Consider the following 143,557-nt stretch of genomic DNA (forward strand, 5'->3'; position numbering starts at 1 on the left):
TGAAAGCCAGTTGGCAGACAGCCATCAGTGGCAGAGACATTCTGTTTCCCAAACGCTGCTTTCAAAAGGAAAGAGGAGATCATTAAAGGTATCATTAAATAGGTTCACTGCTCTTTAAGGACAGCAGCATCTAGTTTTAACTGGAAGGATAAAAATAACATGAAATACCGTATCAGTCACAAAATCAACCAGCTTCAACTTACTCCACCCATATTATGGCTCTGAACCACGTCCTTTCCTAAAGGTTATTACTTATTCTTTATTATATTTCATTTTATTAAGCAGCTTAGAGCTGCGTTTATTTGTTTAGGGTTTTTTTGAGTACTGGGGTTACAAAAGGATCTGGATCCTAAACTATTCCAAGCACATCTTGCCATGGTGATGGCTATATAGGATCCTTGGGAAAACTTACCCACAACGAATCCTGTAGACAGAGAAGCCACCTCTCAGGCACACAGGAAGAGCAACCACATTTGTAGGTACCCAGCGCAGCCTAGCAAGGAATATCACTGTCTCCTCTGTTGAGGGACAATTGCTTCACCACTGTTGAATACCATACAGTTATGGAAGACACTAGGAAATGTTGGGAACACAGAGCGACACTTGTTCTAAGCAAGAACAATGATCACCTGACATACATCAGATTCTGTCTGGAAGGCCCAGACTCTATACCTGGAAATGCACAGAATGTAGGGGCTGATCTGGGGCTCTGTAACAAAGTCCACAGCCAGGAGCATTTCACAGGGAGCCCACTCCCTCCCTTAGTCCTGTAGTGCAGTATGCACATCCAGTTGTATGATGGAGGTGCAGCCAAAGGCAATCCTCTTCTTCACAGTGCACAGATCTAGCCCCGAGTATAGAACTGTAACTCAAATAAGAAAAGGTGACATTGTCATCAATGGCATTTCCCAGAAATCTGGTGAACTGAGAAAGAGGAACGTCAATTCGGCAGAGTATAAATAGCAAGCAGAGCTCTAACTGAACGCTTCAAGTATTAGTCAATGCTGAGCAATTCATGCTTATCTCACTGCATCAAGATCTTGCTTTAGAAATATGGGGAAATATCTAGAAACAAAATGAAACCATAGTTTCAGCCTGAAGCGCCACTTCCTTCAAAATCAACAGGAAAAGTTTCTCACAAATGGAACAGTTTCCCACCCCAAGGTTAACGTTGCTAAACTAAAAACCAGAATATGGATCACCAGCAGCCAGAATGGAAAATGGTGCATAAATATTTTTTTCCAGAACCGTGATAATGTTTCTCATGCAAGTGAAGCAACTTTTATTTTTTGAAAAAAAAAAAAAAACCTGAAAAAAATTTTCGAGTTTTAATGAAAAAAAAAATACATTAAAAGTCGAAGCCCAGGTATCAGACCTCAACCTCTATATTAATAAAGCAAAACTCAGAAAGTAGTTTCAGTAGTAATGCTCACCATATTCAAACTTCCTCACACTCTTGATCCAAGAGTTGCTTTAGCTCCCTGCATAATGCATTGTATTTATACAATGTGCCACCAGTACTTATATTTTATCCCAAGTATTGAAATGTTGAGATTATTTATGCCTCAAGCGCCTAGATTCATGTGATTATGCAAGAAATCCAGTTTTAACTAAAAACAAATTTCTAGCACCTCATATGGAGAAGCAAATCTTTAAAATGGGACTGATAAAGTTGCAAAACTCAAAAGTACACAGAAGGCGGCAAAAATATGCTGCTTATTAAATTGGACTGTTCTTAAGGTACTCTCAAGACTGTGGGAGGCAAGCTGAAATGGAAACTATTGATACCATGCCATCACGCAACACCTTAAGCAATCTCTGTTTGCACAAGCTAGGCAAAAAATGTAACAAATTTGCAAAAATCATTAATGCATATACTCCAATAGAAATTAACTGATATGAAAACACCTGTGTCTTTTTTCACTGCCTCTTTTATATAATGCAAGACTTCAAAGAACACTTTTCCCTGCAGAACTGTCCTGTTGCTTTCCATCAATCCATGGAGCTTACACATTTCAGCAGGTACCCATTCCAATGCAACCCTGTCCCCTACTTCTGGGTCTTTTCAAACCAAAAGTTATTGCAATTTTTACTTTATATTAAAAGACAAAGAAAATGCTCTCTGATCTAATAGAAGAGCTGCAACAGATGAGATAAGCTAGAGCAACATTTCTATAAAGCCTTCCACATCTGCCTGAGTGTCCTGGCATCAGTAGTGCACAAGTGCAATAGTCTCGGACTTCTTAAGGATGATTTTTTATAATCCAAAGAGGAATCCATAGAAAGTCCTATCCTTTGAGAATCTATAGTTTTCTGTAAGATCCTGCTATTAGATATGTACTTATTTACCCTGAAAGAGAAGTTTAATACTTAAAATCTTTGTCCTGGCTAAATAAATTAAACATACAATAGACTGCTCAAAGAGCTATACAATACAAGTAGGTAGACATGCAGATACATTGCCCTGCAATGGTTAAACATATCCTGAGAGCCTGCTGAAGTTTCATTCCTAAGAGAAGCTGTTAAATACCAGTGGGTTAGTGTCTTAGACTACAAAGGAAGTCTCATCTTTATCCATGTGAAACTTTGATTTACAGCCTTAGCAGGTCTGTGCATGTTAGGGACAGTAGAATGTTGATGTCTGCATAAGCTGAAACTGCTTTGGAAAGAAAAGTTGCTTCAGCTGCATGAGAAACATTATCACGGTTCTGAAAATCCCCCTTTGCTCTTCACCTGTATGACTCCAGGCTCTGTTCCAGCTGAATTCTCATTAACTGGTAGTCTGGTTTTGCTCCCAGCACAGCTGAACAGACTATAAGTTTTCTAATAATTTCATCCATCCCTGACATATCAACACCCAAACAATTCTCTAGCCAAAAGAAAACATTTGACAGAGTTCTTCACTGTTATGACACTCTAACCTGTCCTTACAGGAAGAAATTAAGTTAATCCTGCACAAGCAACACAGTCTGTGTGATTTATCAGAAACCTATGCTGTTTCTTTAAATTAGATTATTTCTAATCTATCTTTTTCTCTCAGATTCATTGATTAATGTAATCAGGTTAAAGTCACAGTAACTTGTTCCCAGCTTGGACTTGTCATTTGCTGCATCTGAGGCAGACTTCAAGAGAAGCTACAGTGCCCAGAAGTTTCTCCCTCTGATATCCATTTGCTTTATAAAAGATGGCATCTTTGCTACAGACACTGTTTCATATTAAAGTAGGTAAGGCACTTACTAAAGCATTGATGTAACAGTCCTTCTGTACTCAAACTTCTCACTGAAGTCTCTAAAAGGCAGCGAAAGCCCCACATGATTTAACTGAAAGTTTTTCAGTACTGCTTTCAGAAAAGAAGGTCCAGAGACAGTACTGTGAGCACCAGAACCACACAAGTCTGGTTTCTGAGGTATCCCAAATGTTCAACCTGAGCATCAGTAACGGTGGATTTAGGGAGTCTCTTTCCCTAGTGGATTTTCTGGTACTGAGTGTTGTATCAGCTCACTCTACTATGACAAATTGCTCGTCGTGCTCTACCAAGTCATTCATCTTTATGGCAATTATACAAACTTAATTCCCTCTGTAGAGTTTGATTGAAACTGTAATGCTGTAGTGATTACACCAAGGTGACAAAATGCTGGCTTACCTTTGAAGCTACCTAGGAGAAGTGTTAGTATGGCTGAAGTCAGTCACTTCAGCTGTGTACTTCTTTGCCCAACAGAAACCTCTCACACAACAAATGATAAAAACATAGAGCAAGCACAAAAGCAGATTACTGAATGGAATTCATACTTTCAGAAAAAAGCTCAACCTCCAACTTTCTCAGGAATATTCCTCTCAGGAAAAATGTACCAATGAAACAAAAAAATTCTTCTTGTTGATGTGGCTTAAAGACAGCTATAATTTAGGAGAAAGGGAAAAAGAAAACCTAGGTGACATAAATTTTCTGGGCCTCGGTCTCTACATCTGCAAGATGAGAAAAAATACATATACAATCCTGATATATACATTTGAAAATGCTCTGTGTGAGAGTGATAATGGACCTATACCATTGATTTTAGTAGGCTCCAGAACAGACCTATAAATAGACTGTCACACAGTTGTCCTTAGCAGTTCCCCCTAGTTCTTAAAATAATTTGATAAATTTCTCCCATGCAGCTATCTTATTAACTTGCACAAGTGTTATTGAGCCATCCCTACCAAGCACCTCCACTGTTTTGATTCCACTTATTCACCCAGTCATTTATTTCTTGTTATTTTCTTTCTCCAGTTCTATCACCCACTGAAAATACATCAGGTCTACTGTTTCTTTAATTTGTAACAATCACACCCGTAACGTTTATAGCTAATTAAACACACTACGGAAGCTTTGCCATCAACTCTCAATAGCTTTTTCTGGAGCTAAAATAGCTCTTTATCCCCACCTGGAGGAGGGACCGACCCTTCCCGGAAAAGTGTTCACTCATAGCCAGAGTCTCCATCTGCAAATGCGCTTGTAAAACACGGCCAGCATCCCACCCAGGACATGCATATGCACCACAGCAAGTGCAGCTCAAGCAGTTATATTCAGTCACACACACGTACGTGTCAAAGAACTCTTCTTTCACCTGTTACCAGTTTGCTACATTCAAAATATTGCACATTTGTTTTTAAAAGAAATCATATGTAATATAAAAAATGAAAGGAAAAAGCAAATTCATTGCGCGGCAGAATTCCAAATGGAGCTGTCTGAAAAGCTGTTAATTTGCCTTTTCAGCCGTTAGGAACTGGATTGCTCTGCTGCCACTGGAGCTGCTGCCTTGCCTCCTCTTACCACTGAGATCAAAAAGCAGTTTTGAGATCCAGTTTGGGAAAAGCAGATTGGAATGGAAGCACATGTCAATACCAAGAATTAATGTACCATTTTTAATTCTGATCCTGTAAACATTTATGTAAATATGGAATAATTTTACACTGGTAAATAATCCTATCAAACTGGATCAATAAAGTCACCTTGCAGGGTCAGAGCTGACGTTACAAAAGGAATTCCTCTGTTGTTCACTGTAACACAATTTTTTACACTTTGTTTCAATGTTGATGACAGTGGTGGAATATGAGGCCACATAATTTCCTTTGAGCTCCTACACAACCTAAACCAGACCATTTCACTCCACTATTTCTGCACCTCCTTGCATAAAAAAATCAAAATGATCAAGAAAATTTACATTTTATACAGACTGGTCTTTTCTGACAAAACCTGTAAATCTTGTCACAAAAAACCCCAAACTTGTCTGAGCAGGATTATTTTCTGTCATCATGTTTACCAGTGTTAATTATATGTCTGTCTTCAGTATTTTTTAAAATTAATTATTCTTTTCTAGACCTTTGACTGGAATTTTCTGAATACTGACACAACATGAACATTCCCCTGGTTTTATGGAATTTCCCCACAATTCCCCATTTTTAAGGGAATTAGCAGCAGTTTTTCTGACCATTTATTTTTCTTGCATACAAATTACTGGGGCTTTGCAATTAAATGTAACATCTTGTTTCCTTCTAAATACGAATCATAAAAGCGTATCAAATGCTCTTCAGCATTATTAGCAGTTTTAATTTTAGTTTGTCTATCTACCAGTGGGATATTACCATCACAAGGATTTCCTTCGCTCTGATTATACAATGAGAAGTGATTATGCTTACCTCTATAACAGTGGTTTTTTTCCAGGTGACTTCACCTTCCCTCATCAATTACCTTGAAATGTGTAATTACTGGTTCCTATAGCTCAGCTGATGTACACAGCTCTCATTTTCAACAGTCATAACTGCCTCATGTCCTGATGTAGTTTTCTGGGCATTTAATATGCTTCTAAGTGAAAAAAAATCCTACTTTTCCTTCATAAAGTTGATGTTCTTCTAATGTACCGCTTTAAAATTCACTCATAGTTTGGACAAAACCCGACCTTCTGAAAAGTCAGGAAGCATGTGTTATCAGTAAGTTCTGTCTCTGTCCACACTGCTTTTAATTTGTTCACAAGTGGCTCTTTCCAAGCACCAGTACGTGTGCAAAGGGTGGCTTTGCTCGCAAGTAGCTCTCTCCAAACACCAGTGTGTGTGCAAATGGCGGCTTCGGCCTCGCCACCACCAGACCAGGCCGCTGCGGGCCCCCAGCTCCCCCGCGATACATTTTTCACAGCTCCCCAGGTCCGCCCTCAAAAGAAGCCACCGGCGCAGCCCGGCCCCCTCCCCCGGTCCCTGGGGAAGAGGCTGAGGCCGCCGGGCCGCGGCCAGCCGCAGGCCGGGCAGCGCGTCCCCTCCCTCAGCTCGGCCATGTTGAGGCGGGAAGAGCTGCAGGCCCGTCGCCACGGCAACAGCGGCACGCGCCCCTCCGCGAGGCGCGCCGGCCGCAGGGGTGGCGTCATGGCGGCGCGCCGGGCGAGGGCGGTGACGCGAAAGGCCTGCGCCGAGCGCGGGAGGGAGCCGCGCAGCCGGGAACCCCCGTTTCCGGTCCTCGTTCCGCAGCGCGGCCCGCCGGGAGTGGCGGCATGGCCGGCCCGCACCTGCAGCAGCCCAGCTTCCTGCTGGTGGGTGGCGAGGGGCGGGCGGACACCGGGGAGGCGGCGCCGGGCCGGGGGGCGCAGCGCCCTGTTGCGTAGAGCTGGCGGCGCCCGGGCCTGCGGCAGCTCTGCCGGGTGCCCTGGACTTGCAGGGTGGGTGGGTGTAATTTCTCCCGTGTCAACGGCAATGCTGTGCCGGGGCAGCGGCGTAATTGGGGGATGTCTTACGTCGTGGCTGTAATGAGCCCTGCCCTGTCTGTTAGCGGTGACTGATTTCCCCTGTGGTGTGCGACAGGCCACGCTGAAGGCAGACTGTGTCAGCAAGCCATTTGTGCAGAGGTGCCACGACCTGGAGACCGTCATTGAGGAGTTCCCCGCCAAGGTGAGCCGTCACTGCCCGGCATCTCCCGACCCGTGCTAGCAGGGGCTGGATCAGAGTGTTTGCAGAGGCCCCTTCCAGCCCCAACCACTCTGTGATACAGTGACGCGTTTCAGGGCAGTTTGCTTTTTTCATATTACTGTTTTCTTTGTTCCCATTTCTCTTATTGCAAAGTTTGAAGACCCCAGGTGAACCAGTGGGAATCCACTGTTTCCCTAGAGTTAAAAACGTTTTCTAGTCATTAAAAGATTGTTTCCATTGACTGCATTTCATTAATTCCTTTCAGCACCAATTTACAAGTGATGCTAGTTCTTAAAATGTGGCAAATAATTGCATGCAATGCTGATGAGTGTCACTGCAATTTTAGTAGGATCAGAAATAACGATAGATTTCCTGTAATTGCCATGTACATTCTTCCAAACAGAACCTGTGCCCAGTGATAACTGGGAAGCATAAATAGCTGGCAGACAGTATCTGTGCATCCTATTACATGCAGTAGAGACTGCTCAAGTGAGGAATTGTACACATTAATTATTTGGGTCTGTTTTCCCTAAAGGAACTACATGGTATCTTCCCATGGCTGGTGGAGAGCATTTTTGGCAGCCTGGATGGCATCATCGTAGGCTGGAATCTTCGCTGTTTGCAAGGAAGAACAAATCCTACTGAATATTCTGTGGCTTTGGATTTCCTGGATCCCAGGTAAACTCATTCATTTCAGCACAGATTAAAAAATGTATGGTAAGCAAATAACCAGTGTTTGACCCTTTTCCATTATGTAAACATAAGTTCACAAAAAGTGAGAAGGTAGAGGGTACTTACCAGGGATTTTCTTTCTGATGCTTATTTGCAGTGGTCCGATGATGAAGCTGGTTTACAAACTCCAAGCAGAAGAGTACAGATACGATTTCCCAGTCTCGTATCTTCCAGTGAGTAACTGAAAAATTTGTAAGAACAGAATATGGTTGTTATTGCACCTATTGGAACTTTGTGTGCACTTTATATGTATGGTTCCATATAGGCCAAAGCATAGCTTCAGTGCTCCAAGTTTAGAGCCTACCTGTTTCTTTTTAAATGGTTGCTGGAGGAGGAGAGTTCCCAGCCATAAACTTTTGAGGAGAGGTGGTTGTCAGCAGCTAGATATCTGTGTTGTTCAGCCAAGAAGGCTACATTGTGATTCCTATCATGTCCCCAGAGAAAGTAGTGTGCTTTTTCTTGACTCCCAGTAGCTGCAGGATTGGAAATAGTTTTCCAGGCTTGTTACAGAGCAGTGCCTTCCCTGGCTGCACTTTGTGCCTGTCTGTTTGAAGACTAACTGTTATCCTGGTTATGAAGTACGGCATTTCAAACAAAAATGTTTATCTGCTCAGTTGTTTCGCTGTGTTTCTTCTATTGCTACCTGCTACCTAGAAATTGATTCAGACAGTGCTACAGCCTTTAACAAAAGGAAACATCGTTAAGTATGTAGTAATTGCTGGTCCACAGCTCAGTTACCCTAGCAAAACCATCAGCCATACACCAGTTTTGTGCTTCTCCCACTCCCAACTGGAAAAGTGTTGGTGAAGGCCTTTTTTTTTTATTATTATTTTTTCTCCTTTTTTTTCCCCCTTGTACTGAATACTCATTTTCAGTGAGAAAGTTGGCAGTTACCTAAAGAATATGCATTTGCACAAGGAATTACTGCAATGCAGTAAAATCCCACTGAGCTGAATGTAGGTAGCACCCCAGAATGCTGGAATGCAACAGAACTTCACTATCTGAAACATACTCCACAAGTATGCTGAGTAGCCAGATTAATACAGATTAATATTTTGTTACTCTGTCTTTCAGGGCCCCGTGAAGGCTTCAATACAAGAGCAAGTCCTACCAGAATGCTCTTTATACCACAATAAAGTCCAGTTTCCTTCATCTGGTGGTTTAGGTTTGAATTTGGCTCTTAGTATCCTTTTAACAGCTGAACATTTAATTCCTTTTAAATATCTAAAACAGATATTACAGGCATTTCTGTTATATATTTATTATGTGTCTACAGTAAATCACAGTCCTGCTGAAGAGTTTGAGCTGGTTAAAAATGTTTAGATTCCAATGAAAAATAAATTTGTCCTCTTCTCATAAACCCTTGTGGGGGATTTCTGGCCTTATTCAAGTCAACAGCAATACTCCCAGTGATTACAGAGCCTGTATTTCACGATTTTTCTTTTCGTAACTGCTCATAGTTTATGTAATATGATAGAAAAAGGGCATGTTAACTTTGCAGCTAGTGTACTTGTTGAGAGCAGTGTAGCTGCAGCTGCACTGGTTTTAGTTTGAGATTAGTCAAATGTGCTAAGAAGAGTAATGCAAATGCACCTTGGCACATAGAGGAAACCTCACGCACCAGTGTTTGAGTCAGCTGAAACACAAGAAGTCAAAACTGAATGTGCTGCTAAGCTCCAGCAAGTTAATTGAGCACCACTGACAAAACAAAAATTCAATGTCTAGTCAGCATCCCAGATACCTAACCACTGTACCTGGTTGTTATTATCTCATCCTTGACTCTGTTGTTCCAGATCCATTTGAATATTACATGTTTTACTTTGCAATTAGTTTGATTACACAGAAGGTAAGTACCTTTTGTAATTTTTCCCTTAAAATATTATTACCCTTTCTTTTCAATGCTTTAAGAGCCTGCTGAAATGCTGTCCAGCTAAATAAACAGCGCTTTTATCTGTACTTTTAGAATTTGTTATCACCTTGGTTCAGTTGATGATATAAGACTAGGTAACAAACAAAATACCCACCTCAGGTATACCAGTAAGCAGCCTGTCCAACAACATGCCAGCACGGAGCAGGCAGTGATCCCAGATGGGTTTTCTGCCCCTCTCTCCAGTAAGGCTGTTTATATAGTCATAACCACGGCGTCATGCTATGGCATCTGCTTAGTTGGTTCCTCTTCCTGTTGTTCCCTGTTCTGTACAACATTGCGCTCTTCTCACACTGCGTTACATTCACTACTACATACTACAGCAACAGTTCTCTTACAGTTAGTTACTTTACCTTTGCTCCGAAGTGTCTGTGTTGTCAGTTCACCCTTTATAACTGCTGGGCTTCTGCTTATTTATACTGAACGGGGCTGGCTGTGTAGCAGGCGCTCCCTAGCAGTGTTTTAATCTAACAGTATATAACTCCAAGTACATCCTGTGTCTCTTTCAGAACTCACCCGTCACCCGCCATGTCAGCCCTTCCAACAGTGCTTATTTCATCTTGGTAGACACATACCTGAAGTGTTTCCTACCCACAGAAGGAAGTGTCCTTCCTCCACCTTCTTCAAATCCTGGGGGAGCCATCCCTTCCCCGACTCCCAGGTAATGACTACAGTGCCAGAGGCAAACTGTGGGAACAGTGCTTACAAAATACAGGTTGTTGGAATGAAATCTCTAACAAGTAGAAAACACCTCTGCTCTTTATGATCTGTATGTACTTATTATATAATTAAAGAATTTAAATAGATTTATGTTAATTTAATTTTACTATTTAATATTTGCATTTAATATTTTAAAATACTAATTTTAATAAAGGTTTCATTTGGAAGTCTGAAAGGTAGCTATTATTGGAGCAGAAAAGGCAGGTACAAGCAACAGAAATTCATCCGTTCGGTAGCTCCCGTGGTGTTTTGTGCCCTGCAAGTGGAGTAGGACAGATGATGGTAGTTTTATCATCTTTAGACACATAAGGCATGTGGTAAAGATAGGACTGGTGATATAACCACTGTTACAAGGAAACTTTGCATTTTTCATTAATGTTGCTACAAAGCCAGACAACTTGTCAGTTGGTCATTTTGTTTCAGTTCTGAGGTTACCATCCTTAATTATTTAATGCTGTCATTACCTGTTGTGCAGTTCTTTGAAATTGCTATGTCAGGACCGTGTCTATGGCTTTGTTGCAGATTGACAGTGCTCGTAGGTTTCTTCGTTGATAACTTCCTGATATAAAAAGCCAAAACGTATATTAGTAGTCAAATCATATGAGTGACTGCGTTTCAGGTGACTTTTTGCACAGTAATAGATCAAGCTATTTAGCCACAACTGGAAGGAGGGGGAGGATGGAAGATTTTTGACCACTTACTGAAGTTCTGTACGTCTGTGTGATAATGGCATAAAACCCAACTCACAAAGCTGAAGTGAAAATTCTCCAATACAAGCACCCAATCTTTTGTGCTTTATGATGGCTAAGTTGCGGAAGTCCATGTTTTCACAATTGGTTTTGCTACTTGAATTTATAAAATATTATCAATAATAAATTATCGATAAATATTAGTGATTTTATGCAAATTAAATAGCCATTATATTTTATATAACTGCATTTAAAATACATTTCAAATATCAATTTACATGGTCTGTTGAGCCTTAGTGTATACCTAGGAAGATACAGATCAGGTGAATTATGTATATAGAAGGCAGAGTGAAAGAAAAACAGAGTAGGAGAAAGTGAAAACCCATGCATTATTGAACATTACATGGGCTCTGTGTAAAGCTGGTTCCACACAGTATGAATAGTGATGTAGTGCTTGTTTATAGTTAAAGTGACTAGTAATTATAACACGTTGCAGAAGTTTGAAATGTGTAATCAACTACGCAGTTCTACTTCTTAAAGACTGTTTTCCAGTTTATAAACTGGTAGTTAAAAGCACTTATATATTTCTCTGTACTGACTGTTACTGACTCCAGTATTTCCATTAATTTGTCTTTAAAGGTCTCCAGCAGTGCCTTTCACTTCCTATGGCATGCATCACACCAGCTTGCTGAAACGGCACATTGCCCATCAGCCTTCTGTGAATGCTGACCCAGCTTCCCAGGAGATCTGGAGATCAGAAACACTGCTTCAGGTAGGCTGGATTTAAGGAAGAGAACACCACACAACATTTCTTGGTGCTAACTGAGGAATCTTTTTAAACCAGAGATCTTATGCCATTTTGGTTTTGGAATTGAGCAGTGCAGCTGTTGTTTTCTGTTAGTGGAACAAAGAACCACTGTGAAACTGTTAAGCTGTAATTTTGAAAGGCACTTAATACCTTTTTTTTAGACTTCATATACAACAACTGATCTCAAGCATTTGAGCAATTTTTTCCAGAAAAGTTTCTAAATCTGATTTCCTTTTTTTTTTTTTTTTTTTAATCTTACATCAATTCTATGCTCTAAGCAAAGGCTGACCTCAGAGAAAGTTGGTTCTGTTCACCATCAAGGGAAGGGAGAGGAGAACCTAGACTTAACAGTTGTTCTGAAACAGGTGTGAACAGTATGCCAACTCAGTCATTCGCATTGACATGATGATAACCTGAAATGTCTCTGAATAGGTTCCTGTCTATTTACAAGTACAGCTTAGTTTTCAATTTATATACTGTGGTCTTCCCTTATACCTAGCTTGTGACTGACAAGTCCTGGATTATTTCTATTTCCCTAGCTGAGAGAATATTTGTTTTGCAGATCTTTGTTGAAATGTGGCTACATCATTATTCACTGGAAATGTATCAGAAAATGCAGTCCCCTCATGTCAAGGTAATAGTTTGTACTTCATTCATGAGCATCACCTGATGGTTGACCTTATCTTGGGGTAAATCTCCTGTTCTGTGGATAATTTTTTTGGTGTATTGGTCCATAAGAAATAACATACCAGAGTATCTACATGAGTGTGTCAGAATTGCTAATGCAGTTATGAAGAATGTTGTGAATAAGTGTGTCACCCAGATGGGCCTTCATTGCAGAAGCTGTGTTGTTTTTGTTTTGTTCTTTGTAAAAGACAAGTTTGTGGGATGGTCACAACAATCTGAACACCAGTAATCAAACTACTAATGATGGGGAAGATGCCGCTATAAAATTATAGTGTTAAATCCTGCTGGGGCAACATGGCTGCTAAAAATAACTTAAATTGATTTCCAGCAGTGATACCACAGCATCTGTTATTGAAATACCAATTAGTAATTTCTGAGATCTGTAACCGTTTTTTAGCATAAATCCAAATTAAAAAAGGAAACCTTACCAAACTGTCCTTCAGTGTTAAATAAATAAGCCTTTTGTTGTTTTATATTCCAAAATATGCTTTTCACCATAATGGTGTCAGAAGCAGTTCTGTAGCTACTGCATTCAGAATATCTTAAAAGCTCTTGCTTGGATAATACACTGTTCTAAGCAGTTTGTGGTGGCCTGTTTCATAACAAACTACTGCATGTAAAAATTAAGTAAGTGTTATGGAGGCTAAGATCAAAGGCATTATAAATGTAAAGGGAATTTGAAGGAGAAAGTGTTGATCCTTTGAATTCCCTCTGGGTCACAGTGGGACTTTCATAGAAGGGAAAGGAAATATGAAAGCTACTCAGGATTTATTCCTGTGCGAAAAGGCAATATGAGAGTTGATTGACTGATAAATTCTGATCCTTTACTCCACAGGCTACAATAACATAGTTATATTTTGTGAGGGAAAAACATTGGAGAGCTGAAGTGTGATGGGGTTTGTCTCTTATTCTTAAAAGTTGAGGTCAAAATGCAAACTCGGTAATGTTACAAAGTCTCCACTTGGGACTCCCAGCAGTATGGCTGTGCACCTGTGATGGAAAGGCTTTGCTTTGGAGTACCTTTGGTCTGTCTGTCTGTCTGTCCAGTCTTTGTGCATCAAGCGCTGTGCTTAGGCCAGATATTAATGATTGCTTTAAACTTCTCTCCTCTGTTCACCCCTCTGTATTTCAGATGTTCTCTTCTAACACCTAGGGAGCAGCAGTTACAGACAATGAGTACCAATGTTATGGTGGAACAGGGCCTAGGTAGAGCTTAAAGTTCTCTGAAATCATCACCTCGGGATCTCCCACAAGATGTGTTGAGGCACAGCTTGAGGCCATAACTCCCTGATGGCGTTCTAGTTTCATCTTTGATGGGAAGAAATCATGGGTGTATTGAAAAAGGAAGTCTTCACTCTTTGGGGGTTAGAACACCTGACCAGGGGACTGGAATGCCCCCTGACATCCCTAAATGGGTGAAGGATCCTGCCTGCAGGACCGAGGAAGGGTTCCAGATCAGGTGGGGACAGGATTGTTCATAAGCCTGTGATATTTAAACTAAGCTTTGTAGACTGGTCTCGGGGTGGGCTTAAGGAGAATAGTCTGCTTCATAGTTCCTCACATGAGGAAGCAGAATCTGCAGAAATGCAAGTTTTGTTTTAATATAAGGGTTAAAGGGCTTGACGGGAAACCTAAGGTCACCCTAAACCTTATTAGTTATGCAGGTTCAATTGATTCTGTTTAGCCTTCTGTGCCTTTGGAAGTAGGGGTTATTAGTGACCGTTCATCCCTGGATCTAGACGTGTTTGACCATCAGTCACTTGAAATGGCTACATACCTGTATTGGAAGGGGGATGAGGTTTCGCAGAACTTGCTCTTTCTTTGTCCAGCAGTCAGACTTGTTTGCTTTGATGGGCCAAGCCAGATCCCAGATATGTAACTTCCCTGTGAAGTTCCTCGAAGAATGATAGAGTTTCCTTAAACCTTGTTAATGTCATCACAGACTTCTCTTTACAAGTGGAAGGTGGTGGAATGGGAATGAATAGTAAATAGTTTCTTCTGAGAAGATTTACTACTTTTCTACTTTACCACTTTGAATTCTTTCTTGGTCTGGTGTGAACCTGAGGTTGACACTGTTTGCTATATGGAGTTTCACCGTTTCCCCCATTAATTCAACTCTTTTCCTATTCTTTTACATTGTCTATTTGCCTTTTCTTTCTTGGATGATCCAGAGCCCAAAGCGTGCAGCATCTTTCCTGTCCCCTTCTGCTGTAATCACAACGAACCCTTAACAAAAAGTTGTTTAAGTTTTATGTAATGCTTCCCAAGCTTCAATGCCAGGTGCCACAGACCCCAGCACTGCATGTGGAACACCCATTAGACTACAGTTTCTTGCTACTGATTCCTGTGATAGGGGAGTCGGTTACGAAGCAGATGATGTGTCTGAGCTGTTGGGGAGCTTGCAGTAGCAATCCTACCACTCTAAGAGTGTAAGACCAAAAGATACCAAACTGGCACTAGACGAGGTTGGGTAGGGGCTGTTCAAAGACAGCAGAGGTGTGATCTGGAGAGTTAATTTAGATGCCTGACAGTAGTCATTGGGATCTGTGTAGTGTACATCTGTTGTTTTATGTTTTTTCATTAATTTCACACATTTGTGTCACTGTCACTACAGTATCCTCTTCACCATCACATTGTCAAAAACTACTCTTTACCTCATTCATCCAAGAAGGGATCTGGCTGAGGCTTGCAGAGACCTTAGTGTTAAGTCAAGATGCCTTTTGCACCAGCATATAATGTTGTGTGTTAGCTATGTCTTTTGCCTTTTTATACATGTGATGTTTCCCTAATAGTAAAAGATCTGTAGCTTTCCCAAATGGCCTTTAAGTAGAAAGAGAATACAGAGGATTTCTCAGAACTGGAAGCTTACTGGACAGGCTCACAGTGATTATAAAAAGCCAAACTTGTTTCCTTCCTGTTCTTTGGGAAGAAAAAAGTATCAATTTGAGCTTCTTCCCAGTACACAAACCCTGCTTCTCCAGCAGCACAGGAAGAAATTATAATTTTTCAAAATAGTATTTAAAAAGTTTGCAGAATATTGAATGCTTTTACTCTATTATTTAATAAAACACTGTAACAGTGTATAAATCCTCTCACTGCAGTTCAGTTAACTTCTGAAATCAGAAATTTATTTGGCAAAAGCTCCATAGCCCTTACCTCTGCTCTGAGGGTAGCACAGGGAACAGCTTCAGCCACTTACAATTATACTTTTTGGACACCTGCTCCCAGTTGTATTTCCAAGTTGATAAAGGGTATGAAATACTGTGGAATCAATCTACTGAACAGCAGAAAGAAGAGGATACTGTGGCTGCAGTTGTTATTGTGATATGTTGTCCCTGACTGTATTTTTGATGTTCATTTCCCTCCCCCCCCCCCCCCCCCGCCCCCTTCTTCCTTGGGCTCATTCTCACTTTTTTTTTCTCTTGCTCTCTTCTCTCCTTTTTTCCCTCCCCCCCTTCCTTTTTGTTTCTGTTGTCTCAGCTGGAGGTTCTCCACTACCGACTCAGTATCTCCAGTAAACACCATGGTAGTCCTGCCCAATCCAGCTACCAGGCCCTCCACGCATACCAAGTATTACCATCTTTTCATTTTGTTTCCTTTATAAAAATCTTGTTCCATCATATAATCTGCGAAGTGTATTGGTGCTAGCTGTACAGCAGCTTTTTCTGCTAAGGTATGGTTTTACAACTCGATTGAGAGCACTGCATTGAGAGTTACTAAATTTTCAGTGAAAACAGATACTGAGAAGTATCAGCAAAGGTCATGGAGGAAGTAGTTAAAATCTAGTATATTATGAGAACTAATTGGGAATTCTAATTTTAGACTTGCATTCTTGTAATGCATTATAGAAAGAGGCATATCAGCTATGCTGACATCTTTTGACACCAAAACTGGCTCCACTGATGGCAGATTTCTGCCCCTCACACACTTGTCATTTAAGCAAAACTTGCATGGAAGAGAAGATCAGAATTTGCATGGCTGTCACCTAAAATTAAGGTAGGTAACATCTAGGGGTTTTTAGTTGGTGAAATGTCACTGGATAGTACTAAATCTATAGTGGCAATGTGATCTTGACTATCCAGTTTTGCAGAAGCACACTTGTGGTACATTTGCAGATTGTTCAGGAAATGTGCATGCAAAAACATTCCTGTTGGAACAGATTGCTGATTCCTCTTTCCCTTCTCAAGCCCTTTATTCATTGGGTCTTCATTTTGGGAAAGGGGAGGGCTGAGCATATGTACTATAAAGCTTTTATTATACTATAAAGCTCTTTAGCACTACATGGAATTTTCCTGCTGTTTAATCCTTTATTTTTTTATAAAGTGCTATGGTATCTCAAGGTACTGCTTAGCAAGGAAAACAGGAACTACTACTTGTCTTTAAATCTTTTTTACTATTAAGTGTATCTAATTACTGTGTTAAGAACGGCGTATATCCATCCTGTAAGCTAAAGTTTGAACAAAAACACTTCTGAGGAAAAATACTTTTTAAACCAGTGGTGTTCGTAATGTCCAAGCTAAGAGGTAATTTTGAGAATTGCTAAGCAGAAAAACTAGTAGGATCACCTGAAACAGTGTAGTAAAATAATGGTATGGGTTTTTTGTAAATTCAAAATGCACCTTTAAGGGGAGCCTAGCATTTTTTTTAAAAATTACACCCTTTAAAGGCTTATAGCAGAGTACTCAAATTCTCTTAATTGTTTTTGGAGATATTGATCTAAACTAGGACCAAGTAATTTCTTAGTTCTGCCCTCTATATATAAATTCTTCTCAGGACTGCAGAAAACGTGCTGACTTACCAGGAGCTGTCAAGAATACAAGCCAAGCCTTCATTAGAACTGGTAACAGGTTATCCTGTCCCCTAGCAGAGCCTCAGATCTGGCTGTACTACATGACTATATCTATCATCAAGTGTTGAATCTACTTCCTAGAATGAACTTTACAGTGTATTAAAAATCTTAAAGAGATTGTAAAAACACATCTGCTTTGCCTCACACATTGCAGAGAAAGGACACGCAAAGACACATACACAGAGGCCCCCCTCCCACCCCCAGTACTGGAAATACTGTTGAATTGATTTAAGAAGTGGAAGCTTTTTGTATAAAAATGCCTGTCAGTCTCCTAGAATCATATTCAGCGTCTTACCTCAGCATAGCTGCATTTGGCATCCTGGAAACATCTTGCAGCTATTGTCTAATACGCTCTTCCAGCATCTTCCATTATACTTGCACCTATAATTCGTTCCATGCACATTCTTCTCAACTTTTGAGAAACATGAGAGCTATAAGACTTAGAATACAAATGATCTCTTAAAATATGCCTTCAGTAGTGGATTGAGATTAGTTTACTACTCTTAAAACAGATTACAGTAGCAAAGGAGTTAGTGCTTTGACCCCAGATTCTGCAGCAGACCAGCTCTGAAGGTCTAGACCCAGAAGGACTAGCTTTTTTTTTTTTTACCTCATTCATCTCCCTGCTATATCACAGACTCACTCATTTATTAATAACATCACTGTGGCTCACCACCACTCCTTGTGCTACTCCCACTCAGGCTACTTCTGCCCAGAATGATGCTAGAAGCAGGACTTGAAGCAGTTTTTATTCTTTTAGGATTATTCTTTCTTATAAGGCAGATGAGTACCAGCATAGGAAGGCCAGCCAAGCACATAAACAAAGGATCTGTTGTGCTGTCCACAGCAATGAACTTATAACCATAATGAAAGGCTGAATATTCTTTTCTTAGAAAGGGGTAAGTTGAAATCCACAGGTTATTCTGTTCTTTAATGCTAGCCTGAAGTTCAGTGCTTTAGAGTACTGTGGATACTTTTTCTTACAATCATTATTAAAAATATGCTAGTGTTTCTTAGTGAACTGATGGAAGATGGTTGCAGCTTGTCCTAAGGAGCCAGTTTGTATAAAATCAGATGGCACCAAACTACAGTGAAGAACCTAGGAGGATGACAGCATTTCTTGTATTTCAATTTCTGATTTGAGAATTATGATTTTTCTGAATTATCTCCTGGACATTTAGTGTGTGATACTCATTATCTTCCTGCCTTTTGCTTTGAATCTAGGAGTCATTTAAGCCTACTGAGGAGCACGTGCTAGTGGTAAGACTGCTTGTGAAACATCTGCATGCTTTCAGCAACAGCCTGAAACCAGAGCCTCTCTCCCCTTCAGCCCACTCCCACACAGCCAGCCCGCTAGAGGAGTTTAAAAGGTAGGTACCTGTGCAGTCTCTCTGAAACATAGAGAGGTTCTCCATAAAAAGAGGTTGAATTAGGTTGTTTTGATGGTTAAATACAGAAGTACATTATTAAAAGTATGTAAGAGCTAACAGATTATGTTTCTCACATCCACTAGTTGGGGGGGGCAGCCTCAGGAGGGGGGATGTCTTGCTATTACACTAGTCTGTATCCTGGTACAAGTCAGAGGAAAGAAAATGCTTCCAGAGGTTTCTGGCCAAGGTTAGTAGACAATTTTATGCTTATGTATAGGAGCTGAAAAGCTGTGGCTCGAAGTGAAGGAACAAGTATGGGTCGGCCCTTTCTGTATTTTTATTTGTGGAAGCTTTTTGTTTTTAAAATCTGCTTCTGGTTTATGCATGTGACTGTCTTTGAATTTGTTTTCAGGGTTGTAATTCCTCGGTTTGTCCAGGAGAAACTTTATATATTTCTGCAACACTGTTTTGGCCACTGGCCTCTGGATGCCTCTTTCAGAGCAGTACGTACCTGGTTGTCTTTCTAAGTCTGTACTCAACAGAACTAGTAACTAGTTATTGCTGTTTAGCAGCTATTTCTTGGTCTTCAAATCTTTTTCTAGAGGGGTCAAGTTCTTTTTCTGTAACAGAAAATCTACATGTTATTGTAGAGTGCCAACTGGACACAAGAAGGAAGTTGAAAAGATCATGGTGAGAATTACTGTAGGTTGTTGGCTGATTTTTCTGACAGTGAAAATGGCTGTCGATTGAAAAGTAGTAGGTGTTACTCTCTTAAAACAGATACATTCTCATAGGTCCTAATTTCTTAGTATCTTACCTAATAAAACAGGTCATAAACAAAAGTAATGTGGTATTATTTTGCAGTGGATACTGCAAATATTACCTCCTGCAAGCAGGAAAAGAAATAGCAGGCCATGACTCTTGGTAATTAATGTAGGAATGTAAAAGTGCAGAATGTAACAGGCCAGACCTTCCTCACTGGACCTGTAGTTAGCTATATCACCGCGCCTGAGGTACACACGTAAGACAGACTGTCAGAAGAAATGTTTGCAGAGGCCAAGGCAAATCTATTCTTGGCTTCAGTGCAATCAGGACTCCACTGTGTTTCCTCAGAGTGGTGGGTACCTCTATGCAGCAGAGGAGAGCTGAACTTGTACTAATATAGCATCTTGTTTACTTCCTTCAACAGAGATTCAGTGAACACTATCATTTGAGTATTACAGAAAATCCAGACTGGCCCTAATGAACATGCACTTAAGTTTTTTCAGTTCTCTTTCAAAGATACTCAGATAACTAGAGAGAGCTTTATTACTAAAAACTTCTAGGTTTCATTAAGATAATATTCACTAGGTTTAAAAAAAATCAAACAAAAACCCGTGTCTTCCTTGCCAGAAAGTATTGGTATTCATGTGTTTGTGTGATTTTGCTTAGGTTCTTGAGATGTGGTTAAGTTACTTGCAGCCTTGGAGGTATGCTCCGGAAAAGCCACCACAAAGTGCTGAGCCCTTGCCTCGCAGCGTGTCGGAAAAATGGTAAGGAGGAAAGCAGCTGTGAGTTATATGAATCAGATAAAGTTTATGCAGATCCTGAGTAAAACAGCAGGATTTCAAGAACCATCCTCCAACCTGAATTAGCTTCCTGTACAAGATTAAAGATGATTTCTTACAACACAAGCTTCTGTTTTGAGAGGAATAGTCTTTTGTCTCAATACAGATAGATAGACCATCTGTTCAGAGACAGTATAAAACATCCCCTTAATGACTTGTTTGGCAGAAGACAAAGTAACAATTATTTACATAGCTGTACTCACAAATTCCGTACTCACTTTGACAGGTCAACCTTCGTTCAAGAAAACCTACTCATGTATACTAAGCTGTTTGTAGGATTTCTGAACAGAGCTCTTCGAACAGACTTGGTCAGTCCAAAAAACGCTCTCATGGTGTTCCGAGTAGCCAAGGTCTTTGCTCAGCCCAATCTAGCTGAAATGATCCTGAAAGGTAAATGGATATTTTGACATTCTGTGCTGTCCTGTCTCAGTCTTTCTCCACAATGACTACAACCTTGCCTCAGAAGCACTGAGGTGGGTAGACTTACTCTCCCATGTTGCATGCTATTTTGCCACTCAGAAAAGTCTGCGTGTCTTCACTAATGTGTGTTGTATTGGTTTAGTATGTCTATAGTTCTTTTCTAACCACCATCATTTAGATTTCATTCCACAATTTTTCTTTAAAGAACACAATACTGGGCATTTACAATAAAGTCAGTTTTTCTTATGGGTCTTACTGGATTGTTTAACTCAGGATTAAAACTTCTTATCTATACTTAGCAAAACAGCTAGTTATGTATGCACTTCAGGATAATTAGGATACAGTAAATCTGGGAGAGGCAAGATTTGACAAGTATCTATGTCTGAAGTGTCATGATTCTCCACTGCCTTTGTTGAAAAAAAGTTCCAGGCTTAAAACGTTGTCTGTATGGTCTGCATTTAAATGCCCCCTGACATTTTCTGCTGTGAGCAGAGAGAATTAATTAAAAAAAGGTAATTAAGGCCTCCATCCCCCTAGAACTACCTGCCTATCTAGAAACAAGTTGCCCAGCAGCCTTAAGATGCTTTGTAGCTAGAGCTTCCCCAGGCAAAACCAGGAGTATTATGTAACCATCTTCACTACTCTTCTCAAATTCTAGGAGAACAATTATTCCTGGAGCCTGAACTTGTTATTCCCCATCGTCAACACCGACTCTTTATGACCCCACCACTTGGTGGAAGCTTCTTCTCCTCATGGCCTCCAACTATTACAGATGCCTCGTTTAAGGTGAAGAGTCATGTTTACAGCCTAGAAGGACAGGACTTCCAGTATAAACAGATGTTTGGCACAGAAGTCAGAAATTTGGTGAGCAACACGTTTTTTGTCACCTGTCTTTCTACTTTGACAGATGTTTTCTTAGTGCTGAACATCTGTATTGGGAAAAGTTAAGAGTGGAAAACTTCACACCCTGTACTACTTACTGTATAATTAAGTGTGCTGATGGTGACTTCTGGAACTTGAGCGTTCTCAATCCAGCACAGCTGTAAAATCTGCTTGCTCTTTGCTAAATAAGTAGTTAACGTTAACAGCTTGCTGCCTTGGAGTAGTATATTGTATTTAGTCTCAAACATGCTTACTGTGAACTTCTGATTCACTGTATTGATTAGTACCCATCAGCAGGTCAGATAAAAATAGCAGGAGGGAAAACAGCGGTTGAAAACCTAAGAAGCACTCAAGTTTCTTAAATGCTTCATCAGCAAAGAACTACCTTTGCCCTATTGGAAATGGAACTAACAGTCTTGGCACAAAGTCCATGAAAGTTAAGAATGAATTTGCTGGGTTTGCTCTCACTGCCAGGTATTAAGGCACAGTTTTATCCATGTGTTTATGCATAGCAGTCCTTTACCTTTGTCCCACACAGTTAATCTTTTGTTTGTTTTAGGTGTTAAAACTGGCTCAGTTAATTTGGCAGGCACAGCAGACAGCAAAATCCATATCAGACCATTCTGCAGAGACAACGGCTAGCCAGTCCTTCTTTTCATGGTTTAGATTTACACCATCTGAGATGAATGGCTCCTACACAGGCAATGACCTTGATGAAATTGGGCAAGACAGCATCAAAAAAACAGATGAATATTTAGAGAAGGCACTGGAATACTTGTGCCAAATCTTTAAGGTATGTAATATCCAAGAAATTTTTCCCTATGTGGCAGTGTGAGCAAGAGTCAGGATTCCTCAAATGTACTTTGTGGGGTCAATAAAGACATTAGAGACCCTGCTAGCAAATTTTGTTGTAAATTTCTTCTAGGCTTGACTTTACCTGACCACTTCAAAACACTTTTCAATACAGATGGAACTAGATGCTCTGAATTTCTAAATACCAAGCCTGCTTTGTTTCAAGTGACTGTTCTTTTGCACTGTGTAGTTTATACCAAACTTGTCTCTTTACTTGTGCCTGTTATGTTTACAAACAGGTGAAGCATAGCTTAAATTTTAAAAACAGTCCAGTATCTTCTAAACGTGAAGAGCTATAAAAATACAACATTTAACTGCAGCTATAGATGAAAGGATGAACTACAAGTAGTCTGTTTCTTTGGTTAAACTTAAAAGAGTAATTTCTTTTGTCAGCCACACTCCCTTCATACAGAATTGAGAGATGACCACAGCTATTTGACAGCTCTCTAGGAGTAAGGGACATGTAAAACAGAATAGCACTCTTGGATTTTATGAGCACAGACAAATCTGGAGACTTTTATCTCCTTTCAGTGTTTAACTGAGGTGCTATTAAGCAGTTCTTGGTATCTGTGCTGGCTGTCAAAGGCTCCAGTGCTAGAGTTTGTGAAGAAATAAATGAAACAGAAGGAGACAGATAAAACACATGCTTTAGAACTGTGTTATTCTTGAGTAGCTGAATGAAGCTCAACTGACCCAGATGATGATGAACTGTGGGACAGCCCAAGACGAGAACGGAAAAAAACAGCCTCCAGACTGTATTGAAAGCGAGGATGGCCTCATTCTTACACCCCTTGGCAAGTACCAGGTGAGATTAGATTAGATTCCATATTGCTACATCAGATTGTTCTTAAAAAAAACAGTCCTTCTACAGCAAGAGAAATGCAACTTACAGGGGGCCAAGAGAAGTGCCTGTATAAAGCTATTTCAGATGGGAGCTACAACAGGTTTATTTTCCTGTTTCTAGATCATAAATGGCTTACGTAGATTTGACGTGCAGTATCAAGGAGATACTGAGCTTCAGCCTATCCGAAGCTATGAGAACGCAACTCTTGTCCGCCTCCTATTTCGATTATCCTCAGCGCTTAATGAAAGGGTAAGTAACAGCACTGCTTCTATGTATCTTCCATGGCAGATTTCTGTTCTTCACTGCACTTGCACATATATGACACTTTGTTTGTTCTTGCTCTATCTCCTTTATTGTGGTCTAGGTGGACACTTCCTAATAGTACCTGTAGTTCTGCTTTTCCTATGCAAAACATAATAACATTTTAAACTTATTCTTTATGCTTGATGAACAATGAAGTATCATTCAGAATAAAAGTTTCTAAAACACAAAAAGCAAATCCTTTTCTTCCTATGGATACAAGGCAAGTCTGCATAAAGCAGTTCTGTTTAAAAGGACATTTTGATTTCCCCCGCTATCTCCTATAAATGAAGAAAACTTAAAGTAAGTTACTTTATGATGGTAGTTGCTGTAGAATACTAATGTTTAAATTTTTCTTACCTCAGTTTGCTGATCAGATGGATGTGCTTTGCTCCAGGGAGGATTTTCTTGGCAGACTTTGTCGCTATCATCTTACCAACCCCCACCTTATACACAAAATCAGGTACAGTCCTGTCGTGAAAGACAGAACAAGCCAGAACTGGGGACCAAGAATCAGTCTGAGGTTTCTGGCTAGCTACAGGACTCTCCTCTCTCTACTGATGATCTACTTTATTGCATCCTGGTTTTACATTGGGCCAGTGGGCTGCACGTTCATTATCCTGATTGGATATTTTCTTTATGCCGTAATAATGACTTTTTTCTTTGAAGGATGGAAACCACATGAACACTAATTTCCTTCGTTCGGCTTACACTTGTAAAAATAAATGTTTTAAGGACAAGCCTGGGATTCAGTGACTGAAATGTCTGAATTATCATATCAGATCTTCCACATATGATTTAATATTTTTTAATATTAAAGTCAATTGAGTTTTAAACAACGATGTGGTCTTGTGGAATGGAGAAAATTTTATTTTTATAAAAGTGTTCCTATAGAATCTAGTGAATGACTTATTTTTCGGGAGGGTAGGGAGTAAGATAACTATAGTACATTAATATTAATGGCATAAATATTTTCAGAAATGTACTGGGTAAAAAGATAAGTGCAGAAGACAAAGGCATGGTGCTTCAAAACAGGAAGATGTGTTCATTAGTAGCATGATAATTCCCAAAAGGGGTGCCTGCAAGAACATTTTATTCACATTCTACTACCCTTAAGCATCCAGTCTAGAGAAGCTAGCAAGAGCAAGCAGCCCTGGGGAGCCAAAAGGCAGGATGTGTTGTGCTGTGCTCAGCAACTACAGATGCACTTGCTGCCTGGCTCTGCTAGACAATCTCAGGGTAGCTTATATAGCAAAGACAAAACTAGACTGTAACACAGAAAAGCTATGCCTGCAGTAACAAGTTTGAGAAAACAGAACAGCCAAATCGCACTATATCCTTGTTCCATAAAGAAAAGCAGTAATTCACTCAAAATACCAAAACTCTGGGTAAAAAAAGTTTTCACTGAAGTTTAAAGTCTCATCAAGGAGCCCAGACAGTCCATCACACAATAACCGAGCTCACCGGCAGGGCAGTAATCCTAACAGAACAGCTTTCCCAACAGAAAAAGAAATGGTTTCAGGTAATCACAGTAACACTGATTTGCTGCATTCCTCCGTGCAGTCCGACTGCCACACCAGCAGTGCCTATGATAAAAAAAAGGTAGTTTTTCCACCACGGAAACAAACACTAGTGAGCAGCTTTGGTGACAGAGATCTCAGGCTATTCAAATAAGCCATCTTCAACAAACTGCACTTGAATTCAACACTCGTACTCTTCATTCTCATTTCCACAACGCTGCTTTGAACATTTATCTTGAAGTTTCAGGATAGATTCTTCAGCTCATTTCAAGTAAAAGCTGATTATGAATTAATTCTATATGTTATTTGTTCAGGACCAGATGTGTATATCTCTGACTTCGTAACAGATCTGTGCGTCTCAAAGACTTTTGTCTTTCAGGGGCATTTTCTGAATTCACTTTTAATGCCCCAACAGCTGGTAAAGTACCCAAACATTAATATGAATTTACTCCCACTTTGGTGCATCTTTCTAAGGATCTGCAAATAAGCTTGTATTTTTTATTTTAGCAAGAGCTATAAGCAGCTTATGACAGTTTGCTCATCAGCAGAAAAAGAAGGCAGCTATATTGATGCACAGCTATTGATTTGCCCTGTTGTGGGCATATGACCCACTTCCAGTTTTCACAATTTTTTTCTCAACTGAGAAGCTGCTGTATATCAGGATGCTCACCCCACCCTCTTAGTCTAACATCTCATTACATCTTGTCTGAAGGAAAACTGAAAGGTTCTGCAGTGACTGCTCTGAAAACTGCAGTAGTGCATTGGTGCCACTGGTTCTTTTACCCTAAGGGAAGTGTCAGCCATGTAACAGTACTGGTTAAAAAATTACATCTTTTGTTTGTAGACAGCGCTACTAATCTCTCAATCAGGCCTTCCAATTTGCTATGAGGACAGTAAAGAGAGAGCCATTGAATGATTTGAATGAAATGAAGAGCCATTTATGATTTCCACCCCTAACCTTCAAAACCTACGAGTTTTCACTTACCATGGAACAAAGTAACCATCCTCCAATGGACAAAAGGGAATTGGCATCTAAGGATCAACATGGGAAGAGCAGTATAATGTTAGCATCCAACACAGGAATAATAATAAATTTATTACAATAGAAACAAACAGATAATGCATTAGTTCATGTACAAAAACTGATAGCGTTCTGCTGCCTCAGTCAGTGCTTACTAAGTACCCACATTTAAAAACATCCTAAAACTGATGACACCACATAGATTTACGAAGGTCACAGCAATTTCTTGACACTACTGTAAGAGAGCCCAGCTACTCTTCCAGGTTTGCTGCGCAATACAGGGAGATGGAGCAGGATATGATAGGAACATCTGAAACTTGAAATTCTTCTGCACCAGAAAATTAAGATCAAGCAACTTATAAGCATGGGAAAATAAAACAATCACACTATGCATGAAATTAGTTACTCGTGGCAAATGTTTTCATTAGAAGTGCCCACCAATAAGGCAGCTGATGACTGACTTGAGTGCCCATCATTGCTCAAGGCACAAAATACTAAGCTGTCAGTTCTACTCCTGAGCTATGTTGGGTTTTTTCTTTTCTTTTTAAACAAACTGATGTAGCATAGAAGCTTTTTCACAGAACTGCATCTACTCCCAAAGGAAGCCAGACACCTCAGAAAGACCTCTTAGTACAAGAAATGTAGCTACAAGCCCACTTGACTGATCTGCATTACTAGGGCTTTACACTGTTGGGTTTCCCACCACCACCACCTTTATGTACACATTTACTGAGTTTACAGAGGAAGTGAGTGTGCACATTAATATCTCATCTTTCTCATTGCCTCACTCTCTTGGAGTAAGAAACGTGGTCCATGCTAACCAAAAACAGTTTATACAAAGTAGTGTTTAAAATAAGCTATAAAATACTTCTTTGCTTTCGTTTCCCAACCTTCCAGTAAAATTATCCAGATTTATCTCACATATTTGAGGGATGCCTTAAAAAGCTGTAATTTATCCTGTCTCTGGGCAAAGCTAACGGGCAAAAAGATTCCTGCAACCACTGAGAAGCTTGCAAGTACATTCAAGTTGCAGCTAATTTATTTCTGGGGCAGTATCAGGTCACAAAACATACAGCGTGAAAGGAATACTGGCACTGAGCAAACATTGAAGCAAATTAGGACATTCTCTCTCTACTCCCTCTTATACCAGACTCCCTGATGGAAGTCCACAAATAATTTCTTCTCTAAGAAGACAATAAAAACTCATCCTAATACAGTCTCAAGAGCCATATATACATATTTTGTATATTTGAAAACGCTGGCAAAAGTCCACAGAGGCAGAAGATAAAAAGCATGAAAGCTAACATCAGGTTCTCTAGTGAACCTGACACCTAGAAACAAAACAACGTAAGGCTTCTTTCTTCTGAAGTACCCTCCCCAAAATGTGATTTTCCAGTGGCATGTGGAAGAGGCCAGCTGCTGAGACCTTCTTTCTTGCTTCGTGATTTAGAAAGTGAGATGTTATGCAGCAGAGAGGCAGGCCTGACGAATACTTTGTGCCCAGGTGTTTAAGAGTGCCGTGACTGAATGCTTGTCTGGAAGTTGCAATAGTTTTGAAGTCATGTACCGATACACTGACTGCAAAAAGGGATTGGCTGCTAGAAGGAAGAAAAAACAAAAAGAGAACAGATAAACAGTTATAATAAAAATAATATTTAACAAATCTTAAAAATAGTAACATTAGATGTTCACATTTCCCCACTATTACCGCATACACATGCCCAACAAATGTCATGCTAGCATCCTCATACCATACTGTCTCGGGTTTTTTATCCACAGAGGGCTCTGATCTGGATAGTCCGCTGGAACGCTGAGCTGTAGTGGTGGGACATTTGGAAGATTCTTGTCATCTAGAATGCAAACACACTTCCCATCAGAACAAAGCATTCCTTGCTGGACAGACAGGGGGGTTGTGCATAATTCAGCTTGGTTTCTAGCCTCTTGAACCCCAAGGAGGAACCAGGCTGTACATCTTCATTTTTACTGGAAGGCAATCTCATTGCTTACCTCAACAATTAAATTCTTGGAAGAAAAGCCGGGCTAGCAAACAGCTCCATCTCTTACACATTTATGCACCTTGCCAAGCTCATAATTTCATCAGCTGAACTTCACTAACTTAGTCACCTCATTTTTGAAAATTAAGGGCTTTAAATACTAATATTCATTACAAAACCAGTTCCAATATCTCAAATGAAGGGGAGGAGGAAAGAATCTATTCTCCCCATTGGAATACAAGAGCAAAACAAGTTAACAGACTGTAACACTTTATGATTATTCAGCTGAGATGAAAAAAAAAGATGCAATCTGAATTTCTTTCTTGAACATCCACCATTGTCAGTGATCATCAGTACAAATTGGGTTAGATCCTCCCAAGAATTAACACAGTATTTCTCTAGCTCTGTCCTAGTTGTTGAAGGCAGAAAAATTCTTACATATCAGCATAGGTCAAATCAGGAATCAAGATTGTTGCTAGTAATTTTCTAGACACTAAAGATTAGCAACTGCAACTTCAGCGCAAAGAAAGGATCAGTGTGACTGAAATCTCCAGATGTACCCTGAAGCAGGCGGTGCAAATGTCATGACTAAGCAGTGCTATGAATCTGGTAAGTATAGACTTCATACAGAAGTCACCGGTTAGCAAGATTCAAGACTGTTAACAAAAAAACTTCAGATTTCTACAATCAAGCTCAGTAATTCTTTCTGAATTCAGCCCTTAGTGTCTTCTTGCTTACCTAGCTTGCATATGAGATGAACCGTGCCATTATTACTGCAGTGGGAAGGGTCCAGGTTCACTAGGAATTTAGGATTTAATCTTGCAACTTCCCCTTGTAAGACATTTGGTATGGTCTGTCTTTCATCCTCTTCATATTTCCGTTTCCGAGGGGAAGCAACCGGGGCCCTATGTAAAATACAGTCCACAAAAGGACTAGATGAAAATGCTATGCCAATACCACATCTGTGAAATATTTTACAGGTGTAAAAAGGAAAGCTGTAACTTACACCCGTCCATAAACCCATCTGTTCTTTTAATAGTTTCGAAAAATAAGTATTTTTTCCTTTAAAAATAAACATCTAAGACAGCTGGTCAATGATACATACGTGATTGGTGGTCCATGAATTGCAGTCATAGCTGGCATAAATGTACGGTAAAGGGAATGGTTGAAGACTGGTGAACGGATGTTGGCCAAAACAGCATCCAAAAGTGGCTGACACAAGTACTGCTGTTTGGTGGGGGGCACTGGGGGAGGCGGTGGTGTAGGCTAAAACACAAGAGAAGCCCCTTTTCTTTTAATCATCTCCAAAAAAGAAACCTCTACTATTGCTTTTGCAAAATTTTACAGTAGTAAACTTCCAATGCATGAGATGCAAAGGATTCTCAAAAGTGCATGCAGTAACATTAAAGGGGGCAGAGGGTCAACTATGTGCAGCTTTCATTTTAGGAAGTCTGTTCTGAAATCAGCTGCAAAAGTTCATAAAAAATTACTCAAGTCTTTGCACAAAACACAAGAATTTGGAAGTTCAGCTAAAAGATACATACAGGTGACCCACATGGAGCAAATGCTTGCCCATTTTTTTCCTGTTTTCTTACTTTCTCCAGCCTTACTTGAAGTCTTAACAGCATGAGCAACAAGAAACGCAAAAAATTATCTTGCTAAATTATGAGGCCTTTTGGAATTGACTGCTTATCTCTTGCTAGCACAAAACATTACATACCACAGCCATATCGTTTTTCAGCTTCTCCAGAGCAATTTCGCATTTCTGCAGTGTCTTCAGGGGGCACCTGCAGAAGAGGAGAAATATCACCACCACAAAATGGTCGCCTTGGCTGAAGTATTTCTGCTATCTGAGCCCCACAGACAGCCTCAATGCCAACATGGCTGGATGCTAAACAACACATTTCTGGAAGAGCTGGGGAGTCTGATGTCCAGCCAAAAAAAGGAAAAAGAGTTACCGTTTTGAAGGGTCAGTCAGGATATCCAAGAGACTCTTCATTTTACTCAGGTCCTTCTTCCTGTCTGAAATAGTATCAGACACACAAACACTGACTACAAGAATACCTTCCGCACTTGCAGACAGAAAAACAGTATACTGTTAAAAGTGAAAACATGAGCCAACACTGAAGTAGTGAGGATCAAAGATCTTTCATCTGATTGCACGTATATTCACTGCATAAGCTCTGTGTGTCTCAAAAACATCAGAAGTAAAGGAAAAACAATGAGAATTTAAGGAAGAGGATTTTGCCCGCTCTTCACAGTAAAATCTTTACTAACTTTCACTGTCATTTTTAATCCCTGGAACAGAAACCATCACAGAAGGCAAGGAACTGCTTCTTTCATCCGAAGAGCTAGCTGACAGAAAGAAAAGTGTGATTAAACACAGGGAACCTTACCTTCATTTTTATCTATTTTATTGATCATCCGCCGGAGTGGCTCAATGTATTTTGATAGCTGTTTGAGTTTTTCCAGATACTGTTGCTCCTCTGACTGGCTAGAACTGGCTGGACTCATGACAGAATTTGGATTTCCTGGCAAGAAGTAAAGGCTGCATGTCACAGGGATGATAAACAGCATTCTCACGTTTCAGAATCTAGATCAGAAACGTGGCACTCTCAAAGCATAGCTGACATCAAACACCTAAATCCACAACAAGATGCCCTCCACAGTTTAAGTGCTTGTCTAATCCTCTAGTCTTTGTGTAGAAATAATGTGTTTTGTGGATAGAACAGCAATTCCCATTTAATATAGTTTTTTTCTGAAAAGGTCCAATTTCATATACCCATTTTCTAGGTCCTCATTTTGCCTTCACACTGATGCATTAAACACTAAATCAACACACTGAATTTACTGCAGTTTTCTTTAATTCAGTGCTTTCCAAACTGCAGAGCACGCAACACTGGTATGAGAGGGAGCCAGTATGTTACTTCCATTCACAGTATCAGAAACTGCTTACTACATCTAGGAGAGAGAGGAGCACAAGTGTCAAGAGTACATCTAGAAAGGTGTTTTGGAGCAAAGCAGCCTGTCACCTGCGATTAAGTGGTTTCACCCTTTACAACTGCATGCTGTTGCTAAGGGTTCCTTCCTGCGTGGAACTAAGGAATCATTACGCTTCCATCAACTTGCTCCATTAAATTAAGTATCGTTCTTTTTTCAAAAGACTGGGGAAGTTAAAAAACCCCATTACACAGTTCAGTGATAAGAAAAGAGGTTTCAAATGGATTTTGATTGGAGATATCCATGTTGTTGTGTTATGTGGTGCATGTGACATGTTCGCTATCTGCAAAAGCTGGCTGCTTTGTAGAGCTCTTTAAAATTCACATGGTGCCAAACAGTAACAGGTTTCCTGGGAACTATTACAGTAACAAAAACATACCCCACCACACAGTCTGCAGTATGGTTCTGAGATCATTTACCTGGAGTGTTTAAAGGACCTGGGGATGGGACACTGAAGTTCTGAGGTGTTCGTGCAGCTGCTGGGCTCTGGGATGGTTGTGGAGATGGACTGGGGAGAAAGCTGCTGGGTGATGGAGCCGGGCCAGAGCTGAAAAATAAGCATAAAAAAATCAAACCTGCTAGAGTCTGGCAAGGAAGCACGATCCACCTGTGAATAGATATGGTTTTAGTAAGCATTGTTATGGCACTCTGTAGCTCTGTCAGTACACTTGGTGAGGATTTTGTGCACAGCTTCTTTATTTAAAAGGGAGGGGTGTCAGAATGTATTTGGCACAATTCCACCTGTGCTCTCACTGAAGCCAATATTAAAATTAATCCACTTAAATGGAAACAGAGTAAGATATATTGAATACTTCTGAAAACTTCACCCTTACAGCCCTGATAAAGGTCCTCAAAAGTTGCTGACTAGCTCACCTGACATTTGAATTTGGCTGAGAAGTTGGCTGGCCTGGCTGAGGAGATGGCTGTGGCTGAGGTGGTGGAGGCATTGACTGGGGTGTTTGAGCTTGCTGGACAGGAGATGGGGATGACATCATGGTAATATTGTTCTGACTGACCTGAAATGTGGAAAAAGCTAAGATCAGTAACAACAAAAGGGAGCAGATTAGGGGAACCTAACTAAAAGGCTTTACCTATGGAGAGAAACGTATCCTCAGGCCTATGAGAAATGAAAGTGTTAGTTTCCTGTTCTCCCTCATAACAACAGTCCTACCTGTATCACTCAAAGCTCTCAGGACAGTACTCGATATCAACCTTACTAAAAATAACCATTAAAATTGCACACAATTTGAATAACTGTATAGTAGTTGTTTTTCATTTCCAAAACCATTATACTGCAATAAAATGCCATCTGAAAATCTGTATTTTATTAGAACTAAGTAAAGAAAAGCAGGAAGAAAAAGTTCTAATTTGAGAAGTAACAGTCATGAAAACCCCTCCTTATTTTGACATTTTAATAAGTCTTCAAAGGTCTGTCAGACTTGACTGTAGCTTCCCAACTGGTTTTCTTTAGGAGGAAGGAAGAAAAAAAAAAAAAAGTTAAGTAAGCCAAGCCACCATCATCTTGTTTAAATATTCAGCTTTAAAGTCTGGCTGGAGACAGAAACACTCCAAACTGAATGGCTAGGTGGAAAAAAAAAAAAGAAATAGCTTTCTGACCTTTGGAGAATGATGAGGTGTGCCTGAAGGATAAAAAGATGAATAAGAGCATTTCCAGCACAGCACTGAACTCCTGGTAACAACTAAGTTTATTCTGTACGCTCTGAAGTGTCAAGAGCCAGATGATGCTCAGTTTAAAGGAACTTGACACATTTGTTCTAATGGATGTTTTTCCTCTTGATCACTTCAAACAAAAAGCCCTGTATCATGGCCAGAAGCAGTAATGCAGATACTAAGTGATCATGTTTAAGGCACATGCAGAGTTCTTATGACCTCAGGCTATAAATAAGTACATGCAAAGATAAACTGAATTAGCCCACAAAGGCCGCATATCGTGACTCAGTAACCCATGCATCCATTCTGTAAGTCATTGATTAGCACCTTTATGAATTAACAACTCCTGCCCTCAGTCTATACCATTTTTCAGCAAAGGTCCCAGGAAACCCACGAGTCACAGACACTTCATGGGTACTGTGATTTGGTGTTGTCCTTCACTCACTCACTAAATATACATCTAAATCACCCAACTGTTTCCAGAGCACATAACATTTTAGCACATAAAATTTAACACATTAAGAAGTAAGTATTGCATGGTCTACATTTGTACGTACGCACTGAATATGACAGGAAATGCTTTGCTTAGCATATCGCATTACAGCTATGCAAGAAGACATCACACTCCACTAAAAACCAAAAATAATAATGGGCCCAAACAACCACAGCTAGGTGCAAATGTAGAACTACTAAACTTGAAGATGCTAGTTTACCATCCATTAAAGCATAGTTTAAAATCAAATGTAGCCTGACATACTCTGGTAGGTTTTTTTCCAATCTTCAATAGCCCCATTACCTTTGCAACCTCTACTACAAAGACAGTATCTAGAACAAGTAAGCCTGAAATGATGTTTTAAATCAGCTATTACATCTTCCTTTTCTCCATCATCAACAAATACTGAGACCGCTTCCTGCTTTTCATAGGAGGTGGATTCTTCAACAGCACACATCTCCTCAACAGTTGGAAAAGCATTTTTGAGATTGAAAAAGCATAATCTGCCTCCCACAGAAACCAAGCATCTCACCACTGTTTGGAAGGAAGCTAGCATGAACACTGCAAAAAGCACTCCGTGATTTTTTTACAATTCTATTTAACATTCTATTAAACAGCAAGTGATTTAGAACTTACCCACATGGATGCTGCACCCATTTTTCATCAAGTCAAACTACGACCACTTTTTGAGTGGTTCATTTCCTGAAAATCAGGCCCCTTTTAAGTGTCTCAAGTTGGTTACACAAAATTACTGCTGAAGACTTAAATCCACGTTTGGGAAGGAAGGAGAAAGATTTCATTAGGATTTTTGCCAGATTTAAGCTTTTGTATCTACTTCAACGCCAAGGTCCCTTCACGGTAATTTAAAAAATGTTGCAGAAAAGCAAAGCAAAGAACATGCTGCATCTACTGTGCATATAAGCATAGAAAAAACTAATCTTTTTTTGTATTACCCCTTCTTAAGTACATGCACAGGCAAACAGCTTTCCTTCTCGCAACAGGTTTGCTCTCTGCCCGCTTGATTTCAGAATACCAAAGGCTAATGTCTAATATTAAGCAAAACTGTGACATTTTCAAAAGCATGCACTCAGAAGTATGCAATTCTGAACTTACTGCCTTATTTTTCTTTGGAAGCAGTTAATTTGCTACCAAAAAATTTCAGATATCTTTCTATAGGACAGATACTTTCAGCTTTACATTTCTACACTGTTGGCAGGATATGGGTTAAGACTGTAATGAAATTTCAACTTCTAGGGAATGCTCATTCCAACCAATTCCTACTAAAAAGAAGGCTTAAAGAAATGAACACACAAAAATATCAGTAAGCGCAAAATACAAACCCCCCTCTCTCTGGAACTTTAACCCTGTTAAACTCATTTAGCTCCTCATTCAACTCCAGAGTTAAGCCATGGTTACTGTCCATTTGCATACCCTTCATCTTCAACATATATAAGGAAATGCAACTGCATATTTTTTCACTGCAGGATTAAAGTTTCTGCATCTACAAGTATATCCATGGACAGCTATTACAGCCCACTGGACATGAATTCACTCTGCAACTCTACAGTGACCTGATCATGACACCAAGCCTAAACTTTCTGAAATCTCGCCCAAAAGATATTTAGGCTTGCATGACAAAAGTTTGCACTTAATATCCATTAAATCAAAGCTATTCTTACTATTTAGAGCACACCATGCTGGAAGATAAACTTAGCTATAAGGCCTACCTCCAGGTTGCTGAGGCTCAGGCAAAGAACAGCACTCAGTAGATAAGGCTAGTGAGTTTTTCAGACTCTCCCAGTAGCAAGAATGCACAATATGCAGAAGCTAACAGCAAGGAAAAAGAGACTGCGACAAGGAAGTGATGGGCAGTAATGAGGAACAGTAGAAACACTTTTAGTTTGAAGGAAAACTCTAGAAAGCATTTACACTACTATTCTTACAGTTTCAGTGTTAAGCCAGTAAGCACAGCCTTGCCTGCTCTGTTGCAAACTGGGTTCAAAGTTCACCATTACGCTGCTTTACGTTACGAAATGGAAGCTCTGCAGAGCTTCAAGTAAGTTCAGACACAGGTTCCCATATTCCCAGTCAGGCTAGTATCCCTTGCTTTATTTTAATATTAAACTCAGTTTTACTTTTTTTCCTGTATTTTCAATTTGCTGAAGATTTCTGGGCCAACAATAAATAGGAGGTTTATACTATTGCAGACTGTAATAAATTTGTAGATAGAACTTGAAGGTTTTTATGCTAGAAATACAGAATGATTGGTATTAGCACATTAGTTATCTAATTGCTAAAGCAAAAGCTAAGTAATAGATTAGTTTAATTTTTTTAAATTTCAAGATCAGCAGGTTTCTTGAGCCAATCCCAATATGGTATAGGAACCTTCTCTTAGCAGTTCAAGAAGTGCCATTAACATTGATTGTAGTTCATATTTGGTAAGTATTCAACTAAGAAAAAAAAAAAAGTCAGTTCTAATTCTATGGCAATTCAAAAGACCAGGAGATTGTGGAATACAATGCCATATCAGTAAATATATTTTGATTGAAAAGACCATAATAGCAAAAACACCCCGACCAAACAAAAAAAATCCACTGCAGAATCAACTGAACTTTGTGATAAAAAAGTACAGACTGACATTTTTGTCATAAATAAATAGCTACACAATATTGGTATCACGTCTGGTCCTTTTGTTGAAGGGGTTCTTCAGTGCAATACCATGATTTTTTTCTGAAGAGAAAAGACACCCTGAACTACCTATAACTTTTAATACTGTTGTCAAGGAGATGACAGACTCTTAAATGAGTAATTAATAGCCAGCTATATGCTATAGCCCCTTACTCCTATTGTGAACAGCTGCAAGGGCTCTGATGACAAGAAAGTTATAACATAGCCAACATAATATTATTTAAGCATTTTACAAAATTAAGAGGCATAAATTACATTTCTAATTTCTAACCTACCTAGAACCTGAACAAAATGTTTTGGCAGACAACATGCATACTGATCTAGAGCTGCCAAGTATATGGCACGTCAGACTGGCTTTAAACACACACTTCTTGCCATTATTAAACCATGACACTCACCCATCCTACCACCTGCTTAGGAGCCATTTTTAATCCAATTATTGTTCACAAAGGAATTTAGTTTTCTCTGCTGCCTTCTTAGTTTTACAGTCTGCTACATCATTTTCACAATCCTTGGCATGCTACTGAGAGCACTCCTTGATGACCAATTCACTTGGTGTCAGAAATCAAAGCTTCTCAATAACCACAGACACATCAGCACTAAAAGATCAACTTACGGCACTGAATGCTTAAACTAGAGGTCTTTTGTTATGATTGAAGTATTAAATATAAGGCATTCCAATATTTAAATAACTATCAGAAGGCCTCATCATCAAACCAAATACTGTCAATACTTCACATGGGAGATGACTGTCTCAGTACATATAAATTGCTACAGCAAACAAAGCCCAAAGTAAATTCTCCTTTGACTCAGTGATGCCTGGGTTTTATTTCAGTTAACATATAAACAACGACCTGGATTGAAATGACCATCCATCTTAAACCAGAAACAGCAGCAGATGTGTTTGCCTAGGTCTTCAGAATCTTTTTGATCACTATATCTACCTTAGCAAATTCCTGAGAAGAAAAGGCTGTGCCTACTGAACTCAATGCAGCAGCACTAGGAAGCAAAGATTCAGACAGTCCACAGCCCCATGACAAGCTTGCAAAGGAAACAAAAATGCAAAGAGTAAAGAAACTTGTATTAAACCTATGAACAAAATGCACTGGTATTAAGAACTAAAACTGCACTTGGTACTAAATTTGACAATTAGCATCTAAAAGAACAAGACATGAGGTTCATGAGTAACAGAAAAAATGCAGTTGAACGCTATTCCACCATCATAATATGATAGATGTTTAAACCAACACCAATCATACAGAGCTCAGCAAACTTCTGCAGAGCAGAACAGTGCCTCGTTTTGTGACTTACTGGTAAGAACTAAGTCCTGTTTTATTCTAGTTGTCCCCATTCCTGCTCCCCCAAAATGATACATTTTGCTGGCAAAACGTGATTGTGAGGTCTTGAGTAGATCTGGACCTGCACCAGGCAAATGCAGTACTCTGACTTCACACATCTCCCAGCAACAGCTGAATAGGTGCTGCCAGCCTGCCTACACAGGTTCTTCTCTGATGCAGGTACAAGGGTAATTCTTCTGGTAGTAGTTCCTCCTACACAACCACTAAAGAACAGAACAGATCCATTTTTCTTGGTCCCTGATACCATGCCAAGAAGCTACACAAACTGAAATGAACCAAGTTTACTATTAATAAAAGAAAAACCTGTACACAGCATGAACACATGATAAGTAAGGTCCCAGACACAACTCAGCCAGTACACTGCAGTGCTGACTTGCAACATACTCATAAATGCACACTTGTGGAGTACGGACAGACTAAACTGGAACCACAAAGTTCTAATTTGAAACTTGAATTAATTCAGAACATGGAAATGTTTTAAATGTCAAAATAAAGATCTATGCTGCTTTAAAAATGCTTTATTTGATATCCCACGCTCTCAGAAAACCTATTATTTAAAATTTAAAAAAATCTATAAAAAAACCTAAACAGCCCAATACTGTATGTAACAGCAGCAAGTTAGTAGTTTGATGAAAGAGTGAACTTCCCCTTGCTTGAAAGCAAGGGCTATACAATCACGTATTGAATGCTTTGCACAATTCCTGACACAATGTGCTTTGACTCAGTAAATACCTGTGGCATTTGCTGTCCACCCAAAGGAATGGAGCTTGGCGGTGTAGCAGACACAGCGGTGGTAGGCGGGAACCGTGGTCTTATTTGCATCCCACCTCGGGCCATAGGTGCGGTGATCATCTTTGAGGACAGAGGGACAACAGACAAAAGTAATCGCAAAACAAGAAATGCAGTGCACTGGCAGGATGAGAAGCACATGCAGCCTCCAGGAATTAGGGGGTGGGGAAGCATGAAGGTAAGGTTAGTGAGCTTTTCTCTAAAGGTTAACCTAACGTGCTAGCTTAGAAATCAAACTCCTTTTTATACTCTTTCTATCCATTTTCAGAAAACTAATGAATTATAGGTATCTTGAGAGAGTGGATTTGTACATTCAGATTCATGGGTCAAGGGTTGACTATCCTATCATCTGCATGAAAGGCTTTTCCTAAATTTTGCCTGACATCTTGAATTTCTATAATTCTTGGGAATAAGTACTCTAAGATTGTTGTCAAGAATGCTCCATATAAGAAGCTATATATTGCCATAGGTTTCCAATATGCTTTCCCCCACTGTGGGCTCAAAGGATTTAGCAGTATTTGCATATGCCCCCTTCATTATAAAATAATTTGGCAGACAGTTCGACAGCAACTGTCAGTACGAATGCTCCACAGTGAACAAAATTTCATACCAACTTAACCTATGACAGTATAACAATGTCAAAGACAACAAAAAACTTCTGGATTTTAAAATGTTATCTCCTTCCTTTTATAACTCACAGAATAAGTCAATTATATCCTTGTAATTTTCATCATTTTGACAAATACCCATTCCTCTATTACTAAGCTGTGCCAAAGTACTGTTAGGAGTTCATTATCTGCCTCAAGCTTACTCATGCACTATTTGATCCTCCGAATGTACAGACTGAGCACACCCTAAAGTACAATAATTTAGGACAAATGATGAAGGTTAGCATTAGAATGGATTTGTATGTTAAAACAGTATTAGGACTATGCTGCTCTGCAGTGTCTAGGAGTACCTTTCAGAATGGTCAGCCTGCATAAGACAACACTGATTTAATCATATATATCTCTATAGACCTTTGTTACTTAAAATTTAATATTATACCATATACGCTGAGAATTTACAGCAAATACAGCATATTTTTGAGGTGATATTTGTGTAACTTTGGCAGATTCACTTATGAGTAAAAAAGCTTCTGTTCGGTACTTCAAAAAAGCTACAGTAAAGTTCTCTGGGCTACTTTTTTTTTTCCCCACCATAGTTATTGCCAAGCACAGGCCCTAACTTAACCTAAGAGTTAATGAAGTCTCCTTTCATTAAATGGTTTGGGGCATTCTTGCTTAGTGTTCTATGTAAATGGACTGAAGCAGCCAGCAACATGTCTCTAGAGAGTCAGAGAATGCATGTGCTTACAATTGTTAAAAATAAATAAAATTAAATACAACACAGCAAGACTGAAAAAAGAAAACAATAACTGATAAAGAAAATAGTGTCAACTTCAGCACAGCTGTTAGTTCACAACATCATAGCAATGCAGTCCTTGTCCATCCAGGCAAAGAGGGATGGTCAGAGACGGGATATTTCAGAAGGGAAACAAATGTGAGCGCTTCAGACATCATACACACATGCACATGTACACACACAGCATGCAACAGCCACCACAAGCAAACACAACCCAGCACTGGTACAAGGCACAGGTGGATGCTACGAAGTGCAGTGAAGAGCTACAGTATCAACATGAGAGCTGGTGAAGCAACACAACCCTAACAAACAAACAAACCAAACCAAACCAAAACAAAAAAAACAACCAAAAAAAGGGGAAACTGCTGCGGGGTAGGGATGGGGGTGGACCAAACATATCCTTCCAGGCACAATCACCCCATCTTAGACCCTCGTGAATGCACATGGATCTCTGGAGCGTGTGAAAGCCCAAGGATGTTACGTCCCATCTTGGTCCTGTTTCTCATGCCACACCACCAAGTGTGAAGATTTAGATTACCTCCTCCAAGGTCAAGGAAATTAGAAGCATGTTCACAGTTTAAGTGTCTGGCAAACCACTGAGCACCAGCATGACAAACTCCAATTTAAAGGCTTTCACCTATTTGTTGTACTGTGGTTAGTCAAACCTGTATGCGCAGGCACACAACTCGGTTTTGGCTTTTTGTCTTTTTTGGTTTTTGAAACGTGTGCTTTGGAAAGGAAGCATATATGTAAAACGATACCAATTCTACTCTTCAAAGTAACCTATTTTTCACATTCTCCAGCTGATTGAAGTTTATGAAACCTGTGACCCTTCAACAAGAGTCAGGAAAGGGAGTTCCAAAGATTGCATCTATTTTATGCAAAGCAATATATTCATGAAGGAGTTACTGTTGTCAGTCTAAAAACAGAAGACAACCAGTAGTGTTCAAGTACTTTTGAAAAAGATTAAACTGAAAGCAAATCCTCCTCCACAAGTGAAATTGATTTATCTTAATTTATAGAATTAAGAGTTTTACCCCATAAAAACAGCAAGCAGAAGAAGAGAGTCTCCCTCCCCTGTAAGATACAAACCCCACTATTTGATACAAATGAAGTGGAATATAACTATTAGATTCCTGAACCTGCAATTTTCTTTCATCTAAAATCCAAAGATTCAGGATTCCACAAATATGCAGCTTCTGGTGAGCATATGTGAGTACCATGCCACTGTCACTCCACTAAATGAAGCTCTGATTTTCAAAGAGCAACAGCCAACCTGCATTCTGAACACCTGAAGGAGTTGCACAAGAACAGTGACTTAAACTTTATTAATACTTAGCTCCAGTTGATTACAGATTTTCTCTCAGTGCTGCAAGCACTTGTGTAGCACTCTGTGGTCACTAGGACACTACCTTGTCTATTTATCAGCTTCACCTGTGAGTTACGTGTTCACAAGGACTAGATGCCACCCAAGCAGGGCAACATTGACCTGCACGGTGTGTCTATGACTTCAGAGAAGAACTTCAAAACTCATGTGGATCCATGTTTAAAACCAGGAATGGAAAAGGAAAAATGCAGCCATATCAACCGAAAATTCCCAGTTTAAAAACCCATAGAGACTAAGTTTAAATGTAACAAGCAAAGGATAGAATAGGGTTTGTTTATAATAAAGGCTTCCCTGAACCAAATGAAGAAATCAAGGCAGATTTATTAAAAATGCTGGTGCTAGTGAAAAATGAACTAAATACAAAGCAAAATCTACTCTTAAAAGAAACTTCTTATACAGAACATCCATACATACTCTCAACACCAAAACTGCATTGTAATATCGTACACAGCCACAATCTTAGAACTAAATACTATACACAGAGAATATTTACTCAAGTACAAGAAACCCATTTAATTATTGGACTTGACAGTGTTAAGTGAATTTTAGTAGACTCATATTGCAATAGCATGAACATAAGTGAAGTAAAGCCTGTATGTGGAATTTTCTAAACTCCATCTGTGACAGATAACAAGCCACCCCTGAGTTTACTACACATCTGAATAAAGCTGCAATATAAAATCCGCTGTCAACCATCTTAGCACCCAAAACTTTTCAAATGCACCGTGCTGTTAAGCCACTGGCATATGAATTCACTGAATGGGGCAAGAATTAAGTTGACTGTACATAAGCATAATCCATCTGCTTAGGAGTTGAAAAGAGCACCATTAAGTTAGTAAAAAGAAAAAAAAAGTCAGAGTCTCCTTCGAGTCAGCCTAAGTCCCTGAAGCTCCCACCTGAAAATTATTTAAGAAACAAACAGAAGTTTTAATTCACATTTCAACTGTAAAAAGAGAATTCTGCATTGCTGCCAGTACTGTACCAACTGTACTTACCACTGTTCAGCTTTTACATCCTAAATTAGGCTGACTCAAGCAAAAGGACCAATACAGAAACAGAACTTAACCACCAACAAGGATGTGGGCCAGTTATGATGGTACAAGACAGTATTCCTGATACAAGTCTGGGAGATGTGTGGTGAAGAACCAATTGTTATTACAGTCCATGTGAAAAGCCTCCAAATGGCTTATTTAATCTATAATATTAATTGTGTGCCGAAGGGAAAATGGTGCATGCAGACATGGAATGCCTGGGTATATGAAAAGAACCCTGCCATTAATCCTAGTCAACCTCATTTCCATCTGTCTGCCTCAGTGTCTTCATCTACAAAGTGGTGATAATTGTACTTACCCATGTCTGTAAAATGCCTCAATATGAAACACTACAGAGGCAAGCCACGAAAGACTATTTCATATTCTTGTGGAAAATGGGATGAGAGGTTCAGCTCAAGCCATTCCCAAATTTTTTCCCCATGTCTCCTTCATACCAGACACACATCAAGGAACAATCACAGGGGCTACAGGTGTATTGCAGGATAAGAAAACTAAGTTAGACAATAAGCTTTCACCCAGCACTTCTTTTTTAAAAATGTAACTGCACTTGTGACACATGCCATTTTTCTTCACAATTCACATCCAAAACAAGAGTAATCTATATCTAACACCCATTTCACTAAGAAAAAGAATGAAAGATGAAAGGAATGAAAGGGGAATGCAGAGAGGTTTCATTGTCTATACTATTTTTTACAGTCAATACATGGAGATGAAAGATAAATCACATGTGAATAAAGATAGCAGGCAAAGATTCACAATACAGAAATCAGTTTACACAACAAAGCAGTCACCTATATAAAGTTTAACAAAAGAAGAGGTGATACACTCCAGGTACCAACAGTCAGACTTGTAGCATGACCACAGTAGGCCATCTTACTGATGTGCATTCCTGTGTCAGTACAGGCAACAATCTTACCTACTCAGGGCAGAAAGCATGCACAGAGAGGTTGTCAACGAAATCCTGCCTCTTGACTCCAGGCAAAGGAGAAACAGCATAAAAGCCCACATCCCCTTTTATAAAGCGGATGAACCAATGCCAGACCTCTCATCAGAAAGCCACCAGAAACCCATCTCCATACTCATCTCTGGCATGCACTTGCTACAGGCCTATAACTAGTGATACTGGCTCTTGGGCCCTTACCTGCCCTGAAGCTCCCATCTGAGCAGCCTGGGCCTGAGCTGCTTGCACTGCTGCCGCTGCCTGCTGCTGCTGGACCAGCTGAGCTCTTACCTTGAGCATGAAAAGAAAGAATGAAGTAAATATGTATCCGATTAGAGCATGAGACTTCTGCTGTTCCAATTACCTTGATCATACTCATAAAAAAGGGTTTGGAGACAAGATCAGCTTTACATACATACTCTTCCTACAGTTTTTATAAAGAAAGTTCAAAAACAAGTTCCCATGTTTCTAACATTTAGAACAGTCTTCCCATAGACTGTGCACCCAAGACTTTATTTCTTCTTGCAATTTTTTCCCTGTACTGCCAGGTCTTCCTATGACAACACTAGATACTTCAACTTTCTGGCAAACGTACTTAACCACATACCTGTTGACCTCCCTCAAGCTCACTGCATTTTAAGCACCTATCAATGACCGACATTTCAAATGTTTATACATTCATTACGATTGTCAGTGTGACGTACATGACATCTAACTACTCCTAGCTTAGCAGGTAGCATAGTCAACCAGCTTGCATGATTAATACAAGGCAAATCTGTTATTTAACTTGAAATTTAGACAAAATATGTAGATATCTATAAAGAAAAACAGAGGATGTTGCAGTTAGCAAAGCATGGCCTTGGGAGAAGTGATAGAACCATAAACGAAGCTGGGACATAACAATATAAGCTCAAGGAGAACGAAATGGTTCATGAGACCAAACAGAAAATTAGTTGAACCGTGTGAACTATCCTAATTAGCATACTGAGAGATCCACCTTCAGCAAAGAAAGCCCCCTACTAACAAGCCCCCTCCCCACAGAACATGATCAGTAAAAAAAAAAGAATGCTGTACCTTCAAATGGACAAGAAGCTTCTAAGAACCAATGGGAACTAAGTATGACTAAACCTAATTGTAAACAATTGTTCAAAATGTATAAAACGTTTTAAAGTGTGTTAAGAGGTAAACTAGTTTTTGAGGATTACCACCTAGCTTCTTTGCACAAGCTGGAATAAAAAAGACAGAAATACCTCGACTCCTTGTGTGAACTGGTGCTGCACACCAAGTAAGTGGACCTGCTTACAGGACAACAGTAGAAGCACAAAGTGGAGGTATCAATACGCCCATGTGGGGTCAATAATTTCTCAAGTGTGGCTGACGTTTCACGCCTCCCCAGCAAGACCCAAAGAAAAGCAGTTCTTGGGATTTACATCTGAGCTTTTGCTCAACACCACATATGGAGTCCAGAAAAAAATTACTATAATGCAGTAGTTCAAAAAGCTACACCATTAAGAGGACGACCCAGTAAGAGGTTCAATGGAGTAAAACTATTGTCTTGACCACGTACTCTTCAAGGCAGGAACTACCAGTATCTTCAACTTTGACCAAAGCCTCTAAACATGGCAGCAAAAGCAAAGTCAGCATGCTAGAGAGCCAACACTGGCTCCAGTCACATACACTAGGTACATGAAAGCACTTGCTCATGTTCTAGAACAGCTAATGTCACGGAGAGGATTTTTCTTTAACCAGTTTGCTTCTTTTTCTTTTTTTTACTTGTCCATACAAGAGTAAGACAAGAAATTATTCCTAAATATTAGCTGCATAAAAGGTTTTCATAGATTTCCAGAAGTCCTTTACTCTTAGACACAAAACTGTTCTCCACTGGCAGGCCCAGACATAAAGCTTTAAAATTCTTGTACTCATAACATGGTAACTACAAGATCTCTTAATAAGCTATGCTTTTTCGTACTTTGTTATTAGCAGAAGTCAACAAATTCTTTTATTTCTCTAGAGGATCATAATAAATGAACAATCAGCTGGTCACTGGCCCTTACCTGCATTGCTTTTAATTGTTGTGGTGTAAGAGTAACAGGCATAACCTGACTAGGAATTTGTCCTGAGATTGCCTGTGGCTGAGATACCATGGGCTGGGGTTGAGGTTGGGATTGTGGTGGAAGCTGAGACTGTTGTGCCTGAGCAACCTGTTGTTGTTGTTGTTGCTGCTGCTGCTGTTGTTGCTGCTGTTGTTGCTGCTGCATCTGCTGCATCTGCTGTTGCATTACTTGTTGAGGTGGCTGCTGCTGTATCTGTTGTTGTGGTATTTGTTGCTGTTGTTGCTGCTGCTGCTGCACCTGCATAGCCTGTGCTGCCTGCAGCTGCTGCATTTGGGCAATTCGTTGTAGTTGCTGCTGCTGCTGCTGCTGCTGCATCTGAAAAGCGGGAAAGCCAGGATGCTAAAGTTTGCAGCAATGCAATATCAGCATTATTTTAACAGCATAAACCAAGAGCAAACAGAATCCTAATACATCAGGCTGAGGTTTTAGGCCCAAAAGGAAAGCCCAACCTTTTTACCCACTTACTCTTCATATGTATCTTAACTCTACATAGTACACATCCCATTGTTTCGATATTACAAGCTTGTCTTCCTACTAAAACAGTTTTCAAAAGCAAAAATGAAGTCCCTCAGCTTCTCCTGTACAAATGGGCACAGAAGCACTTCTTCAAATGTAACTAGCCTGCATCAGCACCACTATTTACCAGAAACTGCACAAGAACATGACCGCTGGATTAAGCTTTTGTGCTTAAGGATGATACATACATGATATGCTCAGCACACATTTTTTAAAATGGCCATGTGTACTTCACACAATGACAGAACAGCCATTATTCCTAGAGTAATGCCAGTGCTTTTAGTTCTTTCCTACATCCCTATTCCTGTCAGAATGAAAGGCTATCCTCATGTTTGTAATTCTGTTGCTATGCCAGAAGAAAGCAACCAAAACACTGTTAAGCTTTTCCTCTGGGATGTAATACATTGCTGCCAACTAACTTGTTAGTCTAAACCAAAGTCCAACCCTAAAGCAGAAGCAAGTTAGTAAGAGGCAGAGCTGATACCCAGTACTTTCATGCAAGCCAAGCCTCACTTGACAAGTAATCACTCAGAGATTGCATCAGTTGCCACTGTAGTTGTTTGTCATCACCTGCTGTTGGTTTTGCTGCTGTTGCATCTGCAGTTTCAGCATGTGCTGTTGCTGCTGCTGGACGGCTTGCAACTGCTGCTGTTGCTGCTGCTGCTGTTGGGCTGCTGCAGCTGCTGCTGCCTGCTGCTGCTGGACCTGAAACTGTTGCTGCATAGCTGATTGCTGGGCCTGGAACTGCTGCTGCTGCAAAGCCACCTGCTGCTGCTGGAATTGTTGTTGCTGCTGCTGCTGCTGCTGCGCTATCTGCTGAAGCTGAAGCTGGGCTAAAAAGAAGACAGACTGTACTTAAAACATGAGATCCAAACAGTGCAAGAGAGAGTTACCCAGTATAACTCATAGTAATTGAAGATAATCCCTGAAGTACATTAACATGCTTCGTTAACAGCATATACTTTTGCTTCCTCAAATGGATGAGGCACATTAACAGCAGAATTAATGACACTTCCTGCTACCAACCTCCAGTTCTCACTGCCTATATAGTAAGCAACCTAGGTTAAACATGTGAAAAACCATTTTACATACAGGAGGAAACAGACACAAAGATCACTATCAGGAAGCGCTGCACACATAGAAAACACAGGTGAACTCTATAAAAACAAAGTTCTGAAATTGGCATCTTGTAGGACAAGAGAAGCATTTGCTCTTACAACTGCTAGGCTGCTCCTAAGCAGTACGTTTACCCTATTAGATAGCAGTATTTGAAATCAATTCTTCTTGCAGTTCACTTAGCCGACTTAGCCAAAAGTATGAAATCTCTTCAGCACCCTTTCCTTACCGAAAAGCTGTGTACCAAAAAACTAATGTAACAGTTTCACTGGTTGAAGCAAACTGAACACTTACTCTGCTGAGTAGCTGTAGAGACGCCTGGCATACCATGAGGGGCCATCCCTGAGGTTCCAGGAGGCTGCTGCTGCCCTGGGAGACTCATCTGTTGTCCCATTGGACCAAGGCCACTCATCCCACTCATTGGTGCTCCTTGAGCTCGGGAAGCCATGCCCATTCCAGGTGCCCCGGCTGGGGGACCCCCAGTTAGATTCTGCAGGGCATTCATCGGATCTACAAGGAAAATAGTTACCAATATGCAGCCAGCCATGCAATTGCCTCCCCCAGATCCTCCGTTTTCCATCATCCACTGTACTGGGTTTGCATGGCAAGGTTTTGGTAGCAGAGGGAGCTTACAGGGGTGGCTTCTGTCAGAAGCTGCTAGAAGCTTCCCCTATGTGTGATGGAGCACATGCCAGCTGACTCTAAGACTGACCCGCTGTTGACCAAGGCCAAGCCCATCAGCAGTGGTGGTAGCACCTCTCTGACAACATATTTAGGAAGAGGGGAAAAAACCTCTGTACAAGTTGTGGTGGAAGAGAGGAGAATACATGAGAACAACAACTCTGCAGACACCAAGGTCAGTGGAAGAAGAAGGGGGAAGAGGTGCTCCAGGCACTGGAACAGAGATTCCCTCAGCCCATGGAAGCCCACAGTGGAGCAGGTATTGACCAGCAGCCTGGGGAGGACCCCACAGTGGAGCAGGTGGATGCCCAAAAGAGGCTATGACCTCATGGGCAGCCTGCACTGGAGCAGGACCCTCTTTCTTAAGAATAATTAAAAAATAAGTATTTCCAACTGTCTAGGATAGATGTTGATCAATCGCAGACTTGATAAAAACTGCATATTTAGCCTGCAGGTGGACAAAATAGAGGATCATACTTTGTTCGTAACATACACTGCTGTAAGAATAGCACAGCAGCAGAAGATATGATCAGCTCTAACCTCAGTCAAACAGCAGTGTGTACGCACCACAAACACGACATTTGCCTATGATGCAGCACAATGAGGAACCCAAAGCTGGTAGCAGGGAGAAACTGCACAGCTCAGCAGGAGATTCTGTTCACTCTCTTATTCTCTCAAGAATCTTAGTATTGTGACATAATAAAAGGATTAAGAGGGAAATAAACAAGCCCCCGGAGTTACATCCAAAACACTGTCCAAGTCTGTCACCCTCATCACCAAACAACTCCAAGATAATCATGCTACAATTCCTTTCCTGCAGCAGCATTTAATGTTCCAGCTTGGACACCTGCAGCCTTCTTAGTCTTAGTACATGACAGCCCTGATTTTCTAAGCTGATCTGTTTTGAAATGGGGGACATTGACACAGACACAGAGACAGACAGGAAAAAAAAAAAGGAGCTCTTACCACTGACTGATGCTTGAGATTTCTTATTGTCTGCAAAGGAAAAACAATTATCTTTGTTAATCTTGTCACACATAAATCTGGCCCTTCAGATATACTTTAAGAAATACATTCACATAATTTAAAAAAAATTTTAAAAAATCACTGTCTGCTGTAGTTCTAACATTAACCTAACCCAATTTGGTAACCAGAATGCTATATAAACAATGGAAAGAAAGCAAAAATACAGGAAAAAAATCAAGAAGGTGGAAAAAATACTAAGTTTAAATAATTTCTCAAGGACTTTTGAATTATAGATGGATCTGTAGAAGAAACAGTATTTAGAAATTAATACAGGAAATTTTTTAAAGCAACTTGTGAAGAGTCACATGAGAACCACACACAAACCCCCTAAAATCTACTTTTTTGGGGAGGATGGGATGAGCAATTACTGAGGGGAAAAAAACCCCAACAATCAAACAATACTTACGAATATCTCGAAAATGTATAATAAGTCTGGCCACAAGAGAAAGATATTCCTCCTAAAGGTGAAAAATTAGTTTATTAGCATAGGAAATAAAAAACAAAGTAACCATGACTTTCTGGTTCTTCAGTATTCTTCCTCAACATAACAGATTTTACTTTACAATGTCTGTGGGCTTTTCAAAGCAGTTCACTTGCAAGAAACAGTCTGTTCATTAATTAATCAAGAATATTTTTACTAATAAGTCATTGTGGTTGATGGTACCAGAAGGCCAAGAAACCACAAAATTCACTGGAAATAACCTCTGTGACAATCACACTAATACGATCACAATATGAGAACGTAACTACAAGCCAATACATCCATCTTCCACTTCTTAGCCACTCCCCTTTTTCTTAAGGATTGAACCCACTTACTTGGTACACTGACTTACTCTGGTCCTCAAACTATGTCATACTCACACTACAAGAACTTTTAAGCTATTGGTAAATATTAAGTTTTAAGCTAAAGGTAGTATTACAAATACAAGTAAGTTAACAACTTTAAAGACTAACATAAGATAGAAGTGTCAGAAGTGAAAAGACAAATATTCTTTGCAGCATTTTATTAGCGTGCTTCATAATATGTAAAAGAAACTGCACAGGGCTGAGACAGCCTTCCTGCCCATGAAACTACCAACTCACCAGTGAGGATGCTGTCAGCAGGCATAAATTTGTGACATCAGCATTATAAAATTTTCACCAAGACAAGTTCTATCTCAAATGTGGCTTGTTTGGAAACAGCAACAGTATCCAATTTCTCACAACACAGCTCCAGGAAAGTTTACATTTGGGTAGGGTCTAGAATTGTACATGATAACCAGGCTTTCACAGAAACCACAGCACTTCCCTTGGTCTTACTCTTGACACAACCTTTTCATTGATATCCTAGTCTCTCCTGACCACCAAACTGGTCATACGGAATGGTGCTGCACTGTGGATAAAGAAAATTCTATGCAATTCACTACACACAAGTCTTTGGATAAGAATTAAGTGTGATCCCATATATGCATTAAATGCTGCAGAACCAGCAAAGCTGTCTTGGACCCAAGTCCAGTTTGATTGGATGCATTGGACCTCATTGGATGCATATGGATTGCATCCATACATTGGATGCAACGCACCTCACTCCCCCTCAGGGTAAAAGAAGCACATATAAATAAAAACTTTTGCGTAACTAATGCACTCTAAGCAGAGACAGTTAACTAAGTGCATTGGGTTTCCTATTTCTGCAGGTTGTTCAAAACTTCTTTTGATACCCCAGTAACTTCTGGAAATAGATAGCGATGCTTTACCCTTGTTTTGGCCTTCATAAACACATGACTCTCCATATCTTTGCTGGATTTATTATGGGCAACACCAGCCTTCCTCATAGCATCATCACTGAAAAAAAAAGGAAAAAACAAGGCTAGGTATTAATTGATAAAATCACAAAATACTTTCTGTAGTTAGGAAGGTCTGTAAAACAGCTTTTTACATTCTTCTCATTGATTGATTTAAAAAAAAACAACCAACCAAATAAAAAAACCCCACCAAACCACAAAAAACCACCACATAATTACTTAAGATTACCACCCTTCAAAATTTCTTCAAATAATGGAGAAAAAAGCCAAATGATTTCTAAAAGGCAACACAAATATTCTTTGCAGAAATTCAAGAACTGCTAAGCAAGTAATTATTTTACCACCTGATGTATTATTTTGACAAAATAACAGGACCTGTTCATCTGAGGAAAGCTGAATGACAGGATTAATATAATCCATGTTTGGCAAACAGTGGGCTTGAGCCTGTCTAGTGTCAGGCATTTCCAAAAGAATCCTCTAAACATAATGTGGAAGAATAAAAAAAAAAAATTAACTATTTCCTAAAGGCATAGAGGTTTGACCAATGAGTAGGAGTAACAAGTGGGAGCATTACAGCAATGTGCAGGGCATGGAGGGGACAATCAACATGAAAGCAGCAGGTGAAGCAATAAGGTAAAGAGAAGGCCCTGTTGATAGAAAGTTAAGGGGAAGAAAATTAACAGGTTTGGTAAATAAAAAGCTTTCAATTTCCTTACTGTTCTTTCCCATTTACTAGCCAGAGTCATGGGAACTTGTCCTTTCTCCATCACACCTGTAGTAATTTGGATCTAGATCTGCCCTCTGAATGGGATATTGAACATGCATGATGAAAAGGAAAAAAGAAAAAAAAAAAACCACAAAAAACCACACAACCACATGGCTAAGGACACGCTTGGAAAAGAAGGGGCATTCCCAGTACATCAAAAAGTAGCAAGCGATTCAGCTGTGAAACATGCAATGAGATAAAAGACATCCTAAAATGAGAAGTTCAGTTAGGTGAACAGCCCCATTCAAATCCTCCAGGCATTCTCATTCTTGGAAGCATTTCACTTCCCTGCAAAACCTGTTCTGTTTTAAAGCAGCCTAGCAGCTATAATCTGAATTCCACGAACAAGTTACCAGGAAATACTTTCACCTTGTAATTACATCTCAGCAACTTATTTCTCTGTAACTGCTGCTGCATGAGCAGCTACCCTACACTAAATGCGTGTCAGGGTAGTGATCCCTGACAGTTTCAACCAGTCTGAATGGGGACTACTATTTTCTTCCTCCTGATTTTCTACCAACTCCCATGCAGCAGGAATAGTGCTTGCATGAGCAGCAAGCTGGTTCAGCTTCCTGAATTAACTCAGTAACAGCGACAACAGTGAGAAGGGCAGACGCTATAGCCTTAAAACGCAGGAGCTTAGGCTGCCACAACTCACATCCTTACTTTGCAAACTAGTAGCATACAGCTAACCTGCTGTAGCCTGCAAAGTAGAAGACAGTAGAACATAGCTACCTGCTCTAAAGCGCTCTCATAGTAACTTGTCCATGTGGTCTGGCAGACACTAAAAAAAATAAAAATAAATGCTGTTTATACATGAAGGTTACTTAAACTGAAGCGGAATCCGAACATTATGCAGAATAACTAGTCCTCCATGTGCCAACAAGCCTTAAAGTGAGCTGCTCATAAAGGAGCTCTGCTGCAGAGGAAGAAGCTATATCCAATTCTTGACACCTTCCTTTTGTAATGCTTTCCCTTTCAAAAAGGATGCCTCTAAATCCACATTAGTGTTTGAATCCTCCTTAACTCCCCAGTCTCATAGTCCAATGACAATGCCTCTCATTCTGAGAGCACCAAGAACTGAGCAGGCAGAAAGACAAAGAGAATTATGAAAGTAAAGGAAGTAAGTACTAAGTAGCTGTGATACCACATTGATCTGGCTGTATCAGGAAAAAAAAACTTGGAAAAAATCCACAGCAAAGTGGTCATCTACCTTTTCCTTTCAACATTATAGAACATGAAAGGCATTTTAAAATTACTACATCTGCATTACCAAAAATGCCACTCCAAGCACTCCATATCGTATCTGTTAGCATTCCAGGAAAGGTTTAGACTAGAAGGAAGAAAAAACACATAGCTCTTTCTTTGTTCATATATTCATCCGCAATCAACAAAAATATTTACATTAAAAGACTGGGAAAGTCACAAAAAACAAAAAACAAAACAAAAAAAAAACCAAACAAGCCATAGCTTTAACATAGAGTTAAGGATATCAAATAATATTATCATATCCTTGAAGAACATCAAATACCACAAAATTCTAAAAACTAGATGGTACGAGCCAATTCAACTTTCACCTGCCTCATAAGCACTTACTAAATGCACCATAAGATGTGCACCAAAATTTTGCCTTTACTTTATGCAGAACAGTCAAAGTCGTCGTTTCACAAGACAAAGCATTCAATAGCAACACCAGCTTTAGGAATTCCCCCTCCATTCACAAGCAGCTTGTTTCCAGCCCAACAACTGTGCAACCTCTCACTCGGGCCAGCTGATCTAGTTGAAAAATCTTGCAAAACACGTTTCGCTTCAAAACTATACTAGCTCCCCTATCCAGTTCACATCATGACCACATGAATCAATTGTTTCAATGCAACAAAAGGGCAATGAGTTCCAGGGCCAACACCACACTAAGCCATGTAACATCACCAAATGCTGCTTCATGAAATACCATCTGATCACTGTAACAGTTCAACAAACCTTTCTTGCTTAAAACAACAACGGGGGGGGAAAGAAGAAAAAAAAAAAGGTTGTACTGGTAAGCAGTTAGCCATATCTACATCTATCCACATGACAAAGTAGAAAAACCTCCAAGTAAACACCAACAAACAGAATAAACTTTATTCACCTGATCTTGTGCACATGACCCTGTCCCACACAACATTTCTGTTAGTTACAGAAAATTTCATCAATAGCAGCCCTCAGTGCAGGAACACCCACACAACACCACAGACCAGCAGAAGACCCAAAATAGAAATCTCCCCTATTACTTTATTGACTTTCGCTTGACAGAACATGTAAAGGCCTGAAGGTCCTCGGCCCCCAGAACACTACCTCCAGCTACAGAGGAGAAAGCAAAGGACCATCCAGCCTCCTTAAGGCCTTGTTCCACATTATGTTTCTTTCCACTTCTGCAGCAACAAAAAAAAACCCCTTCCATTACACACAGAATCATCCCTTCATAGCTTCACAAGCATGCCCTCTGGCAGAAGTGATATCCTCCAGCAGAGGGGACTAGGTAAGAAGCTGCCCCTTCCAAGTTATGCCAGAACAATTGTCTGTGTGGCTGTGCCATCAGCAGTACTGAAGAACCACCAAGGTTACAAATAACCACTTCTCCTGAGCTATTTTTAACCAAGAAATTTCCCTGTCAGCTTCACTGCATGGCAACCCAAACACTTGGAATTAAGAGGTATTGCAGTGTCCTGGTGTCGGCTGGGATACAGTTAATTTTCGTCTTAGTAGCTGGTGCAGTGCTGTCTTTTGGATTTGGTGTGAGAACAAGGTTGATAGCACACTGATGGTTTTGGTTGTTGCTAGGTAACATTTATACTAAATCAAGGAGTTTTCAGTTTCTTGGGCCCTGCCAGCAAGAGGGCTGGAGGGGCACAGGAAATTGGGAGGGGACACAGCCAGGACAGCTGACTGAACTACCCAAAGAGCTATTCCATACCATGGGATGTCATGCTGAGTATATAAGCTGGGGAAAGAAGAAGGAAGGGGGGGACATTTGGCATTATGGCATTTGTCTTCCTGGGTAACCATTACGTGTGATGGAGCCCTGCTTCCCTAGGGATGCCCAAACACCTGCCTGCCCATGGGAAGTGGTGAATTAATTCCTTGCTTTGCTTGGGTGTGTGGCTTTTGCTTTACCTATTAAGTTGTTCTTATCTCAACCTCTGAGTTTTACATTCCTTTCTGCTTATCCTCCCCATCCCTCTGGGTGAGGGGGGAGTGAGGGAGCAGCTATTTGGTGCTTGGTTGTCAGTCAGGGTTAAACCACCACAGCATAGAAAAGGAATGTAACAAGTTACAGGAAAGCAAAGCTCCATCACGCCTAACAGTTACTCAGGAAGACAAACACCACAATGCTCCCCTGCTTCCTTCTTCCCTCAGCTTATATACTCTGGTGAGTTCAGGTCAGCTGTCCTGGCTGTGACCCCTCCCAATTTCCCATGCCCCTCCAGCCCTCTTCCTGGCAGGGCCCAAGAAACTGAAAAGTCCTTGACTTAGTATAAACGTTACCTAGCAACAGCCAAAACCATCAGTGTGCTATCAACCTTGTTCTCACACCAAATCCAAAAGACAGCACTGCACCAGCTACTAAGAAGAAAATTAACCCCATCCCAGCTGAAACCGGGACATACGCTCAACACTATTCCCATCTAACATAGTCTAGAAGTAGCTTGGGGCAGGAACCGTACGCAACCACACACCACGTTTACCACCACACAACCCTGTTCAGATTTCTCCTTCATGCAATACCAACATTTAAAAACATGTTAAGGAAAGGCCCTTAGAAAGGAGGCTCCCAAGGCACCAGTATGTGTCCCCTCCCTGTGAGGGCCAGAATAAAGGGCTGTCCTGCAAGGAAAACTGTACATTCACGCTCCTGCATCACTGCTGTCTCCTGGAACAACCTGGAAAAAGCCAAAGCTGCTCCTTGGCGTCAGCCATCTGAGTTCAGGCTTCCCTGGATCTTGCAACAGTATGGAAGTCCTGTCTGGGCCTGCATTCACACAAGAATCTAATACTGAAGGGGGCTTCTTAGGTCATCAAATGCAGTATTCTCGCAAATTATGACAACCAAATCATACATACTGACCACTGACACATTCACTAGGATACCTATTCCACACAGCATCCCTGAAATGCTCATCCACGTCACTGAAAAACCAACACCAAGAAGACCCCAACAAAAGCCACCAAAACCTGAAAAAAAAACAACACCCCCACCCCCCCAACTTAAAGTCAGTGTTGTAAAGGAAACCTAAGTGTGAAATAGCAACAAGACTCATGTATCCAGGAGCTATAGCAAGGCACTCAAAATGAGTTACGTGAATGCTTCCAAACATTTCAGTTAACTTTTAAGACCAAGTGTTAATATTCACCTTGATAATTAAGTATCACTTATTTGCAGGATGAACTGGAAGATATACATATATATAAAAGATATACATATATATAAGACAGTGTATTTTCATAACTGTTAGGAACAACCTTTCCACAAATTAAGAAAAATTTCAGACAATTCACCAGATATTTATTTTAATTACCTCCCTGTTCTACCTACTACAGAAGCCTCACTAATGGCAAAACTGGAAGCTTATGAAAAGAAATAGGAACTTGATGCATGCAGAGCTCTAGTCTTTTTAGCCAATATATTGTTTCTATTTCTCATTCAACAAATCTATGTATTATAAAGTCTACTTCTGCCTAGCTTCACTTTATTCCAAGCACCAACAAGAAACCAAGCCAAGTTGTTTTCAGATATCTAGCAGAGATTAATCACTCAAAAAACCCTATCCCTGCTGCAGTCATTGTACACTTATCCCAGTAAGAAGTCTGTTTGCTTTTTAGACTAGACAGTGAATACAAACATACGATATATACTACAAAAATGGATGGAGCACAAGGAAGAAACATCATTTACAGACAAGATATTAAAAAAGACAGACTGTCAATACATCTATAATGAAAAGCACACAGATCACAGCCAGACATCTGCACACATATGTGAAAGACAATAAACAGAGGACATTTTATTTCTGTTTCAGAACAAGAATTAAAAGTTTTAAGATTACTGTCATCTCTTTATATGGCATTAGTCTTAAAGTTTTGCTGGTCAGTAGTAGTAATTTTTTTTAATTTCTTGTTGTACTTGTGCATTGAAACATTTATCAGCATTGTTTACTGCTCAAAGAAAAGAATTACAGTTTGCAGGGCAAACACAAAACCAAATGTTTATTGCATTAAGGTTTGTATCTGCTTACTCATATTTACTTCCTCAAAGTTACGCAGCATTTGAGGGCAGTTTTGTTTGGCTGTTTTGATGAAGCAGTAGGAAAGGAGGAGAAGAAAAAGCAACGGATTAACCTAACAAGATGAATGAATTTGCAGAAAGTTTAGAAAGTAAAACATCAGTTCCAAACACCAAAATACTTTAAAGCACGCTTTGAGACACACATTATTGTATTTCTTTACGAATACCATAACCATTTAATTCTGAAACAGCCACTTAAGTAAAGTCCACAGCTAGGCAGTAAAACTACATGCAGCCAAACAGCATACCGTTAACATAATATTAAAAAAAAAGTTTGTTTTTAAATATTGATTCTTATAAGCAACCAGGCAAGACCAAGATTTTCAAGCACACATAAATAAGGATTTCAACACTGTTATAGTTGAATTGAAATAACTAGAGTCCAAAATAAATTCACTAAGTATTTATTAAGGCAGGAAAGGAAAAACAGCGCTGGGCAGCCAGGGAGTTGCAGCTCCATCCAGGCTCGCAAATTCCGACAAGGAACACAGCCCTTTTATCCTCAGCTTCAAGGCCGGTTTAAACAAACAGTTATACTATCAGTCATGTAGCAAGAAGCTGTATATTACAAAACTAATCTATTTTTCCACTAAGGTCTAAACAAAGACAAAAGTTGTCATAGTAACATGAGATTATGGTTTAATATTTGCCTTGAGAAAGTACATCTTGCAACCTCATGGTTAAGTCTTTTCTCGCCAGACAGAACGTTCTCAAATCTGTTGCAGCAAGATCATTCCTTTTGTTAAAACCCCATTTGATCAGCAAATTACCCTGAGTTACTTATTACAAACACTAATTTAAAAACATTTAAACATGTGAACATGCTTTCCCTTCTGGAATAACCACCTTCCATAGGGTAGAAAAGCCTTCCATAAAATAGAAAACGCATGCAAAGCAGCAAAGTAATTCAAGTAAAGCGACTGTTTCGCAAAGGACAACTGAAAAGGCGACAAGCTGAACTTCACATTGTCACCAACATTTTTATTTCATTTTTGCGCTAAAAAGCCAGGTGCAAGATAATAACAGTGGGTTTCATCGGACAGAATCTGTCAAACTTGGCAACACCAGGGAAACTGCCAAAATCAAAGCCCTAAAGTGCATGCTGTCAGCGGGACAGGAAGCTGGTATTCCTGGGGAAGAGAAAAGTGAAAGGGAAGGAGGACCGGAGAAAACAAGTCAAAGAACAGGCCCGACTGCCCCCCGCACAGGAACTGGGCAAATCCTGGCAACGAGCCCCCCTCACCGGGGGGCGGCGAAAGGGCTCGAGGAAGAGGAAGCACCGGGGACAACGGACCTCCCCAGGCAGCGAGGGGAGGGCCGGGAAAGGCTGACAGAGGAGCAGAGGCGGGTGGGACACAGCTGCGCGGGAGCCGCCGAATCCCCCCCAGCAGAGGCCGAAGCCTGCCTGCGGCCTATACAGCGCCGAGGCCGCGGCCCGCACTCACATCTGGCTGACGAGTTTCTGCCGGAAGTTGGTGCTGCGCCAGTCGGTCTCAGGCCCGGTCACATCCATCCCTGCCACCGCAAGCGCCGAGCGCCACCGCTTCCCACTACCGCCGCCGCCGCCGCCCCGCCGCCCGCCACCGCGGAAGTGCCGCGCAACCACTTCCGGCGCACTGAAGGCTTCAGGGAAATGAAGTCCCGGCGCTAGCAGGCCAACTCTCGCGAGAACTCCGGCTCGGCGCGGTGCTCGCTGGGAAATGTAGTCCCGCCTCCGACACACCGCCCGCGGGGGCGGCCCCGGGCACCGGTCCCGGGGGGCCGCGTTCGCACCGTCCCTGCCACAGGCCCGGCGCGCAGCCGGCCCACCTACGCCCAGGCACGCCGCAGCGCCGCCGGCAGCCGTCGCGCCTCGGGCTGGCGGGCGCCCGAGTGCCGCTGGGGGCTGTCGCCCCCGCCGCCCGCCCCAGTTCCGGCCGCCGCCGCCCCTCGTTCGCCGTGGTTTCCGGGTCGCACATGAAGGCGGAAGCCGGTGGCGGAGGCCGCCGCTCTCGGTAGGTGGCTGGGGCGGCGGCGGAGAGAGGAGAGAGGGAGTGCAGGGCCCTGGTGGGGCCGGCCGGTACTCCCGGGGAAGCTGCACCTGCGGGAGCCTGTCCCGGGGCGGATCCCCGGGAGGAGGCCCGAACGGCTGAGGTGGTGTCCCGCCTCCCTCTGCTCGCCGGCGGGGACCACCCCACTGCCAGCTGAGCGGCCGCCCCCGCTCGGCCAGGCCGAGGCAGCCCCTTGCCGGGGCCCTGCCACCCCCACGAAGCCCCCGAGGACGCGCCGGCCCAGCTGAAGCCCTGGCCCTGCAGAAGACCCGAGGGCGCCCCGGCCGGGCCAAGGCCAGACCCCATGTCGCGGCGCAGCGCTGCCCGGGCTGCCTCCCGTAGGCTGCTTGCAGGGGAGGTGGGATCAGCAGGTGGGAGGGCATTGGGTCTCAGAAGCCGCAAAGGCATTTTCATCGGGGAAGAGAAAGTAAAACCGTAAGCGTGCTTGAACCGGCTTTCATCCCTTCATCACAGGGTTAGTCTAGAGCCAGGCTGCCTCTTTCAATGATGTGCGACTCCAGGTAAGCCTTCCCTGGCAGAGAAAACTGCTCGTTTTGTGTGCCTGATGGGGAAATGTGTAAGTAGTGGCGCTGGGGTGGGGGGGACGGACGACAGACAGACCTTACAGGTCCCTGCAGAAACAAAATTAATGTAGTGAATAATATGAATTAATCCATGTTTGATACAAAAATCAGAGCTGGAGAATGCTGGAAGAGGCCTTTGCTCTCTTCCAGGTCACTTAATTGTTGTATTTGGTACAATTACTTTTTTTTTTTCTTCCTTGTATTTTACACTATTAAAAATTCACGGTGTGGTTTAAGCAGTTAAACAAACCAGGTTCAAGTCTTGCCAACTAGCTGAGTCTCTCAAGATTTATAGAACATACACCACTGGCTAATTTATAAACTGTCAGTTTTGGTGTAGTTATTACTTAGAGAGCTTGATCCTGTAGAAGCTTCATTAAAACAAGTGGTGTCCTTTAGGATTGATAATTAAAATTGTTCTGTCAACAGAACATATTCCTCACAGATTTACCAGAACTATCTGGATATAGTACTAAACAGTAACTCCTCGTTCTGGAAAAAGATGGAGCCTTCATGGCAGGCCACTTGTTTTTAGGGTAAGCAGGTACACCCTGCCTGAATATAGTTGGCTAACACACCTTCCTTCAAAGACAAGCAGCTGCTCCACTCAAACCAGAAAATGACTACCAAAAGACTCGGGTGAAAAGCAAATCTTATTTCAAGATTAGGAAGAAGAAAAAAAAATAGTAGCAAGAGATAATCAAACCCTTAGAAAGATGATGAAGCTGTAAGAGAAAGCATTTTAGTACTGTATTGAATTTTTTTCTTTATTACAATTTCTTGGTAGCATTTAGGCCACAGGCCACCTCGCAAGTGTGCGCCACAGAAAAGTTTACAATTCTATGATTTTGGGTAAGCTGCAGATTTCTTATGGATAAGGCAAAATATTCAAGTTAGAAAGCTCATACTCTTTAGGTTATGCTCCTGTTTGGGGGGGGGGGGGGGATTTTTTTTTAAGTATCTAAATATTTAAATATAGATACATTTATTGGGAGTTTTGCCATATACATATTAAATGAGGTGTTTTATTCTCAATATGTCCTAGAAATAACTTGTAATACGCTTGGGAAAAAAAAAAACCAACAGGTGTTTGCTGAAAGGAATGAATGCCAAAATTTGTGAGACAGCATAGTTTGCAAAAGCTATTTCCCAAACCATGCCTTTTGGTTTCCTCCCACACTTCAAGTATACTACTAAAGCTAAAAGCTGAAAACAGCTCAAAAATTCAGCCCAGAGTGATATGCTTGCCTATTTCCATTAGTGAATTAAATAAAGGTGGCATATATAGACCTAGCAAAAGCATGTCATTATTTGATGAGTGTTCAAAACTAATGTTGAGATATTACTTACTACCAGATGTCTTAATTTCTTTCTTTTTGTGGGGAACCTTGGTCAAAAGGAGTTGTTTGGGTTGTTCCCTGTATTTGTAGAAGGTTCCCTAAAGTGAAGGGGTATTTCAGGAAGATAATTTTTTTTTTTGCACAGTTGTGAATGCATAGAGGGATAATTCTGAAAGAAGCACTGCTGAGCAAAGCCTCTGTTTTTCCCTTCACCCCTCTTCCCTTTTTCTTCAAAAAACATGAAATCTGCTTAAGTCGTGTCTACACATAATGATGTACTCAATTGTATTCTATATAGCAAACACTCTTACAAGTGTTCATTACAAATTATCATATAGTTGGTGAATTATTCCAGTATTTGCACTCCAGTTAGAATGAACAATAGTTTTTGCTTTTCAGTTTATATTGTTTGTGGAATCACATCTTTTTTCTGAACTGTTTTGGCAGGCACCCATCTGCCTCCCTGTTCTGCACACTCCCTGACTAGCTGATCTATTTGTTTCTGTGCCCTCTGCCCTGTTAAAATTCTGGTGCGTAGCCAGGTTCTGCCTATTTGTATTTGCAACCCCTGAAAGTCAGTGAAACTAGCATTTTGTTCTAGTCTTGTATCTTGTCTTCTTGTCAGGCTTTCAGCTGAAGCCTGGCTTAGATCCTAATTTTTATTACTCCCTAGGGAGAAATGAAGGTGTGGGAAGCCTTAGGGCACAGGTTTTAAACTTCCTCCAATGCATTAAGACTTTTAGAGGCCTAATCCATTTGAATCTCAATCAGCACACCATACTGGTTACTCTGTATCAGAAAAAAGCTATGAATAAGATGGCCTGCAAGAAAGGACAGAGCTGCAACTGAGGGGCATCCAATAAGTTTTAAGAATGGACCAAGAACCACATAAATTTCAATAGCAAAAGTGAAGTCATGCACCTGGGTCAGAGTAACTTCATATATTGGAACAGGCTGGAGACAAGCCTGGCTAGGAGTCAGCTTTGCAAGAAGACAGCCTGGGGGACCTGATGAGCAGCAAGTTGAATATGATTCCTCCAATAGGGGCCAGCTTTATACTGGGCTGTGTTAGCAAAAGCATAGCCAGCAGGTCATAGGAAGTTATTATTTCCCACTCTATTCAGCACTTATAAGCCCACAAAATCTTCATACTATGCCCAGCTTTGAGCTCCATACTGAAAGAAATACCTGGGAGTTCAGCGGAAGATCACCACACAGAGCAGGAGCAGGTACAAGAAGATACAAGCCCATGCAAGGCAAGAAGACTCTGTTAGTTCAATACAGAGAAGAAGAGGCTAAGGGGAGGGCCAGTTACTGGGTTTTAAGCTATCTAGTGGGTACAGGAAAATGTAGAGCCAAACTCTTCTTTGGGTGCACAGTGCCAAGGATGAGAGGCAAGTGCCACAAATTGCAGGAAAAGAAATTCAGACAGGATAAAGAAAAAAAAAATTGATGGTTAAGCATTCAGTTTCCCAGTTATGGACAAGGATGGATTTGACCAGACAAGGCTTTCAGCATCCTGACCCGATTTTGAAGTTTTCTCTGTTTTGAGCAGGCAATTGGATTAGAGACTTCCCAAGTTTCTCTTCAGCCTAAATTATTCCACAATTCTAAGAAAGCATGGGACCCCCCACCAAGCTTGAACCACCTGTCCATATGGCAGCAAGCTAAACAGATTTGGATACCCGACACCAGCAAGCTCTAGTTTATTTTGGGCACAGCTGATGCGCCAGAGAATATCACTATCTACATAAAACACTTCTTTGTAGAGATGTAACTGACAGCCACGGGCTCTTGAATACACAAATGTCTGAGTTTCCATAGAAACTAAATTAAGATAATTCTTCCTGTATCCAGCCATTTCTCTACAGTGGAGAATCGAGGCTGTCAGCACAACTGTACAAAAAAACCTAAACTCACACAAACCACTACCATCCCCACACCACACAGCAGTAAGCATCCCTGTATGACATGGCTGCTAGTCGTACAAGGTGTGAATACTTGTCAAGGTGTATATCATACCATGTAGTACCAATAATAAACTTCAGCACTGTAAATTAACTACACTATGTTTAAAGCACAGAATCCATGCACAGCAGATCTCACCAGAAAATGAAGGCTGAGTATGTCTATAATGGCAGCAGGATGCGTCCAGGATATACACCCTGACCCAGCTACTGGCAAGTGCTCCCACATACATTCTTAGAGAAGCAGGACTCTGTTTTCAATCTCGGGAAGCGTATGCTGTAAGCCATATGAATTCCCACTCCCCAGAATGTTCTTTACTGAAGCAGCATACAAACACTGTAGTATAATAATTGTTTTGCACTCAAAAATTCAGATAGGACATGCACTGCACTCATCTACCACATCTGTTTTGCCAGGCCTTTAACTTTTCCTTTCCCTGTTCAAGTTGAGCTACTTCATTCTTATATCCTGTTTTATTAAAATAATAAGGATTTTCAGCAAGCACAAGAACAAGCCAGCATACCAGTCTCTCATGATTTTGCCATTTGAATGATCAAGCTACAATCCATTTGCCCAATTCCTCCTGTCCCAGTGCCAAACTCCTCAGTCAAACCACATACCTTTACTGTGAAAGCAAGTATTCTGCCATTGATCAGAGAGGGGATTTTGTTTAAAAAAACCACAAATTGTTATGTACAGATAGGCAACTATTTCAGTTGAATAATCAGAAGCCTAATACTTCTACTTTTTTCATACAAGTAATCTGCAGAAGCATGTTGTGGTAATGGAATTTGGATACAAGGAAATCACACAGAGCTCCCAGCAAGCCACTGAGACACTGTAGATTCCACTGCCTCTGTAGCTTATTACAAGAGACCACTAGTGATACAGTAAACTTTGAATATAGGACAGGAAATAGAAAGAAATACCAGATTTCCTTCGTGCTCCCTCCATGTGTACTATTGCAAGGCATGGCTCCTTTCCCCTGGTATCTAAATGGAATCCAGGCACAGAATATAGAAAAATTCAGTCTATTGAAAAAGAGCAGTCATGTCTTTCTAGATGCCCCTAAGGGTTTTGCCATTTATGGGGGATTTTGTTGTTTTGGTTTTTTAACTCCCTGATTTGAAACGACCCAACAGTGCATGTCTTCCTACATTAGCATTGCCTATAGAAGAGCACATACAATTACTGACCTCACACACCTTCCTCTTTATGTACTGGGCACTCAATTGTAATACCCTAAAATTAATTCCATTAACCCACGTCCTTTAAAAGACAAATGCAAGCAAACCAACATATCTGCAGTCTCAAATACTTTGTGCAGCCAGCTAAGAAAATCTCTAGTTTGATTTCCTCTGCAGTTTCAAAGTGATCGGAACAAGAACTTGCCTTCCCTTGTTCCTGGAGACAGCATCCCACAGCATGAGAGGCAATACTTTTCCATCACAGAATGGTCAGTGTTGGAAGGGACCTCTGGAGACCATCCAGTCCAGCCCCCTGCTAAAGCACATTCTCCTAGAGCAGGCTGAATGGAGTCATATCCAGGCAGGTTTTGAATGTCTCCAAAGACAACTACTCCATAACCTCTCTGGGCAGCCTGTGCCAGGGCTCTGTCACCCTCAAGGTAAAGAAGTTCTTCATGTTCAGACAGAACTTCTTGTGTTACAGTTTGCGCCCGTTGCCCCTTGTCCTGTCCCTGGGCACCACTGAAAAGAGCCTGGTCCTGTCCTCTGGACACTCACCCTTAAGGTATTTGTACACAATGATAAGATCCGCTCTCAGCCTTGTCTTCTCCAGGCCGAACAGACCCAGCTCTCTCAGCCTTTCCTCATCAGGGAGATGCTCTGGTCCCCTCATCGCCTTCGTAGCCCTCTGCTGGCCCCTCTCCAGTAGCTCCCTGCCTCCCTTGAACTGGGGAGCCCAGCACTGGATGCAGCATGGCAGATGCAGCCTCACCAGGGCAGAGCAGAGGGGCAGGATCCCCTCCCTCAGCCTGCTGGCCATACTCCCCCTAAGGCACCCCAGGATCCCATTGGCTGCCTTGGCCACCAGGGCACACTGCTGGCTCATGGGCAACTATCTTTGCCACTGTTTAAGAAGCACAGTGAACAGAAAGAGTTGCTCATTTCTTCCACCTTTGGGTCTGCCTTGCAATCTCAGACACTGAATCCCACTGTTAGCAGCTGACCAGCACCAAGAAAATTGCACAAGAGGAGAAAGGGGAGGGAAAAAAGGAAAAAAAAAAAAGCATTACTCAGATTTCTAGGAACTTGGCTCAGTCATCACAGAGCTAGTTTCTCAATAACAGAGGTAAGAGAATAGAGAGGTCTCAAGAACAGCCTAGAAGCAAGAAGCTGACAGTAGAGAGTCTCAGAATAGAGGGGAACCTTGCTGCATTGTTCAAGGGACTGTGCATTTATAAGAGCTAGCAAGGGCTTGCCTACAGCGCATTCATTTACAGGGGCAGATATGCCAGCCTGTGGAAACGGCTTCTCAGGCCCTAAAAGCCAGCAAAGTTCCTAACTGGTCAGGAAGGAAAAAACAGTAAGTAGGTTTTCTGCAGCATGCAGTAGGCTGAACAAACCTGTTCTGCTTCTCCATTCAGAACTGCACTGCTTGTACTACAGTCAGCTTTTTTTTTTTTTCTTTAAAGGGCAATAAAGATTAAGCAAAATAAAAGCTTGAGGAGATAGGGTTAAATTATTTTCAGCTCAAAATACACAAAGGTAAATTTCCTAGTAATTTGTAAGACTGATAGACACTTACAAGGCATAACAATTCCTAAAGTCATTGCCCCCAGCTGGTAAACCACACAAAACAGACACTTCCACTGTTTGGACTACCAGATTTTTAGATAGTAACAAAGACACAAAGTACACAGGTCACAGTTAGACCACACAGTCTGAGAAGCAAGGTGCTGTACTAACACCAATATCTCTCCCCAACAAATTTGTAGTCATCATTTAGAACACTTAAAGAAATACACAGAACCATCAGCCCACCAAGCACACTACCTTTAATCCAGAAAACTCAAATGCCAAAACCAACTCCTCTTTCAAAAAAGCCCACAGCACAACCCCCTTAACGCTGCTTCAGCAACCACTCTTTGTAACTTCCTACCCACCCAACCCCAGCTGCTACTTGTACAGCTATTACAAAGCTGAACATACTCAATAATCACCTAAATGAATCTTGCTGGCCATCCTCCCACAAGCCATTTAATGGTCCTTTACCCTTCTTTTGTCTTAAAGGTCTTTTCTACCAGCTTTTAAGACTGTCTAGGTAGGAGTTAAGAGGCTTTCTTTGGTTTTTGACTCAAAGAGGAGGACTTAACCACCTGTCACTCAGACATCATAGACTAATACCACAAATGTTCACCTTTAATTTTATAAGTTGGGAACAGTTCATTAAAATAATTTCAGTAATAATTTTTCTAGAGTAGTCTGTTCCCACTGGTTAAAACTATGACAATAGACATGCATACCTATTTATAAGCCTTGAAACCCTGTTTAGGAGAGTATGGAAGTACACATAACAGCATATAGGTCTCAGTAGCATTCTACCCTTTTTCCACAGCAGCATTGGTATTCAACCAACACACCCAAAACTGGCTAGCAGCAATAACTATGGATGGCAAAATACTCACAGGTAGCTATGGAGTGGTAAATTTCCGTGTCATAGTGGCTCTGTGCTCCAATGCACAAGGCAGCTCTTGTGTTGATGTATGTGAATGAGTGACCACCCTGAGGGACAGTCCAGCTCACCAGTAACAGCCAAGATACAAGCCAGGGGCAGACATTGTGAACAAGAAGTTTCAGCTGAAATTCAGACAATAAAGTGTAGCAAAATACCTGTAGGCTCAGCTGTTGACTAGCAAAAAATCAGCTGTGGAGGATGGCTCAGCTGCACTGCCAGCATCTATGTTTGACCACACTGGGCTTACCACATGTCTGCTAGAAAGGCTGGTTTTGTTCAGCTATTGCTGATAGTTGTGGGATAATTCAAGTCCATATCTAGTAGTACTAGCAGTGAGATGAAGTCCATGTAGATCCCCAAGACAGCCCCATTTGTCACTGAAGGCTATACAGATACTAATGCGCGTACAGGCTTCAGAATCCCCAAATTATTTATATCTCTCTTTCTTTTCCCTTCTTACAATTATTTACTCTCTTTCATGATACCATTTGATGATCTTCCTGGTTCCAGTTACCACATGGGGCTTTACTTGCTGAAAGCTTCACCCCCTTTCTTTTCCTTTTTAAGATTATTTGGATACAGAATTTATTCTGAATAGTACCTGTCTACAGTTATATTAATTACATGTAAATGTAAATAAAGGCTTGACATGATTATACAGGTTTCCCACTCTACCCTGCACATCTTTCTCTCTCTGGAAACCACTTCTACAATACATTTCTTGTTACATGGGTTCAATGGCCTGTGTAGTTTTATCATATCTCACTTATCCTCCCTAACCTCTCTTCCATGAATGGTACACGATACGACACTCTGTAAGATTTTATCAAAGGTCATGCTGTTTCCCCTACCCAACAAAAGCCTTTGAATTCAGAAAATTTACTTCTGCTTTTCAATGCAACAATTTTACTCTCATAGAGACTTCTTTTGACACAGCTCTCTAAGCAGCTGAAAAGATGCAGCTTTTTTTGGAGCATTAACCACATTAACGCTGGAGTGTTAACCGCATTAAACCACATTAACTTCGTTAAGAGTTAATGTGGTTTATCTGAATCTGTTCCTCATTTGGACCATATCTCACCCTACTTTGTTTTTCCTGCATTTATTCCCTTCAAGTGAAATGGGAAATTTCTGATCTACATCTAGTATCACTCCCCACCTTCACTTGCGTTTCTTACTGTATTATCTCCTGTCTCACTTGCCTCAATCCAACACTTCTAGTATTCCTCAGGAGCAAATCAAATGATATAGTAATGTTTTGTCTGCTTCAAAAGCAGTCATCTTATTTCTAGGAAAAGCATCTTCCTGTCATGAAAAATAATCCATTACTTCAGCTGATGGATAGTTTCCCACGATATAATCGACCTGAATGTGCTCCCTAGAAGGCTGTCTCATCAGAGCTGCTCTTCTGAGCTGGTTGTCTTGGGTTTGCTGGCAAAGAGCAGACAACTATTAATATGTTTTATCAGGGTTTTTTTTCCATCCTATCTACCTTGCAATGCCACCTAGCTTCCTTTTGTTTTGGACAGTGTAGGGTAAGTTCCCTCAGGCAGAACAATAAACATTTTCATGTTTCTTGGTGTCATCCAGATAGCTCCTTCCTCTCTGACCATACACAGAATACCTTGCAATACTTTGAGGGATTTCCAATGCTGCGTTTACTGTCTATGGCTGGCACAATTAAACAATGGTTCCATTTCTTCATTGTTTGTTTGGATTTGCTGGGTTTGTTCTGCTTTTCCTTCCCTGACTGCTGATAACCCCTTGTGACTATCCCTTGTGCCACTAAGCTATTTCCCAGGCTGCTGGAGGAGAGGCTATTATAACTGTGTCTTAAGCAACCATATCAGCAAAGTTACTTCCTTTTGCTAATGAGGCGGGGGAGGGGGAGGGTAATGCGCTGTGACAACTAGGTAGTCTGTGAGCTGTAACTGCTACAGCTTCTGACATTCTTCAAAGACAATGGAAAGGGTAAATTACAGGATGGTAAAAGAGGACTCATGAGATTTTGAGAGCTTAACTGTAGACATGAAACAGAGTAACTTCCAACTAGCTTTTTACAGGTGTTTCCCCATGTGCCATAGGGGACTTTCCTACAGTGTCAGTGGCAGCCCTAGAAAAGGTATGGGACAGCCCTCTACAGCACCTGCACTTGAGGAAATACCCTCTCTCTGCAGGGAATCACGGTGAAGTGGAAAGCAGTTATGCATGCTAACTTGAAGCTGTCACAATAAAGAACTCACTCTGAAGCCTACAGTTTCATATAGTATTTTATAGAATGACAGTTGGAAATATGGTCAGCTAAGAAAACTAAGAAAGCAAAGAGGGAGAGAGGAGGGCTTTTGGATTCTGTGGTAAAATATCAAGAGAAAGACAGAAGGTGCAGTTTATATTGCAGCAAAGTTATGTGAAGTTATCAGACAGTTTGGAATTTTGCAAAAATTATGTCTGTTCTATTTTATAAATGATGCAGAAGTGCAAAAGAAACAAGATGTTCTGGTAATGGGTTGAGAAGTGAAACTCTTGCTAAGAAAAAAAATAGCCTCACGAGCTACAAACTCTGATCTTGGACTGAAAACCCAGGAGTCAGAATACTTGTTTGAAAATCCATGTTCTGCCACTTTGGTGTGCTGATGTACACCTGTCTGTTTCCAGTATCATCATTCAGAATAATTTCTTCAGGGTAGAACTGTCTCTTCATTGACTGAAGAGTTGGTTTGATTTAATTTCTGTGACAGGCGGGGGTCAGAGGACCTTTTGTAAAGCAAAAGGCACAAACCTTTGCTGATTCTGTTGTCTCACAGATTTCATTCTGCTACAGCTGGTGGCAGACCATTGCTGCTTGGGATGGCGGAGGATCAGGAGCTGACTCAGCCACACAAAGCTCAACTCGAGCCCTCCCTTCAGCAGCGCACCAGCAATACATACCGCAGTGCAGAGCACTCTCAGGCCTTGCTCAGTGGCTTGGTATCTCTCCGAGACAGCAGCATCCTCTTCGATGTAGTTCTGGTAGTTGAAGAGAAACCTATTGAGGCTCATCGCATACTTCTAGCTGCATCCTGTGACTATTTCAGGTACACTTCAGTACAGCAGTAACAAGCATGTGTCTGAATGTTACTCAAACCTGCAACATCCAAATCTTCTGTTTTGGCACACTGGTTCTGGATGTAAAATTAGACCCATAAGATGGAGCTGAATGTGTTTCAAAATGCATAGTATGGCTTTATTCATCTCTCTGTAATTTCTCTACAGAAATAAAGCTCTTGTTCCTGCACACTGAGCTTACCTCCACTGAATTCACTGCCTGTGGTACTTGGAGGTATATAGAGAGGAGAGACAATATGAACAGGTGTCTTCCGCATAAATGCACTCTAGGTGGCTTTTAACGGATCCTTAGCATTGTAAGACTTTGCCCATTGTGATCATTTCATAATACATAAAAAGTCACTGGAAGTGTGTCACTCCTCTTGTTACGTGCCTGTAGTGTGACTCACTGTTCATTAAACCAGACACTCCCCTGGTCAATTTGATTAGCAGTTTCTTGAACTGACTTTATTTTCATAGAGCAAATGAACAAATCCCAAGCTTACAAAAACTCTTACAGTCCCAAGTTCATCTGTTTTGTCTCTTCCCACACACCCAAAGTATCTGTATCTGCCCATAACCATATATACTGGGTCTGTATTTAAGTCCTTCAACTGTGAATCATACCTTTCAGATGGCCCCCACTGTTTTCCTGCAGAATGAAGAGTATTGCTTTCTTAGGTCCTAAAGGCCTCTACTGTTTGTATCATTGGCTTAGAGAAGAGGTAATTCCACAAAAGTGTCTGGCTAGCTTATTATCTTTCTGAATATTTTTTATGTTCCCAGGACAACATAAGCAAACTAAAACCAGCTTCAATGCAAATCTGTCATAGCATGTGCCATTGTCTTTTTTACAGAGGAATGTTTGCAGGAGGACTGAGAGAGATGAAACAAGAAGAAGTTCATATTCATGGCATCTCCTACAATGCAATGTGTAAAATCTTGAACTTCATTTACACTTCGGAGCTGGAACTCAGTGTGAACAGTGTACAGGAAACTTTAGCTGCAGCCTGGCAGCTTCAGGTGAGGTACTGGGAGGTGTGACAAAAAAGAAGCAAGAAACAAAAGCAACAATGAAAGAAACAGAAACCATGGATATCTGGTTAGATGGAAGATTAAGGGGTGAATAAGAGCATGGGTCTGATGAGAAAAAATTCTTTGGGATGCTCTATCCACTGGAACTAACTATGGAAGGGTAGGAACAATGAATAAGTACTTGCACATCTCATTTGTGCCAATGGTTTTATTACTTATAAACATTTACCATTGCATCTCGAGGACTGTTTTATATAGCACGCACTTGCACTGATCTGCTTATGAAAGCTTCCTTAAAATAGAATACTACTGGCCTAAGGTAAAGAATAGGGCTTGCTGCTCAGAAATTGCTGTGCTGCTCAAAATCTTCTCCAGACTGAGTCTACAGGCACATAACCTCCCTTACCCCATCACTACAGGAAAGCCTACCACTATGACTTCTGCACTAAGTGCAGAGTTCGTGTCCCTTTAAGACAAGTTTTTTTCTCTAATTTCCCCTGCAGCTAACTGCTGCACAAGGCTTTGGTACTAAACCTTAAAGTTTCTGAGTGCTTGCATTGGTTGGTTCCTACACACTTGGCTCCACTTTGTTAGCAGAGGGGCTCTTGGACAGCAGTTAGTTCTTTGTTTGCCAGTAGTCCCTACTGCCAGATACAACTTCAAATTGTATTCAGAAGACAACACTAAATAATTAATTTTCCTTTCAAATGGCTTCCTGTGCTCGAGTGATGCAGATATATTTGTTACAGATACAGTCTTTGATACAGCATGTCTATAGTGCTCTGAAAGAACAATTACGGAGTGACTGTAAACCTGCCTTTAACTGTGTCTTCCATGCCTTGTGTTTTCACAACTGCCTCCCAGGCAGCCTGCAGCTTGGTGCCATGCTAACAAACCAGGCAGCCTGGCTGTCCATTGTCCCATGTGTCTTGGAAGACACATTGCTGCAGCAGCTGAAGCCAAACTCATAGGCTTCCAGTATAGTGTGGCTAGAAGATCTATATTATATTCATCTACATACCCATGTTGGGTTCTTTTTCTCTGGAGAAAGATGAATTGGGTGCAAGTGAACATGGTGATCAGACAGTGAGGAAAGTAACCATCTTGTGGACAACTTTCTTACAGTCATCCCAGGCTTCTGTCACCTGTCTCTTGAGTGTGAGGCAAGTGGTGCCTGAAATGAAAAATATCTCTCTTTTGCAGATTCCAGAAGTTATTAAGTTCTGTTGTGATTTTCTCATGTCCTGGGTAGATGAAGAGAACATCCTCGACATATACAGACTAGCTGACCATTATGACTTGAGACATTTGAGCGATCAGCTGGACTCCTACATTTTTAAGAACTTTCCAGCTTTCTCAAGGACACAGGTGTATCGACAGCTACCCTTGCAGAAGGTCTACTCCCTTCTCAGCAGCAACCGTTTGGAGGTTGACTATGAGTCTCAAGTTTATGATGGGGCGCTTTTGTATTATTTTTCTCCAACGCAAGTGGAGACAGATCAGGTCTTCCTAGTGGAGCACCTTAAGCTACTTGAGACAGTTCGTTTTCCTCTGATGGAACCCCAGATCCTGCAAAGGCTTCATGACAAATTAAGTCCATCTCCTTTAAAAGATACAGTCGCAGATGCATTAATGTACCACAAGAATGAATGTCTTCAGCCAATGCTTCAGAGCTCCCAGACACAGCTGAGATCAGAGTTCCAGTGTGTAGTGGGATTTGGAGGGATGCATTCTATTCCATCCATTGTCCTCAGTGACCATGCCAAGTATCTGAACCCTTTGTTGGGAGAGTGGAGGCACTTTACAGCTGCACTAGCCCCCAGAATGTCCAACCAAGGGATTGCTGTTCTCAATAATTTTGTATATTTAATTGGTGGAGACAACAATGTAAGTGGTTTTCGAGCAGAGTCAAGGTGTTGGAGGTAAGATAAGGACAATCTATTACTTTTATTACCACCCTATTGCCCATCTCTGAGTCAGTAAGCCAGTAGTGCAGCCTGTACGCCTGCTAGCCAAAAGACTAGGAATTAAGCAGGGACCTAACTGAAAGAAAACACAAAGAAATGAGCCTCATAGTAACAGGAAGCTTCCAGCAGTGCTCATGGGACAAAGCCAAGCCTGATGGGGTAGAAGCAGCAGCTCATTCAAGAGTATTACATGTGCTACTTTCTGCCTTGTTGGAGGGGGGAAGCAATTAAAGGTGTGGGAAGCAGTAATGAACCTAGAACCCTAGGCTGTCTAGATGCTTTTGAACTAGGATTTCCTAGGAGTCTTCTGTGTGTAGTTTTGGTCCCAATACAAAGGGATTTAGCTACCAAAAAGGTTTTTTAAATAAAATGCTACACTACTTGAGTTTCAAGAATTTGTGTGCCAAATAGCAGCATTCCATGGCCCTCTTGTATTCTTCTGTGCCACAGAAAAGAACAGGAAGAAGGATCAGGTTTAGACCTTGCCCATTACATTGCAAAACCAGATATAAACCCTTTTGTCTTTATATTGTGGTCATTTTTACTAGTTTTAGCTGAGTTGCCTTTATTTTATGGCATGCGTAGTTTCACTTCACAACCAATTTTCTCTGTCACTAAACTTTCCAGACCAGATAGATATTTTGACCTAAAAGTAAATTGTGAGGTTCACTTTGAGCAGGAGACAGTTGGGGAAAAGAATCAAAGAACCCTCCACATATTTATGCCCTTCTTGGACTATTGAAGATCTAGATTCACTCTTTGTGATATTTTCAGACTGCTTTACCTTGTAGAATGGCTTTGTGCAAGCAAGATATTTTGAAATATAACCTGACAGCAGTATGTAAGGTAATAGAAAGCCTAGGCTTTTATAGCATGGTTATGTCAGCTAAAATACATCTTCTAAAAATAGAATAAAACAACTTTGCTAATAATAAAATGCTGACAAGGCCAAATTTCACTCCACTTACAGCTGAGCTCAATTTCAGCCAAAGACAGTACAGTAACCCACATCTGTGGTGCTGTCTGGTATTCCAGCAATGATTCTGTGACTGTATGAATAACTTACTTTGATCCCATTCTTTTACAAGGTATGACCCGCGACACAACAAATGGTTCCAGATCCAGTCCCTACAGCAAGAGCATGCTGACCTCAGTGTTTGTGTTGTGGACAACTATATATATGCCGTCGCAGGCCGAAACTACCATGAAGACCTGAGGGAAGTGGAGAGGTATGATCCTAAAAGCAACACCTGGGAATATGTGACACCTCTGAAGAAGGAGGTAAGGAGTGTATTAGCCAGACATGCTACTACAGTTCCCCAATTCCTGATTTAATCTTTTTTAGATGCTTTTCTCATGTGTAGCTTTAAATTTGCTGATAGTCAGATGGGAAATAGTAGCCTCTGTATATGAGATGAATGAATATCAAGATAGGAGAATAATAATAATATATGTCAATTACATATTGAGGTCAAATGCTTATTTTTCCTGTTTTCTTGTTGTTTCCCCTTGCACCTTTGTTGTGTTAAACCTTAAAACCACTTAAAATTGAATACATAATGTCTGGGAACAGGAAGTTCCCATTCCTCCTAGGCAGGTAAATGATGAGCCACAGTAATACAATCTTATCACTCACAGTCCTGACAACACACTTTACTCCTGATCAGAAGAGATAATGCCCTAGTAAGAAGGTACATCAGTTTCTACAGACTACTTAGTTCCTGGTCACAGAACTGAGATTGGGTAACAAGTTCTGGTGACAGTAGCTTATGTGATGCAGAATCACGTCTCAGACAGTTAATGTAAGACCATTACTCATTTGAAATATGTGAGTGAATGGCTGTATTTTGTCATCAGTACCATTTATCCTTCTAGAACAGCAATTGCCAAACTAGCAGTTGTGACCCCAGGAACCAGGAAATGGTGTGATGACATGGGAATTGGGGTTATGAGTGGAAAAGTTTGTTCTAAGTTCTAATACTGCTAAAAAAACCCAAGAATTTCCATTTTCAGGTTGAAAGTGTTGCAAAAGAGGAAGATAAATACAAACAACTTGTATGAATACAAGTATGAAACTGTATCAATACAACAAACTTGTATGCTTGATGAATCTTGGTTAGGGAAGAAAACGAAAATCCTGAGTAATAAACTATGCTGGTTTCTGCTACATCTTTTAAAAGCTTTGGGTCAAGTGACCAGCACAAAATAGTATTTGTGATTTTATAATGCCTCTCAATTGAGAATCACAGGACACCTTAAAAATATAAATATTACTGCCATTTTACAAAAGGGATGCAAAGGCAGAAGAGGATAAACAGCTTACACAAGGTCACAAATAATTAGTGTGTCAATACTGAGAAAATAAAAAACCTTAAGATCCAATTGAGTGCTACTGAGTAGGATATCTTGCATTCCTGACAACACTGCTTGTATAAGAAAAATCCCCAACAGAAAGGCTTCCAAGTAGACTAGGGAGAAAAGCATCAGTATGAATGATCTTCTAATCATGGAACAATAAAGAATGAGAACCCACTGCAGTCCTGGAAGTTTTAGAAATTCTAGTGTATTTCGTTCAGAAATTCACACTTAGAGCATAATCACCTAGAAGGGAATTATCTGTAAGAAAATCCTTCCAGATGTTGATAACTGCATAGCTCATGAAGAGTGTCACTCCCTTAAAAGTCTATTGCATACTTCGAAACTGATTTAGGTAGAAATAGATAAATCTAGACCTCAACCTCTTGCTTTCCCGTGTGGTGATACAGGTATATGCACATGCTGGAGCAGCACTGGATGGGAAGATGTATATTACTTGTGGGAGGAGAGGAGAAGACTATTTGAAGGAGCTACAGTGTTATGACCCAAAGACTGACCGCTGGGATGTTTTAGCAGATGGTCCAGTGAGACGTGCTTGGCATGGGATGGCTGCACTGCTAGGAAAGCTCTATGTAATTGGAGGAAGCAACAATGATTCTGGCTACAGAAGGGATGTTCACCAGGTGAGAGCATGTCATACCTGTGTCTTTCTTGGAAGAGTCTGTTTCTTATGGGTGCTTGCACTCTGATGTAATGCCTTTCTCCTACTAAGTATGCAAATAAAACTGCCCAGCAACAGCTAGTGCACCAGCTCCCCCCACTCAGTTGCAGAACTTGCAGTGATTTATTTACTGCTGTCTGTTTTGAACACATTCTTTAACCCACGAAGCATTAAAGGTTTAGTGCTCGGAATTCTAGTCAATTTTAAAGTATCTTTGATGTATAACATTTGTTGGCATACACATACCCAACAAGTAGCACATCAACTACATTTACTTTACATTGTCTTCTCATGTGCATTTTTTTCTAAATCCAGAACTTTTGAATTACCAATGTGTAATTGCAGGAGAGTTGTTACGGATACGTTGGATGGCAATTGTATAATGCAATTAAATGTACAGTACCTGATGATGTACCTGATGATAAGTGATGTTTGGAGAGAATTCTCTTGAGTCTTATTCCAGCTTCTAGAACCACTAGAGACATGAAAAGAAGACACAAAGTAACTGCTCTTATAAAGCCAATGAAGATAGCAGGATTAAAACTAGCTGAAAAGTGTATCTGAATGATAAAAACATGCTTAAAAATAAAAGCAGTTAGCCAAGTAGGTACCCAAATGAAATCTAAAACTTCCCAACATATGGTGCAGAGACAGCTTAGCAGATGTCATGTTTGTATGTTGCAGCACATTTTTTCCTAATGCAAACAGATGCATTGTGTCTGAGCTTATATTAGCATGTGTCCCCATCTCTTTCACTTTTGTTTGCATTTTTTTGAATCACATACAGCTGTTACTCCAGCAGCAGGGTCAGAAGTTGTGATTCAAAGCTATATGGCAGCTATGCAGTTTTCTGCTCAGTACTGTACTTCTATCACATAGTGATATGCTCTCTATTATCAACACTCTGTCAAAAGACTGATGATATTGCATGGCTTCCTAAATAGTTTACCATATGGCCAGGCTCTGTCAGTAAGATACAAGTTGGAGTTTGGCTAATCTCTTTCTTTTTTTTACAGGTTGCCTGCTATAGGCCAAGCACTGATCAGTGGACATATGTATGTCCTCTTCCTGCAGGACATGGAGAACCAGGTATTGCAGTCTTAGACAACAGGATCTATGTCTTGGGAGGTCGATCCCATAACAGAGGAATCCGCATGAACTATGTCCACATTTATGACGCAGAGAGAGACTGTTGGGAGGAAGGACCCCAGTTGGAGGATGAGATTTCTGGGATGGCTGCCTGCGTCCTCACTTTGCCCAGGGCTATTTTAATGGAAACAGAGAAATGGTTCTCAGAATGGCATGCAGACCGTGTGAATTACCACCTTGACTTTCCATCAGAAGTTATGAGCGTATCAGACTGGGTGGAATCTGATTCAAGTGAAGATTAGAAAATTTTAATATTTATTTTTTGCCAGTCAATGAGGAAATTAAGTCTTGGAGAAAATACTTAGAGATTTTATATGTCTTTCTTATATACATAAATCAGTATTTAAAGGATTGAAAATAAGTGTTCTGCACAAGATGCCATTCACAGTCAATATGTGCCCCTCTGCAAGTATTCCGCACAAAATGCCACTTACAGTCGGTATCTGCCCATCTGCCAGAAAGCAGCATTTTTGAAGTAACCACAGAACTGCCATTTTCCCCCAGTTGAAGTACAGAGGTACTTTTGCTTTGAAGGAGACTTTTCTCAACCTTCAGCATGGACAGAAAAAAAGGCTCAGAAGGCTCAGCTTGACTAGCTTCTTTCCTTCCAGCTTTTAGCTTGAAATAGCTTTTTGAGATTTTTTTTTTCCTTTTCTTTTTGGTAATAAAACTTCCTATCCAGCTTGACACAGGAATGTGACACCTAGTATCTCCCTCCTGTGCCAGGTGTCAGTTTGATTTGGTTTTCAGCAGGATTGAACATACAGAAACAGGAATAGTAGCAAGAAAAGTCTGAACCTTCATCTCATCTGGGCATGCAGCCATCTTTGTAACTGGGTTGGAGTCTGCAAACTGACACCCACTCCCAAACTTCTATATTGCAAGTTCTGTCAATACAGTGGAAAGATTTCTAGAAAAAACTCTCTGTACAGAGTATGGCAATCTCATCGTTCAACTGTCAAGACACATTTGTTCTCAAGCATAAATTAATAAATCCTTGTCAGAACTTTTTTTTTTAACTACTGTCTCAGTTTTATTAACCATAATGTGGAGTCTTAAAGTTAGTGAGCTTCATTACATCCTATAGTACTACATTAGTATCAAGTACCAGCTTGGGAGATGGGCATTTTTTTTCCATTCTTTTATTATATGCTTTAGAAGAGGATAAAGAGAGCAGAGATTGGTTTGCCACAGCATAAGGAAAAAAGCAATAAAGAGATAACCAGAGGTATTGAAGATTACACAGGTCCAAGACCCTGCAGTAGCTGAACTAATGCTAGGAACATAATACAGAATTACTACAGCTCAGAAAGATAAGGCATAGTAAATCCTTCCTTCATGGGGCCTTAAAATAATTGGCTTCTGACTACTATCTTGCTTAACATTAGTTTAGAAGATGATTTAAAGTCTGAACCAGTGTGATACCTGAATAGTATGGGATCCTTCCTCTTGGAGGTGGAGGAAGTAATCAGTGCCACCAGAAAATCATTATCAACTAACAAATGCTTTTAAGTCTTGTAGCAATAATAGGCTTGTAGGAGAAAGGCAAAACCAAAGGGACAATCAGAATGATACAATATGAGTCAAGTATCATCACATCATGACAAATACTGCACATTGACATGCTACTTGAGGGAAATGGAAGAAGTTCCTGAATATTACCATTACTTAGGGATAATGTATTTCTGTCAACAAAGACTATTTCGAAATGGACCTAGATGACTACATTAGTAGACTGGGCTTCTGGAAAAGATTCAAGAGTATTTGCACACTTCTTTTAATAAGCTCAACAGCTTTTTGTTGGCAACAGGGGCATTTTTTCTCTAGCACTGTCAGTTTTCACCTCAATCACTGAACCTTTGCCAATTGGCGAATAAAACAAAAGATCTGGTAACTGCAGGAAACCCTGATTATGAGCTTCTTCAGAAAATCTTTTTTTGATAATGGACTTGGAACTGCACAGGGAGTCTGGAAATACAGACTTTATTACACTGCAATATTGGAGACTGATGAGTAATCCTATTTTGCCTACGGAGTTACTTTCTGTGTAGGAATTAAATGTAGCTCTCAGATGTAAGGACAAATCTCTCTGACTTGGACATCACTAGAATCTCCTTCCAGACTGCTAGTGTTGCAGTGACAAAACAATTGTCTGCAAACAACAAATGATTCAAGACTTCTAGTGGTCCAGGTCATATTCTAGACCTTGGTGTTCTAAAAAAACCCAGACATCTAACTCAAGTCTAATGCTTGCCGTGCATTTTCCATTTTAACTAGCACTTGCCAGCAGACCAGTGATACCCTGTGTTATACAGGTGAAAATGTTATTCAGCCTCTTTCACGATAAAAAAAAAAGTAATCACTCTTTGTCTGGCTTCTTTTCCTATGTATACCACTAGAGGGTATTACTTGCTGTTAAAAATAACAAAGCTGATAGGCTAATTCTTGGGTTACATAGGAGAACATGACATTAATGGGTAATTATTAAGCTAAAGAAACATCTTGAGAAAATTAATGGGTTTCCAGCTTCTACCTTATCACTCCTTCTGTGTTTGAATGCTGATTTTTAGACAGTCAGATGATCTGATTTTCCATTTATCAGTATATGCAATTTTGTGATTGCATTATTTGTTAAATGTTGCAGTTGGCTGCTGTGCAGCACAAATCACTATAAGTCTTAGAATGCAGATACAAGGAAATTAATTTTCCATAAAGCAGATCATCCTTCTTAGAGAGAAGTGCTGCATTATTTTTTCCATTTTATTTAGTTACTGATATAATGCCCCTAAGTTATATGAACTAAACCTTAAGGCAGGTATTATGATAAAAACAAAACTGCTGGTGCTTTCACCCCCAAATTTTCTTTTCATCTGAGTGTAATATGACTTTCGAAAATTACAGTATGCATTATCTTACTTGCATGTATTTTGTTTAGGTAAAAAAACACGGACTTCAGCTTAGTTCAAACCATCCTTGTCATTTAGCAGCAGCTTGTTTTAGTCCAGCACGTACCTTTTCAAACTAATGCATAGGCTAAACAATAATAAAATTGCTTTGCTTTAAAACTGGCAATTTTATCTAACTCAGCAGATATAAAGCACTTTGTTGTTCTTGTTGACAACAGTTACCTATATAAAGAAATTGCAGCAGAGATTACAGATGGATATGCAGAGCTGTAATTATCATTGATTGGTTTTCCTATCAAGAATAAGGCTTCAGGAACTTTGCCTTTAAGAGCCCACTTAAACTTTGTGCTATCTCAAGAAGAACATGTATTCATAGGGATGTCAGGCTGATTCCATATTTTTTTATTTATAAATTCTCTGATCTCCTAAACAATGTCAGTCGTGTATCTTAAAGTAAAAAGCATTCACTTTTTACAGCAAGTCCTCAGAGACAGAATAGTACAGACATTGTGGACAGATGGACAATGAACTAAGAAAGCTTCAAGTTATTTCTGGTCTGCAAGAGAATAGCCAAACAACTCTTCCAGAACTGAGTGATCAAAATACCACCACTTAAACTGCTGATACATTAGGAAGTCCAGAAGAATAATAACTAAGTTTCTTGATCTATTTTCCTATTTCCTGCCAGCACAGAGGTAAAGCTGTATAGGCATATTTGCTAGATTTGTAATTAGTGGACTTGTATCCTGTCAGGTTTCCACATTTGGAGAAGCGATTGTGATTGCTTCAGTTTTTGTTTCATAACTGCTTTCACTACTGTATTTCTTCTCCAGCTGTCTGCCTCCAAATCCAACATATCCTTTCCCATTTCCTCATAGTTTAAATTAGGGCTATTAATTTTGCATTGGAAGCATACCAGCACTTGATTTTAAAGAAATGAGGACTCTCATTCTATACCCTTGACAGAAATTTACTTTTCCTTACTCAGAGACCAGCCACATGTACAATTTATTTGGCATTCAGCCCAACTGATGGAGTCAGAAGATTCTGGTGAAAGGAAGAAGGAGCAGCTGGGCACAGGGAAAGAGGGACAGGACCTTCTCAAGGGAATATTCTGCCAACCGAGTTTTTGTTTCATCAGCAGCTGATGCACTTCAAGAGCTCCCCACCTGCTCAGTTGTGCTACAACTATTTGGCCATGCTCTGAGGGTGGAAGCTGCCAAAAGGTACGACAAAGAGCATAAATGTATCTATAGGTAATAAAAAGGTAAAGTGGTACCACACATCTATCCATTCTTCCTAAACCAAATGCAGTTGTAGGGATGTATTATACTTGAGATGATTGTCTGTAGTCTAGGAAGTTGAAGCCCAGTCTTAACAGGTAACATTAACGATCTTGGATAAGTCACCTTTTGCTCATTTGTAAGTAGAATGTAGGATCTCTTACCTAGATGATCAGGCCTAGTTCAACCACAGTTAGTGAAACTGAGGGGGGAAGTTACTTGAAGGATGCACACAGCCTGCACAAATACAAGTTCAGAACAGCTAATTGTGGCATTCCAAACTGAAAACCTCTCTGTGCCTTAGAATCCTCTCTGGATGGGAAGGTGGGTGTGCTGGTTCTCCAGCATCAGTCCAGCCCCGTGCAGTACTGCACAAAAACTGGTTTATAATTAAATACTATTTATTCCTGGCGTGTTTCAACTCTTTTGAGATTTTAGTATTATCCATATGAAATGGAGGCAAAATCACGATGTATTTGACCTACGACGTTTTATTTTTATCATAACAAGTATAATTCAATAAAATGCAGCAACAGGATTTTTTATTTCCTTTTTATATACTTTGTGTTCTTAATTCTGCTGCTAACTTGTGGCTTTTGTAATTATTTTTTAATAGTATTTAGCATGGTATTGCAAGTCAAAGTACTATCTTTTAATCTGTATTTTGGCCACGGCCAAACAGAAAACAATCCAACCTGTTCAAATGACAGGAAAACATAACCTTCATAACCTATAGTAGCCTATGTACACGTGTTTAAAACTGACTTTCATTGACAGATACAAACACTTAAACTAGTAGGAATGGATGAAGGTATAGCTACTAAGCAAGCTTCCCTAGAGATGGATGAAATATTTTTGCATAGACATGAATTTTCAAATGGTATTATTCCTCCCTGGGTCTACTGTTTCACTAGTATTGCTGTACATGACTAAACAGCTGTTGTTTTCCACCCAGGAGATGGGTGTATTTCAGGGGCTGGTAAAGTGATACCTGTACATGTATTCAGGGCCTACTTTAAGATCCTTTCGTGTTAGTGATGAGACTTTCCTGGATGATTTTACTTAAAACGTAAGAATGGCACTGGATGCATCTGCCATTTTAGATTACTTGAACTCTGCTAACTGTCTACAAAGACACAGCCCATATGTTCCAAACCAAACACCTCAGCTGGCACTAGTGGCCAACATAGGAAGAAGCAAAAAAGAGGGGAAAACACTGACCACGTTGTGACTGAGCTTTCAGAAAAAGCAGAGTGTGAAAAAAAGATGGCAAAGCTGGAATAAGACTGCACAACAGTCCAGTTAGGCACTTCAAGACATTCATCTTTAACCTATTTCTCCATCTAGAATATTGTTTGCTTTCCAGTGCTGCTTCGTTTCACACTGCCAGCCCCAAACCAAACCCCAAAAAACCAAAGGCACAAATTAAAAGTCTCGAGACTGAGCTAAAATCACACTATTTCTAGCACATCTGGGCAATAAGCACAGTCATCTTGTCACGGCCTCACCTATCGCAGCTGGACATGCCGATGGTCACCACCAACCCCCACCCCACCCCCCCGCCGCGTTGGCTGGAGCAGGCCAAGGCCTGCGCTGCCCGCCAGGGTCACCGCGCACCGGCCGCCCTCTGCAATTCCGGCAGCTCATGCCGCAGCGTGCCAAGCGCTCGCCCAGCCCCTGCCCACCGGCCCTGCTGAGTCCTTTCCGGGGCTTCCTTCCTCTTCAGGCCTGCCACACCATCCTCCCGCCCCGCCAGCCAGGGCTCTGACCCGTTATCTGGGAACAAGGCCCTGAAGAGACAGGAAACCGTCTCCTAGAGCACGTAGGAAGTTCTCCCAAGATCAGAGGAGGTTATCAGAGCGGTCTGTTCCTTAAAAACAAGTAATAACTAAGAAAAACAACAAAACCTCAAGGAAGGTGGCCTGTCCCCAGGCGGCCTGCTGTCAGGGCGTGGCGGGGAGGCCTGGGGCCGCCACAGACCCCCGAGGGGTGGGAAGCTGCGGCCGGCCGCCATGGCAAAGCGGGAGAGATGAGGAGAAGATGGAGGAGGTTCGCTGGCGGGTGCCCCTCAGGCGTCTTCAGCCCGAGGGCTGGGCCGCGTTCTCTGGGAGCGACTCTGACCAAGCGCGCCTGCAGGCGGCCAGGGACAGTGCGGGGGGCGCCGCGGGGGTCTCGCACCCGCCTAAGGTGGTGGGCGAGGGTTAGAACAGCAGCAGCCCTGGGGCACTGGGGAAGGAGGGCGCTGCGTCCCCCGGGCACCGAGCCGCCGCCCCCACCGGCCCCTTCAGCGCGTCCGGCCGCCCCCTGCGGCGGCGCGGCCCCGTCTCCCCGCCGCCGCCCCTCCCCCCGCCAGCGGCGCGCGCGGTAGCACGCCTGCGCGGGGCGGTGTCTCCGGAGAGCTCCCCCCGCCCGGCGCCGCCGCCATTTTGGTGCTCGGCTCTGAGAGGGGAGGGAACCGATAGCAGAAAGCGGGAGCCAGGCGCTTCTGCCTCCCCCGCCCCCCTCCCTCTCCCCGGTCTGGCTGCGGCGCCGAGGTACCGTAGCAGGCCACCCTCGCCACCTTCCCGGGCCGCCTGTCCGTGTCAGCCGCCGCTGCTCTTCGCCACCCGCCCAGCCGGGCCCGCCGCAGGCCTGAGAGGCGGGAAGGATGCCCTGCACACCCCGCCGCTGAGGGAGACTCGGGGGCCCTGACCGCCGCGTCTGGCCAGCCCCACCCCAGCCGCTCCTCGGCCCTTCGCCTCCGGAGGCACGGAGCCTCCTTCTCCCCCTTTCCCTGGGCTTCCTATTTTCTAGGCTGGGCACTAGCCGCTTCCTCCTAGCCCGCTCCGCCTCCCCAGCCTCCCTGCCCAGGCCTTCCCTTCTCCGAGTCTCTTCCTCCGCCTGGGCCTTCGGGCTCTTCACCTTCCTTCCCCACCTCCCTTCCCCTTCCCCGCCCGGAGCCATGTCCTCCGCCGCCCGCTTCGATTCGTCGGACCGCTCCAGCTGGTACGTGGGCCCGGTGTCTCGGGCGGAGGCGCAGACGCGGTTGCAGGGGCAGCGGCACGGCATGTTCCTGGTGCGGGACTCGTCCACCTGCCCGGGGGACTACGTGCTGTCGGTGTCCGAGAACTCCCGGGTTTCCCACTACATCATTAACTCCTTGCCCAACCGCCGCTTTAAGATCGGCGACCAGGAGTTTGAGCACCTGCCGGCCCTGCTGGAGTTCTACAAGATCCACTACCTGGACACCACCACCCTCATCGAGCCTGCGCCCAGGTGAGTGCCACCCTCCCTCCGCCCCACCCACTGCCATCTGTGCTCCCGGTGGCGCCAGGAGGGGGGGAACCTTACGCCAGCCTTGTAGCTCCAGGATCTTAGCATTGGTTGTAGGGCCATGCTCAGGCCCTGAGGAAACATCTGTTCTGGCCCTCGTTTGAAGCTCGAACAGCGGTCCTTAGCGCTCTGAATCTCCATGACCATTACAGGTTGCTCTTTCAGTCAAATCATCTGTATAACGTAACGTACAAGGCCTGCTTTTACGGTGCATGTAGGCATGTGCAAAGGTACCGTGTACATTTCTACCACTGGCTGTAATTGCCTTTTGAGAGGGTGTGGTCACGCTTTGTGTCAACCTTTTCTTCTGGTATTGTCCCTGCTGTTCCTAGGATGATTGAAAAGCTGGTTCACAAGTCGTCTTCTCTGTGACTGAAGCACAGCCTCTGAGCTCAAGTTGCTGTCTGCCCAGGCATCCACACTGATTACAATAGAACAGGCCTTTATGCGATTAGAATGCTTCACCCTGTTGAGTCGGCTTTAATACATTCTAGGACAGCATTTCCTAAATTTCTAGGGTGGCATTTCCACTCCCCCCAAAATGGAAAACATTTATTTCTCAAAGTTTGGTTACGGCACTGTTCATCTATATTTTTATACTATACACACTACACTAAGAAATTCTATTCTAGGAGGATGGGAAAATGTGACTTGGCTATGAGGTCATTCTTTGTCATGTTCCCAACATGAGGCATACCTGTGACTTGCATCAGTAAACTGCTTATCAAGAACATTAGAACATATTATTTTCAATTACTAAGGCCTTCCCTAGTATCTAACTTCAAAGCTTTTGGGCTTCTTGGATAGAATGACGTGGGGAAAAAAAGCTAGGAAAGCAGTGACACATTAAAAAAATTCAGATTGCTTTTCTTCTAAATTCTTCAGTGTAAAATCTTACTGTGTTTTGCCCATTAGCAAGTTCTTGGGGCACGGGGGAGTAACTTTGAGGTTTATAGTTACAATTTAACCTTGGCATAGGCCAGTTCTTAATGGCAATCAATTGTCAAAGGTTGACAGTAGCTTGTCAAAAAAAGTCTTTCTGTAAAGCTGTCACGTGATGGGAGGGATGTGACAGAAAGCACTAGCTTCAAGAACTCTTGAAGTTGCTGAGAAGCCTGAGAAGTCTTCTGGGTGGTGATTGTGCTGTGGCTAGAGAGATGGGTAGGGGAGAAAAAAAAATAAATTTCACCATTGCAGGAACACTTAAATGGAGCTGCTTAGTGTTATGTGCATGCTTAAACTTGTGGGAAAGTTGGGAGGAAAAAGTCTGCGTGCTTATCTCAGTTCTCCTTAACCTGGATACTGTTGTGCCTTTCTGGGTGTAAAAACTTTTTCTTAATCATACATGGCAACGATTGACATGGCTTTTTCAAAACACTTGAAAACTTAGCTAATTCCAGTTGCTTACTTGGTTTGGTATATGTTAGGAGTCTTGTGTGAAACGTTTTATGAACATTTTAGTACCACCTTATTTTCAAGGTTATGATTGCATATTGTTCTCTCAGCCTACAGAAACAGATGTGACCTAGCCTGCTGTGAACTGACAAGCTTTTTTATAAAGCAACAAATGAGTTTTCCTTAGTATGATTTTTGTTCTAAACTCTTTTAGAAAAATCAATAACATGATTGATGGTTTAAAATTATGTTTGAAGGACACTTCCTGCTGCAAGAGGGAGGATGAGAGGTAGCATTTCCGGATTATTTTTTAATTTATTTTTAGTTAACAAACTAGGTTTAGAACAGGGGTGGACAAGTATGTGCTTCAAAACAGTTATTGCTAATTCTTGTTTCTCTGGTATTTTCAGGGGAACATCACACTCAGGTGCTTGTGCTTTTGAAGGCTGTTGATTTTTTAATTTCATAAAGTACAGTATGAAGAGATGCTTTTTGTGGTAGGATTAAGTAGTTGTATATAGCCATACAACACTTAGCTATCAGAGATGACATTTTAAACTTATAAAACAGTTGAAAACTGACTGGTTTAAGCTTTCTATTTGTTCTGTGTCACTAGTGAGCTCTGACTGGCTTTGGCCACCACAGGCTGTCTTACAGAAGCATGTATCTTTCTGTTTAGGGCTTCTGGCATATCTTGCAAAAATCATAGGGATTTGACTTCCATCTTATTTTGCAAGTTGCAAAAAAGAATTGAAGTAGGCTAATGACATGCATTCTTGCTGTCTGGGCTTAGATAGTATCTGCTATGGCCTATATACGTTAAGATTTCTGACAGCTGCTTTGAATAAAATGTGTAAAATTTGTGGTAAAAATTGCAGTGAAAGTTGTTCATCAAATTAGACTATCTTATATATTATCACAGACAATGAAATCACTGTATTGGACAGATGATGGGTGTAGTAATAAACAATTATGTGAATAAATAAAAGGTAATATTATGGTTAATTAGGCAAAGGTGTATTTCTAGATGGTTAGCTTTTTCATTTCTTACTCCATTCTTACCAGTGGGTGCAAGTTTTTCATAATTGTCTTCTATGAAGATGTCGCTTTCGGGTTATTAGGTATTTAAATATGCAGTAAAGATAAGTACTTTGAAACTAGTATTTTTCTGTTTATAACAACCCTTTGAGAGTTGAAGTTGTAAAAATATGATTAGGGAGCTTAATTCCATATTACTTTCCAGAAAAGAAGGGAAAAGTGTTGCCTCCTAAAAACACAGGATTTGTCTCCCTCTTTTCTTAAAGAAAGGCGTTTTCAGTATAAATGTGAATGGCTGTCCCCAAAATTCTGCATGAGAGTAGTAGGATTTGGTTAGAAAGATGCTGTGCTACCAATCAGAAAGACAACATTGGACTTCTAGCTTTGAGTTAGAAAACTGTGTTTATTATACTCTCCTCTTACTTTTATTCCCTCTCCCCACTGTGTTCCCTCTAGTCTAGTTTAGAGTTACTGAATTCTTTAAAGTAGATGCTGAAGTTAAAAATGTAGGTGTGATGAACTGAAGAGGATTATTTAACTCTGCAAGATCCCCTCTACCCCAAGTCACACAAATAATTTGTTTGGTTTTATGTATTGCCTCTCCACCCCAAGTCTCTGAAATAATTTTCATTTGGTTTTGTGTGTCATAACTCTCATAACTTAAGCTATAGAAGTAATTTTATTTTACCCCAAGATTCTCACAACTATCCAAAACAGGTGAAGGTTTTGCATTATTCCTCTCAACTTTCTGCATCCATCAGATTTTTATTTGGTTTCTGGGGAAGCTAATTTGGGTATTTAAGAAGTTACTTGAGAGCATGAGTTACTCATGAAATGCCTCACAGTGCTACCAAGCCAATACTTCTGTTACAAAGCTGAGTAAGTAATTCTCCTCTAATTGGCATTGCTACTGTAAAACTGGTAAGCTTTGTTACTGGAAATGCAAAACAATAGCTATCACTTACACTGTATCTTTTTTAAACTTAGGTATCCAAGTCCACCAATGGGATCTGGATCTGCCCCTACTATGTCCACTGCAGAAGAAAATGTGGAGTATGTTCGGACTCTCTATGACTTTCCTGGCAATGATGCTGAGGATCTTCCATTTAAAAAGGGCGAGATACTGGTAATTGTAGAGAAGCCAGAAGAACAATGGTGGAGCGCCAGAAACAAGGATGGTCGGATTGGGATGATTCCTGTTCCTTATGTAGAAAAGCTAGTCAGATCTTCTCATGGGAAGCATGGAAACAGGAATTCCAACAGTTATGGTATTCCAGAACCTGCCCATGCTTATGCTCAGCCTCAAACCGCAAGTCCCCTTCCCTCAGTATCCAGCACACCTGGAGCAGTGATCAATCCTCTGCCATCAACACAGAATGGACCAGTCTATGCCAAAGCTATCCAAAAGAGAGTACCCTGTGCTTATGACAAGACGGCGCTGGCATTAGAGGTAAGTTTTTCCTCTCAAGTCTCAGGGTTTTCAATTGTTTTGTAAAACAAGAAACTAGGAATTGTTAGTGGCAGAGTTCATGTGCGTGATTTCATATGGAATCTGCTTATCTCTGTCAAGGGACTAAGAAGTTAGGTTACATTCTGAAGGAAGATCTACAAAAATTGCTTATTTATACCACTTCCTCTGAGAAAAGTGACCAAGTTACTTCAGGAGCTGTATTTACCCTCTCTTCTTGCCTATTCAACAGTGCAAATATGTTAACAAGGGTAGTGGAGTATATGCATCCTGCTGCAGAATTAAGTGCTAGTTTGAGGATGACTTTGCTTCCCCTCCTCACCTTGGGGAAGGAGGCAGATGTTTCATTAATCATTGCAGTATTCCAGGTTGAGAACTGGTAGTAGCATCCTTAAGAGAAAGGTAAGGATTGCCAATAAACATAGCATTTGCAATCCTCAACTGTAGGGTGAGATGCATTTGAGTAATCTGATGCTGAGTGATGAAATCTGGGCAGAAATATATCAGAAGTACTCTAGTCTCTTTTACTTTTGTTTACAAAAGTGTAATTTGAGAAACTTTTAAGACCTAAACTGAAGGCAAGGGGGTTAGATGAAAGGCTGTAGCATAGCCTCTGAACTTGTGTTGAGTTGAACCTTTAATAAGTTCCTGTACTTGCCAAAGCATTTTTCTATTTTATTTTTATTAGGGATGTCTTTAGGACTTTAGAGCCGTGTTCTTTAAATGGTAAAGAATTCATGTTACAATTCTAGTTTAACTGGCATAAATGATGGATTGGAAGAAGTTTTTAAAGCTAGATCCAGAACGCTGAGACTGATACTTTTCGGTTTAGGCTATACTGAAGGCTAGTAAACCCATAGTTCAGAAATGTCTCATCCAGAAAAAGCACTAGTTTCAAAGATGAAACTTGAGTGTGCTACAATACTTCAAGGAGCAAATGCAAGGAAACAAGCAAAGGAAGCAACAGTATTTTAGCAAGTAAAATAATAGTGTTTTTAAAAATACTTTCAAACTTTTCCTGTTGCTTTTGCTCAATTATTTTGCAGGTTGAAGCTGTTACCTATAGCTGATACTTTTGACTGAAATTTGAAAGGTTGTATTTGTGACTTCCAGTTATTCGTAACAGTTGCCCTAAGTGTGTTTCCTCCTGTATTTGTAAAACCTCTGCAAGTGGTTACTCATATGGGGTTAAAAGTTAAATGAGTATCACTGGATTTTCCTTGAGTCTTATGAAATCTAGCAGTTTGTTATTTTTGAACAGTGTGTGAAAATTATCATAGACCAAAGTGTAATTTCACTGCCAACTGCACTATACAGAAGATTCCTGCCAAAACTATTCATGCTTCTGAAAACAAACCAATGCAAGCGATTGATTTGGTTATGTTACCAATGTGTCATGGAATTGCTTCAGGGAGCTTGCTTTGCTGCAGGGTAGCAGAACCACTTGGAAGGATGACCCTCACAAATATGTTTTCCTGACTTGCTTTTTAGTGACCTAGTTAATCCTGTCATTTTAGCTGCTCTACTACACCAACGGGATTAATTCTCTGGCCAACATGTAGGTTTGAATTGTTTTGAGCCTTCCCATTGCTTAAATTTTGTTTGAGAGATTCTTCTCTTCCGCTGAATGCCTTGTGTCTTTGTGTCTTCCACCACTGGCATATTTTGTCTCCCTGTGTAGTCTGGTTTTTTTGCAAGTGCACCTTAGCCACACTGTGGCTTCTCAAAAGGCTTCAAAGCAGAATTCTGGGAACTGATCTACATTTTCACTAGAATGGGTGATTACATCTTCTCCATGTTTATCCATGCATAGGGAGCTTCAGCAGCCTCATTTTATAGTAATAGTTTTTGTCACATGGACTACTCCTAAAGAAAAAAAATCAACATCTTTTTCATGATGTTCCTTCAGATTGCCTAACATCTACTGGCCCCAATTGATGTATTTAATCCCAACCTTGCCAGGGCTCTACATGCCACTAAATTTGGATCATTTGCAGCTTCTAGTTTGTAAGACCACTGAAAGAAAGTAGCTAGTGGTAGAGAAAGAACACATGGGAATGTTTTGGGGAGCAGAGTTAACAGTGTTCTTTCAGAATAATAGTATTTGATAGTACTCCACTTTAGTATAGGTGTACTCTGATAAATCGCAGTTCAGCTTGTACAGGTACAACACCTTGTTGGTATAATTATACAGTGCCTGATTGTGTAATCTCATTTAAACTGATAACATGAGAGCAAAATATGTTTGCTGGCTCTAGCTTTGTGTGGTCAGTACACAGACAGTACTTAAAAGGAAGAGAATACCATATGGAGTAAAGCTATTGCATAGTAATCTGCTCGACTTCCTTTTAAGTCATCCCTAAGGAGGGATGTCATTCTCCTGGGTTCAGTTTGAAAATGGGACAAGCACTCTGCCTGCAAGTCCAGTTTTTCTGTTGCACACTATTGTTTACATAAGCTGTCAAAAGTAGGTAAAATATTTTTTTAATTTCTCACATGAAAAATGTAGATTGTAAAATGAGTGAATATTCTACTGAAAATCTGAAACAAGATCTGTTTGGTTGGATAATGATGGAGTGTTTAACTTTTAACAATCTTTAAATACTACTTTAATAGTTTAAGGGCAACTACAGTGTTGTTCCTGTAAGGGTACTAATTAATACAGTGTATCTTACAATGTGGACCTTGCTGGGCTAAAATTATTTACCATTCGTATTGGTATTGTTGAAGGGATTAACATCTAAATGTTGACTTGGTCCTACTGCGTTGTATGCCCTACTTATATTTTCTAAAAAAAAAAGGAAATAATGATCTGTTTATTTAAAACTTATTTTAGCCTATATAGCTACTGTCTCAAAGCATACAGTTGGTATATGCATAACTTTGGGCATCTCCCCGCACCAGCGAACAATCAGTAAAGCCTACAATAAGTTATATGTATTTCTAAAATTTACATTTACTGTTGTTGATTTAGTTACCATGGCAGTTCAGATTTAATGTTTTTAATGAAATGATTGAAGTCTGTAGTTTCTCACTACAACTAACTTGACTTGCTAACGTGTGTAGTATTTTCATGGATGCTGCATTCAAAAACAAACTACTGAACCACAAAACACCCCACCCCACAACCATGAAACCAACCAATGACCCAGACCTGTTTCTTTGCTTGTGTGCTTTTAGCAAGTAGCAGTTTTCTTCAGTCCTGGTGCTCTAGAGGAAGGAATATGAAGGACAGGGATACAGTGACCTGTATTTATTGGGACTAGAACTCTACATTACAGGATTATGTTCTTCAATCCTGCTTTTCTTTGGGAAAACTAGGAGGGCAATCCTGTGTTCAAAGGTTATACAGGATAGCACTTTAAGGTAATGAATTCTGTAAGAGCAGAGATTCTTTGCAGTGTTACTGTCATACAGAGCAGCCAAGTCTATCTGAAAAGTTTCTCAGCATTTAATAACCTGTAGTTCTATAGCCAGCCTGTTAAAACAAGGCTTCATTAGCATATTAGTGTTAAAGTGGATGCTTTAACCAGCACACGATGTGGATGCAGTGCCCAGTAGACTAAGACCTAGTATGTTTTACCTTAAAGGAGCTTATCTGTTGGTGGTTGGCTACTTCTTTTTCGGATCCAAAGTAGTTGATTAATCTCTCAACTTGTACGCAACGAAGTTCTTTATGTCCAGCACAGTCAGTAGACAGACTAGTGGTGGATAATTCCCTTGAACTAGTGAACTGTTTGAAGGTTAATTCAGGATGTGAACAGCAAATTCCAGATTCACTTGCGAAATGGTGTAAGGAACCAAAAAATGGGAGACTGGCAGCAGCCACTAGATTTATGTCTGCCATGTGTTTAAAAAATGGTTCTAAAATATATTGCAAATGCTGTAAGAAGTGTCACAGACCACTCTGAAGGCAGTAGTAGTCCTAGAGTTCATCTCCAGACTTAACATGACAGTGTTATGGGATCTTTTGAACAAGAGCTTCACTATATTTTTATAGCAGAATTTTTATGCTAATGATGGCTTTTTCTAGACCTGTGCCAGCATTACAGCATTAAGTAGTTTATCAGTTCATGATTGTCAAACTTACGTTTGCTACTACAGAGTTAACCTGTTACCTAAAATGTTTTGGTGAAATAAATACCCATTCACCGTAATTATGTAACTGACTCTCAGTATTCCTCTTGAGCTTGTTACAATTAGGTTACAGTTAACTTTTTTCCTCTTCAAATGAAAGTTGAGACAAGTAGGCCAAAATGTGCTAGTAGTAGAGCTTGCTTAATTAGGAAATCAGGCTGCTTCTTTCACTAGACAATAAGCATGGTGCTTTCCTAAGCCAAGGAAACTTAGTATTGCTGTGTTAAACGTTAAAATGCATCTAACCTACAAGGTCTAGATTTCATGCAAAATACTGAGCCTACATTTGTGTAGTGCAAAGCATTGATGGGGGAGCTTTAGTTCTGATAACTGTTGAATTGAAAGTGACGTTGGCAGCAGGATTTCTGTGTCTGTGCTGACATGCACCAGCTTTTCAGTGTGCTGCCTTTGAAATTACAACTGACAATTACTTTGGAGATTTTGTGTGAAATCTTCATTTTTGTAATTAATTTTTTAATCATTTTCCAGTCAGTTATCAGTGGTTCCCATTGTGATAGTGCTGAGTGCCTCACAATTTAATTTACATTCACCTTCAGAACTGTTTGTGGAGTTTGGTTTTGGATGAATCCAAAAGCAACATAAGATAACCTAGACAAGATCCTGTGCTACAGTGACATTCAGTGTGGCTCAAGACAATGGTCTTTAGGAGTTTTGAGCTCTCCCAGTTCTATACAGTCATGACAGCTAGCTTAATCAGATGGAAACACAGGCTAACATCATTTAATGAAAAGCAGCACTTTACCTGTGGTGCTGCAGCCTCAGCTCTGGCAATTGTCCTAGCTATGCTTAAAATGCCAACTTCAGTTGTTTTACTCTATTCCTAGATGAGGCTTCAACATTTCTGTGCTGACCTTTGACCTGTTTTCATGTGTCAGGAATGGTCTTTCCTCTTAATTACTTGATTCTCTGGTTTGGGCATCAATTATTATTCTTCTGGCACATGACATCAGAACTGATGGATAATTAAGCTGTGCTTTCAGCCTGTTGGTTTCTTGACTTCCAATACATAAAGCACCAGCTACTTTAGCATCACTTGGAGCTGTTTGCAGTGTGACTGAACCCTTTGCCTCTTTTGTGTAGCTCAGCTTTATACCTTTTGGTGACAATGGCATATCAAGTAATTTTAGTGTTGAGCCTTGTTCTTCTCCAGAACAGGCAGCTGGTCTGAACAATTGTTTCGCTTTTGGTATTAATGCTAGTGTCGCTGAAGAAGGTGACTTGTGACACCAATCAGGATAATGACTGAGATTCAACACCCTGTAAATTCCAGAGAGCAATGTGTTTTCTATGGCTCTTGACCCAGTGGGATAAAATTATGATTTAGAGTTTTAATGCATTTTAATCTCCTTAAACTTAGATTACAGAAGTCTGTATCAACCACAGAACTATATACAATTGTTGGAATATTTGTAAAACACATTGAATTGGTTGACTGTGTGACTAAAATGGCATGCAGGAAACCTTTTGCAGTGTATGAATCAGCTTCAAATGGAAGACAGGTATGGAAGAATCTAGAGTGAATGAAGTAAGCTTTCTGACTGGCGTATTCCACAGCTTGTGTTTCCCCAGGGCTTTGAATTCATGCTGTAACAGGGACATAATGAAAGGATGCTATCTAAAATACGTTTTGATTTTTATCATTTGGGTGGAACCAAATGGCTGCATTTCAGAAGTATTACTCATTTCAGCAGTTGATACTTCCACCCAGAGATGCTGGCATGCTTTACAAGTGAATTAACTTATCTGAGAGATGCTGAATCTAAGGAAGCATTATCCTAATTTATAGATAAGGGCCATGAGCTGTCCAGAGTCATACAGGAAGTTTGTGGCAGAGATGAGAATAGAACCAGGTCTCCTGACTGTCCTGTGCCTAATCATAAGACAATCCTTCTGACTGGCTTAAAACATTCTCTGAAAAAAATAGTGTGTTAAATAATTTTAGTGGGAGATCACACCTCAGCTGACCATATTCTAGATGCTTTAAAAAGCATTTACCAAATACTGCTTTTGGTACTTTAGGGAAAAACTACAGAGGGACTACTTATCAGATTCTTCTAGACGTTGTCAAAATGGAAGTCTTTAACATTAAGATCCACAAATTACTCTATCATGACATCAAGGTTCCTTCTCCAAAATCTTGTTTCAACATGCTGTTTCATTTACCCTTCTCAGGGGAACTGCATTTTTTTTTAGTAGAACACAAGAGGATATCCAGAAGCTTTCACTAAAAAACCCCAAAACTACTACTCAAAAATACAAAGTTATTGCAAATCAACGTATTATTCCAGTGGTTCTTGGCATATGGGAGTATTTTTTGAGTAGCTTTTGTCAGCTAGCACTCATTAAGGGCAGGTAAAGATTTGTAGCAGCTTTGCCCACCCAGCCACCCAAAGAACACTTTACATTGCAACAAACTGGGATGTAGATCAACAATGCAATAGACTTACATTGTAAGTTTTTTACTCAGCTGAAGCAAGACTTCCAAACCTATTCATGTTGTAGAAATCCTTCAGAATTAAGTTGAAGGATTTCTTTTTTCTAGAGCTTCAAAATGAATAATGGATTGATATCTACAGCGCATGAGCAGAATTAAATTGTCAGAAAATGCAGGTCCATGTTTTTAATCCAATATACTACAGAATTTTCTTTTTCTTCTATGAATAAGGTTGAAGTGTTTGAGCATGGATTGGTTTTATGGTGTGATACAAATGCAGTTCTGTAGTAGGTGTTAACTATTGCAGTGTTGGCTGCATCTTCTCGAATTTGGGTCTAAAATTTGGAACTTGGATCCGTCTTCAAGGGTTATATAAATCTAGCAACGTAACAGCGAGTTATTTATAGATGTTATCAGCCTTTTCCCAAAGAGAGATTTGTTAGGTTCCTGTTTAGGTCATCTTGTTACTATTTAAAGCTTTCTCCAGCCTTTCTATTCAGAGAAGCGTCTGACAAATTATATATTTGCTAAAAAGCACAATTCAAGCATGTTGCAGTACTCTGTGAGGAGGTGAACACCAGTCAAATTAATGCTATATGTATGTGCTAACTATCGTGGGCAGTGTATAAAGACTTAATAGTATATGCTGACTTCATGTTTGAGTTTAGGAACAGCATAAGTATAAGATGTCCATTTAAGAAAGACCATTTAGTACAGTCTCAGGTATATCCCAAGATCTTACGGGAGTTCTGAGGAGTTTTTCCCCTCTTTTAAAAGCACCAGATTACAATTGTTCCAAGTGTAACAGTCTCAGATTTGGTGGGGTAGATGTGACATGGACAGCCTGAGTAGTGAAGACAAAGTAGAGGAAGGGTGGAGCAACACATTTTGCTCAAATGTCTAATTTCATTCTAATTTGCAACATAAAGCTTAAATCTCTAAAAAATAATTTCAAAGTTTGAGAAAGTTTATTTTAAGAGATAGAACACTGAGTGACTGAGGAGTTTATTATAGCATCTTAAATTTCACTTAAGGATTTGCTTCTGAATGATCTTAAAAAAAATACCTATTGGAGTAATGGTAACTGGTTTAAACAGGCTTCAGATCATCTAGTGATGTGCACACTGTTTTGTAAACTTGGGGATTTTTCTTTAATAGAAAATACCCAGGTCTTGCCTGAAAGGTTTTAATCTAAGGCCCTTGGCCAAGGTCTTTAAACTGTCTGCATCAGTTCTAAATTTTAATGCTATCTAGATAACATAGACAAATAGTTATACATGCTGTATCAGGACTAAAATCTTAGTTTTTCTTTAAGTAAGATCAAAGCTAGTTACCTTTGGATTTCACAGAAGTAGCTCCGTAACTGAGACTTGACTACAAAGAGCCTGGACCTAGTTTGGGGTTGTTGACCTGTTGGCCATTGGTCATAGGCTGGTTCTACTTTTTGTGACATTAGTTCTTGGCTACTAATGTAACTTTTCTAATATTTACTATAGTTACCACACAGAGTAAATTAAGTAAACAGGAAGGGAGGTGTAAAGTTAAGAGTGGTGCTGCAACAGACCACATGTTCAGCTATTCTGAAGCATTTAAGGGAGAAATTACTATTTAGCTAGTCTCAGATGCTACTTGTCAAATTGGATATTTTGCTTTGTAACTTACCCACATTAAAAACAGGCATTGAACAGTAAGAGTGTAACATCATCATTTGGGCTGATGTTTCTTGCTTGACCATAGTTTAGCTTTTCTCACCTTGCGTTGCCAAGTAGGAAGAAACATAGTTATGGTACAAAAGGCCTGACATGTCATTGTTCCCGTTTCAAATTTCTTCGGCAGGATGTAGAGGTGAAAACAACAAATAAAGCTAGAATCTGTACATCTAATATTTAAAAACAAAGTTCTGAAACTGCTTTTGCCTGCTTTGGAAGTGTACTGTTATTTTTGAAACTGCAGAAGCTCCTTAGACTGTGATAATCAGAACTAGAACTTCAAGTGATGGTTTCTTTGCTGTAGGAATCTCTATTTGAAAAACTGTTTCCTTTGAAATAAGCCAGCTGATGCTAAAAAGAGTATGAGTAATGTGCTCTTTTGAATGGATGTTGCATCTTATTACTGATGGTAGCTTTAGTGATGTTAATTTATATTTAAGTTTATTGTTGCCTGAATTTGTAAGCTTTCCTATAGGAAAAGGTACAGTTCATCAATATGTCTAAATTTGTAAATACCTATTTAATTAAGAGTCTGAAAAAGAATGCAGACAGCATCATCATGTTTAGCAGCAAAATGTTGGTATTTTAGTTAAAGTAATTTTTCAGTTTAATCTTATGTCAAGAGGAGGGTCGGTTTTATTTCCCCTATGATAAGCTTGTATTTGTTGTTCCTCTTCATTTGACTTGTTTCTATAATTTTATTTTGTATTTCCATGTGTGATAACTTTGGGGTTTTTTTTATTATGCAGGTTGGAGATATTGTGAAGGTTACAAGGATGAATATAAATGGTCAGTGGGAAGGAGAAGTCAACGGTCGAAAAGGGCTCTTCCCATTCACGCATGTCAAAATATTTGACCCTCAAAACCCAGATGAGAATGAATGATTCCCTCTGCCCGATTTACACTGCTGCTTCATTTTCCTGGCTATCATTAGCATTGTTTGAGGTGGGATGATGACTTAATGGCACATTGCTAGCATTGCCCATTTTCCAGCTTGCTGCAGTTTGATGGTTCTTTTAATATACATTTGGAATACATACAACTGAAGTCACTGCCTGACCTTCATACCATAGTTGCGTCATCCAGAGTTTAGTTTCATTTTTCAAACTCTGTTGGGCCTTAAGCTGGAGAAGACTGAACCAGTATATAGTAGAGAAATACGGGAAGAAAACCTTTCCATTTGAGACTTCCATGGACTTTTTCTGGCTTGCTCAGTAGGAAGAGCCCTAATCTTACTTAGATCAAATGTGCAACTTGTGCATTACTGTCCAACAAAAAGCAACAACAAAAATGCAATTTTAGGACTGAAGAAGTCTTAGTTTTAAGAGAACCTGTCCTAAGATAGTACATTTAAAATTATGGTCTCTTTAAAGGACAATAATTGAAGCTTATGTATTTTAAGCAGTTGTATTAGAAGCTGCTCTTTTCTGTTAACTCTTAAGCTTGTTGTTGACCTTCCTGAAACAGTGTGTGTTAAATGCAAATAACCATTGATTGAGCTGCATTGAAGCTGAGGCATTTATTTATAAGGAAACTTAGGAGGGGTTGATACTTGTAACCTGTTTTTGACATACTTAATGCATTTCTGTTGATTTTTGCAAGCACTAACTGTAGAGAGTGAGCTTTAAAGGGAAACACTTTGGCCTGGTCTACATACAGCTCTTTGGCAGTGTAGAAGGTGTGGTTTTACTAGTATAGACATGCTCGTCACCAAGGTCCTACTTGGTAGACAGATTGATCAGACTGCCATGGTGCAGAGAGAGATGAGCGGGACAGAAGAACTTGGTAAATACTGGTTAAATCCTCTTATTTAAACATACACCTTTTATCCCCATTTCTCTGCAGGCTCCCTCATCTCTCCAAAGTTTCCTAGCTATGCCAGCCCCAGCTTGTTGAAAAACTCCTTTTCAAACACAGTACCTTTTTTTCTAGGGTGTCTCCACGTTGCTGTGCTTCCTTCCCTGAGCTGCTTTCATCTTCTTTTTTTCCCTCCCTCTTTTTCCTTGCTTGCATCCCAAGTCCTCTGCATGCTGCCATCTTTTTTTACTCTTCCAAATGAGTTGGCTCTGGTTTATATATGCCCCAGATCCCTCCCCCTCCCAGTATCCTCTAGAAAATGGTTAATTGGAGTCAGCTGCCTGGGTTCCCCCATGTAGTAAATTAATGCTCAGGCTGGAGGAGGCTACAAAGGTGTCTGTTACCAGTATAACTTCTTTCCCTTTTTCTGTACATAAGCTATACTGCTGTAATTGGATTTAAAGTAGGGAACTGTATGGCTGCAGCTAAATAAGTACAATTCATGTCACACAGGTTAAGTCCTTAGCCTGCGTACAGGATATGAAAGCTTAGGTACAGTGGTATCCTGTAGTGCCGCCTGCCTTTAAATGTGTTTTGTAGGTGAACTGGAATGCTCTTTTAAAAAGAATGGAACACTGAATTAACAGAATAAACGTCTGCAAAGACTACAACGACAAAACCTCCCTTTTCAGGCACCCTGGTTAACAGAAAATGGCTGTTGCAGAAGCTGATAGAAAAACAGCAGCCCCCATTTTTCAACTTTTGAAGGCTGTTGGTTGTAGCAAAACTTCAGACACCCGCAGAATCTCACCAGTTCTTATATATGTCAAATTATATACAAGTTGTTGTCTTCAGTTCCAGCCTGTTTTCTTGTTGATTTGTGTCACTTGATCCTAATAAAAGCACGTTGTTCTTGGTTCATGTGCAAGTGCCTTGGAAGGCACTGAAGAAATGCAAAAATGGCATTTGCAACAAGACATTCAAAATGCTGGGTGTTTTTAAAGAAGCCTCTCCGTTCATCTTTTAGCTGTTTTCTGTAGTACTGATCAAGTGGCTGACAGTCTAGAGGTTCTTGTAGAGCATTTTACTACCAAATTAACTGTGAAGTAGAGTAGCATTGACTGAAGTGTTTGGTGCTGTAAGAGTAATTCTTGACAATAGGCATTGACATTTTGTCTTGCAAAGAAAAGCTATGCAGCTCTCTTAACTAAAGGAGGTCATGCTTTTTCTGTGCCCCAACTATACTTGTAAGTTTACTACATAAATTGTACTACTGAAAGTCATCTTTTGAATACAGAAACTGCACTAAACTCAGTCTGCTGCACAGAAATCTTATTTCAGACCTGACCTAGTTCCAGGCAGCTCTGCAGAAGGCTGATGTTAGAATTCTTCCTTTGCATGGTGAATAAATACTGTGAGATTTGAGGTCTTGAACACAGCTTTTAACTTGGATTTTTTTCAGTGAAATAAATGTCTTGACTCATCCCCTCATTGAATAAGGTGTACGCTTTGAACACAAGCATCGGTTTAGGTTTAATTATGTTCTGATACTGCGGAAAAGTGAAATATTTTACCTTCAAAACTATGCAAAATTTGTGTTTAGTGGCATCTGATGCAAAGACAAGAATTCTTAAATTTCTGGGAACCTGGTTTTAGACCATGGATGAACAGTGTTTCTCTGAGTAGCAGCGGTGTGGTTCAGGTATGTTAAATGTGGTTCAAATGTAGCATACTGACCAGCCTAAGCTGATTGTAACCTTGCTTCAAAATGTGTCTTTGCTGTTTTACTATGAGACAAGTATTTTCCTATAAAGACTGCATTTGATCCATTTGTGTTTCTCTTTGAAGGACTCGGGATTCTCAGTCGCTTGTCGCTTGCTTACATGTGTGCTGTCTGTTGCTTTACGAAGCCTCTTAAATTTGAATGATAACCTACCAGTGTAAATGTTCCTTGGGCGTGTAAGGTATAATGAACATGAAGCATGAGAGCCTACAAATGATGGCTTCGATCTATGCACCATTAAAATCGTTCTTGCTTTTGAGCTAGGAGCTGGTTTAAGTACCTGGTGCCACAATAGTTGACTACCATGAAAGGCTTACTGTTTGACTTCCTCCTGTTATGTACATGTGTATATAGACACTGAAGCCTCTGACCAGTCTGAAAGTTTAAATGAAAACTGTTTTAATCAGTGTCCATCACTGGATAAGCGCTAATTTAATTCATGATTGTTTACAAATTGGGAAAGAATAAACAAAAGGGAATATCCTGTTTGGGTTGGGCTCTGAAGAGCCTGAGCATTATTTTTGTAAAGGGAAAAACAGCATTCTTTGTGCCATTTCACGTGCCTGTAAAGTGATTTTTTATACTGTATTAACATCCTGGGAACGAGTGGGCTGCCTTTGTTTTGTAGTCAAGTTTTCAAGCATTTTCCTCAATACCTGCATTTGAAAGTGAGACCTGCCTAAAAGACTGCCTTTTGGGACCAGTGAAAGCATTCTTGTATAGTTGTCATTTTCTGTTTACTTGTGTTAATTGAAAGTGTGTTTTGGGACAAGGATACAATTATTGCAGTGGGAAAGGTGGCCTTGTATCGAGACAGTCTTCACTGTGTAAACTTTAAAACACAATATGTAATTTAAAGACCATGATCTTCAGGCAATAATATTAAGTGTAAGCTTTTAAAGTTTATTTTGGGGATCATAGCTTGTTTTATTTTTTGTGCTATGAGATTAACAGTATTAAATGAATTATATTCTTAGAATATATGGAGTGTCTTTTCTTAAGATTAGTGCCTTTTTAATTTCTTACTCCAGTTATTTCATAGAACTGGTCCCAACATCAAGCCACTATAAATTTTTTTTTCCAGTGCCCTGTTTGTACAGTCTAAATAAAAACTTGCCTCAACTTACAGTATTATTTGTTGTCATTAGTCTTAAAACCTTGACAATATTAGCAGAGTATTTAAGTCCTTACTCTGTCATTACAATGCCCTGTTTTGTGGGTGAATGAGAGTGCCAAGTGAAGTTTTCCCGACTCAAAGGAAGAATTAAGCAGGAGAAAATGCTGTTGCCAGGCTGAGTGATACTCTCCTATTCCATCCTCGTGCCTCTTCCGACTATACCGCTGTGCTCTGGAGGTCCACCTGAAAAAGATGCAGCTCTGGTTATACAGATTATCACTGCCTCCTCCACCCTGACACCTGACGCTTCAGTGCTCTTCCTGTCACTGTATTTAATGCTGCTCTTTTGCCGAGGCTTTTAAAGGTCTCTCTAGAAACCACGCCCTTCTTTTACTGTGATACCCTTGACTGTGCTTGTAAGAATGACTGGTTTATGCATACTGTTTGAATTTAACTTATTATTGTTGAAGTAAATAAGGTGTAGCCTGTGCAGGTACTGGAGAGCGGAATGGCTGGCATTCTAGCCACGGCTGAAAGGTGTCAGCGTAACATGTCATAAATATCTGCTTTTGCAAGTCAAAAACAGGAGGTTGTCTTTTGCCTTTTTACCGTCAATCCAGATCAAGAACAGCATTAACTAGAGTTTTAATTTTTTTTTTAACATTTGGGATGATTCAGTTAAATCATTAACAATGTGTTGAAACTTCAGATGATCTTATGTAGGAGAAAAACTTACGAGGAACGTCAGACACTGAACTGCTGCAAAGGAGAAGTCAAAAAAAGCTTGCGTTGTTTCCCTGGACTCTGTAGGTATGTTCACAGCCTAGTGTTTGTCTTTGGAGTACAGATTTCCATGTGATGTTAATAAACATTCATAGCCAACCCTGCACAGTGTCTTATCATCAAATACTCACATTGGGCAAGTTAACGTTTCAGAGAAAACCAGTAGTATTTCAAATATGCAAGCAAGAACAGATAAGGTGCATGCAGTAGGCTTGATCCACTTTGTATGCGTTACCCTCTAGCAAAAGCTGGAAGTGCTACCCTGTTGCTGCACCTGTTCATGGCACCTTCAGTAACTCTGGCTTTACTATTTACGTAGCAAAACCAAGCGTCCCCTGCTATTCTAGCCGACTGCTTCCTACAAGCCACATTACAGCCACAGGTGCCGCAGCACCAGCACTGTTCCTGTCTGGGGTAAGATGTGCACAATGCAGGTGGACGTAGGTGCTGTGCACCCTTCCTAACGCAAGGGCGGGCCACAGACAGCGATGGCAGGAGGCAGTGGCCTGGCCTGGGCTTTGTTCCTGTCACAGCCAGGCTTCTCTGACACTAGACCACAGCATCTACACATGCTTTTATTAGGAAGTGGGAGATGAAGTGGCTTCATAGCCAGTGGCTTGGGGAAGTTTAAAATACTTGTATTCTGTACAGAAGAACTTTATTTGTGCCTCAAAATGCATCAGGTGTCACCAGGTATAAATCTCTGTCACTTTGTGCTGATGCGAGGCCACCATAAGCTACATTTCAGTTATCAGAAGGGAGAAATTCCATAGTCCGAGCAAGCTGCGAGGGACTGTGACTTGCCTCTGCATTTCAAAACACAGGCTGCCTCCTGCCTGCCCTCGCAGGGATCCCCAAGCAGCACGCACCCTCCACCACCAGTAATGGATTCTATCCCCCTGTCCAGCCTCCCACCCTCCACGCTGACCTCCCAGCTCATTGTCCAGCTAGAGACCGCTGCTCTTAGCAGTCAGCTTCTCCCCAGGCTGGCACGGCTCCCCCCTCGCTGCAGGCAGGACCTGGGTTTTGTACTGGGAGCACCCAGCACAGCAGCTCCAGCACCTGCCACAGTTACTCATGTAATGTCAAAGGTAACGAGGCACAAGCAGTCACTCAAGCTGGATTTTCTTCTGGCTTACCTGCCTACCGGCTGTCACTCATTTGAATTTAAACTAGTTTAGTTAGGTCAGTCTAACAACAGGCAGCGTAAGCCTTAATTTTTAGGTGCAAGCTAGCTGGGATAAGCTGGGGTTACCAGTTAGTCAACCTCAATTAATTAAAAGGGTTTATTTTAAACAAGTGCAATAACAAAGACGCCTTTAGATTCAGCCAGAGGTACGTGTGCCTCTGAGCGAACACCAGTAGGAAACAAACCTAAATACACTGAAATGAAACACTGCCACAGCAAAACAACACATTTTCTTCTAATTTTTTACATGATTTACAATAGCGTGGGTTGTGCACATAGGAAAGCTCTTCAGGTTCGTGTTCACCAGCAGGGATGACTCACCTTGGAGTCATTTCTGTCCCTTACACTGTCCCCTCTGCCTTTTTTTTTAGAGGGCAGATCAGCTGCTCCCGAGCAGCTGTTGAACCACCAGTCAGAGCTCAGTGCGGTAAGGTGAAGCAGTTCCAATTTCAGGTTACCTTAATACCCGGGGCTGCAAACTGTGGCAGTCACTGCAGACAGCTGGGCCCTCCTGCAGCAGGGCTGCGGTCCCAGAGGGACGGGCAGGCTGCAGGGGAAGGAACCATCACAGCTGTCCCAAACCAAGCCTCCTGCTCCGAAAGCTGAGCCGTAAGAACTTGCCTGCAGCCCGAGCTGCACCAATTACTGTAACTGTAACACAGGCTGCTGTGTGCCCACCTTGAGCCAGGTTATCCGTGCACCTCTCCAGCTGGACCGCCCTCCATGGGAGAACCCAGTGCCCGCCACTGTGACCTGGACCCGTCTCTGCTTGGCAGGGGCTCCTACACCAGACTGGCACAACCCCTGGGAACTAAAAGCTGCGCTACTGCTCCTGCTCTGGTGTGACAGCTGCTCACCCGGGGAACCCAGCAGCCCCTCGTGTGCCAGGCACAGCCTCACCAGGGGAAGATGCCATCCGCACTGCTTCTGAGGCAGCGAGAGCAAGAGACCAGGGGGAATTAACACAGCGCTCTCCTCAGATAACCTCCCCGGCACCTGCTTGCTTCATTCCAGGCATTTTGTAACCAGAACCCTCCCTGCACGAGTTATTAGTCTAACCCGCCGCTGGCACACCAGACAATCGGGATCAGAGCTAAATCTGGGGTATCCGCAGGGAACTGGCTCCTGCTTTGTACGTCCTGGCTGGTCCAACAAGGGCAGCTGAAAGTCAGCGCTGAAAAATCCTTCACTTATAATATTGTGTTTGGTCTAGAAATTAAGCACTAAAGCTCGAGAAAAAGCGTGAGTCCTGAGGACTGTTAGCACCTCTCCGCTGTGCTGTGCCTCCCCACAGCCTCCCTATCCGTGCTATCTACTGAATCCTCTGCAGAGCCTGGGGCAAGAAGAGCTCAGCAGAGGCAGAAAGGCAGCGCTGGATGCGCCGCTTCGCCCTCCCCCGGCTGCCCCTGCACCCGAGATTCGACTGACACGGGGAGTGGTGAGTCAGAGGCGAGGATGCTGTTTTGAAAAGACAGAAGGGACTGACATAAGTGAACAACAGGAGCTGGTTTGAAACTCTTGGCACTCGACTCCTGTTCAGCCCACCACCGCCCGGCAGCCAAGCCAGGCAGCAAGCCCCCCTGGTGACGCTCCTGACAGAAGTGACAGACCCAGCCAGGTCTTAAGAGCGTGCTGTCACTATCCTTAACTTGTCATTAAAAACAAAAATCAGACTCGCCCATTTTTCATTACTGTGAAGTAATGGCCTTGTGTATTTCTGTTCTAGACTCTGATCTTGCTTGGTTTTGGGTTTTGTTGGTTTGGTTTTTTGGTTTTTTTTTTACAGTATTTTGTGTTACTTTACTAGTTTGATCTGGATTTCATGAGGTAGTTCAGGGACTCTCACTGGGAATTCTGCATGCTGAATCCATTCCTGTAATCTTTGACTGTGTCTTTTTTGCCCTCCTCTCACAACCAGTGATACCATTAATCCACTGACCTTGAAGAGAAACAGCTTTTCTCTTTCCAGGTATCACAGCTGGTGACCTGGCTCCGGGTCTGCAGTGACAACTGATAGACACGCAGCACTGGGCTGGTTTCCTGCTGAGCATCCAGCCTAACGCTGCATGTCACAAAGGAAACGTGATTCATCAGATGTTGTCTTCTTAATGTAAGAAAGAGCCACCTCCCTCAAAGATCAAATACCTCCCGCTGCCCCCAGCTACCTGGAATAGCCGTGACTACTCGGCACTGTGGAGAAACAAAAGATAATTTCACTGCAAGAAATAGTACCTTGGCCTGGACGTGGGGCACAGTGCTGGGGGCGGGGAGTCAGTCTGAAAAGGAAAAGCTAAAACTGGCTCTGGTCTGGGATTCTGCTGGATGGGCTAACACAGGTCTGACCAGCACACACAGGGTATTGGCACTATTGGAAACCTCTACCTGAACCCATCCTGAACTGCAGGACATACCCTAGTAGCAATGTAAAGGTTACTGCCAGTACTCAGTAGCAGCTCCTGCCTATATGAGACCGAGTGACCCACCTTCAAAGTCACTAGTGACCATCTGATAGAGGCAGAGGTGGGTGATAGGGTGGAAACAGCAGTGGGACAAGGTGCTGGGTTTGTGCTGTACAGCAACAGTAGCCCACAGACCTCCACAGCAGTGTCTGTGGTATCAATGCTGGCCTAAATTTAAGTAGACAAAAATAAAGACATGTTGGAGAGCAGCCTAGGAACAGAAAGCGTGCACAGTCCTTGACAGGGCAGTAAAGGTGGAGGACTCTCATCTGTCAGGTGTGTAGGGCTCGTGCCTCCCTCACTGCAGTGCCCTGATTTCAGCTGCTCACCGCAGTCCTGCAGCCCAGTAGCAACTCAGCATTGAAACAGCTATGGAAAATGTAGGGGAGTGGAGGGGGAAGACGATGTACCTGGGGAAGGACAGGCTGATTTAACACCCCTCTCTGCTGCCAAATGCTCCGTGGGCTTGGTAGTCATCACCCGAAACAGAGCCATAGCCCGTGCCTCCTCCGAAACAGTCCCTGCTGGAAACATGTCAGGGCATTGCTGGGGCAGCAATTCACAGCGCAGGGAGCCACCTCGGGAGGTGCTGACACCGCACCTCACTGTACCTGGCTCCTTTCCCTTTGCCCCATCATTCAAGCTGCCTGTTGATGCTTGCTATAGCCTGGGAACCTGACACAGGGCTCAAGCCAGTGAGGAATATAGGTGGGGTTTGGGCAGAAAGGAGGAAAGGTCCTGCATCAACCTTGGGGTGCAAGTCAGGAAGCCACCATGCATGGCTGTCACCTAATGCCCAAGATTCCTTGACACAAGGGGTCCCTTCCAGTCCAGCCCCAGACTGGGAGAGGCTGGGCAGCTCCGAGCTAGTCCCTGTGGCAGCCTCATCTCTTTGGGACCAGCCACGCTGCCCAGGGAGCACGCCTGGGCTTCCCCGTGCTGAGACACATCCTTCCCACGATGAGCAGCTCGTCCTGGGTAACCACCTCCTCCTTCACTTGTTTTGCTGCCAGGGTACCTCCCAAAATGTGAGCTGCTTCAGCCCCAACTTGCCCTAGACTCAGCCTCTGTCAGCACCTGAACAAGAACAGTCACGCGAAACCCTCGGTCCAGACATGCCACGACAACGTGGGGACTTTGGTCCCTTGTGCACTTTGATCACGAAGCAGCAACGCGGCCGGCTCCCTGGGTTTTCCCGTATTCTCCATCACCCAGCACACCCCCGCTGTGGCTGCCAGGCCTCAAAACCTTTGCAGCAAACCCAGTGCAGGCTGCCCCAGCTGTGCGCCAGCTGTCCTCTCGCAGGTCACACGCAGTCACTGGGTGGCACTGTGCCCCTGCCTCTGCAGCCACCCAGCTCCATCCTCTTCCTCCGCCGGGGGGGCCCGGGAGGCACTCCCAGCTGGGGCAAGGGGTGGCTGCTCCCCCGGCCAAAGCGCACCCACGCAGGGCAGCCAGCCCTGCCCAGCCACGGTGGGAGTGGGCAGATGCCAGGGGACCCCGGGAGCCCGCAGGGAGGGGACCCCGGCGCCCAAACAGGGACTCCTGCTGCCTCCCTGCCAGGCTCTTTCCCGGCTACGTTTTCATGACAACGGTAGAAGGAGATCAACTGCGTCTTTCCAGTACGCCCCTCCGTAAAACTAATAGGCCAGGCAATTGGGACAGCCCTGCGAAGTACTTTATAGTCTGGACTCAAGGAGCTCACGCTGTAGCGCACAGGCTCTCCCACCCCCAAATCCCAGGAATTGCAGCGTTATTTCTCCCCACCACTCCCCCTCTGGGGCTGGCAGCAGGTGAGACGAGCGACGCCTGCCCTCGCTGCCCTCCCGCCACCCCGGCGCCCCGCTTGGCTCCAGCAGCGCAAGGGTGCTCAGAGCATCCGTGGGGATCGGGGCTTCTTCTTTCCAGGGCATGGTGACACAGCTCCGGCCTGATTCTGGGAGCTTTTACACCGCGTCAGGGTGAGTCAGGGACCAAGGTGCTGGACCCAGCTCTGGGCAGGGAGGTTTCTTTGTAAACACTTTGCCGTTTGCTTCATTTGCAATTGAAAGGCGGAGGCCAGGCTCACCCTGGGGAGGAGCAGACAGCCCTTCTTGACAGGATGATGGCAAAACCCGCTCAGCTCTGTAGAAGTCCCTTCCCTCCACACTGGCACCCGGTGTTTTTTTGGGAAGCTGGAGGCGACACATTTGGTGTAACCCCGAGCCCCGTTCTGGAGGGTCCCCGGCGGTTGGAGGGCCTGCTTTAGCTTCGCACGTTGCTGGGGCCCGACAGATCTCGGTGGTGTGCTCCAGGTGTAGGTCAGTACATCAGCCTGAAACCTACAAACACCAGGGAGCCTGGTCCTGGCTACAGCAGGGGCTGGTGGGCGACCTTGGGGAAAGCAGTAACTGAACTGAGCACAGCCACCTACCTCCCTTCTTCCTGATGTGTAAAAGCAGCCCGAGAGAAGTTTCCTTTAATCGCCATCCCCTCCCCCCCCACATTAGACCTTCCAGGGGGAATTAGCACAAATGCAACATCAGTGGCACCAAGGGAAGGACCCTGAATGACTCTGAAGGGGGTTAATTAGTTTGTTGAAATCCTTCTCTCTTTAGCTGCCACTTATAGCTCCAAGCCTTGACAAACAGTTGGGAAAAAGGATCTCTGCCGAAAATCAATGCTCTTTAGAGGTAAGAACTGAAGATCCTCCAAGGAGTATACTGTTGGGAAATAAAGTGGAGGAGAATGTTTCTCTACCATTAGGGTATAAGACAAATGGGAGACGGGAAAGCAAAAGGTTTCCAGGTCTCCATAAAAGTCAGAAGGGAGACAAAAAGCCCATCTCTCCCTTCTGTGGTTTACTGTCTTTAATCTCTCTTTGCCTTAGTGTCCCCACCTACCCTGCGGGACACTCACGTTTAGACGTGCTGAAAAGCTTAACCAGCATTTACAGAAATGATTCAAGATCCCCAGATACCAACTGCCAGAGATGTGCAAAGTGCTACTGCTCATCCCTTTGGAGGACAACCTCCTCGGTGCCAGAGCCGCCAGCAGATAGGCTCTCCGCTCCTCAACATGCTAGGCAGGCAACAGGAACGAGCCAGGCAGAGGGAGCAACATCAGAAATCCCTACAGCCCCATACAGTTTCCTCCCTAGATTCATTTCGTATTAGACTGTATGCACTCCAGAGACTTTTGTAAAACAACTCCCAGCCCTGCCGTAGCTGCCCCCAGAACCTGCTGCAGAGCTGCTCTATGCCCACAGCAAGACGTGGCCCTGCCAGCACTTCTGCTACCTTCATCAGTGTTTTAGCATTGTAACAGGATGGGAGGGCTAAAACACAATGCTGCAGCTGAGTGAGCGCCACGGGCAACACTTTGGGACTAAAATTTCCTCAGGTACCTGGTTTTAAAGTTGGGACTAACTTCAGGTGGACTCCACGTGAGAGCTCTGTGCTGCCCCGTGGGGGACAGAAGGGAGGACAGCTCCAGCTCCATAGCCAGAAGTCTCCCCCTTTAATACAAGAACAAGATTCCTAGGCAGAAGATGAGCAGACCCCCCCCTACCTCCCGTACCATCCACTGATGCTTCTATTTCAAACTAATTGCCACTACATCATCTGGTCCTGCTCAGCTGTCTAAAAAAACCCAACATCCTGTGTACCACTGGGACCTCTTTGTCAGAGGCTGTGAACTCATCGCCATCCAGCACCAGGATGGATTGAACAAACTGAAGCAGTATTTTATTGCTGAAGCATAAAACATGGGAATAAACAAGCACCGAAGTGCTACCGATCATTAAAACCAGATGGGAGCCCATTTACTGCCTCCAACAGCGAGGTGCCATGGCTGCTCTGCTGAGGCCCCACTGAAATAGGAAACCCAATGGCCTCACGCTGCGCCAGGGGAGGTTTAGATTGGATATTAGGAAAAATGTCTTCACTGAAAGGGCTGTCAAGCACTGGAACAGGCTGCCCAGGGAAGTGGTTGAGTCACCATCTCTGCAGATATTTAAAAGATACCTTGATAGGGTGCTTAGGGACATAGTTTAGTGATGGCCTTGGCCATCCTGGGTTAACACTTGGGACTCTATGACCTTAAGGGTCTTTTCCAACCTAAACGATTCTCTGATCTGGGAGGTGCTGGGCGGCAGCAGCCACAGGTAGCCCCTGCAATTCAGGCCTGGACCTCTCTGCACTGTCCTCTCACCACCACCCTGGGGATAACCAAGGAGCGACAGAGCTTTTAGTCCTGGCTCCAGAAATACAGTCACTCCTGCAAGGTTGTGCCTACACAGAAATGCCCCAGTGGGGACAAGCAGCCCATCCAGGGCCAGTCCCACTGTCCAGGGGAGGCATGATGGGGAGAATCACAGGCCAAACTGCCCACACACAGAGCAGAGACTCGGTTGCATTTCAACAGTATTTGTTGAAACGTATGTCAGAGAACCATCACCAGCTCTGGTCACCCCTGTGCCACTCAGCTCCTGGATGGTGGATCACCCAAAGCAGCCCAGGTCTGCCCTTATTTCCTCAGCGCTGTCCGGCACCAGAAGCCAAGTACCAGGGTGGGAAGAAGGCAGGGGCTGTTTCCATCCTAATCAACGCACCCACCGCAGATAAACGCACAGCAAGAGCAGTCCCAAAGTCTGGAGTACTGGAAACTGGCCTTCAGAAATAGCTCCACCCTGAGCACCCTGAGCTGCAAGCTGAGCTCAACCCCCCCCCCCCCCCCCCCCCCCCCCCCCCGCCTAGACTGAAGCTTTGCACCTTTGTTTTCAAGCCCCTCTCAGCACTTGAAACCAGAGCGCTGCATGGGGCCAGGGGTGGGTTCCCTGGGCTGCCCTGAGAGCCCAGCCCGAGAGGAGATGCAAATGGAGCAGGAGACTGCTGGAGAAGCAGAGACAGACAGATGCTTTTACACTTCAAAGGCAACAGGGCCCTGCGAGGCTTTCAGGAATACTCACAAATCGATAGACTCCTTTTAAACACCAAGCACATTTGCTCAAGTGTGAGGCAATTAGTCCCCGAGGAGGGAGGCAGGACAGGGCCATTAACAGACATACGGGCAGGATGGAGGGATGAGAAACGTGCAGCATGGCTCCATGCGCGACTGCCAGCCCAGCCGGGTGAGCTGAACACCGTGCTGTCCCATCCATGATTTTCAAAATGCCCTTTTCTCCCCAGGGGCTCTACAGGGAGCACATTAGTGTCACTCAGCCTGTCCCTTTGGAACGAGGGTGGTTTTGGCCACATCCCCTCCACTGCTTGATTGTTCACTGCTTTTATCCCTGGAGAACGATGATGATGGGGATGCGGGAGGGCTGACTTCCACCTACTGGGTCTGCAGCAATTCCCATTTCCCCCTCACCTGAATGCTGCCAGGTGGTGTCCCAGCTGCTCTGGACAGCTCTGTCTCCACAGAGCCCCTTCTAGATGGTAAAACAGAGCCACAACCAGACTGGGCAAACAGAGGGCTGGCTGCTCAGCACAAACAGTGCCAGCACGGGGGTGGACCCCAGTGTGACAGAAATCGGGCGCGACTCATCCCCTTCGACTCTGCACCAGCATTTCCACGCAGACCTACCCTTAACGTACCATCTCCCAGCAAGGACATTACACAGAGATCCCAGGTGCCGGTGCTTTCCTACCCCACAGACAGGAGCTGGAGGAGTGACTGTGCCAGCACACAGGAGGTCTCTCCTGCAAACAGCTGCTGTGTTTTACATGTTCAGTCTTATTTTTACAATGAGAGGCAGAAAAAACCAACACTGAGCAATGTTTTATGCCTGGCTGTGTGACTGATGGTGTGCCTGTCCTGTATCACCACCTACTTGCTCCCACTGTCCTTTATGGAGGCACAACATTTTCCCTCTTCAGTAAGAAGAGAAGAGGAAGAAATAAAAATCTCAGCATGTCCCCAAAGAACTAGGAGATGAAAATTAAATTCATCCATTACACTCACCAAGCAGAGCACTACCTGGGCAGGAACACTGTAGTCATACACCTGCACATTCAAAGAAAAAATGGAGTATTATAGGAGCATCAGAGGCAAAAAGTACTTCATGCCATAAAACAAACTCACATGGCTTGGAAAAATGAAAAAGGAACACCACCAAACCAAGCTGAGCAGCAACACTGTTCCTCACTGCAGCCTCTCCTCACCCCTGCACGGAAGGATTGTTTGACCCTTGGTTAAAATTTTGTGAGACGCTGCTGCTCAGGTCTTGGGACAGCTTCAGCATCTGTTCTGGGCAGCACACACCACGTGCTGCAGGGACCATGGGCTGCAGAGGGGACACGCTTTCCCCGACTTGCTTCACTTTGTCCTGTAAGCCTGCAAGCAGCTGTTGCCTCTCCCTGCGTTTCTCCTGCTCAGATTTGCTGTTAATGCCTACAAGCCCCATTTAAACCTCACTGCATCTCTGCAAAGCATGCCAGTGACACCAGCTTACCTGGAGCCCCAGGAGCCAGGCCAGCAGCACGCCTGCTTCTCACAGCCAGGGGAACCAACAGCCGAGCCCTAGAGAAACAGGCAGAAACAAGCACCCCATAGAGCCGCCCCGAAACCGCAGCGAAGTCCTGCCTCCGGGCACTGCAGGAGCCCAGCCAGTCCCTGAGTGGGCTTTGGGCAGGCATCACTCAGGGCAGAAGGGGAAAATACCAGAGACCAACCCCTCCCCATGCTTTGGGGAAACCCCTTTGTCCTCCCTTCTCCTGGCCCTGGCCAGTTTTACCCCCTCTCTCTTTGCTCTTGGCCATTTACAAATTAAATCCAGGCTGAGGACGGGGAAGCAGGTAAGTGAAGATACCTGCACCCCACACATATGGCTGCTGAGGAGCAGGGAGAGGGGGGCTGGCAGCTGCCTGCTGCTCCCGGGCAGGAGGAATTTGGCTTTGTGCCGGTCCAGCCCCGCACGCACGGCGGGTGATGGCTGCTGTTTGTTGTTGTCAGCCAAATGCTGCATCCCCCCCTGCTAAGAGGCTCTGTATGGGATCCCAACCTGGGGCTGGCGAATTAAGTGGCTTTTAAGCTCTGCAATAAAAACCCATTTGACTTGAAGAATGTTATTATTCCTGGAAGGGCATTTGTGCTGCTTGCTTCTATTTGCTTAAGGTGCATACACTAACCAAGGAAGTGCACTGCAGGAGTCTCCTGGGAGGCTCACCAAGGACCAAATGACAGACACCCCCAAGCTGGGCAGCTGGGTCAACCCAAAAGAAGCAATGAGGCTGGCTCAGCCTGGCTGTCCAGCTACAAAGCAGTTCAAGTACCCCAGTCCTCTTCTGCACAGAAATGCTGCTCCCCAGGATACCCTCATGCTTCTCTCTGCAGGCAAGGCACCTCCCTGGGCCCCCACCAAGCCCCCACGGGGGGCAAGCAGACCCTGCCCCACACCAGGCACATGAGGACTCACTGACACCAGGCACCACAGAAGGTGCCAGTGAGCAGTGCTCCCGCCGGGCTCAGCTGGGCCAAGGAGGCTGCTCTGATGGCACCAGACAGCGAGTTTGATTTGCACCAGCTGAGCACATCTCTCTCCCTCCAGCACCTGGAAAACAGATAAGCTCTTACTGAAACCAGCTGGTAGCTTCTTGCACAGAGCCAGAGGGTGACACAGTGGGTACAAACACAGAGGCCACATCCTGGGCCAGGCAAGAGGGGACCTGGGCCCCCTGGGAGGACTCACTGTGTCTTCTGAGAGGCATGGGGAGAGGTGGGTACTTTGCTGCACTGCAGGGAGCCACCATCACAGGTGCCTCTGCTGAGCCTACGGCTGCTCACTGGGACGTGGCTGGCTGTGGAAGAACTGCAGCATTGGCAAGAAAGCATTTCTCTGCCATTCCCATCTGCATTGAAGCAGTGTCAGACAAGGCTTAAGGCTGCAAAAACCAGTAGGAGAAACCAAAATAAATCAGGATCTTTATTTCCCATAGGAAATTTACCTAGATCCCATTTATAGTCCATTTGCCCTCACCCTTATGTAACTCCTCTGCAGGACAGGAGCAGAAAACGCAGAGAAAATAAACAATTTGCTGCAAAGAATTACTGCAAGAGACTGAGTCACATCTAGCAATGCAAGCAGATAACCTGGGGCTCACTGAATATGCTGCAGAGAACAATGAACGACAAGATCAACAGCGTGTCATGCATGTACAAACTGGCCCCAGGTAACATGACTAAAGCAGAGCCACTGGTGTGCTTGAGAGAGATGCACAAAAACCCCGCACTTTAGAGTTTATTTTATTGCTCTTAATGGTCTGCCTTCCACATGTCTCATTTCCTTTTATTGAAGCTGTCAGAGAGGCATTACATTATCTCACACGCATGCAAAAACAGCGTTTCAGTCGAGCTTATACAGACTTTTAAATGCCACAGCTGAAGAAAACAAGACAGTGGGAACTGCAAAGGGAGGAGGTGGCAGCAGAGTCCAGAGCACACACCTACGGGCAGAATTTCCAAAGGCTTCACAAACCAGCCAAGCCGCAGTCTCTAACCAGAGACAGACAAGCGAGGAAAGTAAAGGTACTTTTCTAATAAGCTGGATGATTCACCCAAGCAGGCAAGGAGTCCTGTTGCAACAGAAGGCTGATGAGTAATTAAAGGCTCGTCCTAGGCACAAGGCTGAGTCTTTTACCACAGTGCAGAGCCATCTGCCAAACCAGCTCTCCCAACAGGCCCATGGGGCAGCAGCACTTGATACGCGACTCTGAAGGTTTGAAAAAAAGAACACTACACCCATATTTGCACAGGAGCTTCCCTGTGCTGCCCAGGCCTCCTCAGTTACTCACACTCACCGCAGCACGGCTTTCATCCTCATCAGCACCCTGTGACAGAGGGAAATACAACCGAACTTCAGAGATAAAGAAACTAATCTAACCAAGGAGCCTGTGCAGGGGGTGTATTACTTTCTCTTTTCTTGTTAGCACGGCCCTGGCGGCGAGGTACCAGCAGGGCTGCCTTGCAGAAAAGTGCCACCCCCAGGGTCCCTGCACATGGGGCTCAGCCTGCTCACCTGATTTCCAAGATGTAGAAAACAGCGGTGGCAAAATCAACTGTTAATGGTCAGAAACGCTGTGGAGAAGTCTGGCCTTTAGGTAAACTCTGCACGTCTTCACGTGGCTGTGAAGCTGACTGGAAGTACTGGGCAGCTCTGTCCGTACCATAATTGTGGTACAAAAGCAGTTAGCAATATATGATTTAAATAGGGAAACAGTCATTGTAGTTGAGTTTCAAAAATTTGTAGGGCTACTTTTCAACATAATTTTAACAATAATAAATGTGGTTTGACATCTCTATGCTATGCACACACACACAGTGCCGACCTGGTACCCAAACAGAGCAGCACACAGCCTTCCCCGGTGTACCTGCACACCGGTCCTGATGCACCGCTCACAAACCCGCACAGGTCTGCTCAGGAACAACATCTTGCTACACACACACACACACACACACAGAAAACCATCTGGCATACATGCTAAATGACACACCTCACCGCCTACTGATGGCTACAGGCCACACAGCAGTTTATTTAAAGTGTTACAAGAAAACATTCTGTAAAGAACACCCAGGAACACGCCTAGCCTCCCTGAGGAGCAAAGAGCCTGTCTCAAACAAGACCCCATTGCCAGGGCCATTCAGCCACTTAGGCAAACAGGGATGCTTCCCCCTTCTAACACTAAGAAAAGAAGAAACCCTCTTTGTGAGGCAGCACACAGGCTGCTGGCTGGCCGAACAGCTCCTCCCCATGATGGGACCACAGCGGTAAGGGAGGTGAAACTGCTCTGATAACTAAATGTGGAGGCAGATCCCTACAGACTCCCAAACAACAGCAAGACGACTTTGCCGACCAGCCTGGGGCTGCTGAGCACACCAGCGATGCAGCACACAGCTCAGTGCCTACAGGGGAATAATTAAAATATATGCCTGATGAGTACTGCCAGGCTGGTGAGAACTGTCTATTGACAAAGCTCACCCAGAGCACAGCACAGTAACCACAACTATAAGTTATATTCTCCAGGGGTGCCAAGGGGTGGGAGAAGGATGAAGTTTACAGTGAAAGATGCCCTTTCCCTCAAAAGGAAGAGGGGGGAGTGACACAGCCAGCACCGCTGTTCGTGACCCTTTTTCTGACAGCTGCAGGCCTTTGCAAACCCCCAGCGCAGCCCCCCACATTCTGTGAGCAACCTCCCTCCACCCCTGGCAGAAAGAAGAGTGTGTCACTAACCTCAAATCTAGGGGTGACAGAAGAGGGATGGGCAGGGGGACACACAGACAGAACATGCAGCCTTGCTGCCACTTCTCGGGCACAGGACAAGCTCCTCCCTGCCCGCATGACCCATTGCTACGTGCCAGACACACACATGGTGCTGCGTATTTGACTCTCGTCCGCTGCTGGAAGAAAGGCAAGACTCTAGCTTTAGTTTGACTACACTAAGTGAGGAAACTGCTCTAGGGGACACTGGGATTGCTTCTTTTGGTCATCTTTGCAACAATTCTCTACAGCTTCTTGACCACCTGGACAGTTTACTGAAACTCCTCAGCCCCTATCTCCTTGCACGCAAGTCCTGGGAGGAAGAGATCTTGGAAACTGCCAACTACAAGGTGCAAACAGCCTGGGACTGGGAGTTCCGCAGCTCTGTGAATTCTGCTCTTGCAGCTCCTGTGGTTTCCTACTCCTGCTGGGAAAAAAAACACCACTGCAGCACACATTGATTCAGCCAGACCCCCACTGAGACGCCAAGGGCAGCCACCAGTTTAGCCATTGCTTGTGAAATACAGTGAGGGTTGTTGTGCAAGGAGACAAGGAAGTGAAGGTGTCCCATGCTACCACTTGCAGCCATAGCTCTTTGCCTAGTGTAGGCAAGGCTTCAAAAAGTCAACACCCCAGAGCAAATTGGAACTCATTTACAATTTTTTTGCAGTTTTTTCATTGGGAAGGGTCTTCCCTGTTCACCAGCAGGCATAGGGGAACAGAGGGTACTGGCTCCACTCTGCCATGGTCCCATGGGCATGTCCAGGAGCCGCCTGTGTATTGTACTCTGTGGAGAAGGCTGAGTAGCTCATTGCCCTGTACTGGCTGTGGGAAGGCACCATCCACTGGCCAAGCCCTTGCTCGGTGCCATAGGGACTGTACATGGGCGCTCGGGCCCCAGGTTTCCCAACAGAGTCTAGAGCCATGTTCACCACTCCTGTGTAGTCCTGGGGAGGAGGCAGAGGTGGGGGGAGCGGAGGCAGGTTGGTGAAGCCCTCTGGGAGTTGTTTGGAGTCGTGCTCGGGCACTGTGGCGAGATCCAAGGCATGGCACCTTGCCCGGAAATCATTCAAGCTTGCTGCATCGCGGGTGGGAAGCTGCTGGCTGTCCCCAGCTTCGTGGAACCTGAGCCCCGAGGGCAGAGAGAAGAGCGAGTCAAACCTACCGCAGCAGAAAACCACTGAAAACCCACACAGATCCCCTGGGGAAAGGCAGGGCAAGCTCTTAACATGCCCTCTTCCCCTTGCCTACTGCTTCATTTTATGGTTAGTGTGGATTTTAGTCCAAGCCTCACTGTCACTCACACAGAAAAACTAAATGCCAGAGAAGGTAAGCCCAGGCTACCCTAGTTCTGGCTCAGTTCTAGTCTAGGCTCACTCCTGACTATTGCCTGAATTTGCAATGATAAGGAGGGAAAAAAACACTGGAGTCCTGCCACTCCTCCAACGCACTTCCTCCAAAGGTCAGGCAAGTCTGCGGTACACAGAGCTGGCTGGGAGAGCATTTCAGGACAGGGAAATAAAGAGCATTACCAAGACATGAGTATGCCCAGAATCAGTGGGTTTGAAGGAACACAGAAAGGCTTTGTTGTGAAGCTATCTCCATGCTAATCTACCACCAATCACCCAGATACCTGGGTCCAACAGAAAGGCATCCTTCCTTACTCCCACCGGCTGTTTTTCTTAGGAAATACCCACTAAAAGAGGAGGAATCCCATCAGTTAAAGGGTGGCTTTGGACAGGAGCATCAAGAGGTGGGACTCACCGATATGTCTGGTAGGATGCTGTAGGCACTTGCTGCTCTCTGCCCAGCCCCTCCCTCTGGTCAGGTGGCACCGGCGACGCTGCAGGAAAGGTATGGCTGCCATTCTGCTCCGAGACCCAGAACGGGTATCCGCTGCTGACCACAACGGGGTTACTCTCTTCCTTCACATCTACATTCTCATCCTTCTCAAAATCTGACTCACAGCGGGGAAAAGAAAGAACGGAAAAAAAATGAGAAGGGGGAAGAGAGAGTCAGAGCTCACAATGGTTTACTGGCAGCTGCATTAATTGCAGAATGGTGGAAGGAAACGCTAATACCTCTTCTGCAGTCATACAGTCTCAAGGGACTAGCCCTTTCCAGCTTTTTTCTGACCTTACACTGTGGTCTTCAGTCCTGTCCTGTCCTCTCTCCTTAGCTATGCTACTGCCTTGTGCTACTGCAAGCAGCAACATGAACTGCAGCAAGGAATGATCAAGCTTAAAAAACAACCTAATGGAAAGAGTGATTTCTTTTTTATTTTTTAAGTGGTATCAGTTTCCACATCTGCATCACAATCCAGCTGCACAGAGCACTGCTGGCACAACTGTACTGATGAGAACCAGGAAGAAAGCAATGGGGGATACTGCAAACTCATATCGCTGTTGGAAGAGAAATGTTATGAAAGCACAGCCTACGATCAATACGTAGTTACAAAGCACAGCCAGGCTGGGAGGCTGGTGAGAGAGCTGATGAGTAGTCAGTAATGATAAGCGACTTGTGAGCAGTCTCCTGTGGATCGTTCCCAGAAAGAGACTCAGAGAATCAAAGCCATGCACAGCATCCTTCAGGGGCTCCACCCAGGCCACTCTCCCCACAGAGGGGTCTTTGTTGCTGTTTCTTCCCTGCCCGTGGCCTGGACACTGTTTGGAAATCATTCTCTAGGTTTGTTGTGATCAACATTACCTCGTTCCTCAGCTCCAGACTCCTTTTCCTCAGGCAGCTTCCTCTTCTGGCCCTTGGCTGGACTAAGCTTCTGGCATTTGGCTCGTCCTTCCCTGGAAAGAAACAAGATGTGGGGGTAGCTTTTATATAAGCTTTTTTCCTAGATGAATACGCAAGGGATGATGGACAAATCTGGAAGACAAATAGATGGCATGAACCTCTCCCAACATTCTGTGACTGACACCTCTCCTAGCGAAGCACCCTGAGGCCCTCGGGGAATATGCCTGCCATAGTGGAATTACAGGGTTAGCCATGCCGCCTGCCATCGGTGTGAGCTTCCAGCGAGAGCCCTTGCCCTGCAGGGTACTGGGGATGAACTGGTAAAGGGGTTGCCTGCTTCACTTCGGTGCAAAAGACACTGTCAACATGGAAACTCAGCACCAGGGGTTTTGGCACTGAGTTTGTAAGTGTAGTTCAGTGCTGGATATACCTGCTATGCACACAGGTACGTGTATAGTAGGGTGAGTCTTTCACTTGAAAGCAGCTTTCTCCTAAATGGAAAATAAGTCTAAGCTTAGTCAGAAATGATCCTATTAGGAGGAGAAAGAAAATCCATGACATTTTCAAACTTCAAGTAAAAGACTCAGTTTTGGCCTTTTTCATCAGGAAATGAGATTTTTTTTCAGGCATAAAATAACACAAAACAAAATCTCAGATATTTTCATAACATTTTCTGCTTGGAAAACCCCATTTTTTTCCTTCTCTATTGCCAATCTATCATAGCAATTAAGCTTTTTTTTTTTTTAGTCTCATCCACTGGCTACCCTCAGAGCAGATAAAGATCTCATTGGTATTGGTATCAATCTTCCCTCCTGCAGACAAAATCTCCCGCTGGAAGAGCTGCTTTTCCATGCACAGGGGAAGGAGATGAGGGAGCCTCCAAACGTCAGAAGCCATCTGATCTCAAAGAGACACGATGATCTGGAACAGAGGTTCCAGAGACACACTGGCCCAGGCTGCCCAGAGCAGCTGTGGGTGCCCCATCCCTGGGGGTGCTCAGGGCCAGGCCGGACGGGGCTGCGGGCAACCTGGGCTGCTGGGGGGTGTCCCTGAACAGGGCAGGGGGGTGGGACAAGGTGGTCTTTAAGGTCCCTTCCAACCCAAACCATTCTGTGATTCTATGATCTACTGTGGACTCATTATCACTGCTATTCACATGTCAGACTCCAGTCTAGCTCCAAGTTGCAAGGGAACGCAGGTCTCAAATTTGTCACACCTCCCACATTTCTGTTGGAAATCCTGTATCTCCTCCCACTCCCCAAGTTTCTTGGGAGGAGGCTGCATAGGGGGACATCATTCCCAGATACAGGCAACCGTGGTGTGCACAACACAGCAAGCTCTGCAGAGCTAGCTGGTATAGTTTTGTTCAATGGCCTTGGTAAAATTCACAAGTGAACTCCAATTATAAATAAGGTGAAAAAACAGTTTACCTTCGAGTGTTCTTCCCATGCTCTCGGAAACCTTTAGCAAATGGATTGTTGTCAATCTTGAGCTTTGTAATCTTAAAATAAAAGGAACAAGATTCACTATCATGACTGGTTGGGTTCTTTACTGTTTCAAGACCTTCACCTCAGTATTTATCACAACAGCTTTTCCAAGGGTTTTGGGCACGCCCTTGCCAGAGTACCTGAGCCCTCCGGGCAGCTCCCATTATTGATTAGGAACCGACAGGTGGAAAGAAGTCACTTTGCCAGAGTCAGGAAGAATTTGGGTAGGATTCTTCTGACTAGAGAAATATACAGGGTCAGTATCTATATCTGGACCTCTGCCCATATTTTTTACTCCATTTACAGTCCTGTTAATCACTGACAGAGCACTGAATACAATTAAGTTGCATGATTCATCTCATCACAGAGTAGATGTTTTCCATAGCAACCATAATGTGCCTATTTCTTCCCACTGTCCATCACAGGCACCCAGGGTGAGTAGCTTGGAAGGAGGTACTTTCCTCTACAAGATTTCTAAAGACAGTACTTAGCAACATATCCAAAAGCAGTACTTGCACACTGTACCTGCTCATTCTGGTAGGCAGTAACAGAAGTGAAGACAGTCTCAGGGAAGCTGAAGACTTGGAAGATGCTCCAGCGGACACTGAAGAGGTCATCTGCCTGCACAATGTGGAAGCGAGGCTTGTAACGGTGCATGGAGTGAAGGATGATCTGGCACAGAGACAGACAGAGGAGAAAGTTTCCATGTGCAGCCACTGCCACAACACTGCGCAGTCTCCTGTGGAGGCTCACAGGACATCCATTTCAAACCAGGGATGCCTGTCTGGGACTGGTGTCTCCGCCATGCCTCCACAGTGACAGTACAGCCCAAAGCCTTCCCTAGCAGGTAGTTAAGAGGGCACAAGGGCTGGGCTGAGGAAGGAAGAAAGAACACTTAGATATGTTTTAATTTTCACGTGATCTAATTTTTCACAAATCTCACTTATTTCCTGTAACATCCATCTGCAATGAATTCCAAGAGAGCACACAACAAGGCCAGCTACAACCTACATGCCCATGTTGATCCAGAGTGTTGTTGGTGAGCTTCAGTTTTTGGAAGGAGACAGGTTCTTTCATCCAGTGGCTGCCAGGAGCTGGGGAATCTGGGTGGACGTAGGTGCGACAAGGGAGCTGGGGCTCTGCTTTTCCAGCAACTTCCCACTGATCTTTATTCCACTGTGAAGGGAAAGACAGAAATCTAGAGCTTAAAAAAAAAGAACCCTACTTTCACTACAGGAAAGCTCCAGCAACTTTGCTTCTCTGTCAATTTAGCGGACTCCTCTGAAGCACAAGTAGCAGATTCTCTTTTATGAGCCATGATCGTGTCACCAAAAAAGCTCCAAGTTTAGGCCTCATTTTTCCTCCCTTTCTCCCAGTGGCTGTCAGAGAAGTCTAACATTAATCACAATTAAAACTGTACTGCTTACAATGAAAATTAGTTACCTCTCCAGCTGCTCCCCAATCAAAACTGACAAATAACTCCAGAGAGGCATAAAATCCACCAATTACTTCTGAACTTTGTCCAAAGATGATTTATTTATCAGCCTGGCCAGTGAAGCATAACCTATTTCAAACAAAGATGGAAGGACAGCATAAATTCTATTATTTAAAGAACTTACCTTGTACCTGAAGTTGTCCATTGGCACAAAATCTACCAGCATGAGGTACTTGGCATATGGGATTAAGCCAGAGACTTTGATTTTGCATTGTGGAAACATTCGTCTGAAGAGAAATGAAATATACAGTATAAGGATTCCTTTATGAAGTGGGTATTATCCAATGATCAAGCAGCATGTAATGTTTACTCACTATTGTGCAAAGTTCTGGCAGCAGTATTTCTACAGGCCAGCTATTGAACATTTTTCTATCTTATTGACGTCCTGTCTAGTTTTATGGGTTTAGGTGGAACAGGCACTAACAGGGCAGCAGTCAGTGAAGGCCTGACATTGTTACTGCTTTTGCTCTTTTGATCCCTGTAACACAGCAGTGGGAAACTTAAGAGAAAATATTTGGAATCTGCACGTAGTTCCTAGCCTTCTACAGCTATCACAGATCCAGAGGATAGATCAGAGCATTATCTAGTGTGGGCAGAAAACGTGCTCTCATCTAAGAGCACATCTAGCTTTCCATTCCAGTACTCCCTGCCACCACTTTCATCTTCTGACTCTGCAAAAAAAGCTTTGACACCTACCTCCCTACCCAAAGGCATTATTTCAGCTCACAGCAGCTTTGAAATAATACATTACAATTTCATAGCTTCATATTCTTTCACTGCAAGCTCCACAGTGCATGACTCATTTAAACTTTAGAGTAGTCTGCATGCACAGATCGTTACGATTCTATGCCATGTTCTTGTCTGCAAATGCAGACTCCAACCCAGGTATTTACTGCTCAACTGCTGCCGCCTGCGACCGAGGCAAAGGAAGCCCAGGGCACTTTGCAGAGCAACTCGCAGCAACAGGAAGAACATCAGTGTGAAGCGGTGAGATAAGAATACAGCAGTTTTGTCAGCACATCAGCCCCACAGTGATCTTTTGCACTTCACAGTTTGGGCTTCTACAACATCCTGAAAGTGCAGGATTCTTCTGCAAGGGGCAGGGAGATGTGGATAACTGGCTACAAAGCTAGTTTAATAGCCACCATTCAAAAAATGAGCACTAGGAGACTTTGAGAACAGCTTGGAGGGGTATGGTGTGTGCAGCTGTCCTGCTCCCCTCACCTGCCAGATTTGGTGATGATCATCTCAGTTCCTATCTGATGAAACTTCATCCAGAGACCCATGTCCTCAAGGGTGACCACAATGGAGCTCTGTGGGTAGGGCTCCAGGCTGGGAGAAGGAAGTGCCTCACATGGTGCTTTCACATCTACCAGGAGAGAGAGAAAACAGTAACTGCAGACAGGCAGGAGGGGAGCCAACATGAAGCAGCCTCTCTTGCTTTGGGACAGGGTCCCGGGATGCAGGTGCATCACCTGCATCAGCCCTCCAGTGCCAGCTCCCTCCAGTACAGGGAGCTACGGAATTTCTCAGGCTGCTGTAACAGACAGCATCTGTACATCTGGCTGTCACTCTTCCCATCTGGCCATAGTACCCCTTGGCCCCAAACCGCCACGCAGTGCACAGTGCTGGTTCAGCTCAGGGAGCCGAATGCTGTGATTTCACCCACGAAGGTCCCAGGTGTTGCTGAGAACTACAGAGTCTGTGCCACAACAAACCTCCTTAAAAAAACCCATTATTTTTCTTCAAAGGCTTTTTGTTACTTAGTAGGTTCAGAAGGCATAAAGGCTTTTCCAGATTTGTTTTTAGCTGATAAATTCTTTTGTGTGTTGTACAAACCCAGCATGACTTCTTTTGTTCCAAAACTTATACTGGCAGGTAGCCGCAATCCACTTTCACTCCTGTTCCGCTGTGATCAGGGTTACACAGAACACTTTACCAAGAAAATAAAATGAAAGCTGAAAGGACTGGGAAGATTTCAAGTGTATCAGTGGGTACTGGGAGAAAACGACAGGTGCTGGCAGAGGGGAAAAATCTCTCCAGAGGACAAAGAAGAGGCAGACAGGAGACCCAAAGGTAAATGAAGGCAAGAAAGGGAGGTGACAGAGCCAGACCATGGAATACTCTGAAAAGAGGATAGCTGGTCTGAGCTGGACTTGGAGAAGGAGACCACCAAGGAGCCTGTGATGGCAGTGGAAGGTGCCTCTTCAGTAACACACCATGGCACACCAGAGGAGCTGCCTGCAATATGCCTGCACTTTCTATTACAGGCAGAGGACAAACTACTATCCTGTGGAAGAGGAAGAGGAAACTATTCTGAAGGAACTGTCTTTGGTGTTGATGGTACCCGTCACCTCTGTAAAGTTGTCTGGATTAAAAACCTCCTATGGGCACTCAAATATACTGTAACACACGCAGGATTGCCGCTGTCATACTGCAAAGCCCAGGCAAAAAACCCCAACAGTTTCATTTTAGGTGGACTCCACAGCTGGTAGGGCTCTACAGACACTGCCCTGTGGTCTGAAGGAGGCAGGGATAAACCCACTCGACACCGGTGCACACACAGCGGCAGGTCCTTGGGTCAGTGCCAGCAGCCACTGCTAGCAGCCACTGCTGCCGGGTGATGCATTACCAGCCACGTACGGCTGTTCGTCTAAAAGGGAGATTTTTCTGCCTCTCAGGCTGATCAGCTATCATTCAGCATTTCTTATGTAAGAAATAAAGGACTTTTCACCTTGCTACAGCTTTCCTGAGTAATGTCTTCAAAAGAAGAAGCCTGAAAAGTAGAGAACTATTTCCAGAGAAATTAGCTTTATTCATAAAGGGACATCTTTCCCCAAAACCAACCCGATGCAAGTCTAAGGGGTTCTTCTTACAGTATAAGGAAGTAAAAAAAACATTTAAACGTAATTTTGTCAGTTTGTAAAGGTCTTTAGTCATTTCAAAAAAATATCCTCTGCCCTTTTTTCTCCTTTGATCCAACGTTAATGAACTAGCTAAGAAGTGACACCTAGTTTGCTCACGAAGATTAGCCTGTTAACATCTTCTTACTAAAGCTTCCCCCATATCCTCTTGTAAAGACATGAAAGCTGCCATGAGACGATGCACTCGGTAGCTCAGAGCACATGTATCAAAAGGAGTTACAATAAAATTGGGCTGATTTCCCACCGGAGTCATCCAGTCACAAATACATGCAAACAGATTTTGATTAGCTAGACAGATGCTCACTCCTTCCCCAAATGATTTTTACAATTAACATTTTTGTAAGCAAATTCCAATTCCATTAAGCGAGACTACAATAAGGCAGATCTCAGGAGCCCTTACTGAGGGGAGATTTCCAATAAAATCAAGAGAAATTGAAGTGAAAGGAGTTCAATACTGAATTAAAAATCAAAGGCAGATGTTATAATCTGGTTTTGACCAAAATGAGTCCACAACGCACCTGTATGAGCAAAATGTTACAGGAGACAGGGAAAAAAGAGCCGTGCATAGAACAAACATTGCAGCAAAGATTTAAAAGTGTGGTTAACGTCTTTCACCCTGCAGGTTTTGTGTGCACAGTCTAAGGCTGAAAAAAGGACATTAACAGTCTGCACAGGGATATGGACCTCTGCGCAGGGACAGCTGACTACACAGTGATGTGCAGTCTGCTTCAGCGGGGTCCTGCAGTTGTGAATCCATTTGTAGGATCCACTTTGGATTTTCTTTGCAGAGCCAAAGGCTGGTTTTGCAAAGCACTTCAAATCACTCCTAGTTTGTGCCTATGTAACCAATGCCAAGACTCATGCACACATCTCCCCCACAAAGATGCCTGCATGTTGGAATTCCAACAGGAAGAGGTTTGTGGAAGGGTGTCCAAGCACTGACTGGAACTTGTTCAACCTGTACTTCTATTGTTTCCTCTTCTATGTAACTTAGTTTTTATTTTAAAGCACTATTTGAAAGAAATTTAAACATTTTCCAGGAATTTTAGTTCTAAATTACTTTTAAAGTAGTATTATTATCATTGTGGTGGTAACACCACGTGGCACATTTTAAAACATATTCTTTATGCCAAGATGAGGCTTAAATTAAGATAGTTGCTATGATAAAGGCACTGAAAATCAAGAGATCTTCAATCGATTCCATGCTTGATTTTAAAGTCCTTATACAAATATGAGAAGTTTGTCCTTCAGTTTCTGTATCTAGACTAGGCTGCACATATCTTTTTCCCCATCTTGGAGATGGAAAGGAGAGAAAGAAAAATGAGAGTGAATTCAGTAATGCTTGCAGGAGGGATAAGATCTTTGGATAGAAGATGCTGGAGTATAATCCACTCACCTAAAGCAGTCCCTCGATTAATTGTCTATTACTAAGCCAACGCCATGATGTCAGAATATTTGTTGCAGCCTTCCCAAAACGTATGGGATAGTGTTTGCAATACTGGGAAAACTCCAACAAGGCAAAAGGTATGCTTCTTGCCTTCACTAAAATCAGTTATTATCACATTTGTTGCTGCTATCCTCTGAGTGAAGACATCCAACACTAACAGCTATCCAGGGCCCACAGGGAAGAAATGAACATCAATATATACTATATAAAGCTATCTGAGAAATTAATCTTGCCAACAGCCAACACCCCCCCCCCCTACCCCCCCATGTTCTCTGATCTTATAAATGTCAGTAGAAACACCCCAACCCTCCAGAGGGAACCTCGTTTCTCAGAACCAGAAAGCTTTTTTGCAATAACTAAAGTCTGGTGGTTCTACAAATGCAATGGCTTCACCTCTCAAATGTAGCTAGCCATCACCTGGAATATTTCTGCTGTATGGGATCATACACCAGAAACAATTCAGTAAGAAAATGAGGTGACTTCTGCAGCAGTTGGAATCTTTAACATAAAATACTAAAATACAGTCTATATTGTCACTCTTTTGCTTTTCAACTCAACATTCTCTTGAAGTGGCAGGAATCGGTATGAATCAGATCAATACAGTACAGATTACTTTACAAAAACCTGAAACAACAGTCATCGCACACGTATTTCTGCTTACGAATGAAACACCACCTCGCAGAGGTTGAGAAAGGCAGCTGAGAATGCCCGGCCACCTCTCATGGGTACAGATGAACTGTATGCCTAAGCCAGGTGAATTGGTGTTTCCTTCTGAGGCAGAGTAAAACACAAGGCTAAATTTGGGGTTCAGTTACTCTGACAGATGGAGTGCCTCTGGACCGGCCCTTAGCTTCCCAATGTACATGTGTCATTGCACCAAATCTGATCATGCTCCACAGAAGAGGTTAACAGACGTTACGAGACAGACCGATGAAGAAAAACATAAATAAAACCCTAAGGGAAATCACAAAAATCCTGTGTTTAGGCATGAACCTGGCAGAGGTGGGGTATGCTTGCCTGGGGTTTGTACTTTTGAAGGGCAGAGAAAAACCAAAAGAAAAAACATATAGTTTCTATCAGAACTATTATTAGCAACAACAAATAATTCCAAACCTCCTATGGCCTTCAGCCTGAAGGAACTTTGGGTACTTTGCAGAAAATGCATGAACACCACCGCTAGCAATCACACTGCGCAAGCTGATACAGATAAGGTAGTTTTGGGAACAACTATGGGTAAACCTTTGTTACCTTACAAAAGATCTCCCTAGGCTTAAAAAACACCACTCAAACCCACAACTTCTCATCTATTCCTACCAAAAAAAATATTTTTTTTTAGAAATCCTCTCCAGCCACACACACTATTCTAAACACTGGTAACCCTTCAGGAGCACTTGTTCTCTTTCTAAAACAATTATATGCTCTTGACATAAGTCGAGGATCTTTCCATGCATTAAGGAAAAGGAGGGAGTCCTTTACTTACCTGGTAAAGCTTGCATTTTTCCATGTACTGTGGAGTCTAGGAGCTTGCACGGCCAAAAGAGTCACCAGAGTTCTTACAAGGGGAGCCAAAATAGTCCAGTTCAAAAGTAGGTCTGATTTCCTGAAGCAAGCAAAAGCCCTTCCTTCTGAGATCCAGTGTCAAGAGTGACCGGGATGAGGATGGCACTCCAAGCACAGCTAGCCAAGGTGAGTTCCTGTTTTATGGAGGCTAACGAGCAGGGAGGAGCTTCTCTCCAGGGCTGTCCCCTTGCTATCCTTTGATGTCCAAAGGGACAAAGAGAGGAAGGATCTGCAGCAATGGCTGGGGCTAAGGGAAGAAAATCAAAGAGAATTAACATGGCTTTGACATACAGGAAACCCTACAGGGGAAATGCACCTTGATTTACTGCTAACACACTTTTAAACAAATAGAGACAAGACCAAAAACATCATTTGAAGACTCACCTACAAAATACAAAACCCCCTACCCCTTAAACAGCAAGCAGGAAAAAATTCCTTCTGGCTATTCCACAGATTTGATATAATTTTCATCTCCAGAGCACAGAATCATTGTACTCCTGATTTCTGGTATCAGAATCAGGATTGTATTGAGCTTGTTCCTTCCCAAGTGAGTAATTAACAGTCTGTGGTAAAGTTTGCTCTCACAATGGGGATGCTGCAGCAAAGCATTCATTCCCCAACAGATGTCTTCTTCACTAACAGAAGCATATTTGATGATCTAACATCGCTTACCTACCCAGTCTCTGCATTCCCAGCCCCTGACTGCACAGTTAGCTTTCCTGCTGCGCTGTTCTACAGCAGGGTCCTCACCGCTGCACCACATCTGTTCTGAAGCTCAGGACTGAGGCTGCCCTATGTGCTGTTTGTTTCTTTTCAGCTGAGCTTCACCGGTGGAAGTTGCACTCGTTTAATGACACAGCCACGGTAGCGTACCCTTTTACTGGCACCCAACTCCTTTGGCTGGCACCTTCCAGGGTTCGTGCAAATGACCCAAGTGTCTGGTGGTGGATCAGGCACTGGGTTTAGGTCTCGAGGAAGGGACTGCTCTTACTGAACCAAGGCTGAGCACAAACTGAAGGACCTGAGCATTTTCTCTTAATTAGTTTATTCTGCAAGTGTGACCATTAGCTTTTGTACTTATAAGTGCTTACAAGTGCTAAGAGACAGCAATCAAGTCTCATGCTTCAGGGCACAAAACAGCCACTACACCTCCTGAAGAAGGGAGTTCCACGCATTCACACACAGAAATGGCTATACTAACATTTATGGGTCGAAGACGTTCAAAAAGTGAAGGTCAAAAGCAGGGTATCAGTCTCAACAGGCCAGTGTTGGATCCTGCACAGCAAATTTAGGAGCTCTGTTCATTTCAAAGAACTTGCTATAAGGCTGCAGCTGATTCACCGTCTAGTTTTGCTCCCAATAAAGTAAATATTTTTTTGTTTTGTCAGTGATGCTATTGGGACATCCGATTTTTAGCCTGACATGCAAAGCATATTCTGAAATTATTTAGTCTGTTCCTACACCCGGACAACATCCCTTTAGTTCTGTTTTTACTGCCTTCTGGAGCAGGCAATGAGACATGCAAAGAGGACAAAGTAGTTTAATCAGAGGAGGGATCTCTCCATAGTGTACTGAATTTTAGGCATCCCAGTACTAGGCAGGGAGAGAAAAGCCAATGCTTAATCTGGCAAGGAAGAACATTTGAAAGAAAGCAGTTGGAGTACAAGAAGTCCTGAGGAGGATTTTACAGCCAGAGATGGTCCATTGGCTCCTGGCACCTTTGAAGGACCACAAGCAGCCTTCCCTGACATCCCTTGAGAACTACTGGATAATACAGAAGACCACGGGCTCTTCTCCTTCAGCTAACTTGGAGACATCCACAGCTGGGGAGTCTCCATACGACCAAGGAGAGAACTACTATGTGGTGGAGCAACATCAACTTGTAGCTCAACTGGAGATTATTTATTACACGTGGAAAAATAAATCGGAAGGGAAAAGATCAGCTGAGAACGGTATCAAGGTCAAATCCCCTCTGCTTGTACTTGCACAGCCACTACCAGACACAAACAAAACAGGATACAGGAATGTTTTTCTGCTCTGCTACAAAGGGAAAGCCAATATCAAATCTGCCCCTCCTGCCCCCCCCTTGCTTTTCTAACGCTAGTATTTTAATCGTAGAAAGTGGAAAAGACCACAATCGGAATCTGAAGAAAAAAAAAAAAAAAACACAACAAAAACTGGGTCAGATTCAAGCTAGCAGGGAGATGGATCAACATCCCACACAGTTAGAAACTGCACAACAGCAGCAGCAGCACTGGGAATTTCAGACTTCACCTGACAAGAGCGTGGGATGTGTATCATGACTTACTGCTTCCACAAAAGGGTATGAGATGGTCCCCTGCTGCCACTTCATTTGCACACTGTGTATCAGCATGTCTAGAGGACACACATTTGCTACAACTACTCAGATCCTTTTGGCTTTTCCCAGCTGATTGATGGGGAAGGTGGAGTCATTAATTACCCATGACCAGTTAACAACTAGCTTTCTCCCAGCCATTCCAGTGGCAGTGGAAAGGTTTTAAAACTGGGGGAAAGGGAATTTGTTACTGTTGCTGGAAAGCTGGCTAACAGGAGCAATCCCCAGGAAATTAATCACTAACAAAGGGGAATTTAGCACATTACCCTCTTGTCTGTCTGTCCATGGAGCACCCTCAGGCAGTTTGCTGGGCAGCCACAGATGAACGTGCTAGTGTCTATCAATTCACTGGCAAACTGGAGGCTGGAGGTGTGGGAAGGGATGGGAGAGAGTGGATCTGACATGTGTGAGTCAGTGACATACACAGCTCTGCGCCAAGCCCATTTACAGCAGCAGGTAACAATCCTGCTGTGCCTAGCTCTAACAGTAGGCTCTCCCGCTCCGCTGAGGGGTTGAGGTAGGGCAGCGCAGAGGGAGGGGATGTGTGATGACAAAAGCAGAGGCTAAGAGCTTTTGCTTTGCATCTCTTTGAGGAGGTGATTAGAAAGAAACATTCCCCTCTGGGTTTTGTAGTAAGGCCAATGTTTTCTGGCACTTTGCCTGCCTTAGGCGAAGCTTTAACCTTTAACACTCACAACAGGACCCTGTAGGGAACTGGTCTGCGCACAGACTCTTCCCCATTCCTGCCTTCTGAGCTGAGAGCTCTCCAAGACAGGGTGATCATCTTGCCATCTCTGGCTGATGTCTGGGGCTCTCAGACTGCAGGAGAACTGATAATGTATCAGCTAGCAGGAGGCTTCAGCTAGCAGGATGTGAGTCTGCAAGCGGCTGCGCAGGATGCACCACCACCTCTGTCCAGACAGAACTTCCCTGACAGCAAGCTCAAGTGTGAGACGTAAAGTTACTGTCTGGGAGACTGCTGAAATGCAACAGAATAATCTTTTAAAAGAACCAGTCTTGGATATCATGTGTATCAACACTCAGGCGCAGTAGCCAGTAATCCAACCCCTGCAGGCTTCCCCTCTGTGCACACGGTTGTGAGAAGTGTTATCATATCAGCTTTAATAAAATCAGGCTTAAATGAAGCAGTGTTGTCTGCCTGAGTTTGCACAAGCGAGAAAAAAATAATGTGGAGAAGTGCAAACTGCATTTAAGATTTGAAATATGCCAATAGCCTTACTGCCATTTAAACATGAATCATTTAGCAGATTCCCACCTGGCACACTTAGGCCACAGTCCCATGGCATCTTGGCAGCTCTTGATGAAGGATACTCTGCCATCTGCACAGGAGGAATACTGAAAAGGTGGAAACACAGCATGCCATTAACAGGCCCCAAAATAAAATTCATAGATAGCCCTACGCTGATAGCTACTTATTTTCATACTTAATTGATAACATGAAGTGGCCTCAGACTCCCTGGTCAACTTCAGAATCCACATACTGGCCTCTTCCATACAGGCTCAGCTCGCTGCAGAGAAAGCAGGGCCACGGAGAAAAGGTGTGTTTTTCCAGAGAAAAAGCCTAATGAAACTATCGCTGGTGCCAGCCTCAAAGCATGTGACTCCTTGTTCTTGTTATGACATCTCATACAGGACAAAAAGGAAACACAAGTCCAGCTCCCCAGAGAGCACGGAGCGGAGGGGGCTGACCGAGCGAGCGGAGAGGGTCGGGCAGGGCAGAGCGGCTCAGCTCCGCAGCAGGGGCACAGCCTGGGTCTGGGAGCTTTGTAAGCAAGTCTTTATGGGTGGCTACAGGAATGAAAAAGCCTACAAAGTATCCTGAGATCCTCTGAAGAATTGACACATATAATTTCCTATCGTGTGATAGCATAAGAACAGTTCCTACCCAGGTCCTGATGGCAGCTCACTTACACAGCATTTTCTTCTGATGGTGGGAAATGGCACCTCCCCCCCCCCCCCCCCCCCCCGTCCCACGATTGGGTTTGATTTCCTTTTCCTGGGAAAAGTCATCTGGTGCCGTCACCCATGCAATGCCATGCAGATGTTCCTACCCTGGGACCCAGCAAGGGGCTCAGCAGAAGGCAGACTTCTGTAGGGCTGAAAAGCCCATGCTGAGCCCCAAATTGTAACACCCCCCAAATCTTCCCTGTGCTCTCCAAAAGCAAAAATCACATCTGGCAAAAACAAAACAGTTGGCTGGAGCGGGCCTGTTGGTGGTAACAGCTCAATGCTAATTCACAACAGGATCCCTGGAGGAGGCGCACTGTGCTGCAGGGACTGCCTGCACCCGCCTGCCTGAAGGAGGCTGTATTTCAGCAGTGACGGGATCTGTTTTGGAAGGGAACGTGCAAGTGGCTCACGTAAATGAAAAGCTGTACATTTTAAGTTTTACGCAAGGTTTTTCCTCTTGCAGGTTTGTGGATTGAGGTATCTGGCCACAAAGCTGTGCTCCTGAACTAAAGAAAAAGAGGATGCTTTTCTGTCTTCCATTTATCATATCCGCCCTCCACAGCCCTCCAGGAATATGCACCCTTCTCCTAGCAGTTAGTTAGCATTGAGACAAGAAAGGAAATACTTAGCAGCCACTTAACACTGAAGGCTGAGTTTGACCTCAAAGGCTACAGTCCAGAGTCAAATGCAAAATATTTCTGTCTAGAGCTCTTTCAAGTTTTCACAGACTCCTGATGTTAGGTGCACTGTTTTCCTGTAAACCCATTGTGCTTTCCAGACACAGCTCAACACTCTGTCCCACTCAAATCCACAAAAAATACATACTGAAAGGACTTTACAGTAGCAAGGGCTTTGCAAGACAGCACACAGAAGGGCCACCAAGCTGCATGGTGCAAGTGCCTTGCCTCTCCTGCATGGGGGAAGGCTCTCTTCCTCCCCACCCCTGGGGACACAGCAACCCTGCCAGAACCTACCGAACTCCATCACGAGCCAGAAAGGATCAGCCTTAGAAAACTGGCAGCAAATAGCTCTTGCTTAACATCCATAAATACTTTTATATTTATATACATGTGCACACACTCATATGCAAAGAGAAGCTTCATGCAGAGCTCAAAAATTGCTGGCGGTTTACTTAACCATTAATTGAGACCAGAAAAAAATCCTGAACAGAATATATTTTGCTAAACAGAAACCCAGCTGTCAATGCTTCAGCAATTTCAGATAAAGAAGGTGATGTTTTCAGGAAAAAGCAGCAGCTCAAACACTAAAGCTTTCATCTAAACTTTTTGGACTTCAGATTGCAGATACACTGTGATGCTACTTCGGTTTCTGCAAAAGATTATTTTTGTTGGTGCACAAGCATTGGTAAAGCCATGAAATCAATAGGTAAAAACCCATACTTCAATCATGCCAGTCAGTTTGTAAGTTACTTTGTTTTGCCAAGACTGATTTTTTCTACCAGTTCCATAAGGAAGTTCCCATATACTGTTCATCACAGTAAGATTCTAATCAAACCAGGAAATCAATAAACAGTATAATTCCCAATCAAAGGAAGTATCTTCAAAGAGCACATGAAAGTTTTTGAGATTTAAAGGTCTTGGAATTTATAAATAAAAACCGTTGAGAGCTCTACAAAACTGAGCAGAGCTTAGTTCCTCCAACATCACTACTGACTGTAAAGAACTTTTCAAGGAAGATCATTACCAGTATTACTTATCATTTATTTAAAAAAGAACTAAAAAAATTCATGTAGCCATAGGATACATACAACTGCACACACATCTCACAGGAAGAAAGGAATTGAACCCACAGGATGTCTAACTAACCTGTAGTGTCTCAGCTGAGCTGTTTATAGGATCTCCCATAAAATTAAACTGAATGTCAAGACAGATTCATGCAGTCCATCTTGCAAGACAGTTTTTGAAAGCTGATATAGAACATTATGATGAGACATATGTAATCTGCAGGAAAGTTTGGAGTCAGTAACAAAGAAATATGTATTATTTTTAAGCAGAAAGTCCTTAGATAAACTCTGAGCTGTACTATTTCTCACCCAACTTGTTCACTTTGTAGCAAAATGATATTGGGGTCCACAGTAATAATATTCAGGTAAGAATCCTTCACCATCACTGATAATAGAAAAAAGCACCTGTCAGATTTAATGGATTCCTCAAATCAGCAGTGGGATGACATCATCATAAACATAAGTGAATTGACATAATCAACCACAGCTACCATTTTTTCCTGCGATCCCTAACCTGTCTAGATTTCTTCCTCCATTCTTCTCTCATATAGGCAGATTGCTCATACTCATTCTTTGTTGCAGTCATGGGCCAGGGTACAAACCCCAGGCAGGATCACAGACCCACAGCTCCCTCCCCCTACCCAGCAGATTGTGAAATGTTTATGGCCTGGCTCTTATGGCTCTAGAGGTGCTGAATGGCCTTTTCCCCCCTCCAGGTCTCAGCTCCTGATGGGCAGCTACAGACCAACTTTTAGCCGGTTTGGTCCGTAGTCGCGGATTTTATTGCCCAGTTTGTCTCTTCAGCTCACATTTTTAAGCTCCAGAGTAGATTTTTCCCTGGGTAACACTCTGCAGCTCAAAGAACTCTTCTGGTTTTTATTACATCCTTAGTGATTAAAGGGATATTTAAACCTCACAATGCTCCCTGCTGTGAATATAAAAGCCTAGCATCATTTTGGATAGATGTATTTAGAAAAATAAATTAAAAATTAGCCCTACTATAGCAGACAAATGCTTCTAAGTTGTTAAGCACACCAGGCACTTGAATGATAAAAATACATGGTTGCAATTCCTTGAGAATGGCATGGCTCTGAGATCTCTGAACAGTTAATACAGACAAGTTCCACTTGGACTGATGGCAACAGAAGTGTGCAATGACCGTGTTACACTGAAAACCCTGGATTTCATCTACTTCGACATAAATGACTGAGATTTCTTCTCTCTAACCTAACTAACACACACAAAATAGGTACCATTCTTAAATACACAATCTTTGCTTTTGTGATGGCAAAATTGGTTTTAAATGACTGGCACTTCACAGCCTAATCTATGCCTGTCAACCAAATGTAGATACAAACAATTAATGTAAATTCCACAACAATACTGAAATTCTGCCAAGAGGAGTGCTGGGAAGTGTGCAGGAGCAAATCAGTCATATTTGAGAGCAAGCACCCCTTGTGAGCACAGATTAGACGGTTATCAATAATGAGGTCACTGGTTTTGCCACCCCCTAATACTGCAGTTACTGGTTTAAGCTGCTGCAGGTAGCTACTGTTGGGGTCAGGTTTGGTGAGAGTTCAGTCTGCCTGCAGTGCAGGGTTGGACTCACTGCCAAGGACTCACAACACTTCTCCTCGCTGCTAGCTTGCTTCACTGCTTGGCGCTGCTCAGTTTCTTCCTCTTAATACAAAGAAAAAACCAGCCCAGCCCTACTCTTACAGGGTGCAAGAAATGCTCACACTCGTGCATCTACTCCAGCAAGCGCCTCATGGCCCATCCTGACCTTCCAGTGATGCTTTTTGCATGACTGAGGCATTTAGAAAGGAGCTTTCCTGCTTGGATTCTCTGTTGTCTACTATTACATTGACTCACATTGCAGCCATTCCTTCAGACAGCATTTTCAAGAAACCCATAGGACCTCACTCATCTGTGTGACTTCTACACTTCTGCCAAGTTGTACTGAAACCAGGAAACTGGGTTAAAATAACTATTAGGAGGGAAAAACAGGCAGCAAAATTCAGCAAGTTTTTAGATAAGTTTCACATGTACTTGTTAAAGACTAGTCATGACAGGACAATTCAGTGTTTAATTTTCCTGCCTCTCCACTATGTTCCTGCCACATGAATTCTGGGTGATCAAGAGCTAACCTGAAGCAATCTCAGAAGAAGAAATGTTGAGAACACTCCTGCACTTACTCTGGGGAATACCCCACTACAATTGCCTGAGGTTTCAAAGGCTTCTACTGGAAAAAGCTGTGGCAAAATTTCATTCCAGAATTCTACAGTTTATTATGTTTAAAGTAGGAAAAATGATCAATTATACTAATAGTATAGATAATATAAATTAAATCAATTAACTTTAAATTATATATACTCTAACTTAACAGTGTCAAGAGTCCAAATTCCTGCCCACCTCTTGCTCCCTCTTTATGCACATTTTACCTTGAGAGATGTTCCCTTGTTGCATGCAAAGTCAAAGATGGATGGAGTGAAAAAACAGAGATGAAAAAGGTCACATTGGATTTGTGATAGGTTTCACGGCCATAAAAATAATTTCTAGGAATGCAAAAGGCAGCTATAGTGCTCCAGGGTAAGATGCAGGCATCTGTGCTGTTTAGCACCACATGGAATCTGGGCAGGTATTTGTGCACCAAATACAAAATGAGCTAGAGCCAAAGACAACAAAAGCAATGGGAAGGACTGAACAAGGGTATCAAACCTGCTTGCATCCTGCAGTCAGCTATAGTTTTAGGTAAGTTGGTAGTATTCTACTTCATTTTCAAATAACTGTTCATGGACCAGAGGGAGCCTACCAGATTCAGTGGAGAATTTATGACAGCAGCCTGGGAGAACTGGTTTAGCTTATCAAAAACCTGAGGCAAAAATTTGAAATCTAAGCCCATTCATGGTCCCCCATTATGTCTTTCTGACCTCTTTGCCTTGTGTTTCCTCTCCAGGATGGAACTACTGCTTCTCCTCCCTTTGCATCATATTGTCAAGGAGTTTAACTGCTGACTTCTGTAGTTCCTCGTCCTAGCCTTCAGATTTTCTCTTAAGAGTTGCTTTGTATCACTTAAACTTCTTTTCAGTGATGTTCAGCCATATCCACCTGTAAAAGATACAGTAATATTAAGGAGGCTACAATATAGAGTTCATACATTTTTTTGCAGTAAGTGTGATGCTTTTGTTTCCAACAAGGAAACAAAAGCAGCTAAATATAACCACAGGATGCATATGTGAAAAAAGTATAGAGCTGAGCAGCGAAGTGGCAGGGCTACTTTCTGTTAGTCTACTGTAAAATAAACTGGTAAAAATACATGTAATTCTTATCACCTCATTATCAAAGCTACTGGAAAACTTGAGGGAGACTGGATGAACTGAACATCAGAAAAGATTTAAAAGTCGGTAAGTAAAGCTTCACTGATGGCTCTGTGCGCAAAGAAGAAATGAACATGTCTGCAGCGTGTAAACATACAGGTGACAGAGAAATTAATGTGCTACAAAGGGGTATAATTATCTTCTTTAGTAGGGATGAAAATGAGAGAGAAGCGATTTGAGCATCCAGGAAAAAAAATACTGGCTGTGCAAGGGCAGCCTGTTCAAAGAATAGCAGGCAAAATCCTTACTGTTTTAGACTTTTAAATGAGTTTTGCACAATCCAGTGGTATTGCAGAGAACAATCTTGCCTTTGCATGAGCTGCAAAGAAGGCTCTGAGATACCTGCTCATCTCTTATTCCTGTGATTTTCTGAATGAATACTAAATGACTTCTGGGACCACAAAGAAGAATGTATGTTCCACTGGCACACAGACAGAAGAATGTATGTTCCACTGGCACACAGACAGACCGCTTCCCGGCGGCACATAACCAGGGCTGGTTTATTGACTGTGGATTACAGCACTACACATCCAACACAGATTCAAGCAGAAGGAAATGTCCAGGCTTTTCTTACATGATCACATCGCTTCAGAGCTTTACTGGTGATCTTAATTCTCTGGAAGGAGACTGTTTCTTTCTTCCAGTGACTCCTGAGAGCTGAAGAAACTGGGTGAAGCATCTGGGGAAAGGGGGATCAGCCTTCTCAACAGCTTCTCACTTGCAGTGGCCATTGTCCAAAGGTATGATGTTCATCAGCATCAGGGAGACAGAGTGAGGGTCCAGGCCTGAAGCCAGCAGTTGCAAGGTGGAAGCATATATCTGCACAACAGGAGAGAGCAGAACTGAGTGTTATCACTTCAGGAACGATACTAGAACTTACCTAGTGCTCCACTGAGAAGTACAGAAAAAGTACAACTGCCAACAGAACATACTGGACAGCTAACACAACACAGTCTTCCTCTCTGCCCATTCCCTTCATCTTCATTTGTCTCTTGGGACAGTACCTCTGCCTTTCCTGCGAGATAATTTGTTCACACCGTACACTGATACATTTCAAATCTGCCCAAGCTTTTTAAGAAGGCTCCAGAGCTGGAGGGAAGGAGTAAGAGTGCAAACCAAGTGAAATGCAAAAAGAAAAAAATCTTTCACACTCAAGTTTGAACCTCAATAACAACCCTGAGCAGTGGTTAGGCCTGCTTTTTGTTCAGAATCTTGAGATGGAGACCCAGTGTCAATTAACAGGAAATAAAGTACAACAATCAGGCTGAATTTTCGCCACAAGATTTTCTGCTAGAAGTTTAGGTCTCATAGTATATATACAACTAATTTACTACACAGTGGGGAAAAAAATTAATAGACTGTGCATACTTCTGCCATTGGTATGCTCTTGCTGGGCTCAGTGGTCCTGCCATCAGCTTCTGTACCTAGCTGAGGATTTACAAAAATAAAATCCTGTATTTCCACACATCATAATTCACAAAAGACCAGCTACTGACTCCTAAGGGAGGTGTGACTGCAATTTAAATGTTGCTGAGCCTGGTAGCACTCCCAGGCCAAGGCCAGAGTGATGGGAAAGGTGACAAGTTATTGAGCCACTGGGTTTCATTTCCCAAGAAGTGCCTTTGGATGACAGTGGAGATACACTAAAGCAGTGAGCCATTGTGTTAGGGCTGACAGAAGATTGATCCATGGATGAAAGCAGCAGTTTCTCTTCAATTCTGAAGCACAAAGTTAACTAGCTGCTCTCCTCTCTGCTTTCAAAAAGCTCCAAACAGCCCTCAAGGGAGGAGAAAGGACTTCAGTTTACACAAACCATGCCTACTTAGTTTAACTCATGCACAGTGTTCATGATTCACCAAGTCATTCTCCGTGTCCTGACAAACTCCTGCCATGGGCAGCTCCTTCCTCCTTCCATCACAGCTTTCTTTTTTACCCCTTGTTACCCAAGAGCAGTCCAGAAACAGAACTTTCCCCCATGCTGAAAAGTCTTCTTTGAGGAATCCAACCCAGGGCTGTTCTTGCCACAAACAACTGGGATGGACAATACCTCCCTCCCTTTTGTTTCAGCCCTAATGTGCACGAAGGTGCCAGACTCAGCTTTGCAAACTGAAGTCTTTTTTTCCAGAACTGATTTAGCTCTGGCAGGGCAGTGGGTATGTCTCATGGACTCTAGAGAGGGATATGTCTGCCTTCGCCCGGTGAGGTCAACCTTGAGAATGACTTCCCACCTTTTGCTATCTGGCTTGCGTAGAAATGCAGCAAACCCATTGACTCATTGTTTCAAGGGGACTGCAGAGAAGAAAAACTCACATACGGAAGAGTATTTAGGACGGGAACATGTCAGGTTCTGGTTTAGCATTTACTGCCTGAATTTTTTCTTGCCTGAAGACAAATGAAAATATACTTGAGAAATACAGGTTCTTTTCCCATTTGCAACCAGGATCAGGAAAGTCATAATAAAGAAATCATTACTGCTACTTGTATGCCCTAACTGACCAGCTCCGGCTCCTGCAGTGCAGCCATTGTCAATGGTTTTGTGATACAAGGGATTACAAACAGTTTCTGCGCAACATCCACATTAGTCATTTCTCTCCTGCATTAGATGAAACAGTGACAATGAGCCTATAGGCAGATTATCACAGTTAAAAAGTTTTCTGACCCGTCTGGCCTCAAGGTTTGTTTTCCATCCTCAAAGTAAAATGGAAACTTGCATCTCACTAACATTTTACTCAGACAGTACTAAAGGTATTTAAGCCTCCATCTACTCAGACAGTACTAAAGGTATTTAAGCCTCCATCTATTTCTGTTTACAGAGGTGAAAGTTATGCTAATGGCTGAAGCTAGCACAGGAGACTATTATTCTCAAGCAAACTCTCTCTTGGCTGAAGAACACTGGCTTTCCTGAAGGCAGTCCTGCCCTAGCTTTTCCAGGGCTTCTTCAGAAATGGAATTAGGCCCTTAAGAGAGCTGTCATTTAAATGTATCTGCCAGTAAGAGGTCATCTTAAATAAACCTCAATGTAACAAGTTTTTCTTCAGCAAATAAACCAGAATTCAGCAAAAATAAAAGCAGCAAAGCCAACCTTCTCCCCCCGCGCAAACATCACCATCCACCAGGCAAAATACTAAATCTACATCAGCAAGGAAATACTCTCAAAACAACAGTATCACAGCAGTAACATCTTTGGCTTTGGAAATGTGTTACCTTGATGTTTATATAGCCACAGGAGACCATTCAACAATGGCAATGTGTTAATTCTATTGACATTATCGCTCAAATTCAGTCACAGGGGTTGGCGAATTCTTTTTTTACATGGCTCTTTCATCTGAAAGAGAATAAAGCAGGACATAATGGATGGTTAGTAACATATTGTTAAATGGTTACAAGACACAGGAAACTTCAGCTGGGGAATGGGAAAAACCTGAAAAATCCAAGTAAGCCTTGACTAGAAAAAAAAGACTTAGTTTTGCTGCATGGAATTATCCCATTTCCTCAGCAATCAGAGCTAAGGACTCTCCAAAAAACTAGATGTGTTCTGCACTTACATGAGCAGACACTTGTTAGTCTTCAGAATTCTGTTCATGGGAAGCAGTGTTATTCACCATGACAAAAACGCAGGTGACTTTCTGTGTTGCTCTTGCTTAACTCAACTATGGGAACGGTTCCTAGCAGATATTAATTCACTCAAAATTTAAAAAAGCCATAGTTTTAACTAAAATCTATTAGAAGATAAAATTATAAACAATTTAAGATATATAAAAATGTCCTAGCTTCAAATTCAGTGGCCATTTTGGGGTGGGTTTTTTGGACAAGTAGTTTCCATTTTATGGAAATCGAAAATGGAAGAGAAATGCTTAATTGAAAAACTCACCTGCTAGTGGGAAATTCAGTTCTTTTGAGCCTTATGATTTAACCAACAAATCAATGGTGTTATTACAAAATAGCTGCAGAAAGTGAACATTGTCAAAGCCCAGATACAGAACCACCAAGAATGAGCCAGCTTCTAGTCATCACATTCAGTAAATATCACCAGTTCTGCTGCTACTGTTCTGAAAGCCACCAGGGTTTCCTTGCTGGGATAGTATCAACCACTGAGAATGGGGGAGAAAAGCTGTTAAAGCAAGTGATATTTCTAATAAACACCCTGCCCCAGGGATCACACAAAGACAGGTATCGCTAAATAGAACTCATTTTATGATTTCCTTTCCTGAAACGCACGCAGATAGTGCCAGCTGCTCTTCGAAGTCCATCTGTATGTCATAGCAACTACAATTTCAGGGAGAATTAATTGGGGAATTTTGATCTCCTTAGTACTGCTTTCAAGTTAACACAGTACAATTTTAAAACTAGTTTGTTTCTGTTTACTCTGACTGATTTGTTATCAAAACCTCACATTACATTGTCATTTTATTTGCATAACCTACCATACCCAAGCCTATTCTTTATAGCCACTCGGTTTCCCACAATTTTCATTTGGGCTGAAGCTTTTACCAGCAGACATAATTCCACCTTTCTTTGGCCTTTTGCACTTTTCAGTGGTTAACTGTGAACTTTTGAGTTTGCACGTATTAAGGAAGTTAAGTTTATTTTAAAGCACCTGTTTTCAATGGAAATTTCAGTTGTAGAAATACTTCAGGTCACTGAAGAATTCGTACACAAAGTAAGCCTAGAGTGAAATACAAGCTGCCGATGCCCTTTGCTGTCTTCATTGAAATCAACAACAGTCATTGGCATTTAGGTACCTTGTTGAATCAGGCACATAATTGAGAAGAAACACTGTCCTCCTCCTCTCTCCCTCTTCCCCAGCAGACTCTCTGCACTTGGAAATAACGTTACCATATTTTCATATTCTTTACAGCTACTTTTCCATTGGTCTTCGTAGTACCAGATAACACAACAGTTGCTACACTGTGCTGTCTTTGTATCTGAGTTGTCATTACTGAAATGTGAACATACACACAAACCAGGCATTATAATGGTAATGAAACATTTCTGAGTTTCGCTGAAATTGCAAGAAATTAATCTTATCAAAAAAGCAAATGCAGCAGGAGTGCATATAAGCACATACTATTTACTCTCCCTTACATTTTAATTGAATTATCAATTGTCTAAAAGTGAACTCATTAATTTAGATGGTACCATCTCCAGAGCAGTCATCTAAATTATGTGCAGTTGTTAAAGGACCTTGTGTCTGTCCCTTAGCAGCTGCCAATACACATGCCAGAGGAGCTCAGCCTAGGGAGTTGTTCTGCTCCTGCAAAGGGAGGGTTGCAGCGCTCAGAAGAGGCTGAGCACCTGCCATCCCAGCTGAACAGGGACATACTTGTGGCCGAGGGGGAAGCAGTGGAAGATACTGAGGGATTAAGATGACTCTAAGGCTGCAGGCTTTCTAGCAATCCTGCACTGCTTTCTCGTTTTTCATTTTAGGCTGAGAAAACCTGATACACCAACAACCTCCAAAGTACAGGCCTGGTAAAACTTGCTGTTGTAGGAGATTCTTTGCTCAGTTCATTGGAAGATGATTTTAGAGGCAATCTCATAGTTAAAATGTGAACTGACAGCACTGCCTAGATGCTAATGGCTAGTTCTAACTCTGCTGGCAGAATTCAAAGGCTTCTTTATGCCAGCAAAGCAAGGCGATCAACGGACCCAGGTTATCAGCAAGAAACTCCTGCACTACTTTTTGCAGCAATACTTTACGATGTGCAGTCCTGGGTTGTTATTACATTCAAGAAAGCCAAACTTAAAAATCATCCTGTACCACTGCTACTTTCTGCGAGACAACCTGTCAGACTCTCTGTTTTGCTCCCAGGAAAGCCCATTTACTTACTAAGTATAGGAAGCATTTCCAGCAGTGCTGTCTGTTGGGAAAGTCATAGCAGCACTGTTATTTGTTTGAACTTACACCGATTACTTGAGGCCACAGCATTGCAAATTGATGTTGTAAGCTCAGTAACTTCCACTATGGATTTCTAAACCTTTTTTTTTTTCTTTCTAACCCACTCTAACTTAATGGAAATCTAATATACAGTCTAGACATTTCTAAGTGACAAATTTCCATATTCAAAATACTGCTTTCTGACATTCATATAGCACAGTGGTTTTCTATGTCGGCTCAATTAACAAGTTAAGCTATTCTTTGAGAATACATCTAGTGCCGTCTCTTAAGGGGAAATGAAAATGATCATTGCAATCTTACTGAAGAAGTTACACTTTATATATACATGCATTTAGAAGAGAAAGTGTGATTCTTCATACATTTTAGTGTGTAACTTAAGGAATTAAATCTCTGGTGTGACTTACATTTCAAGAAATCAAAGAACACTTCTGAAGTATGAAGCTTTTCTGCTCATACAACATCCTTTACTATTTATTTCTGAACAGTATGTGTTCAGTGCTATATTAGATATTAGTTCATTTAATGTATATTTGCAAATAAAACTCAGTTACGTGGTATTTCTTGTGAAAAGCCCTCTGTATCTGTTAAACACCTCAGAGAAGTAAAAAGCAAAGAATATGAATATGTAGACCGGTTCTTAAGCTAACTGCAGTTACACGTAACAATTAAGCAGTAACAGAGGAAGCATTTTGTCTAAAATACCTTTGGCTTGCTACTTGGCTTTTCACTTGTACAGAATAATATCACTCTAACTAAAATTAAATTTAATACCATTCCAATGTGGTTCTCGTATGCTTATACCATATATCAGCTTTGTTCATATTCCATTTTACTGGAATTCACTGTTGTTCGCAGGATCTCTGCAAGAGAAGGCAGAGAAAAAAATAGGCTAAGAAATAAAAATTGAGAGGGGGATATATCCATGTCCAACCTGAGGGCAAAACCTACTTTTTACCATATACGTTGACTTGGGTTTAGATAGGCTGTTTCCTTCAATAAGACAACATACTTTTGACATTGTGAAGGTTCCTCCCACTGTGATTATATAATAGAATGCTTTTGTACCAAGCTACATACACAATCATTTCATTGCAGAGGTAAATCTTAAATGCAGGCAGAAGGGTGATTTTGCTTTTCCCCTTGGTAGAAGTGACTTTGTTTTTCTGATTCTGTAGTCAGTTCATGGCCTCAGCTCCATTTCACTATCCCATTTCATGCACATTTCTGTAAGTTGAGGACAGTACTTGATATTACCTCCTGGCTACTTTAAGTGAAAGACTGTTATACAAGATTTTTCCCAAGCTTGAAAGCTACATATTTATTCCATCATTTTC

General features: G+C 42.4%; 5 protein-coding genes across 19 annotated transcripts in view; 3 read left to right on the forward strand and 2 right to left on the reverse strand.

The window, feature by feature from the left end:
• Positions 1-6,399: 6,399 nt before the first annotated feature.
• On the forward strand, positions 6,400-24,457 carry SMPD4 (sphingomyelin phosphodiesterase 4). 2 transcript variants are annotated; one of them, XM_056335723.1, is made up of 19 exons: positions 6,400-6,557; positions 6,826-6,912; positions 7,466-7,608; positions 7,760-7,835; positions 8,737-8,845; positions 9,456-9,508; positions 10,099-10,250; positions 11,638-11,770; positions 12,369-12,440; positions 15,974-16,063; positions 18,567-18,712; positions 19,125-19,215; positions 20,144-20,244; positions 20,546-20,709; positions 21,398-21,603; positions 22,181-22,414; positions 23,147-23,278; positions 23,438-23,566; positions 23,983-24,457. In XM_056335723.1, exons 1-19 carry the CDS (start codon positions 6,519-6,521, stop codon positions 24,307-24,309), a joined length of 2,484 nt encoding a protein of 827 aa, XP_056191698.1. In that variant the 5' UTR covers positions 6,400-6,518; the 3' UTR covers positions 24,310-24,457. The 2 variants fall into 2 exon arrangements, with proteins under 2 accessions (XP_056191698.1, XP_056191708.1); XM_056335733.1 differs by lacking the exon at positions 15,974-16,063.
• A 1,739-nt stretch (positions 24,458-26,196) lies between these two features.
• On the reverse strand, positions 26,197-76,024 carry MED15 (mediator complex subunit 15). 6 transcript variants are annotated; one of them, XM_056335688.1, is made up of 19 exons: positions 75,405-76,024; positions 63,109-63,171; positions 50,121-50,208; positions 48,794-48,845; positions 48,328-48,357; positions 46,975-47,190; positions 46,135-46,397; positions 44,989-45,363; positions 43,136-43,225; positions 38,095-38,214; positions 32,026-32,168; positions 31,572-31,699; positions 30,549-30,683; positions 30,111-30,174; positions 29,873-29,939; positions 29,258-29,418; positions 28,891-29,057; positions 27,910-28,008; positions 26,197-27,756 (listed from the first exon to the last, which is right to left on the reverse strand). In XM_056335688.1, the coding sequence occupies exons 2-19, from the start codon at positions 63,150-63,152 to the stop codon at positions 27,620-27,622; spliced, it is 2,379 nt and encodes a 792-aa protein (XP_056191663.1). In that variant the 5' UTR covers positions 63,153-63,171; positions 75,405-76,024; the 3' UTR covers positions 26,197-27,619. The 6 variants fall into 6 exon arrangements, with proteins under 6 accessions (XP_056191663.1, XP_056191638.1, XP_056191672.1 ...); XM_056335663.1 differs by having other exon boundaries at positions 26,197-27,753; positions 75,405-75,455; XM_056335697.1 differs by lacking the exon at positions 63,109-63,171.
• On the forward strand, positions 57,984-80,337 carry KLHL22 (kelch like family member 22). 8 transcript variants are annotated; one of them, XM_056335764.1, is made up of 8 exons: positions 57,984-58,251; positions 58,762-58,864; positions 68,683-68,952; positions 69,820-69,985; positions 71,201-71,919; positions 73,053-73,245; positions 74,730-74,963; positions 76,018-77,169. In XM_056335764.1, the coding sequence occupies exons 3-8, from the start codon at positions 68,726-68,728 to the stop codon at positions 76,390-76,392; spliced, it is 1,914 nt and encodes a 637-aa protein (XP_056191739.1). In that variant the 5' UTR covers positions 57,984-58,251; positions 58,762-58,864; positions 68,683-68,725; the 3' UTR covers positions 76,393-77,169. The 8 variants fall into 8 exon arrangements, with proteins under 8 accessions (XP_056191739.1, XP_056191729.1, XP_056191720.1 ...); XM_056335754.1 differs by having other exon boundaries at positions 68,700-68,952; XM_056335745.1 differs by having other exon boundaries at positions 58,762-58,808.
• A 2,403-nt stretch (positions 80,338-82,740) lies between these two features.
• CRKL (CRK like proto-oncogene, adaptor protein) lies at positions 82,741-101,437 on the forward strand. Its single transcript, XM_056333194.1, has 3 exons — positions 82,741-83,594; positions 87,072-87,534; positions 96,603-101,437. Exons 1-3 carry the CDS (start codon positions 83,281-83,283, stop codon positions 96,735-96,737), a joined length of 912 nt encoding a protein of 303 aa, XP_056189169.1. The 5' UTR covers positions 82,741-83,280; the 3' UTR covers positions 96,738-101,437.
• An 11,786-nt stretch (positions 101,438-113,223) lies between these two features.
• The window catches only part of LOC130146720 (T-box-containing protein TBX6L), a 33,040-nt gene continuing 2,706 nt past the window's right edge, over positions 113,224-143,557 (reverse strand). The window contains exons 1-14 of one of the 2 annotated variants that reach the window (XM_056333182.1): positions 140,196-143,557; positions 139,529-139,649; positions 138,803-138,917; positions 136,899-137,143; positions 135,878-136,055; positions 126,797-127,123; positions 122,170-122,314; positions 121,070-121,172; positions 120,462-120,626; positions 119,976-120,122; positions 119,394-119,464; positions 117,925-118,016; positions 116,983-117,175; positions 113,224-116,343 (exon numbers count right to left, since the gene is read on the reverse strand). The exon at positions 140,196-143,557 is cut by the window's right edge and continues 2,706 nt beyond it. In XM_056333182.1, the coding sequence (XP_056189157.1) occupies positions 115,917-116,343; positions 116,983-117,175; positions 117,925-118,016; positions 119,394-119,464; positions 119,976-120,122; positions 120,462-120,626; positions 121,070-121,172; positions 122,170-122,314; positions 126,797-126,812 (1,359 nt within the window). In that variant the 5' untranslated portion in view covers positions 126,813-127,123; positions 135,878-136,055; positions 136,899-137,143; ... (1 more) ...; positions 139,529-139,649; positions 140,196-143,557 and the 3' untranslated portion in view covers positions 113,224-115,916. Of the gene's footprint in view, positions 116,344-116,982; positions 117,176-117,924; positions 118,017-119,393; positions 119,465-119,975; positions 120,123-120,461; positions 120,627-121,069; positions 121,173-122,169; positions 122,315-126,796; positions 127,124-135,877; positions 136,056-136,898; positions 137,144-138,802; positions 138,918-139,528 lie in introns of both variants that reach the window. The other variant, XM_056333176.1, reaches the window with a different exon arrangement.

This window comes from Falco biarmicus, chromosome 1, assembly GCF_023638135.1.
Source record: "Falco biarmicus isolate bFalBia1 chromosome 1, bFalBia1.pri, whole genome shotgun sequence".
NCBI lineage: Eukaryota > Metazoa > Chordata > Aves > Falconiformes > Falconidae > Falco > Falco biarmicus.

Bases quoted from the DNA above. Each gene is read 5' to 3' on its own strand.
- SMPD4 (XM_056335723.1), top strand. From the start codon at position 6,519: ATGGCCGGCCCGCACCTGCAGCAGCCCAGCTTCCTGCTG. The intron at 6,913-7,465 runs GTGAGCCGTCAC...TTTTCCCTAAAG, and splicing joins TTGAGGAGTTCCCCGCCAAG to GAACTACATGGTATCTTCCC. The intron at 8,846-9,455 runs GTATCCTTTTAA...CTGTTGTTCCAG, and splicing joins AGGTTTGAATTTGGCTCTTA to ATCCATTTGAATATTACATG.
- MED15 (XM_056335680.1), bottom strand. From the start codon at position 57,770: ATGGATGTGACCGGGCCTGAGACCGACTGGCGCAGCACCAACTTCCGG. The intron at 43,226-44,988 runs GTAAGGGCCAGT...TTCATGCTCAAG, and splicing joins AACAATTAAAAGCAATGCAG to GTAAGAGCTCAGCTGGTCCA. The intron at 29,419-29,872 runs GTATGTAATGTT...CTTGTGTTTTAG, and splicing joins TGAAAAACGATATGGCTGTG to CCTACACCACCGCCTCCCCC.
- KLHL22 (XM_056335745.1), top strand. The intron at 73,246-74,729 runs GTAAGGAGTGTA...GTGGTGATACAG, and splicing joins TGACACCTCTGAAGAAGGAG to GTATATGCACATGCTGGAGC. The intron at 74,964-76,017 runs GTGAGAGCATGT...TTTTTTTTACAG, and splicing joins ACAGAAGGGATGTTCACCAG to GTTGCCTGCTATAGGCCAAG.
- CRKL (XM_056333194.1), top strand. From the start codon at position 83,281: ATGTCCTCCGCCGCCCGCTTCGATTCGTCGGACCGCTCCAGCTGGTAC. The intron at 83,595-87,071 runs GTGAGTGCCACC...TTTTAAACTTAG, and splicing joins CTCATCGAGCCTGCGCCCAG to GTATCCAAGTCCACCAATGG. The intron at 87,535-96,602 runs GTAAGTTTTTCC...TTTATTATGCAG, and splicing joins AGACGGCGCTGGCATTAGAG to GTTGGAGATATTGTGAAGGT.